Here is a 118872-nt window from a genome sequence, read left to right on the forward strand (position 1 = left end):
ATATTGGCCCAGGACACCGGGGAGAACTCCCCTGCTCTTCTTCGAAATAGTGCCCGTGGGATCTTTTACGTCCACTTGAGAGAGCAGACGGGGCCTCGGTTTAACGTCTCATCTGAAAGACAGCACCTCTGACCGTGCAGCACTCCCTCAGCACTGCACTGGGAGTGTCAGCCTAGATTTTGTGCTCAAGTCCCTGGTGTGGGACTTGAACCCACAACCTTCTGACTCGGAGGTGAGTGTGCTGCCCACTGAGCCAGAGCTGACACTTTTACAATCTGAGTCTATGTAGAAGGGTACAACATAGGAGGTGTTGAATATAATAATTCTGAGTGAAGGAACCCGTGTAACTCATGAGTGACATTGTTGTATTTTGTGAAAGATTTAACGGAAACTTTTATTGATACAGTTTTGTTCCAGCTGGGTCTTGTAGACTTCTCCAAATTTATCAATTTTATTTCAATCAATAAAATCTCTCCTCTATTTCCCGGCCTCCTCCGCAGATGATTGTTGTAGTTTTTAAGCTCCTGATAACCTACATTTGTACAATGGTGGGCTTTGGCACCAGTTGGAGCTGCTACTAATCAGTGCCTCATTGTAGCATCGAATGAGCTCACTCCCAGCACAGATAGTGTAGCTCACGGTGACAGGAGCCAAGCCAGGCTGCTTGAGTGGAGGAGGATGGTGCAAGAGAAGGGTGGTTCTGAAGAGTAATGTAAGCCAAGATGTGTTTGTGGGGTGGGGGGTGAGCGTGGGGCGGTGTGAAAAGAGCAGTTTGTACATGTTGATATGAACTTGCTTTTTCTTGCAGTATTACCATTACTACCTCCTGCTACCCGGTCCCATCGATCTGCTTCAGGGACCCGGTGAATGACTGGTTCGAGAGCCTGGCCGACTGTTTGCACTGGAACGTGAGGAAGAAGCAAAGCCAGCTGACTGATGCGGAGGACTACTAAGAGTGGAATGGCATCTTCAGGCGCTACGTTCTGCCTGTGAAATCCAGCTTTAATATTTTTAAACTGCAACATTGCAAAGAGCATTCCTACACATCACAAGAATGGGTTTTGCCTGTGTGCCTTGGACAGTCAAACAGAAACTCTTCTCCCTCCCTCCCCCAGCCATTTGCTTTTTATTTGGTAAATGTTGAGGTTTTAACAACGGGTACAGAAGACATCAAGTCAAATGTTTGAAAGTACCAAATACAGACAAGCCAGCTCGGGGGGCATATCGATATTGTTGCAGCGTTTGGTGCTCGAACATGATCTTAATTTAGTTTTAAGACGTTCAGTGATCTTTATCAAGCGTGTGTGTCGTATCAAAAGGCTTCAAAGAAATATGTCGGAAGGACAGAGAAGCCTGCTGTTTGCTTCAATTGTTCCAAATTATTCTGTGCTTCGAGTAATGCACTGAAATATGGATCAGTTCCTGAAACGGTTTTCAAGCGCTCAGACAGTAGTTGCCGGCGGGATGTCCCTCCGCCTCTCCCAGACACGCTCACACCCGCTGAGCTCTCGGCCAGATGTTCTGTACAAACTCGAGTTCTCTCCTCCTGCTGCCCTTTTTTCTTCCCGGTGTTTTTTTTCCCCCTATTTAAAGCCCTGTTTTTACACCATCGTAATGAAGAACCTGTGATCCGACACCAACACTGAGCTCCCCTGGTGCGTGTATTCGGGGTTTTTTGTGCAGTTTTGCCTTCATGCTATAGTGATTCCTGACCTGATGTAAGCACACTGTGTTCATTATTGCTTAAAGGACTTGGTTTTGTCTTTGATAGTCAGAAGTAATGAAGTACATCATATATTCTTTGAGGATTAAAGAGTATAATGTGAATATTTCTGTTTTATTATAAAAAAAATTAAACCGTGTAAAGTTTTGAGATAACAGAACAAAAAGAAGTAAGGCCAATCATGAAAGGATAATATGTCCCTCAATTTTGCTTCTGCAGCTTCCAGTATTTATTGACGAAATGCACTTAAGCCGCTGCTTGTAACACAGTCTGGCTGTTTGGTCCCATGTTCTCGGTATATTGAGATCTGAATGTGAAGCAAGTTGGTCTCGTGTCGATTAGAGTCACTGATTGTGAGGTTCCCATGGGTTCAGCTCGAGGGTACTCGATCCGTGAGGGCCAAACAAATTGTTTGCCCCTTTCTCTCAAGACCTAGAGGAACACAATTTAAAATATTATCACCCATGAAGAGTCGCGTTTTGCAGGGTCTGGTTACTTAAAGAAGAAAATGCACAGATAGTGAGCAAGCGCTGCCAGTGCTGAAGAGAGAGATGGTTGTGGAGCCAATGTCCCGTAGCACAATGAGAAAGGTGCCCGGTCCAGAGTATGAAAGGCCAAGCCTTCACAGCGTCTTGTTGCTTTACTGTAACGTTTAGTGTGTTGGTCACACTAGTGCAATAGTTGTGAGACTGCTGGCTGACGGAATTGATTGTATCAAAGTATGGCTTGCATGCCAAGGTTTGTCCATCACAGATACTTGCCTGAAAGTGAAGACTAGCACACTGGGTTTTTGCAGTCTTTATCAGCCTCGTTGCTAACTAGTTAGCCCATACCTCACAGAGCTACCAAACAAAGCTGAACCTTACTGGGGTGGGGTGGGGGGGATCCACATCAGGGGTTCTTGCGGTTTTACCGTTGTTACTGATGCTGCCCGTGGTTGAATTCATTCTGACCTCAGTGAGGTGCGGATGCTCTCAGTCCACCATTAAGGGTTCTTTTTCAGTGTTCAAAATGTAATAGAATTAATTGATAAATGGGAATCTGCACTAATTGTGGGTTTTGACACACTGCTGTTTTTAGAAGGTGGTGCAGTGCTATAAGTTCTGAAATCAATCTGAATGCGCTCAGATCATAAAATCATAGAATTTTACAGCGCAGATCTTGGTAAACACACAACTTCTCAATCGTGGGTGTGTGTGTGTATAACAGTTGGGAGGGGGCGGTGCTTTAATTCTCGGTTGCTGCCTGTGATCCCATCCGCTTATTCACAGCAGCAACTTAATTCTGAATGAAACTGGCTCGTCTTTTGGATTTCAGCAAATACCAACCAACGTTGTGTGAATCCTGCAATAATTAAATGTCACCGTGTAGTGTAGCGGAGGCTAAATTGGAAACCCTGTTTGTTCAGGCAGTTTAATTAACTCCGAAAGCTGCAGGTGTTGTTCATTTATACGTGGGGAGCAGGTTTATTGTCCAACTAGAAACACATGCTGACAGAGTGCGAAGAATTAACTGGCCCACAAAATTCCGAATTGAGTTTACATTCTTTAACGTGCTCAGTAGCCGAACAGTTCAGGATGGTGGTCTGTTGAGAAAGGTAAATCTAATTTATTTTGAATGCTTTAACCTTCCATAAATACATTTTAGTTTATGTTGCTGATGTAGAAAAGTTCAAATTGTTTTATTTTTAAATCAAAGGTGTCCCAGTGAAGGCAGATTTTAAATGGGCTGGTAGAATGTACTGTACTGACATATCGGGCATTACATTTGTTCCTACTCCCGTCTCCTGAACATGGTGATTCGTACTGTGTACAGTCACTCGAGTGCCAGCACCCAGCTGCATCTCCGGTAGATAGCCATAGATGGTGAAACGTATAAAATTCTGACAGGGCTAGACAGACTGGATGCAGGGAGGATGTTTCCCCTGGCTGGGGGGGGGTCTAGAACGAGGGGTCACAGTCTCAGGATACGGGGTAGGACATTTAGGACTGAGATGAGGAGAAATTTCTTCACTCAGAGGGTGGTGAACCTGTGGAATTCTCTACCACAGAAGGCTGTGGAGGCCAAGTCACTGAATATATTTAAGAAGGAGATAGATTTCTAGACACAAAAGGCATCAAGGAGTATGGGGAGAGAGTGGGAATATGGTATTGAGATAGAGGATCAGCCATGATCATATTGAATGGCGGAGCAGGCTCGAAGGGCCGAATCCTCCTATTTTTCTATGTTTCTACATCATTATTCAGCCATATTCCGGGGGGACATCCCAGCCTGATTCTGTCCTTGCCTAATTTCCACATACATGCGCATCCCAGCAGTTACTGGATTAACTATCAGAACCAGGAGTTTCGGCTGTTTCATTAACTTTCAGTCTGTAGCTCACGGGCACTGAGGCTGATCTTTGCACCCTTTGTGGTTGCACTGGGTGAGATTGATGCTCTGAGAATAGCCGGATGATTTGAAGCTGGGATTCTCCTGGTTTGCGCGGTCAGAGCAGGGCGCCGCACGCAGCATTTACCGCTCGGTCGTGCGGTGGTTGGGGCTCTAGTTTTTGCATTAATTTTTTTTTTTAATGCAGTCCCGGAGCTACCTATTGTGGGTCGATGTTTCGTATTACTATTGCCTTTCTTTACAATTTCACATTTTCAACAAGTGTCTGGATATTTGCCCCTCGTATAATCCAAATGCACTTTCGGAAAGTACCTGATGAGATATTCCACTTTTGAGGAAACCTATAATTTTTTTAAAAATTCCCCAGGCACATTTGGATTCTCGTCACTCAGAATAACATCGGGATTCTAATCTGTATCACTGACCAGCAAAAATAGAAAAATACTGGGCATGCGCTGCCTTGTTGACCAGCCTGTGAAAGAGAATGATGGGTTAATGCTTCACTTGTGACCCAAAACAAAACTCCCCAAGTTCGAATGGAGGGTCACAACTGTAGAATCCTATAATAGCACAGCACAGAAGGAGGCCATTCAGCCCATCGAGTCCGTGCCGGCTCTTTCGAAGAGCAATCCAGTCAGTCCCACTCCCCCGCTCTTTCCCCAGATCCCTGCAATTTTTTCTCTCGTATTTATCCAATTCCCTTTTGAAGGCTACTATTGAATCTGTGTCCACCTCCCTATCAGGCAGCGCATTCCAAATCCTAATTTATATGATAAATATAATAAATAATAAAACCAAGTCATTAAACTTTATTTCTCTTTCAGATGTTCATTAACTAGCTGTGCATCTCCTGCATTTTATGTTTTTCAGATTTCCACATTTCACTGTTTTCCTTCCACCATCACTGCACAGTAACTTGGTGTCGCCATTTGCAATCCACAATATGGCCCAGTGACGACCGTGTTTCCTCTCAACCAGTCCCCGATTCCTGCACTGTAGATTGTTTGATACTGACTGCATAATCACAGGGACTGCCTAGTTTCAGAATGCTTGTACAATAACTAATTCAGCTGTTTGTTTTGTGGCATATTTGTGTGAAATTAACTTTACGTGGAAGTATTCAGTGGAAATGAGTGCCAACAGCAAATTGAGCCTCATTTGGAGAGCAGTTTGAATTTGGACGGAGACATTCTTTAAAATGGGGCAGACACAGGTTTACAGAGAGAAGTCTCTGCTCGTGCACAATGTTTTATTGTCGCAATCAACGTGTCGCAATCAACGTTTTTCATCACCGGTGTCTTTATAGCAGCGATCACAGCAAAGAGAAATGAATTTATTTTAATGCGGATCATGTTTTGTCTTTTCACCGCTGCTTGTTGTGGGCCGCAAAGATTGTTTTCTTTTGAGAAAAGGTCTGATTCTTGCCATGGGCGGGACGAGTGGAGAGGATGAATCCAATGCCTGCAGAGTGTAATATAGGGGAGAGACTATGGAGAGGTATGTGTTTAGTCCCTGTCGTCTAGCTGAATATATACTGTGGTGTGTAAGGTTTGCATCCGGTTCATGGCAATATAGTTAAAGCAGTTTCCCTGTTTGCGCACCAGCCTTGTGAATGTTGGATCCAATCCAAAAACTCGAATCTGTCTAAACGCTCATTCCTACTTTGTTGTATGCACTTTCTTTCCTCCCATTCTAAGCCATGAAAACTGAGTTGTGTGTGCTTGGGCCATCCGGCCATGACGAGATTGCAGTGTACCTACACTCTTGCACTTTCATGGTTTGCTCGTGAGGCTGTGGGGTTATATTAGAATGCCACCTGCAGTGTGTCTCGAACTCAAAGATTTTCTTAACTTCCAAAGGTTTGCTGGTTGAATCTTCTTTGATCTTGTACTGTCAAGTATTAATTTATTGAGCAGGTCTGTATGTCATTAGCGGACCTCTTCGCTGCCTTGGGTGGAATGCTGATGTTAATGTTATACGCTTGGACCTCTGGACTTGTAATATTTCCTGGTGAACTGTGAAGGCGAGTTTTTCTCTCGTGAATTAAATTTCTGCCTCGGCTATTAAAATAAACAGTAAAACTGCATTAAAGTTGTAATTTTTACAAAGGGTGAGCATTTCTTTATGCTCGCAGTTGACCATATTTCCAAACTCAATTAAATCTAAACTTTTTTAATGTAAATTCTTGACCAGTGCCACTTATTTTCTTTACAGAATGCAGTGGACTGGACCCTCCTAATAGTGAGCTCTCTCTAAACTTCACACAATATATCAGAATATTTAACAGGAGTTCTTGCACAAGTGGAGTTGTGTTTAAAATGGTGTACAATTTACTACACGTTAAAACCAACTTCCTCTTGTAAATATATCACTTTAACTGTGCAATTTTATGACATCAGAATTTCTACTTAAATGTAAATATGTCATTGATGTTTTTTTTGCCGACTGTAATATAAATGTCTTTTAATCTTCAATTGGTCTTGGACTCTGTTTCATTTGATTGAGTTTTACGAATTGTAACCTATTTATAACGACTAAAGTTCTTTTTGAAAACCAGTTTGAAAAATCCCAGTGTTTCTGAAGTTTCCTTTCTGTGTTTTTACTCTGAGAATGTTTTTTTTTAAACTATGAAACAGAGTTGTTAGTGCTGTACTAAAAAAAAGTTCAGGCACTGAACCGTGAATTACCAGCAAATTGAACGAGTGGTTTCTGGATTGTAACTGGGATCATGACACTTTCTGTTTATAAAATTTGATATATGTTGAACATTAGTAAAGTTGTTATATGTAGGACACTATTTTTCAAATCTTTTACTAAATAAATTAACCTGCTTTTTATATATCGAGGCTTCTGATGGTTTATGTTTTGTTCACTGATTTCACACATAAAAGTACAAGAGTGTTTCCAATGTTCAACAACCACTTGCATTTAGTTACCGCCAACTCTGTGCGTAGACTCGGAGGTTTCATCACGTGACATCCCGCCTTCAGCCACCCCGCCCAGTGAAACAGCCTTTACCCCACCCTCTCCAATATTTTAATAACTTAATTAATAAATGAAAGTGTTCAAAGAAATTGAAACTATTTTTGATGCCCCTGTGGTCTTTCTCCTGGGTTGCTCTCGGCAAAGTCCAGAAGATTAATCTTCAATTCCTGGAGATTCCAGGGCAATACAACAACAACTTGCACTTACACGGCACCTTTAACACAGTAAAAAACGTCCCAAGGCGCTTCACTGGAGCGATGATCAAACAAAATTTGACACCGAGCCACGTAAGGAGAAATTAGGACAGGTGACCAAAAGGTTGGTCAAAGAGGTAGGTTTTAAGGAGCGTCTTAAAGGGGGAGAGGGGGGAGGAGGAGAGGTTTAGGGAGGGAATTCCAGAGCTTAGGGCCCAGGCAGCTGAAGGCACGGCCACCAATGGCGGAGCGATTTATAATCGGGGATGGTCAAGAGGCCAGAATTATTCATTCATGGGATGTGGGCGTCGCTGGCAAGGCCAGCAATTATTGCCCATCCCTAGTTACCTTAGAGAAGGTGGTGGTGAGCCGCCTCTCGGAGGAGATTACAGTGATAGGGAGGGGCAAGGCCATGGAGGGTTTTGAAAACAAGGATGAGAATTTTAAAATCGAGGCGTTGCTTAACCAGGAGCCAATGTAGGTCAGCGAGCACAGGGGTGATGGGTGAACGGGACTTGGGGCGAGTTAGGACACGGGCAGCAGAGTCTTGGATGAGCTGAAGGAGAGTTGGCAACCCTGCTTGCATTTATAAAGTGACTCGAATGCAGTGAAAGCCCCAAGGTGTGTCACAGGGAATTCACAGGTTTTAGTAGCAGTAGAAGGACAGGAGTCGACCAAAGGCACGGTCAGAGAGGTAGATTTTGAGAAGGCTTTTGAAGGTGGCCAGGCCAGAGTGGTTTGGGGAAGAGTTTGAGAGAGTAGGCCCAAGACAGCTTGAAGCCTCTACACTGGCAGTGAAGTGTGTGGCAGGGAGGGTGAAGTGCACCGGAGGCCAGTGTTGGATGGTCAAAGGGAGTCAGGTAGGGTGACGCTGGGGAAGGATTTGTAAATAAGAACAAACATTTTAAATTCAGTACATTGGATAACATAGTCTCAATCCTCTGCCTTTTCCCCATAATCCTTTAATGTTTTTCTGACTATATTCCCGAGAGAAAATGTACTGGGTCCAAGTCGATGTAAATTCCAGTAATGGCCTTGGTTCATCTGACAACGGAGGTCTAGCTCAGCAAACGTGCAAGAAGCTGCTAGCGCCTCCACAATCCCCTCGAACCAATACTGGAAACAGAAGGAGACTCCCTGATGACTCGGCCAGTCGCAGGTTCTGGGCCGAGTGACCTAACCTCCGGTGGAGGTGGAGGTGTTGCTGTTGACCCCAGAGGAAATCCAATCTGGCCAGTGACCGATACCGAAAGAGCACGTATGGAGGATGTGTGCAGGGGCAGGATCTGGACTACACGGCAAAGGTCTTAGTTGCCAAAAAGGCTGCTTGTGATTGTCCATTGAACGGACAGAACATTTTTCCAATGCACACTTGCAGCATGTGAGAACTCAAAATCTACCTTTTACTGGCCAGGCTCGGAGGAAAAATGGTCACTTGATCAAGGTGCCGAAAGGTGGGTGGTGCCCACAGAATCGTGCCCACCAAGGAGGTCTCCCCTTCAGGGGAGAAAGGAGAACATTATTGGGAAAAGAGGAAGGATTGTTGTGTATATATATGGATAGACACAGCTAACGAATTGTACTGATGTGATATTGTCTGTTTTATGAAGTAGGTTACTTACTGCCTTGGTAAAGGAACCGAGAAAATGACCTCCCACAGTTCACCTGAAATCTCGCTAGTTTCACTCCCGTACTTCTCATTCAACAAGCGCACACCTGGTTCATACAAAATAAAGTGGAAATAAAACATACAGTTCTCTTTTCAAAAAAGAGTCAGGCATAAACTGGAAATCTGAACTAGGAGCAGCTTCCAGAGGTATAATATTTCTGGAGTCATGCTCAATCGGAGCATATTGACCACACGCAACACAGCAAGTCTTTCTGATGGTGGGGAAAATGAACAAGAAATTGAGTCTATGCAGGGACTGTATACTCTGAGTAATCTGCATGTATCTCCACTGATAGCCTCGCTGGTTAAAGTAATGGTCAGCTGAGCCTTACTGACCAGAAAGGTTTCTGGTCAATTTGCTCTTTGCTGAGTTACATTGGCCCAGAAATTAGGCTCGGGGGCTTACCGTGCGTGCAAGCCCCCGATGTGCACTTACCCGGCGCGCCGGCCGTTCTGCTCCCGGGACGCGTGGAATTCCTTTTTTCAGTTGATTACTCCCGGGCAGCGTCTGACGTCACGCGCCCAGGAGTGCCGCCAGCGCGAGGCCTCGAGCGCGGCGTGTAAGTGAGACACGCCCCTTGAGGTCTCATTACCATAGGACACGCCCCCAAGCTTTATCACAAGCTGCAAAGCATTTTTACATGCAGAGCAGCATTTTAAATAGGTTTTTTGTATTTTTATTAATCTTTTGCTAACTTTTATAAAGTTTTAAATACTTTTACATTATTTTGAAGAATGTGAAGTAGTTTTAAACAGAATTAAAGCGTAGTTATTTTGATGAGCCGGCTGGGATCACGTGAGCACTGGGCAACCAATGGGAGGTTGCAAAAGTTCATTCATGAGTTTGATAGTAAGAACTGTCAAACTCATGAAAACTCAGGGCGCCCAAAACAGCACTTAAACTATGAATAAAAGTTTTTTAAATCCCACTAAATAAATGAACTATGAATAACTGTAAAAAACTATTTTAACCAATTAATCAAATTTTTGAAAAAAAGAATTTAACAAATCGGGTCTAAAAAAACACCTTATTGTAAATTCTTTAAAAATAATAAACCTGTGAAAAAAAATTCTAAATTGTATTAATAGACCACTTACCTTTTAAAACTAAGTACTTACATCTGCTTTTTTCACGCATAAAAACCGGAGGCCTTTACACACGGGCAACTCTTTACAAAGAAAGGAATTTCAGCGCGCACGCGCTGCCTGAAACGTCGCGCGCGTTCCGCCTGTTAACCCCTTGGTTCAGAGGACAGGAAATGCCGGTTTTCTGCGCATGCGCTGTGCATCCTGAAAACGGGCACTTCCATCGGGCCCACACGTGAGTACCCCGTCCGTACTCACGCATTGGGACCCGAATTACTGGGCCATTATGTCAGGTAGGACAGCAAACTCACGGGAAGACTTGCATTTCTAATACCACCAGACGTCCCAAAGCACTTTATAGCCAATGAAGTACTTTTTGAAGTGGAGTCACTGTAGTAATGTAGCAGCCAATTTATGCACAGCAAGCTCCCACAAACAGCAACGTAATAATGACCAGATAATCTGTTTGTGATGTCAGTTGAGGGATTAGCATTGGCCAGGACGCCAGGGATAACTCCACTGCTCTTCTTCGAAATAGTGCCCGACAGATCTTTGTCATGCACCTGAGAGAGCGGACGGGGCCTCGGGTTAACAGCTCATCCAAAAGACAGCACCTCCGACAGTGCAGCACTCCCTCAGAGTGTCAGCTTAGCTTTCTTTGTGCTCAAGTCCCTGGAGTGGGGCTTGAACCCACAACCTCAAGTCCCTGGAGTGGGGCTTGAACCCACAACCTCAAGTCCCTGGAGTGGGGCTTGAACCCACAACCTCAAGTCCCTGGAGTGGGGCTTGAACCCACAACCTCAAGTCCCTGGAGTGGGGCTTGAACCCACAACCTCAAGTCCCTGGAGTGGGGCTTGAACCCACAACCTCAAGTCCCTGGAGTGGGGCTTAAACCCACAACCTTCTGACTCAGAGACAAGAGTGCTACCCACTTGTTTTTTTATTATACTTTATTGAACATTAAGAACATTTACAACATCGTGATCATTACATTGTATGATACAAATCAATTCCACCGCTCTGCACAGCCATTCCGCCACCACATTTTAACATCAAAACCTGAAGTTTAATTTGTCACCTGCAACATATATTAATCGATTGTACTTTAAAAATTGGTTGTAAAATACTGTCCTTAAATTCCTTTCTGAATAAAACATCCACAGAGCCTTATAATGATCTTTTAGCTTATATTTAAAATACTCTTTTAGATTGATTCTCCTCCCCTTAAAAAACAGAGCATTCCTTCTTTGCACAATCACGAATCTAGCCAAACTGAACATTAAATTAATTGCCGCTCCGCTAGACTCTGGCAGACTCTCCTGCAATCCCCATCTCAAAATTGAGTCCCACGGGATTCCCATTCTCGCTGTTCGGTCCCCACCCAGCAAAAAAGCTTCACACAACTGTCGAACTTTGTACTTATGTCCTGTGGACATAACACCAGTAAATGGGACAGAGTCTCATCCTGTGTCCCACACATTGGGCAAGTTGCCGCCTCCACTCGTCCAATCTTGCACAAGACCGTCATGGTAAAAATCCAGTTATGAGCCAATTTGAAATCCAGTTCAATCCATTCTGGGCATTTAAAATTTGCCCACACTCCCTTCCAAATCCTGTTGAAGTCCAGCTGTGGGTATATACTCTGCCAAAACTCCTGACCAGCAGGTGTCTTGAATCTCCATTCTCTGAATACCTCATAGAAATCTCGAGTATTACAGTTGTCAAATTGGACTAACTCTCCCCCTTTCTCCAGTACAAAGCTTGGAAAAGCAGGATGCATTTTACTTCCTTTGGAGATTTCCGCATTTATTTCTTCCATCCAATCCTGTGGCATTGCCCTCACAATCTTCTCATACATGATTCCTATTGCTTTTCCTTCTACCTCCTGATCCTCCTCCCACACCATGTCCCTCACTATCGCTTCCGGCAACCAACCTGGAATCACCTCGTATAATACATCTTTCACAGATATAATCCCAGCTTTTATAAAAGGTTGATTAAATAAAACCTCTCCTTCGATGTTGACCCGCCTATTCAAAAATAAGGGCTGTTCTAAAAATTCCTCAGCCCCCTTGGGCATAAACTGCACACAAATAGAATATGAGAGTAAGCTTTCAGGGAACATAAAAACTAACTGTAAAAGCTTTTATAGATATGTGAAGAGAAAAAGATTGGCGAAGTCAAGCGTAGGTCCCTTACAGTCAGAATCAGGGGAATTTATAATGGGAAACAAAGAAATGGCAGACCAACTAAATTCATACTTTGGTTCTGTCTTCACAAAGGAGGACACAAATAACCTCCCAGAGATGCCGGGGAACATAGGGCCTGATGAAAGGGTGGAACTGAAAGAAATCAGTATTTGTAGGGAAATGGTGTTAGGAAAATTGATGGGACTAAAGGCCGATAAATCCCCAGGGCCTGATAATCTACATCCCAGGGTACTTAAGGAAGTGGCCCTAGAAATAGTAGATGCATTGCTGGTCATTTTCCAGAACTCGATAGACTCTGGAACAGTACCCATGGATTGGAGGGTAGCTAATGTTACCCCACTATTCAAAAAAGGTGGTCGAGAAAAAGCAGGGAATTATAGACCGGTAAGCCTGACATCGGTAGTGGGGAAAATGCTAGAATCTATTATAAAAGATGTAATAGCAGAGCACTTGGTAAGCAGTGACAGGATCGGACAAAGTCAACATGGATTTACAAAAGGTAAATCATGCTTGACTAATCTACTGGAATTTTTTGAGGATGTAACTGGTAAAATAGATAAGGGAGAACCAGTGGATGTGGTATATTTGGACTTTCAGAAAGCTTTCGATAAGGTCCCACATAAGAGATTAGCGTGCAAAATTAAGGCACATGGGATTGGGGGCAAGGTATTGACTTGGATAGAGAACTGGTTGGCAGACAGAAAGCAAAGAGTTGGAATAAACGGGTCGTTTTCCGAGTGGCAGGCAGTGACTAGTGGGGTACCGCAAGGATCGGTCCTAGGACCCCAGCTGTTCACAATATATATTAATGATCTGGACGAGGGAATTGGATGTAATATCTCCAAATTTGCAGACGACACAAAGCTGGGTGGGAGGGTAAGCTGTGAGGAGGATGTCGTGAAACTCCAGTACGATTTGGACAGATTGGGTGATTGGGCAGAAACATGGCAAATGCACTATAATGTGGATAAATGTGAGGTTATCCACTTTGGTGGCAAAAACAGGAAGGCAGATTATTATTTGAATGGCAATAGATTGGGAGAAGGGGAAGTGCAAAGAGACCTGGGTGTTCTTGTGCACCAGTCGCTGAAGGTAAGCATGCAGGTGCAGCAGGAGGTTAAGAAGGCAAATGGTATGTTGGCCTTCGTAGCAAGAGGGTTCGAGTACAGGAACAAGGATGTCTTGCTACAGTTGTACAGAGCCTTGGTGAGACCGCACCTTGAGTATTGTGTGCAGTTTTGGTCGCCTTACCTGAGGAAGGACGTTCTTGCCATGGAAGGAGTGCAGCGAAGATTCACCAGGCTGATACCTGGGATGGCAGGAATGACATATGAGGAGAGATTGTGTCGATTGGGCTTATACTCACTGGAGTTTAGAAGATTGAGAGGGGATCTCATCGAAACTTATAAAATTCTGTCAGGCCTGGACAGACTAGATGCAGGAAGGATGTTTATGATGGCCGGGGAGTCCAGAACCTGGGGTCATAGTCTAAGGATAAGGGGTAAGCCATTTAGGACTGAAATGAGGAGGAATTTCTTCACCCAGAGAGTGGTGAACCTGTGGAATTCTCTGCCACAGAGGGCGGTGGAGGCCAGTTCATTAAATATATTCAAAAAAGAGTTGGATATATTTCTTAAGGCTAAAGGGATCAAGGGATATGGGGAGAAAGCAGGGACAGGGTACTGAATTTGGATGATCAGCCATGATCTCATTGAATGGTGGAGCAGGCTCGAAGGGCCGAATGGCCTACTCCTGCTCCTATCTTCTATGTTTCTATGTTTTTAAAAATTGAGCCCAAGTCTCTACAACCCCCTTATAAAACCTAGGGAGAAGTTTAATCGATTTCAAAAACATATTATTGTATTCCATGTACAATATCCCCTGCCCTCCTATCCCACTTCGTTTTAAAAAATGCTCAAAACAACTCTTCCATAAACTTGTATTTGACTTCTGAAGAAATCTCTTCACCCATTTGATTCTAAAGGATTTTTTCTTCAAATCAATATCTGGGAAATTGAGTCCTCCCTGATTTCTCCGTCCAATGATGGTATTGTAAGCCACCAAGGCTGGTTTCCCTTCCCATAAAAACCTCACACAAGCCTCTCAGATGGACTTTTCTGCCCACTCAGGAATATCCTCCACCGTCAATAAGTACCATAGCTTAGATAGCAGGAGAGCAGACACCACTGTCGCTCTTCCTTGCACTTTCAACCACCTTCTTTCCCATCTTCCCAAAATCTTTTTAATTTTCATAACCTTCGGTTCCCAATTTAATCAATCCACTTCTTCCCTGTCTTTCTTGCACCCCATATGCACCCCCAGAACTTCCAAAACCTCCACCACCTTAAAGGGACATACCCCCAACCATTCCCCCCCTACCCTCCCTGCAACCAGGCATTGGGACTTACTATAATTCACTCTGGCACCTGAAGCTCTACAATATTCCTCCACTACCTCCATAGCTTTCCTCACTGACTCCCCATTTCTCAATGTTAAGGTTGTGTCATCTGCATATTGGTGTATCACCGACACCAGCCCAGAACTGGGTACCACAATCCCAACTACACCTTGTTTCTTTCGCATCATGTAACCTAATGGTTCTGCTACCAATGTGTACAACAATGGGGGCAGGGGACAACCCTGTCTCACTGGTCTCTGTATCGGAAAATATTTGGATAAAAAAACCATTACATTTAACACAGCTAAATATGTTTGAATAAAAAATCCTTATCCACTGAATGAAATTTTCCTTGAAACCAAATGCTTCCAAAACCTTCAATAAAAACTCATGAGAGACCCTATCAAAGGCTTTCTCTTGATCTATCTTTAATACATATAAGCCTCCCTCCCACTCTCTTCCATGAGCTCTATCGCATCTCGGATTGAGACCACAGAGTCTGCGATGTCCCGACCTATGACTCCATAGGACTGAGAGGGCCAAACTATCTCCGGTAACACCTCCTTCAAACGATTTGCCATAACCCTCGCCAAGATCTTATAATCCACATTTAATAGTGTGATGGGCCTCCAATTCTTCAGATCCCGTCTATCCCCTTTATTTTTATATAAGCTAAGCTTATGATACCTCTCCTCATAGATGGGGTCAGGCTTCCCTCAATTTTAATTTCCTTAAAAACTTCTAAGAGCAATGGACTTAAAATCTTGAAAAATTCCTTATAAAATTCTGCACTTAGTCCATCAGACCCTGGGCTTTTCCCCCCCTTCATTCCACTTATTGCTATTTTTATTTCCGCTAATCCTACTTCTTTGTCACACATGCTTCTCTCATCCTCCTTTAAACCCTTTTCAATAAAAGCAGTAACCTTCTCCATCTCCAAATTGGAAATGTCTTCTTTTGTATATAGCTCTTGATGAAAGCTGCTAGCCGCCTCCAAAATCTCCTCACTTTCATGAATGATCTTCTCCCCAACCTTCAACTCCTCAATTAACAATAATCTCTGTTGCAGCTTCACAGAACTTCACAGAAACCCCACAGTGCAGATAGAGGCCATTTCGGCCCATCGAGCCTGCACCGACACATATCCCACCCTATCCCCGTAACCCCACATATTTAATCCCCCTAACACTAAGTGTCAATTTATCATAGCCAATCAACCTAACCCGCACATCTTTGGACTTCTCTTGCTCTAGAAAATATCTAGTGCATCTTTTGCCCTCCAATGCATCTCTAGCCTTTGCACGGAGAATGGCCCCCTTGCATTTTTCAGCTTGCAATAATTCCCACTCTTCCTTTAGCACCCGGAACTTAGTCTCAGCTCCCTTATCCCCTCCGTCAACTGCTTTACAGACATCCGTAAACCTTTTGTTTATATTCTCTTCTCGATGCCGGTAAGCTGCCGCCCTCTTTTTCCCACCAATCTCTTCTTTCTTTCAAGAACAAAAGTTCCTTCCAAGCATTCTTTATTATATTTATAATCCCTTCTTTATAAGCACTTTCCTTCAGGTATTGATTGTTTAAAATCCACACCCCTGAACCGATCTTAACTCTGCTGTTCCTAATTCTAAGAACGAAAGCCGAGTGATCACTCAAAAATACTTTTTTATAATAAATCTCCATCACCTCCGAACTTAACCCTTCCCGCATTAACACAAAATCTATTCGGCTCTGTTTTAAAACATCACCCACCCAACCTGCTCTGGAGAACTCCCTTTTTATGGGGTTCTGGTCCCTCCATAAGTCTCTCAAATTTAAATTTGCCATCATTTTTACAATCATCCCTCTGGAGTTATCATCTTTAAAGGTCATCTGGGCTGAAATGTCCATCCAAGATAAAAATACATTAAAATCCCCCACTATACAAGGATTTTCCACCTCTACCACTTCAGTGAATAACCCCCGAAAAAACTCGCGACACTTGCAATGGTCGTTCGGTGCATAGATATTAAAGAGATTACAATTAAATCCCTCCAATTTTACCCTTAGCCGTAAAAATCTCCCCTCAGTGTCCTTGTCCACCAAGGCAATGTTCTCTTCTATGGACGGACTCACCAAAACAGCCACCCCTCTACGGTTATTGTTTGCACAACTTGCAAACACCTCTCCCTTCCAAACCTTCTGAACTCTTTCTAGAATATCCTCATCCCAAAAGGTTTCTTGCAGACACAACAAGTCCGTGCCTTTAAAACCCTGCAACAACTGCTGCAATTTCTTCTCACCCCTCAGTCCGTTCACATTGATCGAGACCAATGTAATCATGGCTCCAAAGAAGGGAAGTATGCCCAATAATCTCCCCATCATTTAATCTCTGGCTCTTCCCTCCTCTCATGCTCCTTCTCAACTTTTCGGGCAGCTGTTGCTTTTTCCTGCAGCCTCCGGCTCTTTTTCCCCTCCTGTTTGACCCCTCCCTGCTGTTTCAGCCTCTTCCTTGCCTTAAGTTTGGGCCCAGGAGCTGCCCTTCCTCCCTCCTTCTGCCCCTCACTAACCTTTCCCTTTCCACATGATGCCACCCCACCCCCGACTTCCATGTCTCTGTCCCCCTCTAATTCCTCACACTCAAGCTCTTCTGCAACCCCCTGTGCCTGCTCCCCGTCAGATACATAATCCTGCTCCCCGTCAGATACTTCATCTCCCATAGAGAGTCTTCCTGCTATCGCAGATTCTCCCACTGTGCCGCCCCCTTCGACCACGTCTCTACCTCTGACCCTTGCACCTTGTCCCCTCACTCCATGGGACAATGGCGCACCTAAATTGTTCCCTTCTGACGTCTCTATCTCGCTGATCCCATTCTGCTGTCCCTTTAAGGCTCCTGCCTCTTGCACCCTCTCCCCGCCCTGCCCCCTCCCGCTCACCAAGATATCCGACTCCCCGCCTCTCCCCGGAGCACTCACTTCCACCACACACCCCGCTCCCGCCTCCTCTCCCCCCGCAGACACCAGACTCCCCAGGGGGAGCCGAACTGCACTAAGGCTCGAGTCTGCACTCGACCCTCGCTGCCCGCTGCTGTCTTTGTTCCCCTCCATAGCACTCGCCGTGTTTTCCGCCATCTCCATCTCGATCTCCGCTCCGCCATCCTCTGCCTCTTCCTGTGCTCCTTTTTCCTTCATTTTACCGGCTGTGTCCTCCGACTGCACCGCACCTCCGGCCGTTCCACACTCCTCTCCTGCTCCTTCTCCCATCTCCTCATCACTCATTTCGCTCCCTTCTGCCACACACTCACAGCGGGTGGGGCCTTTACGACACACCCCACAGCTCTCCGCCTTGCAGCTCTGAGCGATATGTCCCGACTCACCGCAATTGTAACAATACAAATCAGGACAGTTTCTTATGAGATGGTCATGTCCCAGACAATAGTAACACACCTTTACTTGGTTATCGTGCAGCACACGAAAGTACTGTACTCCTTCCAGTGTCTCGAACTTCATACTGTAAGGCAAAGACCTCACCCCCTCTGGGAAAGGCACCTTTACATACCGGGTTCCGTCTGCTACCCGTGTTCCCGGATAGTACCTCTTTATTTCGGAACAGATTTTAATGTCCCACGACTCCAACTTTTTGCTCAGCACTTCGTCCTCGATGTACACAGGCAAGTTCAAAAATGAAACCATCACCTCCTCTGAATATAGCAGAGTCACCTCCAAGAATTTCTCCCCAACTTTCAGACTGAGCAGCAGTTTTTCCACCTCCTCACGGCCACTGACCGTCACCTCAAATCCCACACTTGGTTTTGGTCGGCAGGCAAAACAGCTTCCCTCACCACAGTCCTCATGAACCGCCTGGATTATATCCCAGGCTCGAATCTTCTTATCTTCACATTGCACCACCACCGTATTTTCTTTACCAAACCTCCTGAGGTCCTGGCCCAAATCTTTGGGCCTTTTTTTCCCCCTTCCCACCACAGTTTCTTCCCTAATAAAATTCCTCTCGGGAATATTGTCCTCTGAGGGGCCCGTCACTCCGGACCCCTCAGCAGCCATCTGGCTGTTTTTTGTGGGCCAAAAAGGCCCTAAAACCTGAAAACAAAACCCTCCACCAACTTTTTACAAAACTCCCTCCAACACCCAGCTGCAATTAGGCAACCAGTCACACCTGGCTCACTCCTAGCCCCTCCCACCGAGAGAGTGCTGCCCACTGAGCCACAACAAATTGGGTGATGCAATGGGTTTCAACATAACCTTTCAATTCTGTAAGACCTAGCTTCAAATCCAGCCTAATTAGCAGCAAATATTTGGGCTAGTGGTTTGACGATAACCAATTCTCTCATTGCCCCGTGACATTCAATTGTGACATTGTTGGAACGCGGCTGAAGAACGTGGCAATGATCTGCAGGCTGGCGGTGACGCCTTGTCCACATCAATGGCTTGCAAGGCTCATCTTCTGAAGGGGCAGGTCACTGGGCTCCTGCACGCTGATACCTCCCTCAGTTGTGATATTTTGGAACATGGAACACACCATCATTATTTTAATGAGGTGCGGCATAAGTGATCCAGGTAATAGAATTGTTATTTCAAGACACAAAAAATATTGCTCAACAAGATTACATTTGCAGTGAATGGACTGAACAGTTTGACCACACGAAGTATCAGACCACATGAAGCACGCTCTTGTGTGTGTGTGTGTGAGGAATAGAAACAATAAAAAGCCGTAGGAAGTCAAACACTGCTTGTCTGGCTCAGCTGCTTCTGACAGATTGAGTTCAGGAGTCATCAAGCTGGATACAAAGTGCCTGCAGTTCAAGAGGATTGTTTGCCAGTGTTAGGTAACCAGTGATTTAGGGCACTGTTGTACGACACGTGGCAGCCCGCCACCAGTAAACGTTTAGAGTGATGAGGAGCCAGCAAACTCGGATGAAACTGTTAGCTCCCCCTTGCACATAGACCAGGGGAAACAGCGCCCGGGCACAGAGCTCATCTCACCAGCACCTGAGCAGCGGTTAAAGTTCACTGTGAATGGGACAGCCAGACCTTGGCTAACATTAAAGAAAACAACAACTTGTATTTATATAGCGCCTTTAATGTAGTAAAACGTCCCAAGGCGCTTCACAGGAGTGTTATAAGACAAAAAATTTGACACCGAGACATATAAGAAGAAATTAGGGCAGGTGACCAAAAACTTGGTCAAAGAGAAGAAGCGTCTTAAAGGAGGAGAGAGAGGTAGCGAGGCGGAGAGGTTTAGAGAGGGAATTCCAGAGCTTAGGGCCCAGGCAGCAGAAGGCACGGCCACCAATAGTTGAGCGATTATAATCAGGGATGCTCAAGAGGCCAGAATTGGAGGAGTGCAGAGATCTCAGGGGGGTTGAAGGAGGTTACGGAGATAGGGAGGGGCGAGGCCATGGAGGGATTTGAAAACAAGGATGAGAATTTTGAAATCGAGGCGTTGCTTAACCGGGAGCCAATGTAGGTCAGCGAGCACAGGGGTGATGGGCGAATGGGACTTGGTACGAGTTAGGACACGGGCAGCCGAGTTTTGGATGACCTCAAGTTTACGTAGGGTAGAATGTGGGAGGCCAGCCAGGAGTGTGTTGGAATAGTCAAGTCTAGAGGTAACAAAGGCATGGATGAGGGTTTCAGCAGCGGATGAGCTGAGGCAGGGGCGGAGACGGGTGATGTTACGGAGGTGGAAATAGGTGGTCTTTGTTATGCTGCGGATATGTGGTCAGAAGCTCATTTCAGGGTCGAATATGACACCAAGGTTGTGAACAGCGTGGTTCAGCCTCAGACAGATGTTAGGGAGAGGGATGGAGTCGGTGGCTCGGGAACGGAGTTTGTGGCGGGGACCGAAAACAATGGCTTCGGTCTTCCCAATATTTAATTGGAGAAAATTTCTGCTCATGTTAGAGGCCGTGGAGGGGTCGAGAGACATGGTGGTGAGGTTGAGCTGGGTTTCATCAGCATACATGTGGAAACTGACACATATTTTCAGATGATGTCACCAAGGGGCAACATGTAGATGAGAAATAGGAGGGGGCCAAGGATAGCTCCTTGGGGGACACCAGAGGTAACGATGCGGGAGTGGGAAGAGATGCCATTGCAGGTGATTCTCTGGCTACGATTAGATAGATAAGAATGATACCAGGCGAGTGCAGTCCCACCCAGCTGGACAACAGTGGAGAGGTGTTGGAGAAGGATGGAGTGGTCAACCGTGTCAAAGGCTGCAGACTGGTCGAGAAGGACGAGGAGGATAGTTTACCTTTGTCACAGTCACAAAGGATGTCATTTGTGACTTTGATGAGAGCCGTTTCAGTACTGTGGCAAGGGCGGAAACCCGATTGGAGGGATTCAAACAGGGAATTGCGGGAAAGGTGGGCACGGATTTGGGAGGCGACAACACATTCAAGGACTTGAGAGGAAAGGGAGGTTGGAGATGGGGCGGTAGTTTGCAAGGACGGAGGGGTCAAGGGTTGTTTTTTTGAGGGGAGGGGTGATGACGACTAGGGCGGGGGGAACCTTAGAGGAAGTTTGGCCCGGTGGACTAGGGGAAGGAAGTGGCAGAGGCAGCTGAACGGATGGTCTCAATCTTACAGACAAAGAGTCCATGAGCTCCTCACACTCCATCAACATCCCCCCAATGCTGAAATCTTTATCCATGTTTCTGTTACCTCCAGAAACAAGTTCTCCAATAAACTCATCATCAATTTCCTGTCTCTATGACTATTTGGTTTAAGACCTCTGTGTTGTGAGATGGAGAGAGTGTCAACCTTGGTTAGGTTGGCAGCACTCTTGCCTCTGAGTCAGAAGGATGTGGGTTCTAAATCCCACTCCAGAGACTTGAGCATATAATCTATGCTGACACTCCAGTGCAGTACTGAGGGAGTGCTGCACTGTCAGAGGTGCCACCTTTCGGATGAGAAGTTAAACCAAGGCCCCAGTTGCAATCTCAAGTGGACGTAAAAGATCCCACGGCACTACTTTGAAGAAGAACAGGGGAGTTCTCCCCGGTGTCCTGGCCCAATATTTATCCCTGAACCAACATTACTAAAACAGATTATCTGGTGATTATCTTATTGCTGTTTGTGGGAGCTTGCTGTGCGCAAATTGGCTGCTGCGTTTTCTACATCACAACAGTGACTACACTTCAAAAAAAATTCTTTGTTGGTTGTAAAGCGCTTTGGGACGTCCTGGGGTCAAGAAAGGTGCGAGAGAAATACAAGCTTCCATTTTTTGTGTGACATCTTCTCAAGGTAACTCAGGATGCTATTACCCACATCCCGTAAACACATTTTTAAAAAGTTCTCCTTTTATCTTGTTAAAATTAGCTTTTTTTTCCCCCCACTTGAGTACCTTTAACGTTGACTGTTCCTTTTCCTTTACAATTTTCATATCAAAGAATAGTAATTTTGTCCGAGGTACCGGAGCGTGTTGACACCTGTTGAACGACGTATGAGGAGAGATTGGGTCGATTGGGCTTGTACTCGATGGAGTTTAGAAGAATGAGAGGGGATCTCATTGAAACATAAAATTCTGACAGGACTGGACAGACTAGATGCAGGAAGGATGTTCCCGATGGTCGGGGAATCCAGAACCAGGGGTCACAGTCTAAGGATAAGGGGTAAGCCATTTAGGACAGAAATGAGGAGGAATTTCTTCACCCAGAGAGTGGTAAACCTGTGGAATTCTCTACCACAGAAGGCAGTAGAGGCCAATTCATTAAATATATTCAAGAAGGAGTTGGATATATTTCTTAAGGCTAAAGGGATCAAGGGGTATGGGGAGAAGGCAGGGACCGGGTACTGAATTTGGATGATCAGCCATGATCGCATTGAATGGCGGAGCAGGCTTGAGGGGCCGAATGGCCTACTCCTGCTCCTATCTTCTATGTTTCTATGAACTGTATCCTGTTATGAATCAGTAGCTTAAAGATGGGAGAGGAGGTAAATAGCACGACTGCTGATAGGGCAATGCCAACTTTCTTGTGGGCAGGATGCTGGTAAATATAGGTAACTGTATATTATTTAAATAAATGTATCTAAGTATTAAACATCAGCCTGAGGTAATATAAAATACAAGTTCCAATAGATATGGGTCAAAATAACACATTGTACAGACAGGAACCAGAGAAGGAAGATTAATTACAGGATGGGGTTATTTACAGAAGTTGTAAAGGGAACTAATGAGCTGAAGGGAGGCAGGTCAGCAAATCCATTTCAACTTGGTGACGTGCTGAAGTACAAAAGCAAGAAATACAGGAAAACAGGAATTAAATTTCCCATCCCTGTTACATAAAGACTTGGCATGTAACCGGTGTCATTAACCATTGACAAAAGAACAAGGAAGAAATGCTTTGAAGGGCTCATGTTTCAGAATGTGTCCCCATCCTATTTTGCAACTAAAAGGCCGCTTCTTACCTGTTTACGTAACAGGCCAAGGTTCTGTTACACGGGGTGCAGTTACCTGAGGGCAGGTAACAACAGCCGGGGGCTTGTTCTCTCACATATTGTGGTGTGCCGGAGAAATGCAAACCTGATTCAGGAGTTGTCTGCATTACTTCACTTTCATGGTGCCCTCTCTCTGCTGCCCTGATAGCGTTTACAATGGCCTGTCTACTTAAGGCTATGAACTTTAATCTAGGCGCCCACTGACACACACACACACACACCCTTACTGGAAATGCATGATTAAACCCCAGAGGCTGAGGGTGGGTCCCTGGCTGGAGTGAGCAAAGGAAAATATTGTGACCTGTCCTGTCGTCCACCCCAGTAACCACACGGTACCATCGGCATTTGAAGCTACGAGGGCCGATTCTGCGATCAGATACAAAATGTCGCTCTCAGGGAGCACAGACTGGGAAAGTCATAGGTCCGTAATTCTGGAATATCTAATCAGCTCGGGAGGGAATGCATTCAACCAGAATTGGCAATCCTACACTGAGATGACACCAGGAATGAGAGAATTTAGCGATGAGGATAAGCTAGAGGTTTTTTTTCCATTAAAACAGAAAAGGTTAAGAGGAGAACTGATAGAGGTGTTCAAATTTATGCAGGGTTTTGATAAGATAAATAAGGAAAATACTATTTCCACCGGTCGGTGAGTCAGTAACTGGAGGGCATAAATTCAAGATCATCGCTAAAAAATGAAGGGAGAGTTTAGGATTTTTTTTTAAAATGCTACCAAAGACATAAGATTCCCAGCAAAAATGGTGTTGGAAGCAGAATCCATATCAGATTCTAAAAGGAACTTGGATAAATATGTGGAAAAGAAAAATGTGAAAGGGTTTGGCCCAGTGGTAGCACTTGCAGCTTGAAATCTGAGGGAGTGCTGCACTGTCAGAGGTGCCATCTTTCAGATGCGACATTAAACCGTGACTCTATCAATCTGTTCAGATGGATGTACAAGATCCCCTGGCAGTATCTGAAGAGGAGCAGGGAGTTTCCCTGGTGCCCAGGACAATGTTGATCCCTCAGCCAACACCAACAAAAAAAACAGATCAACTCGTCATTTGCCTCAGTGCTGTTTGTGGGATCTTGCTGTGCGCCAGTTGGCTGCCACGTTTGTTTACATTACAACGGCGACTACACCTCAAAAAGTAATTCATTTGTTGCAAAGCCCTTAAGAATGTCCTGCGGATGTGAAAGTTGTAATGATATCAGCAAATAGAGATGGTATTTGCCTATTCGATTATGATGCCTTAATAGCATGTTTGCAGGTATTGATTGCTTGTGCCTGACCAGCAGAGGTCATGTGACCGAGACAAGCAAGGCAGTGCAGTTTAGTTTCGGTTTCGTTCTACATGGATCTGTAAGATGGTGTCTCCTGTGATGCGGTTAATTTACTGAACAAACTTTAGATTAAAAGACATTCTCTTTCATAAATGTCTCGTCATTGAACCCACAAAGAAATCGATACAAAAGTCGCTGTGTAACAGCAAGACCTTACTCGATGGGGAAAGGCCAGTGGAATGGGACTGGGCGGCTGGGTCTGGCAGACAGCGGGCTAACCTTGGACAACAAGTGTCAGCACGTTAACTGCGAGAGGCGTTACAGCCAAGCTATTCCCCCTTCTCGCCAACATTCATGCAAAGTTTTTCCACTCCCCGCCTCAAATCTAAATCAGGCAAAGCTCCAGGACACCCAGCTAACCTCACATCCCCGCATCATACATCCTTGTCCAGTTATCTCACTTGGCATGACAGTTCCATGGCCGCAGTAACTCGGGAACCATCATGTTCCACACGATTGATTGAGTTGTCTCCAGCTGCACTTATCCATTTAACCCTCAACCCCATTCTTAAGCAGGTACAATAAATTACCCCCCCCCAAAAAAAAAATTTTTAAGAAGGAAATGCAAGTGTTCCTGGTCTTAATCCTAAATAGACAAACAGCCAAAGGCTGTCATTGAATCAGGGTCTTGAAACCTGCTCAAGTTTTGTTCTTGTGGTTTCTGATGACATCGGAAAGCCCTGAGCTTTAATGATGGCCATGTGTCATCCTACATTTAATCTCTGAAAATGATATCTTTATACACAGTACATATTTATCGAAAATGTAGTAATATATCCCCTCTGACCTCAGATGTTCGTTGTTCTTTTGCAGCTGGGAGGCCGTGTGCCAGTTACTGGCGTGCTGAAAGGTGACGCCAGACATTCTTCAGAAATGAAATGAGTTGAACAGAAACACCTTCTATTAATCAGTAACTGATGGTCAGAACGTGGGAAAGACGCCGCTGGTGTGCATGTTATTGGTTAGCCTGTATGTGTCCGGAACTAATCCAGGACAACATACATACAAAGGCGTGAGCTGGAACATGGTTGATAATGAAAAGTAAATCACTTAAGGAAGTGACCTGTGTAAATCACACAGATAAAATCAGGAGTGAGCGGTGAGGTCTACATTATGAGTTTAACACTATGCCAAGGATTCTGTGCTTACTTGAATTTTTGCAAATATATTCTGTGTGTTTTTATTATGTATATATTTAGTCGAGTGTCTGCTTGGTTCAATTGATACTGAAGAGCAATTAGGGATGGACAATAAGTGCTGGCCTTGCCAACGACACCCACATCCCAGGAACGAATAAATAATAAAAACAATACTACTCCTGCCTCTGGCCAGAAACCTGTCAATTCAAGATCCTTACCAGAAGGAAGTGGAACTTAGAGGAAGTGGTGCTTTATTGGAAATGCTACTCTATGTTAACTAAACAGATTAAATTAAATTAACTTAAATTAAATTAGGCATTAAACTATCTGCTTGCTCTGGTGTTCCAGTGGATATTAATGATCCCACGGCACTATTTGAATGTGACCAGGGTTTTCCCCCGGTGTCTTGGCCAGCATTGCTCCCTCAACCGCCAATACCACTAACAGTTTAATTGGTCGCTCACCTCTTCTGTTTCTGGGTTCTCGCAGTGTGCAAAATGGAAAAAAAGGACTTGCATTTATACGGCGCCACACCGCGTGTGGGCTTTCTGCCAGAGTTGGCAGGCGATCAGGTGAACTCCTGAGGAACTTCCTGGAGATTGTCTTTATGGTTTTTAGTGGGCAAGAATTATCGTCCCAAAGGTCTTCTGGCTACAAGTGAGTTGTTGGGGAAGTACAGGAGGGAGAAAGAAAGAGGATATATTGATAAGAGTGAGATGAAGAGGGGTGGGAGGAGGCTCGTGTGGAGCATAAACACTGGCATGGACCATTTGGACCGAATGGCCTGTTTCTGTGCTGTAAATTCGATGTAATTCTAGTCAGCACCATGAGTTAAGATTGAAGTTCTATCCTATGACATCATCACGTTTTCTCTTCATATCATATTAGTTAAGTATTCAAAATAACAGTTCTATTGTATAGATAAATAAACGCACCAGGTCCCGTTCACCCATCTCCTGGTACACCAACGGCTCAATTTTAAAATTCTCATCCTCCTATTCAAATCCCTCCACGGCCTCACCCCTCCCTATCTCTGTAATCTCCTTCAGCTACAACCCCCCCCGGGAATGCTGCGCTCCTCCAACTCTGGCCTCTTGTGCATCCCCCACTCCTTTCGCCCCACTCTTGGCGGCCGTGCCTTACCAGTCTAGCCCGAGCTCTGGAATTCCCTCCCTAAACCTCTCCGCCTCTCTCCTCCTTTAAGACGCTCCTTAAAACCGACCTCTTTGACCAAGCTTCTGGTCACCCGTCCTAATATCTCTTGGCTCGGTGTCAAACTTTGTCTGATCGCACTCCCGCGAAGCACCATGGGACATTTTCCGATGTTAAAAGTGCTCTATAAATGCAGGTTGTTGTTGTAAATATTAATGTAGAATGCAAACTACATTGAGTTTTTCATAGTGACATCTGTTCCCAATTGTGACATCTCCAAATAAAAAACTATTTCTGTAGCAATACAGTTATCGCATATAAATTCTTCAGATATTTCATTCAACACGATGTTTCAAAAAAGATTTTATTTAAAAATTAATTCTGATACACAGTTACAAACAGTGGTTTCTTATGCACAGTGCATGCTCTTACAAAGTGCTTGACGATCGGTTAGGCAAAGCCTTTCAACGACTTCAGTTAAATGGACTTCACAGATGCCTAGTTGAATTTTACACTCAAATCCAGGCCCTGGTGTAACCCTCGGATCAACACCTAAAGCTACAGCAGATCTTTGTTTAAGATTAAACTGCACTGATAGACTCTAACCATCGCTTTTTAAAAAACAACACGTCTCCTAACAAGGTAGTGAAGCATGTGTTGAGCCGAGATCGGAAATTCTCCTTGAGGAGGTCAATTTTACAGGCGAGGCTCCAGGTGCAGAGCCTCGCTGAAGGAAACGCGAATCCCAGACTAAGCCCGACAGCGTTACAGTCCGATTGTGTTTGTGGCCTTATCACGGACCCATGCTCCTGTATAGCCAGGGTCCATACCAGGAGCAGAGCCTTATAAAATTTACCCTTCTGTGTCCCAATAGTTGGTGATGCAGCGGGTCAGTGGACTGTTTCACAGGGTAACCCACCATGTTTGTGTTAAATAAGGTTTCCATTTGGTCTCAGCAGAGGGTTAAAGGTCATGCAAACCACCCCCAAAAAACATGGTGGTTTTGATTTGACTTTCCTGACCATCTGTTCCCATCACCCACCCTCCCCGGCTGAGAGAGTGGCTCAGACACTGGTTCCAAATCCACTCTGAAAATTATCCCTGGAAGATGCTCAAAATTATCCCAAGGTGGCTGATCGCCACCTGCACATTGACACAAAACAGTTTCAGGTACAGACTGACACAAAAGTGACAGTAAAGGGTAGAGGCCAGGATCACACTCGTTAGTACATTAACCTGTTTCAAAATGGGTTAACGAAAGTAACACAAAGAGCAACTTGGTACAAGTGCACCTGAACAGTGCGATTGTGAATTCTACCCTTTACCGTCACTTTCTTTGCATCAGTGATTTCACACCGCAATCATTAAAATAATAATCAGTTTTTACTGCCTTTAATACAACTGTTCAACCTTCAAAATCTTTGGTACTTTATATAGATTTTTTATTTATTTAGCAACGTAAAGGTTAATACAGTGCTTATGTAACAGAAGAGGCCAAACAAATCTGTGCAGTCAAAAGGAAACATCTGCCTTGGTTCTTCTCGTATAAACACTCGGGCAGCTCACAAAGAATCACATCTATTTCTAGTTAATAAACCGTGAACAGCTGCAGATATCAGAAAGATCAGATTCTTGATCAAAATCTCCACTAATTATAATTTCAAATATAGTCGGATAATACAGGAGTATAAAGTGCTACTTAAAGACTTTGTTCGGCCATCAAGAATTTCTGACCTGAAAAAAAGGCAAATGAAGTACTTTTTCGAAGTGCAGTCACTGTTGTAATGTAGGAAACGCAGCAGCCAATTTGCGCACAGCAAGCTCCCACAAACAGCAATGTGATAATGACCAGATCATCTGGTTTTTAGTGATGTTGATTGAGGGATGAATATTGGCCCCAGGACACCGGGGATAACTCCCCTGCTCTTCTTCGAAATAGTGCCATGGGACCTTTTACGTCCACCCGAGAGAGCAGACGGGGCCTTGGTTTAAAGTCTCATCCAAAGCACGGCTCCTCCGACAGTGCAGCACTCCCTCAGCACTGCACTGGAGTGTCAGCCTAGATTTTTGTGCTCAAGTCTCTGGAGTGGGACTTGAACCCGCAGCCTTGTGACTCAAGCGAGAGTGCTGCCCACTACCCACTCTGCTGAAAGTCCACTTTTGCCTCCTATTTGGCCTTGGCTTTAAAACTATCATTGTTTTTATTAAAGGGCATCCAGTTTTTATGGGTCTCGGGGACAGCACTTCAGCTGATTCTGTAAATATAAACAGGCGCCAAGCAGCCAACTATATTTTCAGGTTTGCAAGCAGATTATTTCTGTGCACACGGTAGAGGGGAGCTCTCGACTTTCAAAGTGGCCACGAGCATCACTGATTTCTACTGCACTGCCTGTGCTACAACAGGGAACCAGGCCTAAAGTCACACAAGAAAGACACAGGAGAGCTGAAATTCCTGGGGGGGTGGTTGGGGGGGGGGGGGGCGGTGGGAAAGAGGACAGCACTGGGGTGCCAGACATTCGGAGCAAAACTCAGATCCAGCAGGTTTCCCACTGTCAGCAGTGGACTAAATTCCAGTCGGGGGAGGGGAACAGGCGAGTCTTCCCCTGCCCCCACCTCCCCCCGCCCCACCCGCCCCTCACTGCCAGCTCTGGGGCGTTCCTATGCTATCCCAGGCCAGCATCCCCACGCTAGACCTAGGAGAAGACACAAATGCCGAGAGCAGATATTGGTTCCATTGTGGGCTTAGCAAAGTCACCAAAAATGGTAAACGGCGAATGTGATTGAGCCCGGGGGGGGATTGATTATCTTTTGAATGGAGGCACTTTGTTTCCCTGTGAGGAAAATCTGCGGCCCTTTAAGGGCCTCTGGCTCCACCCCCCCACCATTGGAGTGCCATGTTGTCAGGGCTTTATCAGGACGGCACATGTGCAGTGTCTCTTCAGGCGTAGGCTGCCTGGCCCGATCCCTAGGACTTGGGATGGGACCAACATCCGACGCAGCAGGCGGCCGAGAGTCCTGGCCCATCGCACTGCCCTGGAATTTAGGGGCCACCGCATTTAAAGTTGGGTTTGTGAATTTTGCAGGCATTGTCTGCGACCCGGCTTTTACAGTATGGAAGCGGTGAGCAGAACGGAGCGGCCGCCCGTCAAACACTTGTTCGCAGAGTGGCTCCAGTCATTTCAGGCCCCGACCCAAAGTCCTCGGGATCGACCCTGCTGTCGACGTGCAAAGACGGAGCCATCTAATAAGAAATAGTGCGTCGCGTGCTGTCACGCAGTCACAGTGAGGGCCCTCTGTCATCCAGAGACAGGCGCGGCCAATGCCAGGCTCCGATGAAAAGGCTTCACTTTACAAAGCTCACTCTGAGGCGGGGCCGAGAGCAGGTTCACTTGCGCTCAGCCATCCGTTCCTCGCCGCCAGCCGTGGGTTGTGACGCTGAGCTCCGCTGCAGCAGTGTCTGGGATAAAACCCACAACCAGGATAAAACCTGAAACGAGTTGCAGCCAAAGGAAAATTGCAAGAATAAACGTTTTATGCAAGAGAGAAGTTGGCAGAGTGAACGGCGAGCCATGTGACTAAGACGCTCAAACAGACCTATCGGAACCCCAGAAAGGTTGAGTATTTTTTTTTTTGTTGGTCTTCAATTAATCAAAACCAAGGGGTAAAGATAATACTAAAAAAAGAAAGACTTACATTTATATAGCGCCTTTCACAACCTCAGGATGTCCCAAAGCGCTTTTGAAGTGTAGTCACTGTTGTAACATAGGAATACTTATCAAAAACACACATATCCTGTCACTTCTATGGCAAATTGCACAACACGATTCATATATAAAATAGATAAGTAAAATACCCGGGAAGTCAATCTTTCTTTACTTTTTTTGTATGAGAAACATTATGTGCAGTGAGCTTGTTTTGCCGAACATACAAAATTGACGGGCAGGAAAAGAGGAGCTGGTCCATCATGGGAATGTAACATAGTGGTGATGTTACTGGACTAATAATCCAGAGTACATGAGTACAAATCCCACCACAGCAGCTGGGGAATTTAACTTCAGTTAATTAAATAAATCTGGAATAAAAAAAGCTGGTGTCAGTAATGGTGACCAGGAAACTACTGGATTGTCGTAAAAACCCATCTGGTTCACTAATGTCCTTTAGGGAAGGAAATCTGCCGTCATTACCCGGTCTGGCCTAGATGTGTCTCCAGACCCACAGCAATGTGGATGACTCTGAAATGGCCGAGCAAGACACTCAGTTGTCAAGAAGGCGGCTCACCACCACCTTCTCAGAGGCAACTAGGGATGGGCAATAAATGCCAGCCTTGCCGGCGACGCCCATGAGTGAATTAAAAAAGAAATCAAGCCTGTCCTGCACCACGATGGCCAGAGCATCAGGAGCCTACACTTCTCCTCACCCTCCCGCGGCCCGATTACACTTTCGTGCACGTCCTGCTAAAGTTACGGATTCAGGCAGTCAGCAATGACACCAAGTGAAACTACTTGCATTCAAATGTCTTTCGTTTAAATTCATTAGGTAAGCCTGTACTTTGCGATATTATCGTTTAAATATTACTTTGTCCGATATTTTAACAGCATTTGTTAACCTATTGAACGCTGGCGGTTATTTCATACGAATGTGTTAAGTGTTCGAATGACGATATTTTATAGCGTCAGATTCCAGGCTATTATGGCCCGTTAGCTGGTGGGCAACAGCCACCCCACATTAAAAGAATTCTCGCACAGGCATCTTCCACCCTTTAAGTCATCCTCGGTTCCAAGGGACTGCCCAAGAAGATGATGATTATGGCCCCTATTCCATGGGCTGCAACTTTAGCATCGTGAAGCAGCAATTAATAAGAAAAAATAATGAATTCCAGTCTATTGATTAACTCAATAATCTGCAAATTAAGTCATGACCAGTTCTAACTGGAATGCACGGATTAATCTCCGACACCACATGTGATCAGAGTAATTTGGCAGCCCTGGTATGACCATTCAAAGATGTGCAATACAATCAGTATCAAAGCTCTGACTATATCCATAAATAAGGTAGCAAAATGTACATATTCAGTAGTAACTCAGTTATCTCAAGGAACTATATTTTTGCATATTTAAAATTTTCAGTTTCAAAGACTATTGCATTTCTACAAACATTGCGATATAAAAATAGATGTACTGGTTAATGCATGGTAGACATTGCATAAGACTGACTGTTTTTCATGGCCGTTCGTTTACTCCCACTCTTGGAAGGAAAGATTCGATAATTTCTCTCAAAGTATGGAAGGGGGGTGAAGGCAGCTGGATAGATCGTGACTTTGGAGTCATGAACCTGTGAGAAACAAAAGATATTTTTCAGTGTTTAGCCCTTTTAACAGATTCTCAGACTTTCCTCTTATTTTAGGCTTGATATCCTCATCACATTCTCCTCTTCACCTGAAGGACCATACAGCTCACCAGAGTCCAAAAGAGCCTGATCCAGCAAACTCACCTGCTCACGGAATCTGCTCACCACATAAGAAACATAAGAATCAGGAGCAGGAGTAGGCCACATGGCCCCTCGAGCCTGCTCCGCCACACGGCCCCTCGAGCCTGCTCCGCCACACGGCCCCTCGAGCCTGCTCCGCCACACAGCCCCTCGAGCCTGCTCCGCCACACAGCCCCTCGAGCCTGCTCCGCCACACGGCCCCTCGAGCCTGCTCCGCCACACGGCCCCTCGAGCCTGCTCCGCCACACGGCCCCTCCAGCCTGCTCCGCCACACGGCCCCTCCAGCCTGCTCCGCCACACGGCCCCTCGAGCCTGCTCCGCCACACGGCCCCTCCAGCCTGCTCCGCCACACGGCCCCTCCAGCCTGCTCCGCCACACGGCCCCTCGAGCCTGCTCCGCCACACAGCCCCTCGAGCCTGCTCTGCCACACAGCCCCTCGAGCCTGCTCCGCCATTCAATAAGATCATGGCTGATGAATTCCACTTTCCCGCCCGATCTCCATATCCCTTGATACCCCTAGAGTCCAAAAATCTATCGATCTCAGCCTTGAACATTACTCAACGACTGAGCCTCCACAGCCCTCTGGGGTCGAGAATTCCAAAGATTCACCGCCCTCTGAGTGAAGAAATTCCTCCTCATCTCAGTCCTAAATGGCCGACCCCTTATCCTGAGACTATGCCCCTTAGTTCTAGACTCCCCAGCCAGGGGAAACAACCTCTCAGCATCTACCCTGTTAAGCCCTCTCAGAATCTTATATGTTTCAATGAGATCACCTCTCGTTCTTCTAAACTCCAGCGAATATAGGATTCTCTATATCTACTCAACATCTCCTCATAGGACTTCCCTCATATTCCAGGAATCAATTATTGGAATCTTTCGATGAAAGTGGCTGACCCTGACAAGCTAAGGCTGTACCATGACAGCGTGACATTCAACTTGTTACTGCGTTTGTGCAGAGAGGAATGTACGGTGCTGTGACGGGTGACGGTCTCTGTCACCACAAAGAGTTATCATAGTTTTAACACATAATAAGAAATGTTTGGAAGCTGCACTGCAAATATTCAGAGTCTCCCACTGCACAGACGACTGCCTCGCCCAATGTGGCGGTACCATTGCAGCGGGGGATTCAAACCAGGCTATTCCAGGAACCCAACCCGCCTGCAAAATACCCAGCGCACCGGCCAGCAGCACCTTTTTAAAGCAGTAAATCTACATTAACCAATCAGTCCAGGGGGCGGAGAGTCATAGAGTTATACAGCACAGAAAGAGGCCCTTCGGCCCATCGTGTCCGCGCCGGCCATCAAGCCCTGTCTATTCTAATCCCATTTTCCAGCACTTGGTCCGTAGCCTTGTATGCTATGGCGTTTCAAGTGCTCATCTAAATGCTTCTTGAATGTTGTGAGGGTTCCTGCCTCGACCACCCTTTCAGGCAGTGAGTTCCTCTCATTCTTCTAAACTCCAGCGAATATAGGATTCTCTATATCTACTCAACATCTCCTCATAGATGAGTGATCTCAGTTTAATTTTCGGCTCCGGCCATGTGAATGCAAATGACACGACGACTCGCAATGGAAAAGGTTATAGAACAGCCTGTTAGCAGCAGTAACGAATTGCACAGGGAACTATTCAAAACCAGTGAAACTCCAGTCAATATTACTGTACATATAATTAAATTTGTTGTTTTCAAGGACAGCCCGTCAATTTACAAAAAGACAATATATAAATATTAGAAGATCATTTCACTGATCTCGTGCTCCCAGTCAATGAGTGCAGGTCAGTGATAGGACTATAACACTGCTGCACCGATACTCTGACCCGTGCTTCCTTTGGGCGTAGCTCGCTGCTGGGAACGTGGAACCAGTGAATTTTCCCTTGTATCTGTATCTGCCATTTGTGAATATTGAAGAAATTAAAGCAAGAAGTAAAATCGTTTTTAATGAACAATCGCCTTGAAATGATACTGAGCGCTATTCGTTTAGGAGCACTGAATGCATTTGTATGGAGTTCCCATAGAGCCCGTGACCTGGCTACTTAATTCCGCCGTGTTAACTGTTCAGATGCTAGTGTTGCACAAGGTAATTTCTAGACTAATATGTCCACAAAGACTGTAAATCCTTGTCCTGTTGTGAATTCTTACAACAATTATTTACTGAAATGTAAAATGATTTTTCCATAAACTACAAAAAAAAGTTTGCTAAAGGTTTCAGTCGATTTGGAATACCGATTGGTGTTTGCAATTATCGGACTGCGACTGCGCAAAATCTATTTGGAAATCTGGTTTCCACTGGAAAGACCCTTGCTCACGAGGTTCCGCCATTAATGACACGTCACTTAATGTGACCCAGAGCCCTGCAGTAAAAGAACGGCCGTGTGTCACAGTCAGAAGTAGATTGGGCTGATACTCTCTGGAGTTTAGAAGAATGAGAGGTGATCTCATTGAAACATCTAAGATTCTGAGGGGGATTGACAGGGTAGATACTGAGAGGCTGTTTCCCCCTGGCTGGAGAGTCTAGAACTAGGGGTCACAGTCTCAGGATAAGCGGTCGGCCATTTGGGACTGAGCGGAGGAGGAATTTCTTCACTCAGAGGGTGGTGAATCTTTGGAATTCTCTGCCCCAAAGTGTTGTGATGCTGTGATAAATCCAGAAAGTGGAACAAGGACTCAAAGAGGCGATATCGTAGAATTAACACGAGTACTTTATTAACAACTGGGAACACGTTTACAGACAGCCTGCATCAGCATCCTGGCATTCCACCTTGTGCTGACCTATACAGGAAGCAAACCTCTGACCTTAACAGGAAGCAAACCTCTGACCTTAGTAGCAGCATTGGCTACAGCACCACCTGGTGGATAACCTTAATCATAACATCCCAGATTACTATATCCCTCCCCCCTTAAGATTTCAGTATGAATTTCTTAACAAACAACCATTCCTGAGGGTCACATAAGGAGTCTCCATTCATCATGCTCCATACTTGACGAATCTAACAGTTCAGTATCAATCTCTCTGGTGGCTTGCGAGTCCTTTGTGAACGTCTAACAGTAAAGTCCCTGCTTGTTTGTGGTGAAGCCACCAGCTGCTCCTGAGCAGTGCTCAGAGTATCTGACTCTGCAACAATGGTTTCCTCTTGACGGATAGGTTCCTGTGGAATTATCTCTGTCCCTGGTGGTGGCACCACAGATGCACTTGGATAACTGGGGGCAACCCTGTCTTCAGTCATTGCATCTGGAACCTTCATTTCAATTTCCCCTTGTCTGGGAAGTATCTGATCTACATGTCTGCGTACTACCCTACCATCTCCCAACATGACCTTGTATGATACTGGACCTGTCATTGAGTCTATGAAGCCAGGAATCCACTTTGGTCCATAACTGAAATTTCTGGTAAGGACCGCATCTCCTTCTCCAAAACGTCGGCGCTTTGTTCTTTTGTTATGGTTCTCTTTTTGTTTGTTTTGTCTGTTTTCCATTTTCCTTTTTAGGTCTGGGTGGACAAGGTCAAGAGTGGAGCGTAGTCTACGACCTAATAACATCTCAGCAGGAGAGAGTCCTGTGGTGGATTGAGGTGTTATTCTGTAGCTGAACAGAACCCGTGACACTTTGGCTGCTAAACTCCCTTCTGCACTTTTTTTCATCATCTCCTTAAATGTTTGTACGGCTCTCTCCGCAAGTCCATTCGAGGACGGATGATATGGAGCCGAGGTCACCTGCACTATGCCATTTTTTCTCAAGAACTCTTTTGTCTCTGTACTCACAAAACAAGTGGCATTGTCACTCACCACGATCTCCGGTAGCCCTTGATTACTGAAGCTCCGACGCAGGCAGTCTATAGTAGTAGTGGCGGAAGCAGAATTTACAGGATAAACATCCATCCATTTGGAATGTGCACCAATGATTATGAGGAACATCTTCTCCATGAATGGACCCGCATAATCTAAGTGCAATCTTCTCCATGGTTTATCCGGCCACTCCCAGGGGTGGAGAGGAGCCGCTGCTGGTGCCTTCCGGTGTTCCTGACAAGTGCTGCATGTCTTGACTAGATTTTCTATCTCCTCATCTAGCTTTGGCCACCACAAGTAACTCCTAGCCAAGGCTTTCATACGCGAGACCCCAGGATGACACTGATGTAGTTGCTCTAGGATAGACTGTCGTGCTGGCTGTGGAATAATCACTCGTGCTCCCCACAACACGCAACCAACCTGCACACTCAGCTCTGTTTTCCTGACACTGTAGGGTGTGAAGTCAGCCCCTTCTGGATGCTGTGGCCATCCCCTCACCACATATTCTCGAACTCTAGACAGTACTGGATCTTTACCTGTCCATGTTCTTACTTGCTCTGCAGTCACAAGTGCTGTGTCAGTGTCCTCCAACATCAAAACTCTGTCCTCTGGAGCTGCACGGATAGGTTTGCCTGGCAGTGGAAGACGGCTCAAGGCATCTGCGTTCCCATGGTACTTGCCCGCCTTGTAGACAATGACATACTCATATGCCCTCAACGTCACTGCCCACCTCTGGAGCCGGGGTGACACCATCTGTGGAACTGCTTTCATTTCGTTGAAAAGAGAGTGAAGAGGTTTATGATCGGTGCATATGGTGAACTTCCTGCCATATATGTACTTGTGGAACCTCTGTAACCCAAACATTACTGCTAACTCCTCTTTGTCTAACTGGGAATAGTTTTTTTCCGCTGGTGTTAGAGTTCGGGACATAAACCCTATTGGTCTTTCAGTTCCATCTTCCATGCAGTGTGAAAGAACTGCCCCCACCTCGTAAGGTGAAGCGTCACAAGAGAGAATGATGTCTTTCTCTGCATTGTAGTGAACCAGCACATCCGACGACAGCATCAGTTTCTTGGACTGTTCAAATGAAACCCCCTGCTCCTCTCCCCACTGCCACTGTGTCTCCTTGCGCAGTAGTTTGTGAAGAGGTGCTAACACAGTTGACAAGTTTGGTAAAAACCTGTTATAATAGTTCAGCAGTCCCAGGTAAGCTTTTAACTCAGCCACATTTGTAGGAGATGGGGCGTCCTGCAGTGCTTGTACCTTCTCCTTGAGTGGATGGAGCTCGGTGGCGTCCACTCTGTGTCCCAGGAACACTGCCTCATTCCCCAGGAAAGTGCACTTACTCCTCTTGAGCCGGAACCCTGCCCTCTCCAATCTCTGTAGTACCTCTCTCAGAGTGCTCAGATGCTGCTGGTCGGTTCTTCCCGTCACCAGAATGTCATCCAGATAGATGGAAACATGTGGAATCCCTTGCAGTACACCTTCGATTGTCCTCTGGAAGATAGCTGGACTAGATGAGACACCAAACGGTAAGCGGTTATATGTAAACAAGCCCTTGTGTGTATTTATGGTGACATACTTCTTTGATTCGTCATCCAGTGTAATCTGCAAGTAGGCATGACTCATATCCAACTTTGTGAATTTCTTTCCTCCAGCCAGGTTTGCAAAGAGATCCTCTGTTTTGGGAATCAGATACTGCTCTAGTTTGGACACCCGATTGACTGTCAATTTATAGTCTCCACAGAGTCTTACCGAATTGTCCGGTTTTAAAACAGGTACAATGGGAGCTGCCCATTCCGAACATTTCACTGGCTCTAGTATGTTCTCTCTCAATAGACGGTCAAGCTCAGCCTCTACCTTTGGCTTCATGGCATAAGGCACAGGTCATTGTTTAAAAAACCTTGGCGGTGCCTCCTTGTCTACATAAATCTTAGCTGGGGGGCCATTAAATGTGCCAAGTTCCTCCTTGAACACATTCTCATGTTCACTCAACACTTCTTGCAAAGTCAACTGTTTGCCCGCATCTATTTGATGTACTGCTCCCCAGTCTAATTTAAGTTCTTTTATCCAGCCCCGACCTAACAGGTTTGGTCCGGTACCCGATACTATAACTACAGGTAGCTGTTCCACTGTGTCCCTGTGTTGCACAGTTACATTAGCTGTACCTAATGTTGCTACTCGTTCACCTGTATATGTTTTAAGATGCAGGGAGCAAGGCTTTAACTCTGGAACTTTTGCACGGTTCCACAATTTTGAGTACTCTGCCTTGTTCATTATGGTCACGCCGCACCCTGTATCCACTTCAAAGTTCACCTTAGAGTCATTTACTGTCAGTTGCAATGTGATAGGAGCCACTTTTGGAATGTTCTCTAACACGCTATACATTATGAACATGTCCTCTTCTTCCTCAGCTTCCCCGCTGATGTGGTGTGCTCCATGTTTTTTCACTTCTCTCCCTTGGTTTTGCTGTCCTCCCCCTTTTGGTTTGGGTTCCTCCACAGGTGATTTTGCCCTGCAAGCTCGTTTTATGTGTCCTTGTTTCCCACACTTGTAGCACTTTTCCTCCAGAAACCGGCATTCACTCGCCAGGTGATCGCCCTTGCATCTATAACATGCCTTCACATGCTCACGTTGTGGTTTCTAACGCATGTTCAACTTGTGCACAACAACCTGACCTGCAACTTGCGTAGCATTAGCCCTGTCTGAACCCTGTATTTCTTTTACATCTCGGTTCACTGTCTCTATGGCTTGAGCAAGTTCCAATGCTTTTTCATAAGTAAACCCAGTCTCGGATAATAATCTACGCTGCATTCGGTTGTCCATAATTCCGCAAACTAGCCTATCTCGCAGCATTTCCTTCAGGTTGTTCCCATAACTGCAATCTTGTGCTAATTTACGCAACACCGCTACATAGTCCATTACGCTCTCGTCCTCTTTCCTGTTCCTTGAATTAAACTTGAACCGCTGTACAATCTCACTAGGCTTAGGGTTGAAATGTTCTTTTAGCAAAGCCACTAATTCAACAAATGATTTGTGTTAGATCCGGGTATCTTAATGTGGTGTCCTTCAATAATCAGACAAAGACTGCAAGGGACGATCAACAGGTGTTTACTGAATGAGGGTTCAAACTGCAACTAACTGTACAGAGCACCACTCAGGGCTTATATACAGGTGTGGTCACTGCCGGTACTACAGGATACAGGAGCTGTAAAAAGTAGTTCTCCCCCTTAAAGGTACATACACTACAATTCCTCCCCTTTTAGATTAACAGTACCATAACACTCATTTAACAATTAAATATCAAACTAATTACAATTAACACTTTTAACATGCAACATTAACTGGAAATAGTCTATTTATAAATTCAGTCTTTGGGGAGGCTTCCTGATTCTTTCTGGATAACGCCTTTCCCGAGTGTCTCGCTCTTGGTGCGGAGGCGATTCTAACACCCTGTCGTCAGTTGATTCATCAGCTTCCAATGCTATTGTTTCTGAGGTAGATGCGACCTGTACGTCGGGTTCCTCACCAGGTACGTATGGCCGAGACATGGGGTTGACTCGTTTCTGTGACTCTAGGATCTGGTCAGCATGGCGTCTCACAATGTTCTCCCCAACATCCACTGTGTACATTAGTGGCCCCTGCCGTGTGCATATCGTTCCTGGTTGCCATTTCTCTGTTCGGTAGTCGCGGGCCAAGACTGGTTGCCCTACATTGAAGCTCCTTGTCGGCTTCTCATTGATGTGCTGGAATTGCTTATTCTCAACATCTCTTCGTACATTTGGTCTGAGCAAATCCAGACGAGATCTCAACCTTCGGTTAAAGAACATCATGGCCGGGGCCTGGTTGGTGACTGCATGTGTCGCATTTCTGTAGGCTAACAGGAAATTGTCCACCTTATGCTGCAGTGGAATGTCGTCATCGCACATGGCCTTTACTGCTTTTTTAAAGGTTTGTACGAACCTCTCAGCCAATCCATTTGTGGCTGGATGATACGGGGCGGATGTGTAATGCCTTACCCCATTGCTTTTCATAAATCTTCGAAACTTTTCGGACACAAACTGTGGTCCGTTATCAGAGCAAATCTGCTCTGGCAAGCCGTTCTGGCAAAAATGGTCCGTAGGACTGCAATAGTTTTCTCCGTGGTGGCGGAGGACATTTTGATCACCTCAGGCCATTTCGAGTGCGCATCCACGGCTATTAAAAACATTGAATCCATGAATGGACCAGCAAAATCAATATGCACCCGTTGCCATGGAGATGAGGGCCACTCCCATGGGTGTAGAGGGGCATGTGGTGGTGCATTTTGGACCTTCTGGCATCCTGAGCAGCTCTTTGTCAGGTCCTCGATTTGCTGATCGATCCCCGGCCACCACACATAAGCCCTAGCAAGGCTTTTCATTTTCACCCCTCCCAGATGACCTTCGTGAAGCTCATTGAGCACTCTCTCCCTTAACTTGGGTGGAATTACCACTCGGGATCCACACATCAAGGTCCCCTGGCATACTGACAGCTGTTCTCTTCTGGATGAGAATGCTGGCAACAGTGAGTCGCCATGTGTTGGCCATCCCTTCACCATCAAATCATATACCCGAGACAGTGTCGGGTCATTTCGGGTCTCCTTCTCTATACCAGCGTTAGTTACTGGCAAGCATTCAATTATAGTCAAATGAAATATTTTGACAGGATCCACTGCTGGTGCTTCCTCCGCAGTAGGCAGTGGCAGGCGTGATAGCCCATCAGCATTTCCATGCTGTTTCGTGCCCTTATACTCGATATCATATTGGTGCGCCCCTAGAAAAAGGGACCATCTTTGTAGCCGTTGCGCAGTCATCACCGGAATGCCCTTCTTTGGATTAAAGATGGAGACAAGTGGTTGGTGGTCAGTCAGCAAGGTGAACTTCTGCCCGTGCAGATAGTGATTGAACTTTTTCACTCCCCACACTAGGCTGAGGGCCTCCCTGTCAATCTGGGCGTAGTTACGCTCGGCTGAGGTTAGTGACCGAGACGCAAAGGCTACTGGCCTCTCCGAGCCGTCCGGGAATTTGTGCGACAGCACCGCTCCAATGCCATAGGGTGATGCATCACACGCCAACCGAATTGGTAGTGCTGGGTTGAAATGAGCCAACACCTCTTTCGATGTGATCAATGCTTTGCTCTTCTGGAAAGCTCGTTTACACTCGTCACTCCACTTCCATGGTACCCCCGTTTGCAGTAGGGTGTTCAGTGGGTGTAGTACGGTAGACAAATTCGGCAAGAACTTATGGTAGTAGTTCACCAGCCCGAGGAACGACCTCAGTTGTGACACATTTTCCGGTGCTGGAGCCTTGACTACTGCCTCAATCTTTTCAGAGGACTTATGTAACCCCTCTTTATCAATAACGTGGCCACAATACGAGATCTGCTCCTGGAAAACTCGCATTTGTGGCGATTAGCTCGGAGCCCATATTCCTTCAATCTAGTGAGCACCTGCTCCAGGTTGGCGAGGTGATCACTGTCATTTTCGCCCGTGACCAGGATGTCGTCCAAATAACACTGGGTCCCTGGGATCCCTTGCAGGACTTGTTCCATTGCCCTTTGCCAAATAGCCGGAGCTGATGCTACCCCGAACACCAGCCGGTTGTATTGGTAGAGACCTTTATGAGTGTTGATCGTGAGGTACTGTTTCGAGGCTTCTTCTACCTCCATTTGCAGGTACGCCTGGGCCAGATCAATCTTAGTGAAGCGTTTCCCTCCAGATAGCGAGGCGAAAATATCTTCAATCCGCAGAAGCGGATATTGTACAGTGTGAAGGACTGGGTTCACTGTTACCTTAAAGTCCCCACAGATGCGAACCTTCTTTGGTTCCCCAGGCGTATTACTCAACGACCTCTTCATTACAGGAACGATGGATGTAGCCCACTCGCTCCAGTCCACTCTGGACAGTACTCCTGAACGTTCCAAACCTTCCAGCTCTGCTTCGACGGCTGGGCGGATCGCATAAGGTACCGGTCTGGCCTTAAAAAACTTTGGGCTTGCATTTTCCTCTATTTTGATCGTCGCTGTTATGCCTTTTAGTGTTCCGAGTCCCTGCTGGAACACTTCTTGTGCGTCAGTTAGCATTTTTGACAGTCGTCCAGGTGTGACGTCGTCATCCTTTTTGGCATCTACAGTCAGTGCTTGTATGGAATGCCAATCTAGCTGTATCTTCCGGATCCATTCACATCCTAGTAGTGGTGGTCCTCCATCTGGCAATACATATAGGTCCATTTTTGGTGTTTCCTTGCCGTTATATATAACGTTCACCCTTATTTTTCCTTTGGGGTAGACTTTTTGCCCCGTGTACGTCTTCAAGACAATCTTTGTATCTCTCAAGGGTATATGTGAGAATAGCCGCTTGTAGTCCCTTCGGTTTATGACTGTTAGGGCTGATCCTGTGTCCAATTCCATTTTCACTTGGACTCCTGCTATCTTGAGCATGACCCAGATAGTTTGGTGATCCTCCGTTTTGATCACATTATGTAGTTTCAGACAACCCAGCTCCTTGCTTCCGGAGTCTGTATCACTCTTCTGTTCGTCTGAACTACTCTCCGTCACCTTATGTACCTTCTTGTACTTCTCCTGTGGAGATTTCTTGCTGCTGGTTTTCTTTCCCGACCTGCAGCTTAAAATGCCAACGCCGCTCTCGGCGGTCCTCCTGGCAAATGGCGACGCCCTGTGGGTTTCGTGCGCTGCTCCTGCGCTGCTGCCAATGCCGCTCTCTGCGGTCCTTGTGGCAATGGCAGCGCCTCGCGTTTTCCTGCGTGCCTCTCTCCCCCGTTGACGCTGCTCGGCCCTTGAACACTGGCTGCGCTCTGCTCTCTCTCGCCTCTCTCCCCCGTTGACGCCGCTCGGTCCTGTAAACCGGCTGCGCTCTGCTCTCTCTCGTTGATGCTGCTCGGCCTTTGAACACCGGCTGCGCCCCGTGCGCTCTGCCCTCTCTCTCTCCCCCGTCGACGCTGCTCGGCCTTTTCTGTGCCGCTCGGTCGGCCCTAGCCGCCGCTGTCGGGAAAGGGTCTGCGCAGTACCTGTTGCCAGCCCGTTTCGCTGGACCACCGTGGCTGGAAAGCCAAGCCTGGCTCTCAACAGCCTCCCCTGCGATGCCCATGCTTCTGGACTCGACCTCCTTCCACTGTTCTCCAGGAGCAAATCCCTGGGAGGTCAGGTAGGTTCGAATCTTTCTCGTCGCCAATGTTAGAACCGGGTATCTTAATGTGGTGTCCTTCAATAATCAGACAAAGACTGCAGGGAACGATCAACAGGTGTTTACTGAATGAGGGTTCAAACTGCAACTAACTGTACAGAGCACCACTCAGGGCTTATATACAGGTGTGGTCACTGCCGGTACTACAGGATACAGGAGCTGTAGAAAGTAGTTCTCCCCCTTAAAGGTACATACACTACAATTTGTCTCCAGGCTTTTCAGGACTGAGCAGATTTTTCATCAAGCTGTAGGTTTGGCTTCCCACTGAACTAAGCAGAATGGCTTTCCTTTTTCCGGCATCATTTATTTCATTTGCTTCGAAAAAATAACCCAACACTTCACAGTATTCTTCCCAGGTTTGTGCTTGAATATCAAAAGTGGAAACCGTTCCTACCGTGGCAGCCATGCTCTCTTCCAGCTTGTAGCTATCTTTAGCTCGAGATTTTGTTGTTTAAACATCCCGGCAGACTTTTCTTCTTTATGCAGGGTTCTTAAGTTGCCTCGTCGCCAAATGTGATAAATCCAGAAAGTGGAACAAGGACTCAAAGAGGCAATATCGTAGAATTAACACGAGTACTTTATTAACAACTGGGAATACGTTTACAGACAGCCTGCATCAGCATCCTGGCATTCCACCTTGTGCTGACCAATACAGGAAGCAAACCTCTGACCTATACAGGAAGCAAACCTCTGACCTTAACAGGAAGCAAACCTCTGACCTTAGTAGCAGCATTGGCTACAGCACCACCTGGTGGATAACCTTAATCATAACATCCCAGATTACTATAGATGCCGAATTGTTCAGTATATTTAAGGCTGAGATAGATAGATTTTTGGACACTAAAGTATATGGGAATCAGTCAGGAAAGTGGAGTTGAGGTCGAAGATCAGCCATGATCTTATTGAATGGCGGAGCAGGCTCGAGGGGCAGTATGGCCAACTCCTGCTCCTAATTCCTATGTTCATAAGGCTGCCTGACACTTTTTGCCTGTAGCTGTTGGGGGGGGGGGGGGGGGGGTGTCTTGGCTAGGCTGCTAGTTGGAGAGATTTCCTACGGACGCTTGAATGGAAAGAAAAAGTCACCTCATCACCCACAGGCACTTGGTGGAGACAGAAGATTTCTATAGGGGGACACTGGAAAAACAATGAAGAAGAAAATGCATCATCCTTACCCATGGCGATATCCTGAGCCTATGGATATGATTCAGCGGAAGTAAACACTAAGAGGAAAAAATGGAGAAAAAGCCAAAAATTTAATTAGCAATGTTCTGCATGAGCGGTACTTATTAAGACAATGAATTAACCCAGTGACACGAATCTTGTCATTCATGTGGAAATGACTTAAGTAATAATACTGGGCGGCCTGTTGGTGGTGCTGTCCAGGGAGAGTATAAAGACTCGGGCACGGGCCCAGCTTGCTCAGGACATTCTTTAACAGGAACTAGTGAAGGACACAACTAGATCTCCATGTTGAAAAACAGTTGATTAAAGCTTTAACGCTTAGACCAAGTGCCTAGTAGTTTTCTTACGTCACCCAGCCCATAATATGACTGCCCTGTAATAAGCTGCAGGGTTTTCTCTGTCATAAGAAAAAAATCAAGGCTGCCCTGTTGACAGCATGTCTTTCAGCTTCTTATTGCTGTGTTTGTTCAGAGATGAGCTGTTGTGACAGGTGTTGCCGCACCGTGATTGTCTCTGTCACTGCAAATTGTTATCATAGTTTTAACAGAAATTTTGAAATGTTTTGGAAGTGGCAGGCAATGCAACATCTTCCACTGCGCAGGCGATGGCCTCGCCCATGGCAGTGGGGGATTCAGACCAGGCTGCTCCAGGAACCCAACCTACCTGCAAAATACCTTGTGCAGAGGCTGCACCTTTTTAAAGTAGTAAAAAAATAAAGGTAAATTATACTCTTATTATTAAAAGGTAAATAAAGGGCTTATACTCGCTGGGATTTAGAAGAATGAGAGGGGATCCCATTGAAACTTATAAAATTCTAACAGGACTAGACAGACAAGATGCAGGAAGGATGTTCCCAATGGTCGGGGAGTCCAGAACCAGGGGTCACAGTCTAAGGATAAGGGGTAAGCCATTTAGGACTGAGATGAGGAGGAATTTCTTCACCCAGAGAGCGGTGAACCTGTGGAATTCTCTACCACAAAAGGCAGTTGAGGCCAATTCATTAAATATATTCAAGAAGGAGTTGGATATATTTCTTAAGGCTAAAGGGATCAAGGGATATGGGGAGAAAGCAGGGACAGGGTACTGAGTTTGGATGATCAGCCGTGATCTCATTGAATGGCGGAGCAGGCTCGAGGGGCCGAATGGCCTACTCCTGCTCCTATCTTCTATGTTTCTATGTTTAATTCATCTTTGGAGTCAACTAGTTCTGAGGCCCACTCCCAACCGCAAACACCCTGATTTTCGGCAGGGCCTGAGCACTGTATGAAGTGACAGGGAGCAGGAGGAGGCAGAGAGCATCTTCTTGTGGGCCACATCCCCTCCCAACATCACCTTAGTCCTGAAGTGTCATCTCAATAAACAGGGGACATAGATTTAAAGTAATTGGTCGAAGGGTTAGAGGGGAGTTGAGAACTTTTTTCACCCAGAGGGTGGTGGGAGTCTGGAACTCACTGCCTGAAAGGGTGGTCGAGGCAGAAACCCTCGTCACATTTAAAAAGTACTTGGATATGCACCTGAAGTGCCGTAACCTACAGGGCTACGGACCAAGAGCTGGAAAGTGGGATTAGGCTGGAGAGCTCTGTTTCAGCCGACACAGACCCGATGGGCCGAATGGCCTCCTTCTGTGCCGTAAATTTCTATGATTCATGTTTACCTGAGCCTTCAGACAGCATTGAACAAGCATATTTTCTCATTGCTTTGCTGAATATGCTGGCAGACCACACAATTAGCTCAGATCTAACGGCCAGCACACTAAAGGGATAGATTTCTTTCGTGCACTATTTATAATAAATTGGTTAATGTGTTCGGGTGAAAATCCTGTTCACTATTTTAACAAATTTCACCCGAACATGCTAATCAATTTATTAAAAAAAGGAGAGAGGAACTGCTACCTCCTAAAAGTTCAATTACTGCCTCAGTAATTCTCGAGTTGCTATGGCATTGGGCTGGCACAAGTAAAGCTACCGAGAGCGCTACTAGTGTCAGCCGTGGCTCAGTGGGCAGCCCTCTTGCACTCTGAGTCTAGAAGGTTGTGGGTTCAGAGTCCCAGTCCAGAGACTTGAGCGTAAATTCTAGGCTGAGACTCCAATGCAGTACCGAGGGAGTGCCGCACTGTCAGAGTTGCTGTCTTTCAGCTGAGATGTTAAACCAAGGCCTCGTCTGCCCTCTCAGGTGGATGTAGAAGATGCCATGGCACAATTTCAAAGAAGATAAGGAATTGGATAAGTACCTGAAGGAAAAAAAATTGCAGGGCTACAGGGAAAGGGCGGGGGGGTGGGACTAGCTGAAGTGCTCCTGCAGAGAGCCGGCACGGGCTCGACGGGCCGAATGGCCTCCTTTGTGCTGTATCCATTCTATGATTCTAAGAGTAGGGGAGTTCATCCTGGCCAATATTTATCCCACAATCAACATCACTAAACACAGATTATCTGGTCGTTGTCTCATTGCTGTTTGTGGGAGCTTGCTGTGCGCAAATTGGCTGCCGTGTTTCCCACATTACAACAGTGACTACACTTCAAAAAGTACTTCATTGGCTGTAAAGCGCTTTGGGACGTCCGGTGGTCACGAAAGGCGCTATAGAAATGTGAGTCTTTCTTTTCATTTTTAGATACCTAAAGAACATTATTGCAAGGGTGTACATCTACTAAAGGACCCTAAACGAAAATCAGAAAATTCATAGTAACAGTGAGTATCTGTGAGGCAAAGCTTCTTTGATTTAAGTTTTTATTGGCCTATATTATATTGTTCAAGACAAATCTGTCGGTGATTAATTTGAAAAGCCACAGCGCCCCACACAGGCCAAAGTAAAAACGGCACCATTTTCAGCAGTCACTGATTCACTCTTTTACCCAAAAAGCACCAACCATTTTTCAGAGAGCCTCTCCATTAATGGGGCAGAGGGAAGAGATCGGCCTCTCGGCGTTGCTCATTGCTGCTCCTCGGTCCCGAGATGAACCGCCAGCAGGTTGGGAAAGAACTGCCAGGACTATTTCTCCTGCAAATAAATCCTGCCAAAACTTGGCCTCCAGGAGGAACTCCAGCCTCAGCCGCCAGCTGAAAATGGAATTGGAGCGTGGTTCCACCTAGTGAGGAATCGAATGGCCCGGTGCAGAAATGACCAGGACGTAGCAGTGCCCAGGGCCATAGGGTCACAGGACAATGGGGTCTTGCCCCTGATTCCCGAAAGCTAATTCCCCAACCTCAGACACCGAGCTGAGGATCAGTGCTTCCCACTGAGGGCCGGTTGTCTCAAGCCTCTTAATGGCCGACACGAGAGTGGCAGTAAGAGGCCTGGGCGCAAATTGACAATGCAGTCTCTCAGCCACAGAATGACCTATGCGTGGGGAGCTCAAAAGAGCGCATGTTCTGCATATAGTGCCAGGATCATTTGGATTGTGCATTTGACATACTATTAACCGATAGTAAAAGAAAAAAGAAAAAGAAAAACTCACATTTATACAGCGCCTTTCACGACCACCGGACATCCCAAAGCACTTTACAGCCAATGAAGTACTTTTTGTAATGTAGGAAACGTGGCGGCCAATTTGCACACAGCAAGCTCCCACAAACAGCAATGTGATAATGACCAGAACATCTGTTTTTGTTGTGTTGATTGAGAGATAAATATTTGCCAGGACACCGGGGATAACTCCCCTGCTCTTCTCTGAAATAGTGCCATGGGATCTTTTATATCCCCCTGAGATAACAGACGGGGCCTCAGTTTAACGTCTCATCCAAAAGACGGCACCTCCGACAGTGCAGCGCTCCCTCAGCACTGCACTGGAGCATCAGCCTAGCTTTATGTGCTCAAGTCTCTGGAGTGGGACTTGAACCCACAACCTTCTGACTCCGAGAGCGAGTGTGCTGCCCACTGAGCCACGGCCGACACCTCGTGTCAGCTGTGACAGCAGCTGCTGCTCTCGTGAACATTTCATCCATTTTCAGAGCAGTTTTGATACAACTGCCGGATTCCAATAGTCTTACATAAAGTACAGGAAACTTTCGTTTAACCGGAGTTTAAATGTCCGGAAAGCTCTGTCTACCGGCAAAATTCAGGAGCCGTTTCCTATAAGTTTTTTTACTTCTCGTTGCTTTTTTTTTCCCAGTCAGGCTCTGCAAGGTCTAGCTGAAGCTGTTGCTTAGCTACAGAGATGCTTTTAAGCTGCGGCCGACTGTTTTGAAGCTGTTGCTAAGCAACAGGGTTTGTTGATTCATACGGAGCTCAAAAGCTCCGTATGTTTTAACATTAGCGCTGGTTTCTACGGCAGTTTTGATGGTACGGCACCAGCTCGGTCCCGTCAGTGCCGGATACCAGAAAGTTTCCTGTATCTGGAAAATATCTGGTATAAAGACTCCCTTACGACACCTCTTGAACTGTGCCACCACTAGTGTAACTGTGGTCCCTGCCCCGGCAACGGTACAGTTCGAATATTTGCCCCCCCTTCCCCCCCCCCCCACCTCAATCAATATGTGAAGACCTGAAAGACACCTACTTACTTCTTCCATTCAGACCTTGACCGAAACAGCGGGAGACTTTGATCATCGACCAAAGCAGCCCAACTTTGATGCTGACAGAAATCACACAACCAGTCAGTGCACCAGCTTCCAGAACGTAGGTTCCATTAAATCCCCACTTGGTGATAACCTTCAGAGTTATAATGGAATAAGAAGAGACATGTAAACACAGCAGATGCTTTAGTTAGAGCTCGCCAGTAAGATTTTAAAGCGTGCAACAGGAATTGGTCATTCAGCTCATTAAGCCCACTTTTTCCAAAGTAGTGGAAGGCTGACTAGCAGTCTGTCGGGCCGCCCGCGACGAGAACACTCCTTCCATGGCCATCGTTACAGCAGCCAATAGGGTGGTTGGACCTATAGGGTGGGAGGGTTTTATGGGCTCCCACAACCCATACAATGTGGGAGGAGCCACCCACACCCACACCCACCCCTATTGGGGAACGGTAGCACAGTGGTTATGTTACTGGGCTTGTAATCCAGAGGCCTGGGCTAATGATATGGAGACGCGAGTTCAAATCCCACCACGGCAGCTGGGGAATTTAAATTCAGTTAATTAAATAAATCTGGAATAAAAAGCTAGCGTCAGTAATGCTGACCATGAAACTATTGGATTGTTGTAAAAACCCATCTGGTTCATTAATGCCCTTTAGGGAATGAAATCAGCCATCCTTACTGACATGAATCAGTCAATCATGAAAGAAAGACTTATGAAATAATACTGAGCGGCCTACAGGTGGCGCTGTCCAGGGAGAGTATAAATGCGCGGGCCCAGCTTGCGCAGGACATTCTTAACAGGAACTAGTGAAGGACACAACTAGACCTCCATGTTGTAACAAGTGCCTAGTAGTTTTCTTACGCCAGGACTATCTGGAGCAGGAGTTTGAGCCCTGCACCTTCTGACTTTGAGGCATAAATGCTACCACTAAGTCAAAGGCTCACTCCAGCCATAACTGGTGATAGGAGTCTATTCCACAAAACAAATCTAGCTCCTCTCTCCTCAAATCACATAAGATGTGGCAGAAAGTGGACAGGACCAAACAGCCACCAGTGCAGCAAATGGGGCGCAGATAGTTGAAGCACCATCTCACGGCCCAGCACAAGGAAGCACAACACCTCGATCCTAAGAGACTCCGAATAACAGCAAGCTACCTCACCTACTCCTTCCACTGAGGGAGCACCTACAAGGAGCACAAGATTAGGAAGACATGGAAAACATACACTAGCACCGGGGTAAAACACACTGCGCACACATAAACGGAGCACTTATAGGGAAACTAATTGGGTTTACTTTATAACCACTTTGCCCCAAGAGAGTTGGCTTACCCTTAACGTCTGGTCTGAATGGGTGGAAGTAACCCAGGGCAGTAGTTCCACCCAAACATCAGGAGATTGAGAAGACCATAGCACAAATGCAAAAATGAGGCCAATATTCAGAATAAGCGGGATTAAATAACAAGGGTGATCCGAGCCAAATAAAATATATTAAAGGGGGAGATTCCAGGGGTGATTGGGTGCCTAATTTCACGCTCACTGCAACCCCAAACGACACTGCCAGGCAGAAAATCTATACGAGCATTACTAGAAATCAGCTCCTCTATCTTGTCCATGAATAAGAACATAAGAAATAGGAGCAGGAGTCGGCCATTTGGTCTCTCGAGCCTGCCCCGCCATGCAATAAGATCATGGCTCATCTTCTACCTCATCTCCACTTTCCTGCACTATCCCCATATCCCTTGATTCCCTTAATATTCAAAAATCTATCGATCTCTGTCTTGAATATACTCAACGACTGAGCCTCCACAGCCCTCTGGGGTAGAGAATTCCAAAGATTCACCACCCTCTGAGTGAAGAAATTTCTCCTCATCTCAGTCTTAAATGGCCGACCCCTTATTCTGAGACTGTGACCCCTGGTTCTAGACTCCCCAGTCAGGGGAAACATCCTCCCTGCATCTACCCTGTCAAGTCCAGTAAGAATTTTGTATGTTTCAATGAGATCACCTCTCATTCTTCTAAACTCTAGAGAATATAGGCCTAGTCTACTCAATCTCTCCTTGTAGGACAATCCCCCCATCCCAGGAACCAGTCTGGTGAACCTTCGTTGCACTCCCTCTATAGCAAGTATATCCTTCCTTAGGTAAGGAGACCAAAACTGTCCACAATACTCCAGGTGTGGTCTCACCAGGCCCTATATAATTGCACTAAGGTGTCTTTACTCTTATACTCAAATCCTCTTGTAATAAAGGCCAACATACCATTTGCTTTCCTAATTGCTTGCTGTACCTGCATGTTAACTTTCAATGATTCGTGTACAAGGACACCCAGGTCCCTCTGAACACCAACATTTCCCAATCTCTCACCATTTAAAAAATACTCTGCTTTTCTATTTTTCCTACCAAAGTGGATAACTTCACATTTCTCCACATTATATTCCATTTGCCATGTTCTTGCCCACTCACTTAGCCTGTCTATATCCCACAATACGAAGTGCCCTGTTACCAAGTTCTTAATAATATATTCTAGCATTTTCCCTACTACTGATGTCCGGCTAACTGGTCTGTAGTTCCCCGTTTTCTCTCTCCCTCCTTTCTCAAATAGTGGGGTTACATTTGCTACCTTCCAATCTGCGGGAACTGTTCTAGAATCGATGGCATTTTGGAAAATGACAACCAATGCATCCACTATCTCTATAGCCACCTCTTTCAAAATCCTAGGATAGAGGCCATCAGGTCCAGGAGATTTATCGGCTTTCAGTCCCATTAATTTCTCCAGTGCTATTTTTTTACTAATACTAATTTCTTTCAGTTCCTCATTCTCGCTAGAGCCTTGGTTCTCCACTATTTCCGGGAGGGTTTTTGCGTCTTCTTCCGTGAAGACAGACACTAAGGGCTCGATTTTCAGTGTGCCGTGGAGTCGGGATTGGAGGCGTGCGGGGGGTTAAATTCCTGAAATCGGGGGTCCCGACCCCATCCTACCCCCAACCCATGCCACTTTCAAAGGAGGCGGGTACCCACCCCGCACTGGGACCCGCCTACCCACCCCGCACTGGGACCCGCCTACCTGAGGCAGGAAGGGATTAGTGCCAATTAACTGCCTGTTAACAGGTAGTTAACAGGCAGTTTTTAGCCTAATCCCTATTTTTAAGCTTGAAGTGTGGGATTCCTGACGGCTCCAAACCACGCCAAGTTGGAGGAGTCGGGCCGTCGGGTTGAAGGGCTTGGAGGGGTCGAGATGTCGGTGTTCAGGTGAGTGATGTGTGCATGAGTGCAAAGGTAAGTGTGTTTGGTGTGTGTAAAGTGATTAAAGAAGTGTAAATTACCTTTTCTTTCCTTTTCAGCCTTCCTTCCTTTAGGTTCAGGGAGTCCCTCATCTCACCAGCACAGAAAGCAGAATGGCTGTGATCTGTCAAAAGTGACAGCCTTCAGCTTTCTGTGCAGGAGAGATTTCTAACTGAGTCTGTGGAGAAGGACTCATGTTAGAAGTAAGACTGTCAGTGTTTGACAGCTTCAAACAGCTGTGAAACACTGATACTTCATCTGTCAAAACGTCTTGACAGATGAAATTTCAGTCTGTGACGTCACCTGTTGCCGGGTGGCCCTTAATTGGCCTGCTGAGCCCGCCCAGCAGGCTCAACAAGGTCAATCAAGTTAAAATCGCGTGGATTGGCTGCATCTTGATGGAGGCGGGACCACAACCCCGAAAGTTGTAGTCCCGCCTCCAACCCGACTCCTGAATGAAAATCCAGCCCAAAGTATTTGTTTAATTACTCTGCCATTTCCTTATTCCCCATTATAATTTCTCTGGTCTCAGCCTGTAAGAGACCCACATTTACTTTTGCTAATCTTTTCCTTTTTATAAACCTATAAGAAGCTTTTACAGTCTGTTTTTATGTCTCTCGCTAGTTTACTCTCATATTCTATTTTCCCTTTCTTTATCAATTTCTTGGTCCTCCTTTGCTGAATTCTAAAATCCTCCCAATCCTCAGGCTTACTACTCTTTTTGGCAACATTATAAGCTTCTTCCTTTGATCTAATACTATCTTTAACTTCTCTTGTTAGCCACGGTTGGATCACTTTTCCTGTGGGGTTTATTTGCCTTAAAGGAATGTATAATTGTTGCAAATTATTTATTAATTCTTTAAATGGCAGCCATTGCTTCTTTACCATTATACCTTTTAATGTAGTTTTCCAATCTACCTTAGCCACCTCGCCCCCTTATAACTACGTAGTTCGCTTTGTTTAGATTTAAGACCTTAGTTTCGGATTTAACTAAATCACTTTCAAACTCAATATAAAATTCTATTATATTATGGTCACTCTTCCCTAAAGGCCCCTTTACTACAAGGTTATTAATTAACCCTTTCTCGTTGTACAATACTAGAAACAGCACACTTCTGAGTTGCTTTCAACAAATTATCCTGCTTCTTATATCAATCTCTCCATTAAATACAAATTAGATTTTTTTTCCTTTATCAGTTTGTTAGAAACTATGAAACTTCCCCTCTCGGATCCACCATCCTGGAGCTGTGCTGGTGTGCGAAATTCAGGGGCTTCCTCCCACTTGTCTGCAACCTGAATCAAATCCTACGCAGATATAGAAAACCCTCTATTAAACTACTCACCAGATGGAGTAAATATGCCAGATAGGCCACTTCTGGTAGATTCTGTGCCATGAATATCCACACACAAATCTTCTTTTCCTGTAGGATCTGTAAGAATGAAAGAATCCGGCAATATTTCAAACAATCCTGAGAGGGACTGTCATTAAGAGGGTAACTGCTGTCTCTCAGAGAGAGTGAAGGCCTGATTATGGTAGAAGCTCAGAACAACCTGGGTGATTACCGTAGAGGTGGTTCCTGGGATGAGGGAATACAGTTATGCGGAGAGACTGGAGAAGCTGGGGTTGTTCTCCTTGGAGCAGAGAAGGCTAAGAGAAGATTCGATAGAGGTGTTTAAAATCATGAAGGGTTTAGATAGAGTAAATAAAGAGAAACTGTTTCCAATGGCTGAAGGGTCGATAACCAGAGGGCACAGATTTAAGGTGATTGGCAAAAGAACCAGCGGCGACATGAAGAAACACTTTTTTACGCAGTGAGTGGCTGGGATTTGGAATGCACTGCCTGATCGGGAGGTGGATACAGATTCAATAGTAGCCTTCAAAAGTGAATTCGATAAATACTTGAAGGAGAAAAAGTTGCAGGGATATGGGGAAAGAGCGGGGGAAGGGGACTGACTGGATTGCTCTTCGAAAGAGCCGGTGCAGGCTCGATGGGCCGAATGGCCTCCTTCTGTGCTGCACTATTCTATGATAGATGGCAATATTCAACATGATGGTCAGTCATTTCAGCAGCTCTGCTTTTGAACTGTGCAACCAGCCTCTATTGAAGCTGCTCTATGAAGGCTTCAAAAATAGAGCCACTGTCAAAGACTGCAAGAGACTCACCGTCCACTGCCATGTGGACAACGGTGAGTGGGACATTCGTTGCATTCAGGAATTTCAGAAGACCATGCTTCTTTGGCCAGAACAAACATATTTGATTATTTCTGAGGATGGAAATGGAATCCAGCTGCAGTTTGCCCCCAAGTAGGGCCACTTTTACAAAGTGCTGCTCCCAGCAGAGAGCCGCGCTCACTGGCTGCAAATAACAGAAGATCACCAGCACACGGTCCATGATTTTCTGACCGTTAATTTTGATGGACTGCCGATTCCTGAAATGTGTGGCCAGCAGGCAGGTAGCATTGTCCATAAGATGGGCCCTTTGGTATCAACACCATTCAACTGTCTGCATCTCTGCCATTGTATCAAAGATCACAATATTATGTTTGGATTTTTACTCACCGGTAACACCAAGTTAATTTTACTGGGATCACGTGTAAAGTCCTGACTGAAATCACTTTCTTGTAGGGACATCAATTCTGACTCCCATACTGCCAGTTTTGCATTCGAATGATCCACAATGAGCAGCAGGTAATTACTGCTCTTTGGTAATACCCTCTGCCTAGGAGAAGCCATTCCATTGACAGAATGGGACCGATACTCAATGTTTACCTTCGCACAGTCTGCAGCAGCCAGACTTACTTTTCATCCATGGTATTATCAAATTTCTCAATTCTATATTGGTCTGTTTATCAGTTACTGGCATGCTTAGATTTTTACTGTCCCATTACAGTCCAGTCTTGCTATACTTACTGTCAATGTCAGGAGTTACTGTGTTTATTTCTGTTAAGCACAACAACAACTTGTATTTATACAGCGCCTTTAATGTAGAAAAATGTCCCAAGGTGCTTCACAGGAGCGATTATCAAACAAAATTTGACACCGAGCCACATAAGGAGATATTAGCGCAAATGACCAAAATCTTAGTCAAAGAGGTCGGTTCTAAGGATCGTCTTAAAGGAGGAGAGAGAGGCGGAGAGGTTTAGGGAGGGAATTCCAGAGCTTAGGGCCCAGGCAGCTGAAGGCACGGCCGCCAATGGTGGAGCGATTAAAATCGGGGATGCACAACAGGCCAGAATTGGAGGAGCGCAGAGGTTTTGAAGGGCTGTAGGGGATTAGAGAGATAGGGAGGGGGTGAGGGGCCATGGAGGGATTTGAAAAACAAGGAGGAGAATTTTAAAATCGAAGCCTTGCTTAATTGGGAGCCAATGTAGGTCAGCGAGCACAGGGGTGATAGCTGAATGGGACTTGGTGCGAGTTAGGACACGGGCAGCAGAGTTTTGGACAGTAGTTAAATTACCCAAGTCTTGAAAAAAATGTCTGATCTAAGAGGCAAAAGTTCCATAAACAGAGAAAAGAAAAATGACAGTTAATTTTTTCATGGTCTTGACTGAAGGATAAATGTTGGTCAGGACACCAGGAGAAAGCCCCTACTGTTCTCCAAATAGAGCCGTGGGTTGAAATGGAATTGGATGAATTTACACTCTGTCTCATCCTACATAAATCCAGCTCAATTCACCCCAAATAAACCCAGGCTCATTCAACGGGTTCGCAATCTATTCCACTAAAAGTAAATCAAGTCCCAGTCACTCAAATGGGCTTTCAATCTTCTTCACTCCCAGTAAACCCAGCTTCATTAATTTCAATAAAAAACAAGAAACTGCTAATGCTGGAAATCTGAAGCGAAACAGGAAATGCTGGAAACAGACGGTGTATATATGGAGAGAAGAGAGAGGTCAACGTTTCAAGCTGAGCCTTTCTTCAGAAGGTTTACAAGTTTACAACCTGCCATTTTATATAAACCTGGTCAATTAATTTTGAAGGTCTTGCACCAAGTCCCGTTCACCCCTCACGCTCGCTGACCTACATTGGCTCCCGGTTAAGCTGCGCCTCGATTTCAAAATTCTCATCCTCGTTTTCAAATCCCTCCGTGGCCTCGCCCCTCCCTCTCTCTCTAATCTCCTTCAGCCCCACAACCCTCCCCAGATATCTGCGCTCCTCTAATTCTGCTCTCTTGAGTATCCCTGATTATAATCGCTCCACCATTGGCGGCCGTGCCTTCTGTTGCCGAGGCCCTAAGCTCTGGAATTCCCTCCCTAAACCTCTCCGCCTCGCTACCTCTCTTTCCTTCTTTAAGACGCTCCTTAAAACCTACCTCTTTGACCAAGCTTCTGGTCACCTGCCCTAATTTCTTATGTGGCTCAGTGTCAAATTTTTTGTCTTATAATACTCCTGTGCAGCGTCTTGGGGCGTTTTACTACGCTAAAGGCGCTATATAAATACAAGTTGTTGTTGCGGTATGATCTGTTTTCCTCACAGTTTGACAATGATATAATTTTAGCAACTATTCACGTTAAGTGAAAGTGAAACAAACGGCATTCAGTTAAACTAAAAATAGTGGAAAAAGAGGAATTGAACCAGCGGCCTGTTGTCAGCACTGAGAATGAAGTGCAAGGCTATACACTTGAGCACAAACACCAAGCAATTGAAATCAGCACTGGTGAAGGAAGCATTTTTCCAGGGCCATTATCATCATCGAGTATTCCCAGTTCAGATGTAACATGGTCAGTTTCAGAATGAGGATCCTTGCATTCTGCCCCAATAATACGTTTGAAGACCAACCTCGGACGGATATCCCCAATTTCACCGGTGCAACATTTCCATTTGCTACACCGGCCCTAAGTGGGAGCGCTCCCATATCTACAGGAATTCCAGTATTTTATAGGGAAATGCACTGTGTAAAACTGCAGGGAAAACAGTAAAAACAAAATCATCACACAGCAGGAAATGTGAAAGAAAAAGGGGTGTTGTGGTGTCTCGTGAAGGGATTGAGTAGACGAGGCCCAGATACCCTAGAGTTTAGAAGAATGAGAGGTGATCTCATTGAAACATGTAAAATTCTTACAGGGCTTGACAGGGTAGATGCAGGAAGGATGTTTCCCCTGGCTGGGGAGTCTGGAACCAGGGGTCACAGACTCAGAATAAGGGGTCGGCCATTTAGGACCGAGATGAGGAGAAACTTCTTCACTCAGAGGGCGGTGAATCTTTGGAATTCTCTACCCCAGAGGGCTGTGGAGGCTCAGTCATTGAAACATAGAAGATAGGAGCAGGAGTAGGCCATTCGGCCCCTCGAACCTGTTCCGCCATTTAATGAGATCATGGCTGACCATCCAAATTCAGTACCCGGTCCCTGCTTTCTCCCCATATCCCTTGATCCCTTTAGCCTTAAGAAATATATCTAACTGAGTATATTCAAGGCTGAGATCGATAGATTTTTGGACTCTAGGGGAGTCAAGGGGAGACAGAAAAGTGGAGTTGGGGTCAAGATCAGATCAGCCATGATCTTATTGAATGGCAGAGCAGGCTCGAGAGGCCGAATGGCCTATTCCTGCTCCTAATTTTTATGTTCTTATGCTATTAGAAATTCATTAACAGGTTGCATCATTATTTTTAAACTGGCTACATTACAGCTCATGGAGATGTTGCCAGGCAACATTAATCATTTTCAGTACATGGGATCCATTGCAGGTAAAAAAAAATAGACCAACTCTCAACTAGGTGGGTTTCTATGCTCGGGAAGCCTTGTTATTGTTTCCCGGGCTTTCTTGGTGTATTTTCAGTCTTGTGGTCACATGGAGAAAGAACACAAGAGAACCATCTGACACCCAATATAAGGATGCAGTTTAATACCTTGAAACTATGTTATTTGAATTCCTGTAGTGTATAAGATGGATCCAAACAGTTCTCCTTCATTGTTCAGAACTCCTAGACATGCAACATGATGGGTTTCCTCCAGCCCATGGGCAAGGTCCAGGGTCAAGCTGTGAGGTGGGTTTGTGGCAAAAACGGGAAAGTGGTTCCAAGAAGTAAAGGAGCTGCCCTACACTGACCTGTCGCTGGGCACCCTTACAGGTGAGTCAGCCTCAGGGCAGAGCACTTTGTCAAAGCAGCCCCCACACTGACCTGTCGCTGGGCACCCTTACAGGTGAGTCAGCCTCAGGGCAGAGCACTTTGTCAAAGCAGCCCCCACACTGACCTGTCGCTGGGCACCCTTACAGGTGAGTCAGCCTCAGGGCAGAGCACTTTGTCAAAGCAGCCCCCACATTGACCTGTCGCTGGGCACCCTTACAGGTGAGTCAGCCTCAGGGCAGAGCACTTTGTCAAAGCAGCCCCCACATGAGGACCTGGGACTGACTGGATTGCTCTACAGAGAGCCGGCATGGACTCGATGGGCCGAATGGCCTCCTTCTGTGCCATAATGACTCTATGAGTAAGCAGCACTGGCGAACAGCATGACAGAAAAGGCCCTGGGTAGGTCCTTCTACCACACTGAAGGCAATCATCTGTCATATAGCTGATGAAGAGACTCTGAGACTTGCGATGACAGCTGCTTCAAGGCATTACTTGGAGGCTGTGAGAGTATAGTATCATCATAGGTCATGAGAGCGTGTGCTTATATACCCAGGTGCCTACCTGGATTGGATTGTAGAGAAGCAAGCCCCTGCTGCGAGAGCTCTGTACACCCAATTGGTGGATTCACCATTCAATAGGATACGGTGTGTGTGGGGTCAGAGGAATACTGGCAATGTGATGTGTTTTATGCTGAGTTGTTCTGGTCACCATGCCAAACGTGAGAAGCTCTCAGTATCAGCTTTCCATCTAGTGAGATGTCAAACCATGTTTGCCAGCTGTCTAACAACCAACTTAGCGGGAGGTAGGCAGGGTCTCTGGGTTCGAAGTGGCTCCAAAATGGCACAGCTCGCAATGGATATTTGGAACCAACACAACCTTCCATGGCATATTTGGTAATTTTATGCCAGAGCCTGGCATCTCCGCAGTACTCCAGTGCACTGTTACTGATGGACCAGCCAGCCTGGTCCATCCTGGAGTTAAGACCAGTCGCTGGGGCTGGGATTCTTCCCACTTAGCCCCAGAGAGCCCTGCAGCCAAAGCCGCAATGGGTTCGAGCTGGACAAACAAGAGGAAAATTTCCCGCTGCCCGTACCGACGCATGGTTTTAGCTATTAACCTTCAGCAGTTATCCTGCGCACACTTAGATGGTCCCCAAGCCTTGGAGCTTCCAACCTGCACCTACCTTTTCTGGACTTGGGTAAGTGAGATGCGTCCCTAGAGGGAGCAAGCGTGCAATCCGGGGGCCAAGCAGAAATGCTACAATAGCTTGACTAAGAAATTCCTAAATCTGGTGCTGGGTTTCTGCACAAGTGAGACACAAGCTGACAAAAACAAATCTGCAATACTTACAGCGGCGATGCCAATGGCGGCTTTTAAGCATGCCCAGAAGATGCCCACTCCCAGGATGACACTATGCAGCAACGAAATCTGATACATTCCTGAGGTCAAGACAAGTACACACAGGCAGAGCTGTGGAAGAGAAGTGACATTGATTAGCAAGATTACACTGGCTTACCTTTCAGTAAAGGAACCTGCAACTGAGGATTGTTCTGCGGAATTTATTTTCAGTTTGGGTGCGCATCGGGCGGGGGATGGGCGGAACGACGGCACCAGCGAGAGGCCCCAGTCATTTTCATGGGGCGCGCCTCATTAGAATACTCGGGTGAGAAGCCAACCCCAATGGAGAGCTGGCGGGCATCTCGCCGACTGGAGAGGGAGCGGGAAATCCATCGGCTCCTCCGTGGAGTCGAGCCAGTGGCTGGACCTTGGCAGGGTGGGGGGGAGGGAGGAGTATTCATGTTCCTTTTTAACTGGATGTCAGGAGTGGGTCTCCTGTCACAAATTCAACTTCTGTTGTGAATTTGCAAATTTAAAAAGCAAATTTGCAAAATGGCTAAAGTGGGACTTCCGAAGCAGACTATCGCTGGGAATTTGCTCAGGAATTCTCGCACTCCGCTGCCGTAACTGGCGCAGGTCCGGCGGAAACCCTCCATGCGCGTAAATGGGGTTTTCGCCGAGCATCCGCCGGAGATACGGCGGCGGGGCAGGAAAATCGCCCCCATCTTTTTTCAAAAGCTCCAGCTCTCTTGGTCTATTCTGGCAACCATCATTCTTCCTGTTAGAATTTTGAAAGCCCAAAGCTGTGGGAAATGAATCCACCCAGGAGCAGCATCGCGAGAGCTCTTGGCCGGTGAAATCCAAAGAGCCAAATAAAACCAGCCGAGCCAGAATAAAAGCAGCTGGCAGCAGAGGAGAGCAGCAGGCTTGAAGCACTGGTATCGAGAGAGAGCTCAGAGCCAGCATCGCACGGGAGCGCAGGCAGATCTGAAGCATTGAAAGTGTCGAGCCTAGAAAATTCACAGCTGGTATTATTGGAAGGGCTTGGCCAGATTACAGCAGCAACAAAACGCTCAGTTATAGAGTGCCTTCAACGTAGATACATTTCTCAAGGCGTTTCACCAAGGATGAATCAGATGAAGATGGGAGCTGAATCAAAGAAGGAGATAATCATAGAATCATAGAAATTTAAGGCACAGAAGGAGGCCATTCGGCCCATCGGGTCTGTGCCAGCCAAAAAAGAGCTCTCCAGCCTAATCCCACTTTCCAGCTCTTGGTCCGTAGCCCTGTAGGTTATGGCACTTCACGTACATATCCAAGTGCTTTTTAAACGTGATGAGGGTTTCTGCCTCTACCACCCTTTCAGGCAGTGAGTTCCAGACCCCCACCATAACTAGGAGGGGAAACCAGGGAGGTGGGTTTAATGAATGTCTTAAAGGTCTTGACTTATGAGGAAAGGTTGAGTAGGTTGGGCCTCTACTCATTGGAATTCAGAAGAATGAGAGGCGATCTTATCGAAACATATAAGATTGTGAGGGGGCTTGATCGGGTGGATGCGGGGAGGATGTTTCCACTAATGGGTGAGACTAGAACTAGGGGACATAATCTTAGAATAAGGGGCTGCCGTTTCAAAACTGAGATGAGGAGAAACTTCTTCACTCAGAGGGTAGTGAATCTATGGAATTCGCTACCTCAGAGAGCTGTGGAAGCTGCGACATTAAATAAATTTAAAACGGAGATAGACAGTTTCCTAGCTGATAAGGGAATTAGGGGTTACGGGGAGCGGGCAGGGAAGTGGACGTGAGTCTAGGTTCGGATCAGCCATGGTCCTATTGAATGGCGGAGCAGGCCCGAGGGGCCGTATGGCCTACTCCTGCTCCTACTTCTTATGTTCTTATCTTATGTAAAGGAGAGGGAGGATGAGAGGCGGAGGTGCTTAGAGAGGGAATTCCGAGAACGCGGGCTCCCAAACAACTGAAGGCACGGCCGCCAATGGTGTGTTGAAATGGGGGGCGGGGGGAACTGCACAGTAGGCCAAAGTCGTAGGAACAGAGAATTCCTGGAGTGGGTGGAGGGCTGGAGGTGGTTACAGAGACAGGGATGGGTGTGGCCATAAAAGGGATTTAAACACAAGGATGAGTATTTAATATTACAGAAATTGGGGGGCTGGGAACCAATAGAATGAGGACAGGGGTGATGGGTGTGTGGGATTTGTTGCATAAGATGCGGGGCAGCAGAGTTTAGATGAGCTGAAGTTTACGGAGGGTGGAGGAGGGGAGGCCGGCCAGGAGATGATTGGAATAGTCAAACCTGGAGGTGTTAGTTGGAGTCTCCTGCTCCTAGTGGCACATAAGGCAACCCATTTCTCCCACGGCCATCCGTCCAGAGCAAAATATTTTACGCTGATCAGTGTGTCATCTTGTCTTACATCCATGTGGTTTTCCACAGGTGATGTTTGTAACAGACTCGTCTTGCCTCAGGGTTGTTTCTGTAATAAAGGCATTTTAAGGCGGACAAGCCATTAGCCTTGGCTCCTACCTTTCCGCGTCTGCCTTGGGTAGCCCAGCGTAGCTCTCAGGGTCGTAGGAGCACGCAAGCCTTCCCATCATGTCACAGTACAGCCCCTGGGAAAGGGAGTCTGGAGGTGAAAACTGCACGGATGGGGTTTGCTGCAGCCGGGCGTCGTTATAGAGGTGGAGGCACGTAGTCGCTGTACTGGAGAGGATATGGGGTTTGAAGTCAGCTTGGGTTAAATAGGACGCCAAGGTTCTGAACAGTCTGGTCCAATGGGGCCGAGGACGGGGTTGGAATCAGTGGCTGGGGCACGGAGTCTGTGATTGGGGGGTGGCCAGAGATGACGGCTTCAGTCTTCCCAAAATTTAACTGGAGGATATTGCGGCTGATCCAAGGCTGGATGTTGGACAAGCAGTCTGCCAACACGGAGGCAGCGGAGGGGCCAAGAGGGTTGGTGGAAAGGTAGAGACTGGGACAGTGAGTGAGAGAGAATCACAGATACAGACTAGGACGGAGCACACTTTGATCATTTACGGGAATGCTCAAAGTGGGCTTATAAAATACAAAAAAAATCAAATCATCTTGCTCCGGAAAAATTATCTGGGCTAAGTCATATAAACGGTGTTAACTTTTTCAGTTACCTGAGCTTGGAGATCAAAGGTCACCATAGAAAAGCAAAGGTTCAATATGAAGTACTGTGACTGAGAACTTTCGAAGGCTCCACCCACTCTGAAGGCCATCAGGCTGGGACTCTTGGCCAGGTAAATGATACTTATCGTCAAAAGAAAAACCCCAAACGCCGCAATACACCCAAATCGTATCTGAGAGAAAATGTACAAAATGAGCAAAGTGAGTATTACACAGTGATGAGCAACTTCCCGGCCCAGATGAACGGTTGAATTTGCTGCTACATTGCAGTAATCTACTTCCAGCCCACCTCGGCTAACTGCCTGTGGCCCTCGACAGGCCGGCTGCTACACGTGTCTCTGGAGCCTAAGGTCGCTAATCCTTCAGGACTGTCCGGGAGTCTCCAGGAATTGAAGATTAATCTCCTGGACACTTCTGGGAGAAACCCAGGAAAAAATTAATAGAAAGAAAGAAAGCCTTGCATTTATAGAATAGACAAAGAATGGTTACAGCACAGGAGGAGGCCATTCGGCCCATTGAGCCCATGCCAGCTCTCTGCAAGAGCACCTCAGCTAGTCCCACTCCCCCGCCCTTTCCCCGTAGCCCTGCAATTTTTTTTCCTTCAGGCGCTTATCCAACTCCCCTTTGAAAGCTGTGATTCAATCTGCCTCCACCACCCTTTCAGGCAGTGCATTCCAGATCCTAACCACTCGCTGCGTAAAACAGTTTTCCCTCGTGTCGCCTTTGGTTCTTCTGCCAATCACCTTGAATCTGTGTCCTCTGGTTCTCGATCCAATGGGAGCAGTTTCTCTCTGTCTAGACGCCTCATGATTTTGAACACCCCTATCAAATCTTCTCTGCTCCAAGGAGAACAACCCCAGCTTCTCCAGTCTATCCACGTAACTGAAGTCCCTCATCCCTGGAACCATTCTCGTAAATCCTTTCTGCACCCTCTCTAAGGCCTTCACATCCTTCCTAAAGTGCGGTGCCCAGAATTGGACACAATACTCCAGTTGAGGCCAAACCAGTGTTTTATACAGGTTCATCATAACTCCCTTGCTTTTGTACTCTATACCTCTATTTATAAAGCCCAGAATCCCATAAGCTTTTTTATCCGCTTTCTCAACCTGCCCTGCCACCGTCAATGATTTGTGCACACATACCCCTAGGTCTCTCTGTTCATGCACCCCCTTTAGGATTGTACCATTTAGTTTATATTTCCTCTCCTTGTTCATCCTACCAAAATGTATCAATTCGCACTTTTCTGCATTAAATTTCATCTGCCACGTGTCCGCCCATTTCACCAGCCTGTCTATGTCTTCCTGAAGTCTATCACTCTCCTCCTCACTGTTCACTATATTTCCAAGTTTTGTGTCATCTGCAAATTGCCTTTCAGGACATCCCAAAGCGCTTAACAGCCAATGAAGTACTTTTTGAAGTGGAGTCACTGTTGTAATGTAGGAAATGCGGCAACCAATTTGCACACAGCAAGCTCCCACAAACAGCAATGTGATAATGACCAGATAATCTGTTTTTGTTATGTTGGTTGAGGGATAAATATTGGCCAGGACACCGGGAAGAACTCCCCCTGCTCTTCTTCGAAATAGTGCCATGGGATCTTATACGTCCACCTGAGAGAGCAGACGGGGCCTCGGTTTAATGTCTCATCTGAAAGCGTGGGGGGGTCATGTGATGAAACCTCCAGTAATATGTTCAACCAAAGTTGGCCGACTGTACTGAAGCCCAATTCACAATCCACCAGCATCGCTGGATCTGATATTTGGGAGAGTGAAAGGTTCGAGAGATTAACTCTGTTTTAAAAAATATTGGAGACGGGATACCAGTCGTGGCTCAGTTCTCACTTCTCGCCTCTGAGTCAGAAGGTTGTGGGTTCAACTCCCGCTCCAGAGACTTGAGTACAAAAATCTAGGCTGGCACTGCACTGTCAGAGGTGCCGTCTTTCGGATGAGACATTAAACTGAGGCCCGGTCTGCTCTCTCAGGTGGATGTAATATATATAAATGATCTAGACGAGGGAACTAGATGTAATATCTCCAAGTTTGCAGATGACACAAAGCTGGGTGGGCGTGTGTGCTGTGAGGAGGATGCAGAGAAACTCCAGTATGATTTGGACAGGTTGGGTGATTGGGCAGAAGCATGGCAAATGCAGTATAATGTGGATAAATGCGAGGTTATCCACTTTGGTGGCAAAAACAGGAAGACAGATTATTATCTCAACGGCAATAGAGTGGGAAAAGGGGAAGTGCAACGAGACCTGGGTGTCCTTGTGCACCAGTCGCTGAAGGTAAGCATGCAGGTGCAGCAGGCAGTTAAGAAGGCAAATGGTATGTTGGCCTTCATAGCGAGAGGGTTCGAGTACAGGAGCAAGGATGTCGTGCTGCAGTTGTACAGGGCCTTGGTGAGACCACACCTTGAGTATTGTGTGCAGTTTTGGTCACCTTATCTGAGGATGTTCTTGCCATGGAGAGAGTCCAGCAAAGATTCACCAGACTGATACCAGGGATGGCAGGAATGACGTATGAGGAGAGGTTGGATCGATTGGGCTTATTCGCTAAAGTTTAGAAGAATGAGAGGGGATCTCATTGAAACTTATAAAATTCTAACAGGACTAGACAGACTAGATGCAGGATGTTCCCGACCTAGATGCAGGATGTTCCCGACCTAGATGCAGGATGTTCCTGATGGTCGGGGAGTCCAGAACCAGGGGACACAGTCTAAGGATAAGGGGTAAGCCATTTAGGACTGAGATGAGGAGGAATTTCTTTACCCAGAGAGTGGTGAACCTGTGGAATTCTCTACTACAGAAGGCAGTTGAGGTCAATTCATTAAATATATTCAAGAAGGAGTTGGATATATTTCTTAAGGCTAAAGGGATCAAGGGATATGGGGAGAAGGCAGGGACAGGGTACTGAGTTTGGATGATCAGCCATGATCTCATTGAATGGCGGAGCAGGCTCGAGGGGCCGAATGGCCGACTCCTGCTCCTATCTTCTATGTTTCTATGTTTCTAAAGGATCCCATGGCACTATTTCGAAGAAGAGCAGGGGTGTTATCCCCGGTGTTATGGCCAACATTATCCCTCGGCCCAGGTACCAACACTCCAGTTCAGCCTCTAATTCTAAACAGTGGCAATTGTAAGACCCGCTGGTTACCGTGGTGACCAGAAACTTCCTGCTGTTAGATCGGTGATGAGAGAGAGAACATGTGCACTTCAAAACACGCTGATTAAAATTAATGCGCTGGTGAGGGGAAAAAGCTGACTGGGACTGAACCACGCCTGAAAGTAAAGTATCCCAGGCAACTGTTCCACAATTTTTGCCTTTCCATCTGCAACAATCATTCTATATTTGGTAACTTTCGCCACGCTAAATCACAATTATATGTTATATGTGTTGATGCCCATGGGTTGTTGATCCAATCGTATCTTCACGCTCTTCCCTTGAAGCGCAGTGTGAAATAGCGAAGGATTTGCAGGCTGATTAACAGTCCGACAGGGTGGCGTATTTATTGTTTTCGTATCTTCACGTAGTAGACCAGAGCCGCAGGGAAACATTCAAAAAATACTGGGGGGCGGGGGGCGGCATTTCCGCCAGTACTTAGTCCCAGTACACACTGTATACCGGTTTCACGCAGTGTGTTAGGGGCCACTGAGGTAGAACTGGTGGGTGTCTGACATCACCCTGCCAGTCTGTTTCTTCCAATGTCAACATCACAGGAGGGAGGCGAGTGCAAGACGCCCTGCTTTGTTCTGCTCCGATTCCACAAATCTTGCGCTATAAGCGGCTCAGGAATTTCCAGCCCCAAACAAAAATGATAGATGGTGCACACTGCAGCCACGGTGCGCCGGTGGTGGATGGAGTGAATGTTTAAGGTGTCCAAGATTTTGCTGCAACAGAATTAAGTGCGTTCAGCCCTGATCATCCCCTTTCCCATCAATACATACCTAGAAATTAAATAAATTGTTGATGGGTGGTGGGGATAACAACAGGATGGTATTGAAAACGCTGAAGATTGCAATTTGATAATTGCATAAAACGCACAAGCTGTTCAGTACACTTGTGAAATACTCTGCCTATTTAGGGAAGGATGTTGTGCAAGTGGCAGCATTGGGAAGCAGCGCTGTTAACAGCAGTTTGCACTGTTCAAGTTAAAAGTGAAAATGTTCTGTAGTTTTGTGTCTTGACATTAGTAATGTCTTCGACATCACCTCCTAAACCCGCGGCCTCTACCACCTAGAAGAACAAGGCCAGCAGGTGCATGGGACCACCATCACCTGCAAGTTCCCCTCCAAGTCACACACCATCCTGACTTAGAAATATATCGCCGTTCCTTCATCGTCGCTGGGTCAAAATCCTGGATCTCCCTCCCTAGCAGCACTGTGGGGGCACCTTCACCACACGGACTGCAGCGGTTCAAGAAGGCTGCTCACCACCATCTTCTCAAGGGCAATTAGGGATGGGCAATAAATGCTGGCCTTGCCAGCGACGCCCACATCCCATGAATTAATCTTTTTAAACTCTTGAATCTTTGGAGCAAAATTCTATTTTATTGTACGTCTACATTTTTAAGCCACTTCCTCACAGCTTATTCAATATCTACACCGCCCAACCCCCCACCAACCCCTCCAACCCAGCCATCAGCCCTCTGTCTAAGAGGGCCAAACCAATCTTTTTTTTTTAACCCCTTTTTCTCCAGGGATCCAAGCCGCTCCCCTTCCCTGGATCCCACTCCCCCCCCAGTGAGTTCACTTGTACCCATCCCGTATACCTCATTTTACTTGGCATAAAACCCTCCAATTGAGGTGCTGCAAACACTGACAAGCACTGTACAGAGGTGCATGGCTGCACCCAGGCTCTCCAATGGGCGGATGAGACCTCCCCGGAGACCAACACAGCCTTTTTGAACATTGCACAGGAGTACACAAGCAGGGATGTCGTCAGGAGGACCAGGCTGCAGTGGCACAAACCTTTCAATGATCACAGTAGATCAGGAAACGTTGCTGCAAAGCCACACTCAACCTCATCCTGCTGTTCCACTCATCACATCCCCATCACTCTGCCTCCCCTACCCTACTCCTACACATCCTTACTCACACCAACTTACCTTGCACCTCCACCTGTAGGATAGAGTGTACCTGTAGGATTTAGTAAACATTATTAAGATTCTATAATCATTATTAGATAACTATAATACAGGAAACTCTTTTTTTATCTGGGACCGGCGTGGTGCCGGTTTATCAAAAAGTCCGGATTACAGAGAGGTATAGTTAAAAGGTACGAGAGCTCCGTACACAGCAACAAATCCAGGCTTCCCTGTTGCTTAGCAACAGGTGCAGGAACCCCGGCCACAGACCAAGCATCCCTGTTGCTTAGCAACAAATGCAGGAACCCCAATTACACAGCCACAGGTCCAGGAACAGCCACTAATATGGAGTAAAACTTACCTGAAGCTACTCCTGAATTTTGCCGGTTAACAGAGATTTCCGGTTATTTAGGTGCCGGTAAATCGAGAGTGAAATTGTATGTTAAAAACCTAAAAAGCCTGTATATAATGGCAAATGGCTAAGAAGTAAAGCATGATGGTAAAACCGAACATCCCTTATCGGTGAAGTTTCAGACCAGGTTAGATAATGGGCTTTGTGAAAGGCAAAAGACTTTGTCGTCATTCATGGGAAGTCTGGCTATGTAAAGGTTTTCAGAGAAAAGCTGACAGCAGAAAAAGGGAGGAAATCATAGACCGTACTTGTGAAGGTCAGAATGGGGAGATAGCCCAAACAGCTGCAAGTTGCTCTGTATTTTTGAAAGGGAAAAAAAGGTATAAAGCAACAGCTATTGAACACTGAAAGCAGCGCGAAACCAGAGGATGAGAAGCTTCAGTCAACAGAACACAGCAAGAGTTAAAGAGTTACTCGGAAGGAACGGCGGGGCTCAATGAACAGACTGCGACTATCTTCTTGTACTGGATATTTAATGCTCAATAAACCTGTTTTACTGATACACAATATACCTGGACCCAGAGTGGTTTGTGTAGTCACGGACAAATTGTTATAAAGAGCTTTTGAAAGCTACACACCCATCCCTCTCTATCTACATTATCACTTCCCCATCTCACTAGCCACCCCTCACACTCACCCTCATCCTAGTCCAATCATTCCAACTAACAACACACAAGGGTAGGCACTTGGGTGTTTTAGCCAATGTTCATGTAAAGTTTCTGTTAATGTGCTGTCAAACAGTGAAACCTTTATTTTCAACACTTTGCATTCTTGGACAGATTTGTGTGCACCTTTGGAAGTGGCTTAGGTGAGTTGCAGTGAATGTTGAGACATAATGATACCCCCCGCAATGGTGATGAGCATGAAAGGAATGGCTTGGGCATTGTAAGGATGCTTTATGGTGTTGGTGTAGGGTGGTGCCAACCTGGTGCATCATGTGGCAGCCAGGGTGTACAGCGTCAAGTGAAGTAAATCTGGCCATGGTGAAGTCATCCCTGGCCTCCCGGGCAGCAATGTGGTCGGGTGCTGATGCCCTCTGTCCTGTGCAGCATCAGTTGATTGTGGAGAAGGTTGGTGTTGTTGTTGGTCATGCTGGTGTGCCTGGTGCTGCTGGTGTTGGGGCTGATCGTGGTGGGATTCTGAGGACCAAGGTGAGATAGTTTCAAGGGCACCGATGCTGATGGAATAGATGGCAGGTGAACTTGAGATGACAGAAGCGATCTGTCAATGGTGAGAGAGGTTGTTCAAATGAGGTGACACTGGATAGAGAGTTTGCTCCAAACACTTGCAACCTGCATAAAGCTCAATCTGTCTTCCAAATGCAGTAAGCAACAGCTTCTGAGCTTGGAAAATGAACAGCTGTGAGATGGGAGGTTTTATAGCACATTTGCAGCTGTCAAGTAAAGAGATGATTCCATGGCCATACAATTCCCGACCTGCTTACCTGACGAGATCCCCGAGCAGCGTGGACCCCATGGGCAACTTCATAAAATGGTAAGGTGAGCTCAAAATACATTTTAATTACCTCAATTGCCACCCCCGCCGCTGCGTGTTGGATCTGTTCAGCGCTGACAGACCCGACATCTGGGAAAGTCGCATGGCGGCGGGTTACATAAGAATTAGGAGCAGGAGTCGGCCATTCGAGCCTGCTCCACCATTCAATAAGATCATGGCTGATCTTCTACCTCATCTCCACTTTCCTGCACTATCCCCATATCCCTTGAACGACTGAGCCTCCACAGCCCTCTGGGGTAGAGAATTCCAAAGATTCAGCACCAATTCCAAAGGTTCCTGACCCGTGATCAAAAAAATATTTCCCATCCGACCCGCTCACCCCATGAAAAATTCCTCCCAATGATTTAATTACTCAAAAGGAGAGGCACTCAGTAGATGACACAATATAGAGCTTGCATGTGGCACCCACCTTGAGTGATTCTCTTTCGTTTGACGTCGCTGCAACAAAGTTCACCACAGATCGCAGCAGCACAATCGAAATGGAGAAAATAAATGCGATTAGTTCCTGGCGATTCTCCTGGAAAATCCCACGGATCACGTAGTAAAAGCAGAACACTAGGGAGAGAGAAGCAGGGAGGGCAGTGCGTTAGTACTGGAGGAATCAGTACGTTAAGGAACAGGCTTCTATTACTGGTCCACTGGTCTCTAAATACACCGGCGGACAACAGCTGCTTTCCTTACCAACCACAGTAACAGGTCCTCTACACTGGGGAGACCAAACGCAGGTCGCGCGACCGCTTTGCGGAGCTCCTCCATTCAGTCCACAAGCGTGACCTGGAGCTTCCGGTCGCCTGTCACTTTAATTCTCCGCCCCACTCTGACCTCTCTGACCACAGCCTCCTACACTGTTCCAACAAAGCTCAACGTAAGCTCGAGGAACAGTACCTCATTTTTTGATTAGGCACTTTACAGCCTTCTGGACACAACACAAGAGTTCAACAATTTCAAATCATAACCTCGGCCTCCATTTTTTCAAACAGCAGCTGTTGCTGATGATTCTGTTGTTCCCATTTACCTCCTAGACCCATCTTTTGTTTCTTAACTTGTCCCATTAGCATCCCCTTTTGCTTTGTACTATCATCCCTTTTATATTATTTAATCTCTCCTGCCTTCTACCATATCACAGACCTTCCCTTTGTTCTTTCCTCCCCTCCTGCCTTTCCCTGCCCCTGCACTTCCTTAAAAATCTGTTACATCTCTAACTTGTTCCAGTTCTGACGAAGGGTCATCGACCTGAAACGTTAACTCTGTTTCTCTCTCCACAGATGCTGCCTGACCTGCTGAGTATTTCCAGCATTTTCTGTTTTTATTTCAGGTTTCCAGCATCTGCAGTATTTTGCTTTTGTTGTAAGAACATAAGAAATAGGAGCAGGAGTCGGCCATTCGGCCCCTCGAGCCTGCCCCGCCATTCGGCCCCTCGAGCCTGCCCCGCCATTCGGCCCCTCGAGCCTGCCCTGCCATTCGGCCCCTCGAGCCTGCCCCGCCATTCGGCCCCTCGAGCCTGCCCTGCCATTCGGCCCCTCGAGCCTGCCCCGCCATTCGGCCCCTCGAGCCTGCTCCGCCATTTGGCCCCTCGAGCCTGCCCTGCCATTCGGCCCCTCGAGCCTGCCCCGCCATTTGGCCCCTTGAGCCTGCCCTGCCATTCGGCCCCTCGAGCCTGCCCTGCCATTCGGCCCCTCGAGCCTGCCCTGCCATTCGGCCCCTCGAGCCTGCCCCGCCATTCGGCCCCTCGAGCCTGCCCTGCCATTCGGCCCCTCGAGCCTGCCCCGCCATTCGGCCCCTCGAGCCTGCCCCGCCATTCGGCCCCTCGAGCCTGCCCCGCCATTTGGCCCCTCAAGCCTGCCCCGCCATTTGGCCCCTCAAGCCTGCTCGCCACACGGCCCCTCGAGCCTGCCCTGCCATTCAATAAGATCATGGCTGATCATCTACCTCAACTCCACTTTCCTGCACCATCCCCATATCCCTTGATTCCCTTCATATCCAAAAATCTATCGCTCTCTGTCTTGAATATACTCAATGACTGAGCCTCCTCAGCCCTCTGGGGTAGAGAATTCCAAAGATTCACCACCCTCTGAGTGAAGAAATTTCTCGTCATCTCAGTCCTAAATGGCCGACCCCTTATTCTGAGGCTGTGACCCCTGGTTCTCGACTCCCCAGCCAGGGGAAACATCCTCCCTGCATCTACCCTGTCAAGCCCTGTAAGAATTTTGTATGTTTCAATGAGATCACCTCTCATTCTTCTAAACTCTAGAGAATATAGGCCTAGTCTACTCAATCTCTCCTCATAGGACAATCCCCCCATCCCAGGAACCAGTCTGGTGAACCTTCGTTGCACTCCCTCTATGGCAAGTATATCCTTCCTTAGGTAAGGAGACCAAAACTGTACACAATACTCACGTGTGGTCTCACCAGGGCCCTATATAAGACATCTTTACTGTTATACTCAAATCCTCTTGTAGTAAAGGCCAACATACCATTTGCTTTCTTAATTGCTTGCTGTACTTGCATGTTAACTTTCAGTGATTCGTGTACAAGGACACCCAGGTCCCTCTGAACACCAACATTTCCCAATCTCTCACCATTTAACAAATACTCTGCTTTTCTATTTTTCCTACCAAAGTGGATAACTTCACATTTCTCCACATTATATTCCACTTCTCAAGTTCTTGCCCACTCACTTAGCCTGCCTATATCCTCTTGAAGCCTCCTTGAATCCTCCTCACAACTTACATTCCCACCTGGCTTTGTATCATCAGCAAACTTGGATATATTACATTTGGTCCCCTCATCCAAATCATTGACATAGATTGTGAATCGCTGAGGCTCAAGCACTGATCCTTGCGGTACCCCACTAGTTGGCCTGATAAGTGGCAGGTAACATTCGCACCACAGAAGTGCCAGGCAATGACTATCTCCAACAAGCGAGAGTCTAACCACCTCCCCATGACATTCAACAGCATTACCATCGCCAAATCCCCCACCATCAACATCCTGGGGGGTCACCATTGACCAGAAACTTAACTGGACCAGCCACATAAATGCTGTGGCAACAAGAGCAGGTCAGAGGCTGGGTATTCTGCGGTGAGTGTCTCACCTCCTGACTCCCCAAAGCCTTTCCACCATCTACAAGGCACAAGTAAGGAGTGTGATGGAATACTCTCCACTTGCCTGGATGAGTGCAGCTCCAACAACACTCAAGAAGCTCAACACCATTCAGGACAAAGCAGTCCGCTTGATTGGCATCACATCCACCACCTTAAACATTCACTCCCTCCACCACCGGCGTACCGTGGCTGCAGTGTGTTCCCTCTACAAGATGCACTGCAGCAACTCGCCAAGGCTTCTTCGGCAGCACCTCCCAAACCCGCGACCTCTTCCACCTAGGACAAGAGCAGCAGGCGCATGGGAACACCACCACCTCCAAGTCCCCCTCCAAGTCACACACCATCCTGACTTAGAAGTATATAGCCAATCCTTCATTGTCGCTGGGTCAAAAGCCTGGAACTCCCTACCTAACAGCACTGTGGGAGTACCTTCACCACACGGACTGCAGCGGTTCAAGAAGGTGGCTCACCACCACCACTTGCCAGTGACGCCCAGATCCCATGAACGAATAAAAAAAAAGTTACAGCCTGCCAACCCGAAAATTACCCATTTATTCCTACTCTCTGTTTTCTGTCCATTAACCAATCCTCGACCCATGCTGGTATATTACCCCCAATCCCATGAGCCCTAATTTTGTTTAATAACCTCTTGTGTGGCACCTTATCGAATGCCTTCTGAAGATACACCACATTCACTGGTTCCCCCTTATCTTTTCTGCTAGTTACAACCTCAAAAAACTCTAACAGATTCATCAAACACAATTTCCCTTTCATAAATCCGTGTTGACTCTGCCCAATCATATTATTATTTTCGAAGTGCCCTGTTACCACGTCCTTAATAATAGGTTCTCGCATTTCCCCTACTACTGATATCAGGCTAACTGGTCTGTAGTTCCCGGTTTTCTCCCTCCTTCCTTTCTTAAATAGTGCGGTTACATTTGCCACCTTCCAATCCACGGGAACCGTTCTAGAATCTATGGAATTTGGGAAGATGACACCAATGCATCCACTATCTCTATAGCCACCTCTTTCAAAACTCTAGGGTGTAGGACGTCAGGTCCAGGGGATTTATCGGCTTTCAGTCTCATTCATTTCTCCAGTACTATTTTTTTTAGTAATACTAATTTATTTCAGTTCTTCATTCTCGCTTGGTTCTCCACTATTTCTGGGAGGTTTTTTGTGTCTTCTTCCGTGAAGACAGACACAGAGGGCTGGATTTTACCAGTCCTGAGGAGGTGGGTATGGAGGCGGGACTGCCGGGAAAGTGGCAGAATTTACATAGAAACATAGAAGATAGGAGCAGGAGTAGGCCATTCGGCCCTTCGAGCCTGCTCCGCCATTCAACGAGATCATGGCTGATCATCCAAACCCCTGCAACCGGTCCCTACACCGACAGCCACCCCACCCAAGCCCCATCCCCGCAACCCCGTAACCCCACGTATTTAATCCCCCCTAACACTAAGGGCCAATTTTTTATCATGGCCAATCAACCTAACCCGCACATCTTTGGACGATGTGGCGGAATGGGCTGGACGGGCCGTGTGGCGGAGCGGGCTCGAGGGGCCGTGTGGCGGAGCGGGCTGGACGGGCCGTGTGGCGGAGCGGGCTCGAGGGGCCGTGTGGCGGAGCGGGCTGGAGGGGCCGTGTGGCGGGCTCGAGGGGCCGTGTGGCGGAGCGGGCTCGAGGGGCCGTGTGGCGGAGCGGGCTCGAGAGGCCGTGTGGCGGAGCGGGCTCGAGGGGCCGTGTGGCGGAGCGGGCTCGAGGGGCCGTGTGGCGGAGCGGGCTCGAGGGGCCGTGTGGCGGAGCGGGCTCGAGGGGCCGTGTGGCGGAGCGGGCTCGAGGGGCCGTGTGGCGGAGCGGGCTCGAGGGGCCGTGTGGCGGAGCGGGCTCGAGGGGCCGTGTGGCGGAGCGGGCTCGAGGGGCTGTGTGGCGGAGCGGGCTCGAGGGGCCGTGTGGCGGAGCGGGCTCGAGGGGCCGAATGGCAGGTGCCCTCTTGCCAGGAGGCGGGAAGCCGTCCTGCCCCAGATCCCGTCTCCTTGGAGGCGGGAAGGGATTAAAGTCTATTAACTGCCTCTTAACAGGTAGTTAACAGGCAGAAAATAGGATTATCCCCATTTTTTGTCCTGATGTGTGGGCTTCCCGGCCTGGGGGAATCCCGCCAGGGTGTAGGAGGTGAATAGGAGGTCTGCGGGGGTCGGAGGAGTCTGAAAGTGCGATGTAGAGGTGAGTGATGGGTGCAAGTGTGGAGTGGTAAGAATGTGAGGTGAGTGTAAAATGTTAGAAAATGTTAACTTACCTTTGTTTCTACCTACAGCCTTCAGCTGCTGTGGAGCCGGAGTTCCCGACATCTCCATTGTAGAGATCACAGACTGGCTGTTGCATCCTCAGATCCAACAACCAGCTGATTTCTGCAAAGTAGAAAAGTTTGATGAGTCCTGAACACATGTTCCAATGGTGGCTGATCTTATTGAGTAGATTGGGCCTATAGTCTCAGAGTTTAGAAGAATGAGAGGTGATCTCATTGAAACATATAAGATTCTGAAGGGGATTGACAGGGTAAATACTGAGAGGTTGTTTCCCCCTGGCTGGAGAGTCTAGAACTAGGGGGCATAGTCTCAGAATAAGAGGTCGGCCATTTAAGACTGAGCTGAGGTATTTCTTCACTCAGAGGGTTGTGACTCTTTGGAACTCTCTACCTCAAAGGGCTGTGGATGCTGAATCGTTGAGTATATTCAAGACGGAGCTCGATAGATTTTTGGACTCTGGGAGAATCAAGGGATATGGGGATTGGGGGGGGGGAAAATGGAGTTGATGTAGAAGTTCAGCCATGATCTTATTGAATGGCGGAGCGGGCTCGAGGGGCCGTGTGGCGGAGCGGGCTCGAGGGGCCGTGTGGCGGGGCGGGCTGGAGGGGCCGTGTGGCGGGGCGGGCTGGAGGGGCCGTGTGGCGGGGCGGGCTGGAGGGGCCGTGTGGCGGGGCGGGCTGGAGGGGCCGTGTGGCGGGGCGGGCTGGAGGGGCCGTGTGGCGGGGCGGGCTGGAGGGGCCGTGTGGCGGGGCGGGCTGGAGGGGCCGTGTGGCGGGGCGGGCTGGAGGGGCCGTGTGGCGGGGCGGGCTGGAGGGGCCGTGTGGCGGGGCGGGCTGGAGGGGCCGTGTGGCGGGGCGGGCTGGAGGGGCCGTGTGGCGGGGCGGGCTGGAGGGGCCGTGTGGCGGGGCGGGCTGGAGGGGCCGTGTGGCGGGGCGGGCTGGAGGGGCCGTGTGGCGGGGCGGGCTGGAGGGGCCGTGTGGCGGGGCGGGCTGGAGGGGCCGTGTGGCGGGGCGGGCTGGAGGGGCCGTGTGGCGGGGCGGGCTGGAGGGGCCGTGTGGCGGGGCGGGCTGGAGGGGCCGTGTGGCGGGGCGGGCTGGAGGGGCCGTGTGGCGGGGCGGGCTGGAGGGGCCGTGTGGCGGGGCGGGCTGGAGGGGCCGTGTGGCGGGGCGGGCTGGAGGGGCCGTGTGGCGGAGCGGGCTCGAGGGGCCGTGTGGCGGAGCGGGCTCGAGGGGCCGAATGGCTGACTCCTGCTCCTAATTCTGATGGTCTTGTGTTCTTGGAACTGGGCCTCTTCACATACAGTAGGTATCGTTGATTCCCCATCTGTGTGGGTATTGATGAGGGCAGTGTTTATATTGTGCCCCATAGCAAAGTGTGTCCCATTCACTGGCAAGTGTTAACAGTAGGCCATGCAGCACCTGCCCCAGGAGACTACATGGATTTGTAAACATACAGTGAAGAGGCATTCAGGAAAGTAAACTTGTCCCTTGGCCTTTGAATGGATGTTGCTGTTTAGAAACTCTGGCTGAAACAACTGTGGCTGCAGAAAATCTTTCTGTAAAGATGACAATTTTGTAATTCTTAAAACAATTCTCAATGTACAAATCAAACAAATTTGCTGGTTGTTAATATTAGGAAACTCAATGAGACATACCTAAATTTTGGTATCATAAACAAGTAAACAACCAGCAAGTATAAACACGTTAAATCACTTCTAAAGTAAAAACGTAGATGAGACTTAAATAAAGTGCAAATTTATTAAATGAGGAATATACAATCACAATCTCCCACAATCAAATAACCTCCCAGAGATGTCGGGGAACATAGGGTCTGATGAAAGGGAGGAACCGAATGAAATCAGTATTTGTAGGGAAATGGTGTTAGGGAAATTGATGGGATTGAAGGCCAATAAATCCCCAGGGCCAGATAATCTACATCCTAGGGTACTTAAGGAAGTGGCCCTAGAAATAGTGGATGCATTGCTGGTCATCTTCCAAAATTCTATAGACTCTGGAACAATGTTACCCCACTATTTAAAAAAGGTGGTAAAGAGAAAACGGGGAATTATAGACCGGTAAGCCTGACATCGGTAGTGGGGAAAATGCTAGAGTCCATTATAAAAGATGTAATAGCAGAGCACTTGGAAAACAGCGACAGGATCGGACAAAGTCAACATAGATTTATAAAAGGTAAATCATGCTTGACTAATCTACTGGAATTTTTTGAGGATGTAACTGGTAGAATAGATAAGGGAGAACCAGTGGATGTGGTGTATTTGGACTTTCAGAAGGCTTTCGATAAGGTCCCGCATAAGAGATTAGCGTGTAAAGTTAAAGCACATGGGATTGGGCGTAGGGTACTGACTTGGATAGAGAACTGGTTGGCAGACAGGAAGCAAAGAGTTGGAATAAACGGGTCTTTTTCCGAGTGGCAGGCAGTGACCAGTGGGGTACTGCAGGGATCGGTACTAGGACCCCAGCTATTCACAATATATATTAATGATTTAGACAAGGGAACTAGATGTAATATCTCCAAGTTTGCAGACGACACAAAGCTGGATGGGCATGTGTGCTGTGAGGAGGATGCAGAGAAACTACAGTATGATTTGGACAGGTTGGGTGATTGGGCAGATGCATGGCAGATGCAGTATAATGTGGATAAATGCGAGGTTATCCACTTTGGTGGCAAAAACAGGAAGGCAGATTATCTGAACGGCAATAGATTGGGAAAAGGGGAAGTGCAACGAGACCTGGGTGTCCTTGTGTACCAGTCGCTGAAGGTAAGCATGCAGGTGCAGCAGGCGGTTAAGAAGGCAAATGGTATGTTGGCCTTCATAGCGAGAGGATTTGAGTACTGGAGCAAAGATATCTTGCTGCAGTTGTACAGGGCCTTGGTGAGACCACATCTTGAGTATTGTGTGCAGTTTTGGTCGCCTTATCTGAGGAAGGATGTTCTTGCCATGGAGGGAGTGCAGCGAACATTCACCAGACTGATACCTGGGTTGGCAGGAATGATGTATGAAGAGAGATTGGGTCGATTACGCTTATATTTGTTAGAGTTTAGAAGAATGAGAGGGGGTCTCATTCAATCTTGTAAAATTCTAACAGGACTGGACAGACTAGATGCAGGAAGGATGTTCCCGATGGCGGGGGAGTCCAGAACCAGGGGTCATAGGCTAAGGATAAGGGGTAGGCCATTTAGGACAGAGATGAGGAGGAATTTCTTCACCCAGAGAGTGGTGAACCTTTGGAATTCTCTACCACAGAAGGCAGTTGAGGTCAATTCATTAAATATATTCAAGAAGTAGTTAGATATATTTCTTAAGGCTAAAGGGATCAAGGGATATGGGGAGAAAGCAGGGACAGGGTACTGAATTTGGATGATCAACCATGATCTCATTAAATGGCAGAGCAGGCTCGAGGGGCCGAATAGCCTACTCCTGCTCCTATCTTCTATGTTTCTATGTTTCTATTGCCTGAGGAAATGTGAAATGTCTGCAGTTAATTTCTTCACATCCTCTTTTATTATAAACATCAATTTAAAATAAAAGCTGATATCTTACAGTTAACCATAAGTTCCCTTTTTCTGAAAACCCTCACCGTTTTAAGCTTAAAGAACCTGGGCCCAGTATCTCATCCTCTTCCCACTCCGGAGACTTGAGCACAAAATCTAGGCTGACGCTCCCAGTGCCAGCACTGAGGGAGTGCTGCACTGTTGGAGGTGCCGTCTTTTGGATGAGAAGTTAAACCTAGGCCCCGTCTGCTCTCTCAGGTGGGTGTAAAAGATCCCCTGGCACAATATCGAAGAAGAGCAGGGGAGTTATCCCCGGTGTCCTGGGGCCAATATTTATCCCTCAATCAACATAATAAAAACAGATTATCTGGTCATTATCACATTGCTGTTTGTGGGAGCTTGCTGTGCGCAAATTGGCTGCTGCATTTCCTACATCACAACAGTGACCACACTTCAAATGTACATCATTGGCTGTAAAGCGGTTTGGGACGTCCGGTGGTCGTGAAAGGCGCTATAGAAATACAAGTCTTTCTTTCTTTCTTCCCCACTCTGAGGGAACACAAAGGGGAGATGCCGAAAAACTACAGCAGGTCAGATATAAAACTTTTTCTCATTCCTGATAAGGTTTGATATTGGAAAGTTTAAACTACAACCGTACTATTCTGAAAATTAATCCCATGTCTTTAAATAGTTTAGGACAGTCCTATGATGCAAATTTGGCTCTCAGCCTATTAGCTTGTGAGTTCAGATTCCAGCCACTCGGGTTCTGGCTCACTTGGAAACTGACCAATAGTTTCCAAGCAGGCTCCCTGGTAGAACACAGACTAGCATATTGATCGTCTCTGAGGAAGGAGAGGCTCGTCAGACACCCCAGTGTACGTCTCCAACAGAAGCTCTGTCCCCTACATACATGTAGGCTTTCTGTGTTATATTCATTGAGTAATACCTCAGCCTGGTGCATAAATCAAGAGTCAATTGCGACTTGGAACAACTACTTCCATTTTTGGCTACACATTCTGAATCACAATACCCTTCAAAATGTTGGAGAAAGCAAGTCAAAAATCTAAATTTCCCACACGTGCCCCTGACCTCTCCCGGGGAACTGAATTTGACACCATCGGAGCTCACATCCCCCTTCAAAATTTTCAAAATCCACACCAAAATTGCACTTTTGTGCACTTTGGGGTCATCTTCACTCTCTAATACAACTGACGGCTGTAGCTACAGCTCAAAGTGGGAGAAGTTCACGAGTCACTGCACTCCCATTGCAACGACTTTTCATATGTCATACGCGAGACCAGTGGGTTTTAGTTTTCACAGAAAAACAAACTGAATTGCAGAATGTGATCCCGAGTAAAAATCATCCCATGTGATTACACAACGCCCAGATCTAGGAATCACTGCTGGTGATATTAACTAAGATCGATTAAAGCATTCATGCCACATTCCTTTGTCACTATTTTGATCCAGGCATTAGCCCATTTGAAATAACACCTGCATTGAAACAGCAGACAGAGGAATGTTATGTACACATTTCTCCATTAAAATTACTCACAATCAATGTTCCCTGTCATTTTTTGGGGGGTTCACGGCCCTTATAAGGGGCTGCACAGCCCATTAAGAGCCAGTGAGTGCAGAGCACTGCAAGGCCATGCAGCTCAGAGGGGACATTGCTCAGAACAGTCTCTAGTCTGCTGTTTTAAGTTGCTAATGCATCTTCACACATTCGCGATGCAGAAACTGAATGGATCTTACCTACTCCGATGAGCTGGATCACTGAGATGGTGAAATCTTCGTCGGTTGGGCCAGGTACTATTCCTTTACGGTCAGCTATAGCCTGGCGTACAATACTTTCAACTGTAACCGCTAGCAGAGTCAGGAGAGAGAGGGTGGCTACAATGGTGTAGATCTTCTCTAACCAGGAGAGTTCTGAACATTGTTTCATCTGTGAGGGGAGAGAGGAAAAGAAACACTTTTCTCTATTTCATGCAAGCCTGACGTTTATCTTTAAAGGGCAGTTTCTTCATCAAAAACCTTCTGACGAGCCTTTATCTTTTGCTTGAAAACACACAACTTAAGGGAGAGCTTTAAGATTATGAAGGGGTTCGATAGGGTGGATGTAGAGAAGATGTTTCCACTTGTGGGGGAGACCAGAACTAGGGGCCATCAATATAAGATCGTCACTAATAAATCCAATAGGGAATTCAGGAGAAGCTTCTTTACCCAAAGAGTGGTTAGAATGTGGAAATTGCTACCACAGGGAGTAGTTGAGGCGAATAGTTCAGGGGAAGCTAGATAAGCACATGAGGGAGAAAGGAATAGAAGGATATGTTGATGGGGTGAGATGAAGTAGGGTGGGAGGAGGCTGGTGTGGAGCATAAACACCGGCACGGACCAGTTGGGCCGAATGGCCTGTTTCTGTGCTGTAAATTCTATGTATTGCTGTGCAACACAATGAAATGTCAACATATGACTTGTGTGTGATGTTCATTGTGACATAAATGATGTTTATTTTAAGACAAAACGTTTTCCAAACACTGTATCATGAAGTGAAAGCTACTGTGAAACATTGTGGGCTGACTGCAATTTACTTGCGGCCAATTTTGTGAAATTCTACAGCAGGAGTGACCGAAAGTCATTCAATCATATCGCAAAAGTAATAATGCTCCTCTCAGACTTCTGAATCACTGAACTAGCATAAATAGTGAACATTTCATTCATCCAGCTATGAAATGTGCCAGGGTAAACAAAACGTTGTACTAATGGCCCATCATACAACCAGGACATGAGGGTGACAGTAAATGGAAGCTCCAGAAAATAAATGATCTTTTTGATGCCGCAGGGCAATTGTCAAAGATACAATGGAGTCAAAACTATGACAATACGAAACAGGCCAGGTGAACTCAGAAGCCAGTACAATGAGGACCTGAAAGAAGGTCCAGAAGCAGTTCCATAAATTAAAACTGACCACCAAGATAACAATATTACTGTCAAATAGAAACAAAGATTCCTAATCTGGGTCTGATGTACATATATGAGCATTATTATTCGAAAGGGGTTGTTCTTGCTGGCACGGAGACGTGTCTGAAATTCAGCCCACCTTAATCCATACTGGTCTCGTTGTTAAAAGCAAAAGTGGCACATAACCAGAGAACAAGGACTGCAAAAGGTGTTGGAGCCTCACAGGAGAAAGCATGAACTGCCTACGAGAATTTGTCCTATACAGGAACCCGGCCCCATTATGTTAACTGAGCATGCAATCTCACAACAGCAAAGTCGCAAACAGCACAAACATGTCATACTTACAGGACCACATGGCGTGGGTATGAGCTCTCTGTGCCGTGGCGTTAAGTTTGGTAATGAAGACTCACTTTCTTCATTGTACTCAGACTCCATGCTGCTCCTTTAAATTGAAAAATTACATAAAACCAACAGTTAACAAAGGGTAAAGCAAAACACTCAACTGATCTGAAAAGATTTGCTCCAGAACAGATTTGTGATGCATAACAGTGTTATACTATTCATATATTATGTTCCGGGCAGAATGAAATTTCCCTTATGTATCGAAGGATTGTCTTTGACAAAGGTGGTTTGGTACAAATGAAAGTCACTCCTGACAACCAAAAGCTAATGACAATTCATCAGTTCTCATATTGGACAATCCCACACACATGAATGATGAGTTGAGAACTATCTGACATTACATAAAGGGAGAAGAAACTGAACGTGTCTGAAATTCAGCCCACCTTAATCCATACTGGTCTCATTATTAAAAGCAAAAGTGGCACATAACCAGAGAACAAGGACTGCAATAGGTGCTGGAGCCTCACAGGAGAAAGCATTCATAATCAGAATCATAATCAACTTTATTGTCATTGTTAGTGCACAAGTGCAGTACAACGAAATGTAGGCTTGCGGCTCCCGAGAGTGTACATTTAGATTAAGACATTTAAACATTCAACATTCATTTGGCTTGTAGTATATTAACATTAACATAAACATAATAAAGTGCATTGGCAGATGTGCAGGCTTTAGAGTTTATTTGTGGAGTTCAGTAGGATGACAGCCCTGGGAAAGAAGCTGTTCCTAAATCTGGTCGTACGGGTGCGAATGCATCTGTAGCGTCTCCCAGATGGCAGGGGGGCGAACAGACTGTGGCTGGGGTGGGTAGGGTCTTTGATGATGGTCCGTGACCTCCATAAACAGCGTTTCTGCCTACGAGGCTAGACCCTCTCCACAGATGCTGCCTGACCTGCTGAGTACTTCCAGCATTTTATGTTTCTATTTCAGATTTCCGGCATCCATTGTACTTTTGCTTTTGGAGAAGGAACTGAAGATGGGCGCCGCCTTCTTGTTATCCTCACACCCCAGTCTGTCCAGTAAAGCTTGTTCTTCCTGCTGCATTTCAAATACCCCGGATGTTTTCATCCAATGGCATGTTGGCCTTTATTACAAGGGGTTGGAGTATAAGAGTAAGGAAGTCTTGCTTCAATTGTACAGGGCCTTGGTGAGACCACACCTGGAGTACTGGGCACAGTTTTGGTCTCCTTATCTAAGGAAGGATATACTTGATTCCTGGGATGAGAGGGCTGTCCTATGATGAGAGATTGTGTAGAATGGGCCTTTACTCTCTGGAGTTTAGAAGAATGAGAGGTGATCTCATTGAAACTTACAAGATTCTGAAGGGGATTGACAGGGTAGATGTTGAGGTTGTTTCCCCCCTGGCTGGAGTGTCTAGAACTAGGGGGTCACAGTCTCAGGATAAGGGGTCGGCCATTTAGGACTGAGATGAGGAGAAATTTCTTCACTCAGAGGGTGGTGAATCTTTGGAATTCTCTGCCCCAGAGGGCTGTGAATGCTGAGTGTTTGAGTATATTCAAGGCTGAGATCGATAGGTTTTTGGACTCTAGGGGAACCAAGGGATATGGGGATCGAGCGGGAAAGTGGAGTTGAGGTCGAAGATCAGCCATGATCTTATTGAATGGCGGAGCAGGCTCCAGGGCTGTATGGCCGACTCCTGCAATTACTTCTTATGTTCTTACTTCCTTACCAGATGGATTACTCCAAACATTGTCACTTTCGAGTGAAGATTTTTTAATTTAGCAAATGCTTAAATGTTACCTTAATTGTATTTAATTTTATAACCTCTGATCCTACCACCATGACTTACCTTGAAGTATTTTCTAAGATTTGCTTTTAATTTTTTTTTTCCAAAGATGTTTTAGAATTTTCTTTCGCTGCCTTAAATTTATGTCTCTTGTCCTACTGATTTTACTGACCTTAAAAGTAATATTCTGGACTTACTCGATCTATACTATTTAGCATTTTATGAGAAGATCTCCCACGACATGGAGAGTCAGAGGATACGCTAACGTGTGACAGAAAAGGATTCTGGACTTTGGTAGTCCTGACCTTGACACCTTTCATAAAGTAAGGTGCCCTAAACTGGACACAATATTCCAACTGCAGCCTAACCATTGATTTGTATAGGTTTAGCATTACCTCCCACCATTACTCCCTGCCCTACTTATAAAAGCTAGGATCCCATATGCTTTTGTTTTTACAACTTTATGAACTTGTCCTCCTATTTTTGAAGATTTGTGTATTTGAACCCTGCTCCGCGTATTGAACTGTTAAAATGGAGTAAATTAAACTCAAAATACAATAAAAGATGTAAGCGAAAATGTCAGTATTTATGCTGCAGTCACTAATGTTGAGGCTAAACTCCCCACACTCCTGGCATTTTGCACTCCACTGGCCTCTCGCAGTTTGAAATTAATCTCTCACTAGTCAAGTCAATTTTACAGCCAATGAAAGTGTCCTCACTGTTGCAGCCAATTGGCACACAGCAAGCTCCCACAAACAGCAATGTGATAATGACCAGATAATCTGTTTTAGTGATGTTGATTGAGGGACAAATATTGGCCAGGACACCAGGGATAACTCCCCTGTTCTTCTTCGAAATAGTGGCCATGGGATCTTTTACATCCACCTGAGAGAGCAGACGGGGCCTCGGTTTAATGTCTCATCTGAAAGACAGCACCTCTGACAGTGCAGCACTCCACTGGAGTGTCAGCCTAGATTATGTGCTCAAGTCTCTGGAGTGGGACTTGAACCCACAACCTTCGTAACTAAGAGGCAAGGGTGCTGCCCACTGAGCCACAGCCGACACTGTGATGTACACAATAGACCACAGGCAAAAACAGCCAATCAGCTAATCAAATAATTGATGTAACCAATTAATGGCATCTTCCAGCTCAAGACGTCTGCAGCATTTTATGGTTTTTGTTTAATTTCCAGCGTTTGCAGCTTTTTGCTTTTTATTTTTCCCAGACCAGATCCAAGTTTCTTTATCAGCAGTCAAAGCTCTGATCAAAGCTTTCTTTCCCCCCAGAAAACTCACATTTTATCTCTTAATGTAGGCATTTGTGTTTATAACAACAGTGGCTGCAGTTCAAACCTCATTCACTGGATGTGATGTGCTTTGGGACATCCTACAACAACAGCAACAACTTGTATTTATATAGCACCTTTAATGTCGTAAAATGTCCCAAGGCGTTCTTAAGGCACATGAGGCACTCTTTATAAATGTGCATTCTTTCCTCTTTCTTCTCAAGAAAGCAGTGGGGGACAATATGTAACGCTGATGTTAGGAGTCCTTTCTTTGAAATGTGACTTTGAACAGCAGCTCCCATAGTTGCTCGTGGGTGCAATAACGTCCTGTGGAAAGGTTTAATAGCCGCGTTTTGTTTTCCCAAGACAGAAGCTTTAATGGACCTGAATTGCACGTAGGACGGAGCAAAAACATCTCAGAACAAGCATAGAAACAAGGGGCCCTGAACATAAGAAATAGGTAAGAAATCACACAACACCAGGTTATAGTCCAACAGCTTTATTTGAAATCACAAGCTTTCGGAGCGCTGCTCCTTCGTCAGGTGAAGTGGAGAGATGCATAAAAACACAGCTTATATAGTCAGAGAATAATGTCAGATGTTTACAGGTAATCTTTCTAACTGCCATTTATCACACCTCGGCAGAGCATGGTACATCGGCGAGACCATGCAGGCACTGCGACAACGGATGAACGGACACCGCGCAACAATCGCCAGGCAGGAGTGTTCCCTCCCAGTCGGGGAACACTTCAGCAGTCAAGGACATTCAGCCTCCGATCTTCGGGTAAGCATTCTTCAAGGCGGCCTTCGAGACACACGACAACGCAAAATCGTCGAGCAGAAACTGATAGCCAAGTTCCGCACCCATGAGGACGGCCTCAAACGGGATCATGGGTTCATGTCACGCTACATGTAACCCCACCCAACGTAGGGTCATCCAGACTCGAGTCGTCGTTGGCTTGTTCTCTCCACACAGATGCGGTCGAACCTGCTGTGATTTCCAGCAAAAAAAAATGTTTTTTGTCTGTTTTTTTGTTTTTCATACAGACCCCAGCATCTGCAACATTTGACCCCTTGTGACCCCACCTCATTGTTCTTTGATTGCTGTGATTATCTCTCTGCCGAGGTGTGATAAATGGCAGTTAGAAAGATTACCTGTAAACATCTGACATTATTCTCTGACTATATAAGCTGTGTTTTTATGCCTCTCTCCACTTTACCTGATGAAGGAGCAGTGCTCCGAAAGCTTGTGATTTCAAATAAAGCTGTTGGACTATAACCTGGTGTTGTGTGATCTCTTACATTTGTCCACCCCAGTCCAACACCGGCATCTCCACACCATAAGAAATAGGAGCAGGAGTCGGCCACACGGCCCCTCGAGCCTGCTCCGCCACACGGCCCCTCGAGCTTGCTCCGCCACGCGGCCCCTCGAGCCTGCTCCGCCACGCGGCCCCTCGAGCCTGCTCTGCCACGTGGCCCCTCGAGCCTGCTCCGCCACACGGCCCCTCGAACCTGCTCCGCCATTCAATAAGATCATGGCTGATCATCAACCTCAACTCCACTTTCCCGCCCGATCTCCATATCCCTTGATTCCCCTAGAGTCCAAAAATCTATCGATCTCAGCCTTGAATATACTCAAAGTCACAGCATCCACAGCCCTCTGGGGCAGAGACTTCCAAAGATTCACAACCCTCTGAGTGAAGAAATTCCTCCTCATCCATATACTCCAACCCCCTTGCAAAAAAGGCCAACATGCCATTTACCTTCCTTTTGCTGTACCTGCATGAACAATGTTTTGCTTTTTGCTTCCTAGAAAATGCATGTCTGCACTAAACTCTAGTTGTTTCTCAACTACTACTCACGTATGCTTGATGATGGTATCAAAAACCTCCATGTAGACTCAGACCAAACAAACATTTGGAGCTTTTTTTCCCCTCTTTGAGCTCCCACTGGAACTGTGTTAGTTGCTTCCGATATCATGCCAAACTTCGGACAACAGCACGATATTAATCAAATGATACACAATACTGCAATGAGGCACTTTTAAAAAATTCGTTCCTGGGATGTGGACGTCGCTGGCAAGGCCGGCATTTATTGCCCATCCCTAATCGCCCTTGAGAAGGTGCTGGTGGGCCGCCTTCTTGAACCGCAGAGGGCTGTTAAGAGTTAACCACATTGCTCTGGGTCTGGCGTCAGATATAGGCCAGACTGGGTAAGGATGGCAGATTTCCCTCCCTGAAGGACATTAGTGAGCCAGATGGGTTTTTACGACAATGACCTTCCCTCCAACATAAGGTCAGAAATGGGGATGTTCGCTGATGACTGCACAGTGTTCAGTGCCATTCACAACTCCTCAGATAATGAAGCAGTCCATGCCCGCATGCAACAAGACCTGGACGACGTTCAGGCTTGGGCTGATAAGTGGCAGGTAACATTCGCGCCACACAAGTGCCAGGCAATGACTATCTCCAACAAGCGAGAGTCTAACCACCACCCCTTGACAGTCCACAGCATTACCATCGCCGAATCCCCCACCATCAACATCCTGGGGGTCACCATTGACCAGAAACTTAACTGGACCAGCCACATAAATACTGTGGCAACAAGAGCAGGTCAGAGGCTAGGTATTCTGCGTCGAGTGTCTCACCTCCTGACTCCCCAAAGCCTTTCTACCATCTACAAGGCACAAGTAAGGAGTGTGATGGAATACTCTCCACTTGCCCAGATGAGTGCAGCTCCAACAACACTCAAGAAGCTCGACAGCATCCAGGACAAAGCAGCCCGCTTGATCGGCACCCCATCCACCACCTTAAACATTCACTCCCTCCACCACCGATGTACCATGTCTGCAGTGTGTACCATCTACAAGATGCACTGCAGCAACTCGCCAAGGCTTCTTTGGCAGCACCTCCCAAACCCGCGACCTCTACCACCTAGAAGGGCAAGGGCAGCAGGCACATGGGAACACCACCACCTCCAAGTTCCCCTCCAAGTCACACACCATCCTGACTTAGAAATATATCGCCGATCCTTCATCGTCACTGGGTCAAAATCCTGGAACTCCCTCCCTAACAGCACTGCGGGAGCACCTTCACCACACGGACTGCAGCGGTTCAAGAAGGCGGCTCACCACCACCTTCTCAAGAGCAATAGGGATGGGCACTAAATGCTGGGCTTGCCAGCGACGCCCACATCCCATAAAAAAATGAATTTTTAAAAAATCCACTAGTTTCATGGTCACCATTACTGATACTAGCTTTTTTATTCCAGATTTATTTAATTAATGGAATTTAAATTCCTCAGCTACCGTGGTGGGATTTGAACTCATAGAAGATAGGAGCAGGAGTAGGCCATTCGGCCCCTCGAACCTGCTCCACCATTTAATGAGATCATGGCTGATCATCCAAATTCAGTACCCTGTCCCTGCTTTCTCCCCATAGCCTTAAGAAATATATCTAACTCCTTCTTGAATATATTTAATGAATTGGCCTCAACTGCCTTCTGTGGTAGAGAATTCCACAGATTCACCACTCTCTGGGTGAAGAAATTCCTCCTCATCTCAGTCCTAAATGGCTTACCCCTTATCTTTAGATTGTGACCCCTGGTTCTGGACACCCCCGCCATCGGGAACATCCTTCCTGCATCTAGTCTGTCTAGTCCTGTTAGAATTTTATAAGTTTCAATGAGACTCCCTCTCATTCTTCTAAACTCCAGCGAATATAAGCCCAATCGACCCAATCTCTCCTCATACGTCATTCCTGCCATCCCAGGTATCAATCTGGTGAATCTTCGCTGCAGTCCCTCCATGGCAAGAACATCCTTCCTCAGGTAAGGCAACCAAAACTGCACACAGTATTCAAGGTGTGGTCTCACCAAGGCCCTGTACAACTGCAGCAAGACATCCTTGCTCCTGTACTCGAATCCTCTCGCTATGAAGGCCAATATACCATTTGTCTTCTTAACCGCCTGCTGCACCTGCACGCTTACCTTCAGCGACTGGTGCACAAGGACACCCAGGTCTTGTTGCATTTCCCCTTCTCCCAATCTATTGCCGTTCAGATAATAATCTGCCTTCCTGTTTTTGCCACAATAGTGGATAACCTCGCATTTATCCACATTGTACTGCATCTGCCATGCATCTGCCCAATCACCCAACCTGTCCAAATCATACTGGAGTTTCTCGGCATCCTCCTCACAGCACACACGCCCACCCAGCTTTGTGTCATCTGCAAACTTGGAGATGTTACATCTAGTTCCCTTGTCTAAATCATTAATATATATTGTGAATAGCTGGGGTCCTAGGACCAATCCCTGCAGTACCCCACTGGTCACTGCCTGCCACTCGGAAAAAGACCCGTTTATTCCAACTCTTTGCTTCCTGTCTGCCAACCAGTTCTCTATCCAAGTCAGTACCTTGCCCCCAATCCCATGTGCTTTAACTTTACATGCTAATCTCTTATGCGGGACCTTATCGAAAGCCTTCTGAAAGTCCAAATACACCACATCCACTGGTTCTCCTTTATCTATTCTACCAGTTACATCCTCAAAAAATTCCAGTAGATTAGTCAAGCGTGATTTACCTTTTGTAAATCCATGTTGACTTTGTCCGATCCTGTCACTGTTTTCCAAGTGCTCTGCTATTACATCTTTTATAATGGACTCTAGCATTTTCCCCACGACCGATGTCAGGCTTACCGGTCTATAATTCCCCGTTTTCTCTCTACCATGTCTCTGGATCATTGGTCCAGGCCTCTGGATTATTAGTCCAGTAACATAACCACTATACTACTGTATCCGCTATACATCATACCAATGGGCGCCAATGATCACACGTATCTTAAACCTGGTCTGAACAGATGATTTGTTTTGAACAGTAACATTTTTCATTTCTCATAACATGATGTTATCAAATGGATCGGAATTCAGTTTTCTTTTTCAAGCAGTTTTTTTAAAAATTCATCTGCGGTCATTTATTGCCCTTGAGAGGGTGGGGTGGAGCCACCTTCCTGTACGACTGCAGTCCGTGTGGTGATTTTTGGTAGAGGTTTGATACACCTGAATGGCAATTTCAACAACAACTTGTATTTATATGGGGCCTTTGCGTAGTAAAACGGCCCAAGGCGCTTCACAAGAGGTTTAGCATCAAGAGTCAACCACACTACTGTGGGTCTGGAGTAACACGTTACAGCAGAATGGCAGGTGTCCTTCCCTCAAGGACATTGGTGAACCAGTTGGGTTTTTAACAACAACCCGACAGCTTCATGGTCACCATTACTGATACCAGCTTTTTAACACAGGATTTCATAGGATTACACAGGATATACGGCACAGAAACAGGCCATTCGCCCAACCAGTCCACACGAGCCTCGTCCCATCTTTCCACATCTCACTTTATCAGCATAACCCTCTATTCCCGTCTCCCTCATATGTTTGTCTAGCCTCCCCTTAAATGCATCGATACTATTCGCCTCAACCACTCCCTGTGGTAGCGAGTTCCACATTCTCACCACTCTCTGGGTAAAGAAGTTTAATCTGAATTTCCTATTGGATTTCTTGGTGACTATCTTACATTGATGGCCTCTAGTTATGCTCTTCCCCACAAGTGTAAACATTCTCTCTGTATCCACTCTATCAAAACCTTTCAGAATTTTAAAGACCTCTATTCGGTCACCCCTCAGCCTTCTCTCTTCAAGAGAAAAGAGACCCAGCCTGTTCATCCTTTCCTGATAGGTATAACCTCGCAGTTCTGGTATCATCCAGATTTTATTTTGAGTTAACTGAATTCAAATTCACAAACTCGCGTCTCTGGATTACTCCTGTAGTAACATAACCACTGTGCTAGTGTACTCGGTGTAAGTACTGTGCCAGTGTACTCGGTGTAAGTACTGTGCCAGTGTACTCGGTGTAAGTACTGTGCCAGTGTACTCGGTGTAAGTACTGTGCCAGTGTACTCGGTGTAAGTACTGTGCCAGTGAAAAATTATTGGACTGCACCTTTACAGAACAACCTAACCAGAATACAGCGGATTCCACAAATATAAATCCTGCACTTACTGGGGGTAATTTTAACATTATACACCACTGGGCGGCCAGCTGGATAGCGCCCGTCTGAAGCTATGGCCCGAAGTTAAAATAACCATCACTGTTGGCCACTTCCACTGAGCCTGTCGTTCATTTTCGGAGTGTGTTCGTTTGCTTTCCGGTTCAAAATTATTATTATTATTATTATTAAATCCCACCTTCTGTTTGCAGCGGGTCTAATGGAAATAAAACATTCCAGATTGCTATTCCCGGAGCTGTTCGCACTGCCAGCTGATTGATGTCTCCGCTCTGTCCCTGTCCCTGCAAACAGCGCTTTGTGCTCTGTGCAGAGCGGCGCTGCCTCCCCGGAACCAGCCCTTGCACCCAGAGCTGTGACTGGAGCATCAATGATCCGCCCCTACCTGGCCGGGCTCCGGGCTCCCATTCGGGCAATGTCCAAAAAGGCAGAAGAATTTCGGTTTCAGCATCTCCCGGACATGAAGCTGCCGGGCGGGCTGCGTCACTTCCAGCAAATCAAAAACAATTCATTGCAGTTTTACCCACACCCAACTTCCTCTTTCTTCATGTGGTTTTTGTATTTTGCTGATCATTTCGTTAACTATTCGGTCACTTGGTTACATTGCTGTTAATAGCTCAGGCGCCCCCTTGGGCAAATAAGGCCTAGAAATTCAGTATAGCCACGTTTGGGACGCTACAGCATGGTGTTCGCTAACTTTTGCGCCCGGCGCAACTTAGCGCCACCTTCGCCGATATTCAGTTGCATCGCCCCAAGAGGTTGCTGCTGCGCTAAAGCAGGCGATGCACGACCATCATTAGGTGCTAAGCTGGCGATCTGGGGCGCAAACACCGAAGGCGGGCGCAGCGCAGGTGCGGCGAGTTGCTCATTGAGGCCAGACAGTCAGGCCTTAAAGGGGGAGGGTGGAATTGCTTGGCTGCCATGCCCTGCACACTGCAGCCCTAAGGCAAGGCCTGAACACTGCTTCTGGAACAGCTCCACGCCCAGGAGAATGGAGAAGGCCAGGGAGAGAGCGCAGCGCTTCGGCGAGGGTGACCTGAGGCTGCTGGTTGGCGCAGTGGACCACAGGCGCCATGTCCTCTTCCCTGAGGGTGGCAGGAGGCCGCTGCCCACCGAATATCGGAAAGCATGGAGGGATCTGGCAAACAGGGTCACGTCCAACAGCGTGGTTGGCAGGACACCAACCCAGTGCCGGAAAAAATTCAACGACCTCACTCGGGTTGTCAGGGTGAGTACCCTTTCCAGTATCCTCCTCATCCCTGCATGTGCACCTCACTTTATGGCCAAACAGGTCTGAAAGCCCTAATGGCCAGCCCTCATCCAGCAGCTATGGGACTGTCATGAAAAGCACTTGCGCAATCAGGACTTTAGACACTGTCAGGGCTATTCGACCATGGGAGGCAGTGCGGGCAAGATCAGGGCTTGACACTGTCAGGGCTAATCGAACATGGGAGGCAGTGCGGGCAAGATCAGGGCTTGACACTGTACTTAGAGGCGGTCCTTTCTCTTGCAGGCCAAGCTGGCGCATAACAGAAGACAGCAGCGACAGACCGGGGGAGGCCGTCCTGACCGGAAACAGCTGAGCGACCTCGAGCAGCGAGTGGAGCGGATCATGGCAGGCCGGCTGAGTGGCCCCGTCGCCACTGGAGATGCTGACCCTGTTCTGGGCACCAATGGTAAGGTCATCACCTTTTTGACCTCTCCCTTTCCACTTGCGCCTCACGCCAGCATCCTTTGCCACTATCGAACCAATGCAGTGCACAGCAGCACTCATGCCTCCCTCGCTGCCGCCCTGTCCTCACTCTAAAGCAACTCTTGTGCCTCCCTGCTTTCAGCTGGTGACTTGCCAGGTGAGGAGGTGGCCCCTCAAGCTGGCACTGTGTCCGAGTCAGACATAGAGGAAGAGGCAGCCAGCCCATCAGGGACACCCTCAGCCGAGGCAGCCCATGGCCATGATGGTGACACGTCTTCCCTGGAGGGGAGCAGGGGGGAAGGGTCGGAGGATAGTGAAGCTCCGGGGACCAGCGGGCTGCAGCAACGCGGGAGGGGTGGGGAAGCTCGGCGACCTTCTCCCCGGAGGGTGAGTGTGGCCTCCAGTCCTGCTATGGTGAGCGCAGAGGAGGTGCGGCTCCTAGCGGAAATGGGCACCCAGGCTGAGCACAGGCACACTGAGCTCATGGCTGCAGTGGCAAGGATGCCTGACTCCATAGAGTCACTGGCAAGGAGTGTGCAGGAATTCGGGGCAGCACAGGCCAGGAGTCTGCAACAATTCAGTGCAGCACAGGCCAGGAGTCTGCAACAATTCAGTGCAGCACAGGCCAGGAGTCTGCAGGACATCGCGGCAGCACAGGCTAGGAGTCAGCAGGACTTCGCTGCTTCACAGGCGGCTTCTAGCCAAATGCTCAGTCGTGCCGTGCATTCACTGGCTGCTGTCATGCAGACACAGACCAGGGCCACACGGGCACTAACTGCTGCCACACTCGCTGGATCGGCCAGGCATCGCCGGGGCACTCGCTGTGCCGCAGCAGCCCAGCAGTCTGTGCCTCAGCAGATTGCTGCGCATGCTGCAGTGCTGGCCCGTGCGCGTGCCAATGTCTCAGCTGACCAGGGAGTGCCTGTGATCTGTCAGGTTGGCAGCATTCCTGCAGCCAACACTGTCACTCCTCCATTGCAGCTGCCACCAACTGTTGGACAGACTGCTGCCGCCCAAGCAGAGTTGGAGCAGTCAGCAGCCGGCCCCTCCAGGCCCAGAGCTGGTCCAGGCCGACCCCCAAGGGCATCTGCCATCTCACCATCTGACCCTCAGCAGCCTTCCCCCAGCCTTGCCGCAGCCACTGGGGTCCCATTGAGGAGGAGCTGCAGGGCGGGTAGGGGCCAGTCACGGAAGCAAAACGGATCACCCTCGCAGGGGAAAAAGTAGAAGGTGTGGCCAAATGTTTTGTTTTACTTATAAAAGCCGAGACTGGTGTATTTGTTTCATATATAAAAGCCGAGACTGGTGTATTTGTTTCATATATAAAAGCCGAGACTGGTGTATTTGTTTCATATTTAAAGGCCGAGACTGGTGTATTTGTTTCATATTTAAAGGCCGAGACTGGTATATTTGTTTTACTTGTAAAGGCCGAGACTGGTGTATATGTGTTTTTGGGGGGGTTTCTCTCCATTAGTTTGTCATGTGGGAAGGGCACAGAGGTATCATAGTAAAAAAATTTCTTAAATCGCACTGTCCATGCTTTCTTTTGGAAGTCCTGGTTGCCCTGCTCGGCTGAGGGCTTGTGGAGCGGCTACATTCATCTTCTGCCATTGGCACAAGCCATTCCCTGAGAGGGGGCCTGGAACCGACGTGCAATAAGCCGCCGACGGGCGGCCCTTGCACTTTCTGCCTCCCTCCCGTGCTGGTCCTCCTCCTCCTCCTCCTCTGGTGGTCCTCCAATGTCTGCTGGCAGTGGCTGAGTCCTGCGGATAGCCAGGTTGTGCAGCATGCAGCACACGACAACGAAATGGGAGACTCGCTCAGGCGAGTACTGTAGGGCTCCCCCGGAACGATCCAGACAGCGGAACCGTTGCTTCAGCACGCCGATTGTTTGCTCAATGATGTTCCTGGTTGCTTGATGGCTCTCATTGTATCCCTCTTCAGCAGGGGTGCTGGGCGCATGGAGCGGGGTCATCAGCCAGGTGCACAAAGGATAGCCTTTGTCCCCGAGAAGCCATCCTCGTGGGTGAGGCTGGGCCTCGAACATGTCTGCCACAGAAGTCTGGCGCAGGATGAAGGCATCGTGGCTGCTGCCTGGAAAGCGGGCATTGACAGCTAGGATTAGCTGCCTGTGGTCACACACCAACTGCACGTTGAGCGAATGGTAGCCCTTCCAGTTGCGGTAATCCTCGGCATTCTCTAGAGGTGCCCGCAAAGCCACATGCGTGCAGTCAATGGCGCCCTGCACCATGGGGAAGCCCGCTAATGCTGCAAAGCCCATTGCACGCTGTTGCTGCTTGTCAACGGTCATGGGGAAGGAGATGAACTGACGTCTCCTTCTGAAAAGAGCATTGGTCACCTGGCGGATGCAGCAATGTACCGCAAACTGGGAGATGTTGGAAATGTCCCCAGTAGCGGATTGGAAGGAGCCGGTGGCATAGAAGTTGAGAGCCACCGTCACCTTCACTGCCACCGACAGAGATGTCCTGCTCCTCAGCTGTGGCTGCAGATCTCCGCGAAGCAGGTGGCAGATCTCAGTGACCACCACCCTTCTGAATCGCAGCCTCCGAACACACTGCTCCTCAGACATGTTCAGATATGAGAACTGCTGGCGGTATACCCTGGGTGGGTAAGGCCTCCTTTGCCGACGCCTGTTGCCCCTTCTCCGTCTGGCCATGACTGGCACTCTCTCACGGCGTCTCTGAGCCCTTTGAATGCAATGGAGAAACCCAACGTTTCCACCCATTGCAGCCCCCATTATATGTTTCCAATCAGTGCTATGACTCTGAAGTTAAAGACAAGTGCAAAGCTGTGGCCTGAAGACACAAGTACCTGTGCGAGTGTTGAGCCAAACCAGAAAGCTCTCTACCTTTGTCTCTCTCCAAAGATCCGTCTCTCACAAAGAAGGAGTGGTGCAAAATGGCTGCCATTTATACTGCAGGAGGAGTCCCCTTTAATTAGCGCCCCCGTGCCCCGCAGCGACTGGGAGCCGTTCCCCTCTACCAGTCGCTAGGGGAGCCAGGCGCACAATAGGCCGGCGCCACTGAATTTCTGGTTTGGGGCGCACAAAGGGTGTTGCACCATGAAATGACGTCAGGATCTGCACGCGCAGCTGAGCGCGCGCGCAAAGGTTTTGCGCCGCTGCTAAATCTTAACTGAAGTTCGCGAGAGGCGCAGATCGCGCTGCGCCCAGGCGCTAGCCGCTTAGCACCCCACTTCTCCTCCTCCTAAGGCGCTAGCGGCTGGCGCAAACAACTGAATTTCTAGGCCTAAGGGTTTTGCATATTGTGCATGTCCATTTTATCCACTTCACCTGATGAAGGAGCAGCGCTCCGAAAGCTTGTGATTTCAAATAAAGCTGTTGGACTATAACCTGGTGTTGTGTGACTTCTTACATTTCAAGAATAGAAAGAGATGGAAACCCACAGCAGGGCAATCGCCAGATTTTCAGGGAATGTTGCCATTTGTACAGACACACAGGGCCCTGAATTTGCAGTCGGCATGACAGCGAACTGTCAGAGAGCGCCGTCATACCGCCTTTGAAGCTGACCGCAAGTCCGGGCGCATGCGCTGAATCCCGAACTTCGCTGCGTCTTTCGCCTCCTGATAGGAATCAACGTGTTGGCGAAAAGTTGGGCTAATTGCCCAGCTACTCTGAATTAACTACGCTTTAAATTTTTAAACTACCGACCATAGAGCACATATACCAGAAACGCTGTTTACGGAGGTCACGGACCATCATCAAAGACCCTACCCACCCCAGCCACAGTCTGTTCGCCCTCCTGCCATCTGGGAGACGCTACAGATGCATTCGCACCCGTACGACCAGATTTAGGAACAGCTTCTTTCCCAGGGCTGTCATCCTACTGAACTCCACAAATAAACTCTAAAGCCTGCACATCTGCCAATGCACTTTATTATGTTTATGTTAATGTATTACAAGCCAAATGAATGTTGAATGTTTAAATGTCTTAATCTAAATGTACACTCTCGGGAGCCGCAAGCCTACATTTCGTTGTACTGCACTTGTGCACTAACAATGACAATAAAGTTGATTATTATTATTAACAGACGCAGGAAGCCTGTTGCACAGTGTAAGGGGACCGGATGAGGAAACTGTAATAACAAAAGTACTTGTCAACGATTTCTAACAACAGAGTACCCAGTGCTGAGGCTTATAATAACAAAGGGAGCAATTTGTTCTATACAGCAAAATCATAAATGCATTTCTAAGTGCATTTAGGATTTTGCTGCATGTAGTGAGCAGAACAAATCTTCCCACAAAGTTAGTTAACAGTTTTAGTTTTCAGTAACAGAATTATGTCTTCATTTTTTCTGCAGAATGTAAGAAATCGTGGATTGAAAGAAATAATAGTCTGTTACGGGTTCTCTAGATCAGCAGTTTGCCATAGTCTCAGAATAAGGGGCTGCTCTTTCAAAACTGAGATGAGGAGGAACTACTTCACTCAGAGGGTGGTAGGTCCATGGAATATGCTGCCCCAAAAAACTGTAGAAGCTACATCATTACATAAATTTAAAACAGAAATAGACAGTTTCCTAGAAGTAAAGGGAATTAAGGGTTACGGGGAGCGGGCAGGAATTTGGACATGAGTCTAGGTTCGGATCGGACATGGCCCTGTGGGTAGCGGAGCGGGCCCAGGGGCCGTGTAGCCTGATCCTGCTCCTATTTCGTGTGTCTAATTCTGTTAGATGCAGGAGATGGTTCTGTGATAGTGGATTGGCAGGATCAGATCAGCCATGATCTTATTGAATGGCGGAGCAGGCTCGGGGGGCCGATTGGCCTACTCCTGCTCCTATTTCTTATGTTCTTATGTTCTTATGTAAGTTGATGACACGGAAAGATTCCAGTCAGGTCAGAAAAATAGCTGTACAGGGAGCTGAATTACGAGGTCAGAACACAAAAACAGGCCTTCGAGTGGGCATAGCTAGGCCTGATAAGGGATGCAGCAAGGATAAACGAGAGGGCAACAAGACCTTTAGAACAGAGATAAGGAGGGAAATGACCTCATGAGGCTGGGAGGGGGCTGTCATAGGTAGCCTCTCTCTTGTAATTGGACGATGGGATGGGTAAAAATGATTGACACCAGGTATCCACTAGCCCATCGAAATAAGGTAATAAAACAGACGACCGAGAGAGGAAATCAGGCAGTTAGGTGCGAAGGCTTCCCCGAGGTGGCACTTTACAGCCTTCTGAACTCAACATCGAGTTCAACAATTTCAGACTATAACCTCGGCCCCTATCATTTTTTTTCTCTTACTTGCAGCTGTTGATGATTCTGCCATTGCCATTTACACTTCATCTAGAATCATCTTTTGTTTCTTAACTTGTCCCATTACCATCTCCTTTTGCCTTGCACCATCATCCCTTTTGTCTTTTACTCTCTCCTGTCTTCCAGCCTATCACAGACCTTCCCTTTTGTTCTTTCCTCCCCTCCCCCCTTTCCCTGCCCCTACACTTGTTTTCTGTTACATCTCTAATCTTTTCCAGTTCTGGCGAAGGGTCATCGACCTGAAACATTAACTCTGTTTCTCTCTCCACAGACGCTGCCTGACCCGCTGAGTGTTTCCAACATTTTCTGTTGTTATCTCTGATTTCCAGAATCCGCAGTATTCTGCTAGTGTATCACTGGATACTTCTCTTTTCAGACCATTGGAAAAGCAATGATTGATGTTTGATAAACTGGCAGTTTCTACCTACCAACCAAGGGGCAGAGTCAAGTGTTGATGTTACAAGATATGTAAATTCAGGGGCAAGCAGTAGGTGGGATAAAGGAAGAGTTATTGGAGAGAAGAATCTTAGGAAGTGTGAGTGATAAGAGTGAGTCTATCCATCTTATCCCAAAGACAAAAGATGTTAAGCCAAGTACCAGTTATGATGATTTTCAAAGGAACACCTGTGGCCTCCATCCCCTTACACTGTTGATTTGAATTCAGTTGTGCATTTTGGCTAATTAAAAGTATTGTTCAGTTCCATTCACAACTCCTCAGATAATGAAGCAGTCCATGCCCGCATGCAGCAAGATCTGGACGACATTCAGACTTGGGCTGATAAGTGGCAGGTAACATTCGCACCACACAAGTGCCAGGCAATGACTATCTCCAACAAGCGAGAATCTAACCACTGCCCCTTGACATTCAGTGGAATTACCACCATCAACATCCTGGGGGTCACCATTGACCAGAAACTTAACTGGACCAGCCACATAAATACTGTGGCTACAAGAGCAGATCAGAGGTTAGGTATTCTGCGGCGAGTGTCTCACCTCCTGACCCCCCCCCCCAAAGCCTTTCCACCATCTACAAGGCACAAGTCAGGAGTGTGATGGAATACTCTCCACTTGCCTGGATGAGTGCAGCTCCAACACTCAAGAAGTTTGACATCATCCAGGACAAAGCAGCCCGCTTGATTGGCACCCCATCCACCACCTTAAACATTCACTCCCTCCACCACCGGCGCACCGTGGCTGCAGTGTGTACCATCTACAAGATGCACTGCAGCAACTCGCCAAGGCTTCTTTGGCAGCACCTCCCAAACCCGCAACCTCTTCCACCTAGAAGGACAAGGGCAGCAGGCGCATGGGAACACCACCACCTCCAAGTTACACACCATCCTGACTTGGAAATATATCGGCCGATCCTTCATCGTCACTGGGTCAAAATCCTGGAACTCCCTCCCTAACAGCACTGTGGGAGCACCTTCACCACACGGACTGCAGCGGTTCAAGAAGGCAGCTCACCACCACCTTCTCAAGGGTAATTAAGGGATGGGCACTAAATGCTGGCCTTGCCAGCGATGCCCGCAACCCAGGAATTATTTTTTTTTAAACTGTAATGAGTGGCCTCTATTCTAAATAATCTCTGGAAGTGAAATATGCCTACTTTGTATAGACACTTCTAACTATTGAAGGCTGTGACTAAAAGTAACTTATTACACTAACATAAAAAACATGATGAATATAATCCTCTACTGTATTCATGGAGGTTGCTCAGAAAGTATCTGAACCTTTAGAGTAAGTTCATTTTGTTTATAGCTAACCATTCTTAATTCTGTATTTCGCCATCAGCTCTTGCCTCAGTCTAGTGTATTTTGGAGTTTATCCCTCAGGGGAAGGACTTTTTTCCTTATACAGCACTTCTTCATTTGAATTTCCATTTGTGATAGTCCCCAGTAGGAAAGCTACTTTGCGGTGCGTGGACCATCCCTTCTACAAATAGGGCTTCAGCTCCTTTTTCATGTATCAGGTTTTATGGGATGCCTTCTGCTGTTGCCAGGCACTACAACATGATGTCACCTCAAGCTGTTGTCTCCTCTTGACGTCATAATATGGTCAAAATCAGGAACTCTTATCTTGCTGGAGAAGATCAAAAGATTCTGGAGATACGAAGAAGAAAAGAAAGTCTGGCATTTCTATAGCGCCTTTCACAACCTCAGGACGTCCCAAAGCGCTTTGCAGCCAATGAAGTAATTTTTGAAGTGTAGGCACTGTTGTCATTTAGGAAATGCAAGTTGCGCACAGCAAGCTCCCACAAACAGCAGTGATAATGACCAGATCATCTGTTTTAGTGATGTTGGTTGAGGGATAAATATTGGCCCCAGGAATAAAGACATATGGTGAAAGCAGGTGGGGGGACGGGGCTGAGATATATTAGGCCAATTTTTTCCCGTTCCTTAAATTCTTATGTTATTAACCTGCCTTGTGGAACATCATCCTAACATTTTACAACACTGCATATTGAAAAAGTGTAACATCCCCATCGACACCTGGGAATCCCTGGCCCAAGACCGCACAGAGTGGAGGAGAAGCATCCGGGAAGGCACCGAATACCTCGAGTCTCTTCGCCGGGAGCAAGCAGAAGCCAAGCGCAGGCAGCGCACGTCAACCCAAGCACCCCACCCACCCACCCCTTCAACCACCGTCTGCCCCACCTGTGACGGAGACTGTAGGTCCTGCATTGGACTCATCAGTCACCTGCAAACTCATTTTTAATGTGGAAGCAAGTCATCCTCGGTTCCGAGGGACTGCCTAAGAAGAAGAAGAAGATATTGTAGCACTAGCATACAGCACAAACACGCATGGTCTTACCGAGAGAATTTAAATTTTTATTTACTAGTAAATTGCCCATGGACAATTGATAAATACATTTTTTTTATATATAAGATGGTGACAGAGTTGGGAGGCTTCAGAAACCCGCTCCACAGAGCCACCTAGTGACCAGAGCCTGCAACTACATCATGACCGTTGACATTGGAAAATTGAATAGGAAATGTTGACATAGCAATTTCAATTGTAAGTGTTGACAGGAAAGCATAAGCAGAGATTGTGAAAACAGTAAGTAAAGTTTGTGGACAGGAAGTGTGTATCCTATGCAATAATACAATAAACAGATTTTTTTTGTCCCTTTGTTCTTACCTTTCCTCTTCTTTAGCTCCCTTTGTTCCAACATGAATTTTCATAAAAATAAGGCAACTATTGGAAGTTCTTTTGAATCCAATATCGAATTTATTCCAACATCTCCAGAATCTGGAAAAATTAACAAAATATATAAAAACTATATGTAATAATGTAGGTTTTGTGACACACCATCGTATCTGTGTGTAGCATGTAGGGAGACAGGACAAGTATTTTTAATGTGAAGCTGACCCCGGGTCTAATTTAAGGTATGGCTCAATATTATAAACACAGATTATGGCATCTATATAAATTAACAACTACGAGATGGTCATTTTTTCAGAGCTCCACCTTTGTTGATAGATTTTCAAAATAGTTGTGGTTATTAAAATGCAAGCGAACTACGCGTTTCCAGCGAGTTTGGAAAATGTGACGAAGTATTTGCATTGGTGAAGCAGCTCTGAGGAAGTTCCCAGCCAGGATTTGAGCTGACAGATATAAACATTGCACTGCAGTACTACCTGGTGGTCACAGCCTGCATCTGTACAAGACACAGCTTTTCTTTTCGATATATTTTGCTGTGACAGGCCTTTGTGCGACACCTGTGGGGATGTTCGCTGATGACTGCACAGTGTTCAGCGCCATTCGCAACTCCTCAGATAATGAAGCAGTCCATGCCCGCATGCAGCAAGACCTGGACAACGTTCAGGCTTGGGCTGATAAGTGGCAGGTAATATTCGCGCCACACTATGACTATCTCCAACAAATGTAAGAAGTCACACAACACCAGGTTATAGTCCAACAGCTTTATTTGAAATCACAAGCTTTCGGAGCGCTGCTCCTTCATCAGGTGAAGTGAAGAAATACATATAGGCACAGCATATTTAGTCAGAGAATACTGCCAGATGATTACAGGTAATCTTTCTAACTGCCCTTTATCACACAGCAGCAGAGAGATAATCACAGCAATCAAAGGTGTGAATGGTGTCCAAACAGGTCAGTCAGGAAAACATTACATCAAAGAACAATGAGGTGGGGTCACAGGGGGTCAAATGTTGCAGATGCTGGGGTCTGTATGAAAAACAAAAAACAAACAAAAAAACTTTTTTTGCTGGAAATCACAGCAGGTCCGGCCGCCTCTGTGTAGAGAGAACAAGCCAACGACGACTCGAGTCTGGATGACTCTACGTCAGGTGGGGTTACATGTAGCGTGACATGAACCCAAGATCCCGGTTGAGGCCGTCCTCATGAGTGCGGAACTTGGCTATCAGTTTCTGCTCGACGATTTTGCGTTGTGTGTCTCGAAAGCCGCCTTGGAGAATGATCCGAAGATCGGAGGCTGAATGTCCTTGACTGCTGAAGTGTTCCCCGACTGGGAGGGAACACTCCTGCCTGGTGATTGTTGTGCGGTGTCCGTTCATCCGTTGTCGCAGTGTCTGCATGGTTTCGCCGATGTACCATGCTCTAGGGCATCCTTTCCTGCAACGTATGAGGTAGACAACGTTGGCCGAGTCACATGAGTATGTACCATGTACCTGGTGGGTGGTGTCCTCACATGTGATTATGGTATCTGTGTTGATGATCTGGCATGTCTTGCAGAGGTTGCCGTGGCAGGGTTGTGTGGTGTCGTGGTCGCTGTTCTCCTGAAAGCTGGGTAATTTGCTGCGAACGATGGTCTGTTTGAGGTTAGGCGGCTGTTTGAAGGCGAGTAGTGGAGGCATGGGGATGGCCTTAGCGGTGTTCGTCGTCATCGATGACATGTTGAAGGCTGCGAAGAACATGGCGTAGTTTCTCCGCTCCTGGGAAGTACTGGACGACGAAGGGTACTCTGTTGGTTGTGTCCCGTGTTTGTCTTCTGAGGAGGTCTATGCGATTTTTCGCTGTGGCCCGTCGGAACTGTCGATCGACGAGTCGAGCGTCATATCCCGTTCTTACGAGGGCGTCTTTCAGCGTCTGTAGGTGTCCATCGCGTTCCTCCTCGTCTGAGCAGATCCTGTGTATTCGCAGGGCTTGTCCATTGGGGATGGCTTCTTTAACGTGGTTAGGGTGGAAGCTGGAGAAGTGGAGCATCGTGAGGCTGTCCGTGGGCTTGCGGTAGAGTGAAGTGCTGAGGTGTCCGTCTTTGATGGAGATTCGTATGTCCAAGAATGAAACCGATGCTGAGGAGTAGTCCATGGTGAGTTTGATGGTGGGATGGAACTTGTTGATGTTATCGTGTAGTCTTTTCAGTGATTCTTCGCCATGGGTCCATAGGAAGAAAATGTCGTCGATGTATCTGGTGTATAGCGTTGGTTGGAGGTCCTGTGCAGCGAAGAAGTCTTGCTCGAACTTGTGCATGAAGATGTTGGCGTATTGGGGTGCGAATGTGGTCCCCATGGCTGTTCCGTGTGTTTGGGTAAAGAACTGGTTGTCGAAGGTGAAGACATTGTGGTCAAGGATGAAGCGGATGAGTTGTAGGATGGCGTCTGGAGATCGGCTGTTGTTGGTGTCGAGTACTGAGGCTGTCGCAGCGATGCCGTCATCGTGGGGGATACTGGTGTAGAGTGCCGAGACGTCCATTGTGGCGAGGAGTGTTCCTGGTTCAACTGGTCCGTGGATGCTGAGTTTCTGTAAGAAATCTGTAGTGTCGCGACAGAAGCTAGGGGTTCCCTGTACGATGGGTTTCAGGATGCCCTCGACGTATCCAGAGAGGTTCTCACACAGGGTTCCGTTGCCTGATACGATAGGACGTCCAGGTGTGTTGGCTTTGTGTATCTTTGGGAGGCAGTAGAAGTCTCCCACGCGGGGAGTACGTGGGATGAGAGCGTGTAGGATGCTTTGAAGGTCTGGATCGAAGGCCTTGATCAGTCTGTTGAGTTGGCGGGTGTGTTCTTTGTTCGGATCTGCGGGTAACTGTCTGTAGTGTTCCTGGTTGTCCAGTTGTCGGTATGCTTCTTTGCAATAGTCCGTTCTGTTCTGTATGACGATGGCTCCTCCTGGTTTGATGACGATGTTGCGGTTGGTCTTGAGAGCGTGGATGGCATTGCATTGTGCTCGGGTGACATTCTGGACTGTCTTGTGAGTGCGGCTGATGAATCTGGCGTTGATGCATCTCCTGACAGCTTGAGCACCCTAACCACGTTAAAGAAGCCATCCCCTATGGACAAGCCCTGCGAATACACAGGATCTGCTCAGACGAGGAGGAACGTGATGGGCACCTACAGACGGTGAAAGACTTCCTCGTAAGAACGGGATATGACGCTCGACTCGTCGATCGACAGTTCCGACGGGCCACAGCAAAAAATCGCACAGACCTCCTCAGAAGACAAACACGGGACACAACCAACAGAGTACCCTTCGTCGTCCAGTACTTCCCCGGAGCGGAGAAACTACGCCATGTTCTTCGCAGCCTTCAACATGTCATTGATGACGACGAACACCTCGCTAAGGCCATCCCCACGCCTCCACTACTCGCCTTCAAACAACCGCCTAACCTCAAACAGACCATCGTTCGCAGCAAATTACCCAGCTTTCAGGAGAACAGCGACCACGACACCACACAACCCTGCCACGGCAACCTCTGCAAGACATGCCAGATCATCAACACAGATACCATCATCACACGTGAGGACATCACCCACCAGGTACATGGTACATACTCATGTGACTCGGCCAACGTTGTCTACCTCATACGTTGCAGGAAAGGATGCCCTGGAGCATGATACATCGGCAAAACCATGCAGACACTGCGACAACGGATGAACAGACACCGACAACAATCGCCAGGCAGGAGTGTTCCCTCCCAGTCGGGGAACACTTCAGCAGTCAAGGACATTCAGCCTCCGATCTTCGGGTAAGCATTCTCCAAGGCGGCCTTCAAGACACACGACAACGCAAAATCGTCGAGCAGAAACTGATAGCCAAGTTCCGCACTCATGAGGACGGCTTCAACCGGGATCTTGGGTTCATGTCACGCTACATGTAACCCCACCTGACGTAGAGTCATCCAGACTCGAGTCGTCGTTGGCTTGTTCTCTCTACACAGAGGCGGCCGGACCTGCTGTGATTTCCAGCAAAAAAATAGTTTTTTGTTTGTTTTTTGTTTTTCATACAGACCCCAGCATCTGCAACATTTGACCCCCTGTGACCCCACCTCATTGTTCTTTGATGTAATGTTTTCCTGACTGACCTGTTTGGACACCATTCACACTTTTGATTGCTGTGATTATCTCTCTGCCGAGGTGTGATAAAGGGCAGTTAGAAAGATTACCTGTAATCATCTGGCAGCATTCTCTGACTATATATGCTGTGCCTATATGTATTTCTTCACTTCACCTGACGAAGGAGCAGCGCTCCGAAAGCTTGTGATTTCAAATAAAGCTGTTGGACTATAACCTGGTGTTGTGTGACTTCTTACATTTGTCCACCCCAGTCTAACACCGGCATCTCCACATCATATCTCCAACAAGCGAGAGGCTAAACCATCGCCCCTTGACAGTCAATGGCATTACCATCACCGAATTCCCCCACCATCAATATCCTGGGGGTCACCATTGACCAGAAACTTAACTGGACCAGCCACATAAATACTGTGGCAACAAGAGCAGGTCAGACGCTGGGTATTCTGCGGCGAGTGTCTCACCTCCTGACTCCCCAAAGCCTTTCCACCATCTACAAGGCACAAGTCAGGAGTGTGATGGAATACTCTCCACTTGCCTGGATGAGTGCAGCTCCAGCAACACTCAAGAAGCTCGACACTATCCAAGACAAAGCAGCCCACTTGATTGGCACCCCATCCACCACCTTAAACACTCACTCTCCACCACCGGCGTACCGTGGCTGCAGTGTGTACCATCTACAAGATGCACTGCAGCAACTCGCCAAGGCTTCTTTGGCAGCACCTCCCAAACCTGTGACCTCTGCCACCTAAAAGGACAAGGGCAGCAGGCGCATGGGAACACCACCACTTCCAAGTTCCCCTCCAAGTCACACACCATCCTGACTTGGAAATGTATCGCCGTTCCTTCATCGTCACTGGGTCAAAATCCTGGAACTCCCTCCCTAACAGCACTGTGGGAGTATCTTCACCACATGGACTGCAGCGGTTCAAGGCGGCGGCTCACCACCACCTTCTCAAGGGGCAACTAGGGATGGGCAATAAATGCTGGCCTTGCCAGCGATGCCCACATCCCAGGAACGAATAAAAAAACCTCAAGGCACACATTACAGCGCCACCTACAGATGTCATGGGGGTGTTGTGCGAATTAAAGCACAGGTCCAAAATGTGAAAGTATTCGACGGAGTCTGCAGTTTGTAATAACGGCGAACTAACAGCGCTCGCCGTTATTACCCCTTTTAAACTGACCACAACTTCAGGATGTAACGCATGTGCATCTAACGCGGAAATCCTGAAGTTGCGATCAGTCATTCACTGCTCCGACACTGGCTGCACTGTGCCTCCCCCACCCCGCTCCACCCCACAGAGCCGGAAATCAGTGAAATCTCTCAAATCAGGGAAACTGACAAAAACTTAGGCTCTTCTGCAGTATAACTGCTGTTAAATTCCCCACTAAAAGTTAGAACCAAAGGGATTAGGTGTAACTGGGGTTTTAACAGCGTATTGACTGCTAAACAAAGGTTATGGCCCTGAAAAACTAATTTTACTTTTGTGCAGTGTTAAGTTTATCCATTTTAATAAAAATTAGAATTTTTAAGGAACTTTAAAAACAAAATAATTCTTTTTTAAGTTTGTTCATCTTTATTTCAGGTTTGCCTTTTCCCCGTGTGAGAGCCCCAGTCTATGTTTTGCTCTCTCTAACATTTTTAAAAAGTTAGAATTTTAGGAGCTTACCCACTGCCTGGTTCGCTGTCAGTGAGAATTCTGCGTTTTGATTGGCTGCTTAGACAGCTTGTTGACGTCATAGCAGCTCGCGCTAGGGGATCCCCATTAACTTCCGTTGATTTCAATTACGTGTCGGAAAACCCGAAGTTCTCGACACAGAGATTGCGAGATCTTGGTGCGAAGCTTACTTCAGGGCCAGCGGGGAACGTCTTCGCTTCGCCACTGACCGCAAATTCCGGGCCATTCTAGCTTGGGGGTGAGGGCCAGACCTAAATTAGAACAACATTTGGACATTCAGAAGTATTTAAACCAATTCAGCTCAGTTCAGATTCTGGTTCAGAAACGGTTGTTTTTTTTAAAGTTTTGATGCTGAAGAATGGACACACTTTGTAGCTACCCTGAGAGAATCTACGAAAAGATAAGTGACTGAACACAAACTAAATCAAAACATTCTATAAGAAAGAAAGACTTGTTTTCTCTCTCTCTCTCTCTGTCCTATCTCTCCCTCTCTTTCTTTCTCTCTTCCCCTCTCTCTCTTCCTATCTGGATCCCCATCTCTGTCCCTCTTTCTCTCTATCTCGGATATAATCTTGATTGAAATGTGCTCTGTTTCTGTCTTGCCATTTAAAATAACAACATCTCGTTGCTGTCTGTCATTTTTTACACACAGTTAAGGTTGAAAGAGACAGACAGAGGGAGAGAAAGAGAGAGACAGACAGAGGGAGAGAAAGAGAGAGAGACAGACAGAGGGAAAGAGAGAGAGACAGACAGAGGGAGAGAAAGAGAGAGACAGACAGAGGGAGAGAAAGAGAGAGACAGACAGAGGGAGAGAAAGAGAGAGAGACAGACAGAGGGAGAGAAAGAGAGAGACAGACAGAAGTTTTTAAAGTGTATAGTGTAGACTATACACTTTAAAAGCCAATGTGGCACATAATATTGTTTATTTAATGTTTTGTTTTAAGATATTTTTATTTCCTTCCTCTCCTTTATTTTAGCTGAATGTTCCCAAGCCACGCACCATCCAGGTGAGAGGGTGGAGGAGTGATCTGGGCCCAGACCTCTGTGAAGATCTTGAGTCCCGCTTTCGGGACGTAGGTGAGAGCAGCCTGATGCCACCTTTCCAGATGTCTGTCTCTCGCTGCACGGAAGCATCTGGTCTCTGCCAGCACCTCTGTACAGCTGCGAAGAGAATTCGAGAGTGTGGAGGGGCTGGGCCTATACTCTCTGGAGTTTAGAAGAGTGGGACATGAGAGGTGATCGATCTCATTGAAACATGTAAGATTCTGAGGGGGACTGACCGGGTAGAAGCTGAGAGAAACTAAAGCAAAATTCTGCGGATGCTGGAAATCTGAAATAAAAACAGAAAATGCTGGAAATACTCAGCAGGTCAGGCAGCATCTGTGGAGAGAGAAACAGAGTTAACGTTTCAGGTCGATGACCCTTCATCAGATGCTGAGAGGTCGTTTTCCCCTGGCTGGGGAGTCTAGAACCAGGGGTCATAGTCTCAGGATAAGGGGTCAGTCATTTGGACTGAGATGAGAAAGAATTTCTTCACTCAGAAGGTTGTGAATCTTTGGAATTCTCTGCCCCAGAGGGCGGTGGAGGCTCAGTCGTTGAGTATATTCAAGACTGAGATCGATAGATTTTTGGACTCTGGGGGAATCAAGGGATATGGGGATCGGGCGGGAAAGTGGAGTTGAGGTCGATGATCAGCCACGATCTTATTGGATGGTGGAGCAGGCTCGAGGGGCCGAATGGCCAACTCCTGCTCCTAGTTCTTATGTGTCCTGGGGCTAATATTTATCCTTCAATTAACACCTTAAAACAGATGATCTGGTCATTATCACATTGCTATTTCTGAGACCTGAGAGTGCACAAATTGGCTGCCGCGTTTCCCACATTACAACACTTCAAAAAGTAGTTAATTGGCTGTGAAACGCTTTGGGACGTCCTGAGGTCGTGAACAGCGCTGTAGAAATGCAAGTCTTTTATTTTCTTTATGATGATTTTTCATTCAAATGGTTCCACAGGCCGGGTCAGACCTGTTAAAATACCGGCAGTTTAAATGTTCTTCGTTTTGGTAAAAAAAAATTGCCAGTTAGCTTCAGTTCCAGAATGCTCCAGTCAATTATTATTTGTGTTCTAAATTTTTCCAGGTAAACAATTACGACCTTCTTGAATGTGTTTGTTTGTGGATAGCGGATTTGTCTTGGGGCCTGTTAAGCGAATCCATGTGACTAGGATAGTGCGGTGCTCATATTTTGTGCGTGTAACTAACTAACGAAAGCCCCTGAGGTCCTAAGCTGGCTGTTACCAAAAGAAAAAAAACAGCCCGTCTCTTTAAGCCCCTGTAGACGTACTCCTCATTTTGTGAATCTTGTAAATCGAACTTACCTACTGATGTCATGTACTGATGAGTTTAGAAGAATGAGAGGGGATCTCATTGAAAGTTATAAAATTCTGTCAGGCCTGGACAGACTAGATGCAGGAAGGATGTTCCCGATGGCGGGGAGTCCAGAACCAGGGGTCACAGTCTAAGGATAAGGGGTAGGCCATTTAGGACAGAGATTAGGAGGAATTTCTTCACCCAGAGTGGTGAACCTGTGGAATTCTCTACCACAGAAGGCAGTTGAGGCCAATTCATTAAATATATTCAAGAAGGAGTTAGATATATTTCTTAAGGCTAAAGGGATCAAGGGATATGGGGAGAAGGCAGGGACAGGGTACTGAGTTTGGATGATCAGCCATGATCGCATTGAATGGTGGAGCAGGCTCGAGGGGCCGAATGGCCTACTCCTGCTCCTATCTTCTATGTTTCTATGTAATAAGTAGCTTTCCAAACCAAAGAGGTGAAAATTGAATCTGAGGACAAGATGAGTCACTCCGAGTGGTTTCCTTCAGCTGTCAGTGATGCAGGCAGAGAAGCAGCAAACCCCACACCTTACTGACTCCCATTCGTATCCTTGCTACTGGATCACTAGATCACATGATGCTCATGAATGAGGAAGGCTATTCTCTTTTCGACTTTCAGCTTAGCTATTTTAAGATAATTCGTGGAGTAATGTGTTGCACAATGTTCCTTGCTTTATGCGGTACTTTATATTTGCCTGCATTCAATTTAATCTGCCACGCCAATAAATGTGGAGTACATAAGAACATAAGAAATAGGAGCAGGAGCAGGCCATACGGCCCCTCGGGCCTGCTCCGCCATTCAATAGGATCATGGCTGATCTGAATCTAGACTCACGTCCACTTCCCTGCCCTCTCCCCGTAACCCCTAATTCCCTTATCTGCTAGGAAACTGTCTATCTCCATTTTAAATTTATTTAATGTCGCAGCTTCCACAGCTCTCTGGGGTAGCAAATTCCATAGATTTACTACCCTCTGAGTGAAGAAGTTTCTCCTCATCTCAGTTTTGAAAGGGCAGCCCCTTATTCTAAGATTATGCCCCCTAGTTCTAATCTCACCCATCAGTGGAAACATCCTCACCGCATCCACCCGATCAAGCCCCCTCACAATCTTATATGTTTCGATAAGATCGCCTCTCATTCTTCTGAACTCCAAGTATACTGTGCCTACCGGAGCAACTCCATTGCAGCTGCAGGGGTATAGCTTCAGACCAGCCTGGGAGCTGCGCTGGGCTCACCTGACGTGGTATACCTACATTCCCAGGCTGTTGCACATTTCCCTGGTGTTGGGAGGCTCCAGATCCTCTTTCAGGCCAGCCTCCTCATTCTGGTGGGGGTGATTGAACAAATCGACTGTAAATTAATAAAACATTAAATAAAACTTAACAAATTAAATTAGAATTTGAGTGGCCGGGGTGATGGTGCACTCCAGTCCCCGCGGCGCCCACCGGTCGCGGGAGGCCTCGAGTATGCTCAGGCCAGTCTAAAGTCGCACTTACCCTCTGCTGATTGCAAAAAGAGCCATTTCAGGATATTCCCTGTGGCTGATGTCACTGAAGCTGCTTCGGAAGGAGGGAGACGCTACTCACAAGTTTAATCTTGGATAATTTTAATGGATTTACAGAAATTAACTAGCACACCTGCCAAGTGCCACTCATTAAAAATAGCAATCACCCATTATGGTTTAAAAATGTCTTTGCACAGATCACACCTCGAGTCCAACGACAGGTTCTGGTTACAGAGGCACAAGAGATAAATTAAAGCTCTAGAAGCATTTAATAGAACAGTAATGAAGCTTATCTAGGATTAAAAGACTGAAGGGCAACTAGGGATGGGCAATAAATACTGGCCTTGCCAGCGACGCCCACATCCCATAAACAATTTTTTTTAAAGTATGAGGAAAAATTGGAGAAAATTAGGCTATTTAGCTTTAAAAAGAGAAGACCTTATAAAGGAAAATCAGACAGTAAATAGCTGCCTCTGCTGCTTCCTCTTACCCGCCGAGCTCAACCTCCCCCTGGGATCTTCCTCTCCCTAGCCCTGGGTAAGACAATGAGGTTGGAGCAGCGATGTGTTCATTGTTGAAAAAAATAAAATGAGATCTACACTTAGAATTGCAATAGACTCCAAAATGCTCGCGAATGCTCCATAACAGGTTTCAAAACTGAAAAATTGTTTCCAAATCCTGCCCTACAAATTAGTTCTCATGCCTTCTCCACCTTCAGTAATCTCGAAATCCACCAGTGCTGAAAATTCTCATTTTGTGCACTACAATTAAAGACATTTGGATGTAGCTGCTGAAGTTATGATAAACCCTGTCCCGCCATTGTTTAAGTCCAACACCTTGCAGGTCTAAATCCAGGGCTGTTTCGAGCAGCCAGTTTTGAGGGCGGGCTGGCGAGGCTTTTAGGCTCCAATTCTGGCCTCTTGCGCATCCCCAATTTCCTTCGCTCCATCATTGGTGGCCGTGCCTTCAGCTCTGGAATTCCCTCCCTAAACCTCTCTGCCTCTCTATCTCTCTTTCCTCTTTTAAGACGCTCCTTAAAACCTCTTTGACCAAGCTTTTGGTCACCTGTCCTAATATCTCCTTATGTGGCTCAGTGTCAAATTTTATTTGATACTCGCTCCTGTGAAGCGCCTTGGGACGTTTTACTACATTAAAGGCGCTATATAAATACAAGTTGTTGCTGTTGCTTTGTAGGTTGGGATGTCACTGCCTCAGGCATACATTTCACTCTGAAACTCTCTCTCTTCCGCGGTCTTGTCTGGGCCTGGGTGGCCCTGGAGATGGAGCATGCAGTGTCCGCTGGTACATTTGAGGTCTTCCACAACTGGTGGGCACTGTTGTGTATGTACCTTTAAGGGAATAACTGGTCTCAGACTGCAGTACCAGCAGTGACCACCCCTGTATAAAAGGCGCTAGCAAGCCTCTGTAGTTTCAGTTTCCCGATTGACTCCATTCAGTAAAGACTTGTTTAAATCAACTCCTGCTGTCCGTGTCTCAATTATACACGGACATAATATTGGCGACGAGCAGATACGAACTTACCTACAGTCTGCACCACCTCCTGGGATCCATTCCTGAAGCGAAGTGAGCAGAGGTCGAGGCCAGAAGGAAGAAAGAAGCAGTAGAAACGGGCGTCGACCATGGGCATCCGCCCCTGAGTCAGCGGAGTTGAAGATTGCTGGAGAAGCTGTCGAGAGCGGGGCCTGGTTCCTGTCGACGGTGCTTCAGCTAATCGGGCTGGTGGCAGGTAGTACACTGATCCTTCCTGGGCTGCGGCGGTCGCGAACTCGAGTGGGTGGCTTGCAACGGGGCCGAGCAGCGTTGTCGGGAAGAGGAGAGAGAGAGAGGGTGGAGCACACAGGGCGCGGCCGGTGCTACGAAGCCGGGCAGCGTACGGACCCGAGAAGAGGGAGGCAAGAGTCCCACAGGGCTGTTCCACGACGGGAAAATAATAAAAAAAGAAATATTAAACGCGCAGGAAACCGCGAGGAGCTGCAGGTTGCAACGGAAACTGCGGAAAGCAGCGCTAGCAACAGCGGGGAAGAAGGCAAAGCGCGGGAGGTGCCATCTTAATCAGCGGGGAAGAAGGCAAAGTGCGGGAGGCGCCATTTTGTTAAATCGGGTAAGAAGGCAAAGTGCGGGAGGCGCCATTTTAGATTTTCAAGATGCCGAAGACTGGCTGTATCACTGCCTTTGATAATACAATAGAGGACTGGACCACGTATGTGGAAAGAGTCGAGGTATATTGCGAGGCAAACGAAATAGCCGATGAGAAAAAGGCATCGGTATTGCTAAACTTAATGGGCGCTAGAACGTACGGCCTATTGCGGGACCTGATTACTCTAGCCAAACCGAAGGCGAAGAGTTTTAACGAAATTGTTGCTGTCCTACAGGAATACCTAAACCCTGCACCACTGCTGATAGCAGAAAGATTTAAATTCCACAGGAGAACTCAGCATAAAGATGAGAGCAATGCTGAGTACCTTACGGAACTACGCAAGCTATCAAAGCACTGCCAGTTCGGAGCAGGACTGGCAGATACCCTACGGGACAAATTTGTCTGTGGACTCCTGAGTGAAGGAACACAGAAGAAGTTACTCTCAGAGAAGAGCTGACGCTAGATAAGGCTTTCAGCGTGGCAGTATCGTACGAAGCAGCAGCCAGGGGAGCTGCGGAAATACAACAAAAGCCACAGGAATACGGCACCCACGAAATGACACGGGGATTTGCAAAATGTTATCGCTGCGGCAGAACTAACCATGACCAGAAGGACTGCTGGTCCAAGGACAAAATATGCAGGCAATGCGGAAAGATGGGACACATTGCACGAGTTTGCAGGTCTGGGAAGAAGACCAGCGACAACAAAAAGGCTACTAAGGAACCGTACAAGAAAGTACAAAAGATGACGGACAGTAGTTCCGAAGACCAGATGAGCGATAGTGAATCCGGGAACAAGAGACTAAGCTGTCTCAAACTTCACAATGTAATCGCAAAAGAGGATCACCGAACCATTTGGGTCACCCTCACGATAGCAGGGTCCCAAGTTAAAATGGAATTGGATACAGGATCAGCGCTAACCGTCATGAATCGACGAGACTACGAGCAGCTATTCTCACACATACCCTTAAGAGAGACATCCATCGTCTTGACGACGTATACGGGGCAAAAAGTATACCCCAGAGGAAAAATAAGGGTGCCTGTCGAATACAACGGCAAGAAAATACGGAAATTGTATCTCTAAATACTGCAAAATGGTGGACCACCGTTATTGGGACGTGAATGGATCAGGAAGATAAGCTTAGATTGGCACTCCATTCATGCAATGACGGTGGATGGTAAAAAAAGATGAAGACGTCACTCCTGGACGATTGTCAACAATCTTAGCTAACGCCAAAGAGATATTTCAACAAGAACTGGGCACTCTTAAAGGCGTAACCGCCTCGATAAAAATAGAAGAGAATGCAATTCCCAAGTTTTTCAAAGCAAGACCGGTACCATATGCAATTCGCCCAGCCATCGAGGCAGAGCTGGAGAATCTGGAGAAGGCAGGCGTGTTGTCTAAGGTCGACTGGAGCGAGTGGGCGACACCCATCGTTCCTGTCATGAAGAAAACGTTAAGCAATAAGTCTGAGGAGCCAAGGAAGGTTCGCATCTGTGGGCACTTCAAGGTGACGGTGAACCCAGTCCTTCACACAGTACAATATCCTCTTCCAAGGATAGAAGACATCTTCGCCTCACTATCTGGAGGGAAGCGTTTTACAAAAATTGACCTAGCACAAGCATATTTGCAGATGGAGGTTGAAGAATCCTCTAGGAAGTATCTCACGATAAACACTCACAAAGGTCTTTACCAGTGTCATCGATTGGTATTCGGAGTAGCATCGGCTCCGGCGATATGGCAAAGAGCGATGGAACAAGTCCTGCAAGGGATTCCGGGGACTCAGTGTTACTTGGACGACATCCTTGTGACAGGTGAAGATGACAGTGAACACCTTAACAACCTAGAACAGGTGCTCACTAGACTACGGGAACATGGGCTACGAGCCAACCGCCCCAAGTGCGAGTTTTTAAAGAAACAGATATCGTATTGTGGCCACGTGATTGATGAAGAGGGGTTACATAAGTCCCCTGACAAAATTGAAGCGGTTGTTAAGGCCCCAGCGCCTGAAAATGTGTCGCAACTGAGGTCATTCCTCGGATTGGTGAATTACTACCATAAGTTTTTACCGAATTTGTCCACAATTCTGCACCCACTGAACGCCCTACTACGAACGGGAGTAGCATGGAAATGGAGCAATGACTGTAAGCGGGCCTTTCAGAAGAGTAAGGACTTAATCACTTCAAGAGAAGTATTGGCTCACTACAACCCAGCACTGCCGCTCAGACTGGCGTGTGATGCGTCTCCCTACGGCATTGGGGCGGTACTGTCACATAAATCCCTTGATGGTTTAGAGAGGCCGATAGCTTTTGCGTCACGCTCGTTAACTTCTGCCGAGCGTAACTACGCCCAGATTGACAGAGAGGCCCTCAGCCTAGTGTGGGGGGTGAAGAAGTTCAATCACTACCTGCACGGTCAAAAATTTACTCTACTAGCTGATCATCAACCTCTTGTCTCCATTTTCAACCCTCAGAAGGGCGTACCGATAATGACAGCACAACGGCTACAGAGATGGTCCCTTTTCCTAGGGGCACACCAATATGACATCGAGTACAAAGGAACTAAGCAGCATGGGAATGCTGATGGATTGTCGCGCCTACCGTTGCCGATGGTGGAAGAAGAACTTACAGTGGATCCAATGGAGATATTCCACTCGACCATAGTCGAATGTCTCCCCGTGACGAATGCAAGCATAGGAAAGGAAACACGGAATGACCCGACACTATCCCGGGTCTATGATTTAATGGTGAAGGGATGGCCAGCACATGGCGAACCACTGCTGCCAGCATTCTCGCCGAGAAGAGAACAGCTGTCAGTGTGCAGAGGAACCTTGATGTGTGGGTCCAGAGTAGTAATTCCACCTAAGTTGACGGATAGAGTGCTCAATGAGCTTCATGAGGGTCATCTGGGTGGGGTAAAAATGAAGAACTTAGCCAAAGCGTTTGTGTGGTGGCCAGGAATCGATAGAGAAATCGAAGAGATGACCAAGAGCTGTACAGGATGCCAGAAGGTCCAAAACGCCCCACCACAAGCTCCTCTACATCCATGGGAGTGGCCCTCATCTCCATGGCAAAGGGTGCACATTGATTTTGCTGGTCCCTTCATGGACTCGATGTTTTTAATTGCGGTGGATGCACATTCAAAGTGGCCAGAGGTAATAAAAATGTCCTCAACCACCACAGAAAAAACTATCACAGTTTTACGAACCATATTAGCCAGGAATGGGCTGCCTGAACAGATTTGCTCTGACAATGGACCACAGTTTGTGTCTGAAGAGTTCCGGAGGTTCTTAAGGAACAATGGAGTTAAGCATTACACATCTGCCCCATATCATCCAGCCACTAATGGATTGGCCGAGAGGTTTGTTCAAACATTCAAGAAGGCTATCAAGGCAATGTGTAATGAAGATATACCCCTACAACACAAGGTGGACAACTTCTTGTTTGCCTACCGGAATGCGACACATGCGGTTACCAACCAAACTCCAGCCATGATGTTCTTCAATCGAAGACTACGATGCCGCTTGGATTTGGTTAAGCCAAACGTCCGAAGAGATGTGGAGAACAGGCAGTTTCAGAATATGAATGAAAGGCCGACCAGGAGTTTTAAGATAGGTCAACCAGTTTTGGCCTGGGACTACCGCACTGAGAAATGGCAGCCAGGAATGATTTGTACACGGCATGGACCTCTCATGTATACCGTGGACGTTGGAGGGAGCATTGTAAGACGCCATGCTGACCAGATTCTAGAGTCACTGGAAAACGTCAACTCCACACCACGATCTGATACACCTGGCAATGAAATCGACGTACCAATTGCAGCTACCGCAGAATCGGTGATATTGGAAGCAGATGAACCAAACAACGACATGGATCCAGACTCAACCTTGCCAGAAGAACCTGATACTCCAAAGAGGCGTTATCCAGACAGAATCAGGAAGCCTCCTCAAAGACTGAACTTATAATTGCTTAATCTCAACCAATGTATCTAGCAACCGTAATTGTGATTGTAATTAGTTATCATTTAGTTGTTAAATGAATGTTATGTACTGTTTATCTAAAAGGGGAGGAATTGTTGTGTATGTACCTTTAAGGGAATAACTGGTCTCAGACTGCAGTACCGGCAGTGACCACCCCTGTATAAAAGGCGCTAGCAAGCCTCTGTAGTTTCAGTTTCCCGATTGACTCCATTCAGTAAAGACTTGTTTAAATCAACTCCTGCTGTCCGTGTCTCAATTATACACGGACATAATAGGCACCATAGCGACTGGAGGGCATAATGGATATCAATAATAATATTGGTTTATTTAGTAAAGGCTACACCGAAAATCTCGCATCTAGAGTTTGCCAGCGTTGGCATAAGTCACTCTTGAAAATAAACACAGTTTAAGTATTCAAACCCTGTTTCAGACTGTTATTCCTAAACACTCTGGCAGTAAGTTAAATGGTACCTAGAGTTTATTAGAAATAAATAAAACAGAAATGCTCGGCAGGTCAGGCAGCATCTCTGGAGAGTGGAACGAGAGTTAACGTTCCGGGGCGATGACCTTTTGTCAGAATTGGGAGATGTTAGAGATGTAACAGGTTTTAAGCAAGTACAGAGGCAGGGAAAGAGGGGAGGGGGAGGAAAGAACAAAAGGGACGGTCTGTGATAGGGTGGATGTCAGGAGTGATTGAATGATAAAAGGGATGTTGGTGCAAGGCAAAAGGAGATGGTAATGGCACAAGTAAAGGAACTACTCACAAAAAGGGAGAATGTTCAAAGTAAACTACTCGCAACAGCAGTGAACCCGAAGCAAGTGTTTTGCCACTGCCACACATCACTGAAATGAAACGGCGCCGATTAACCCTGTTGAGTACTGAATCTCTTTTGGAACTTGCACCTTTTGTTAACTGCCAAAAATGATTTTTCAAGAGAATTGGATAAATACTTGAAAGGAAAAAAATTACAGGGCTATGGGGAAAGAGCAGAGATTAAAGAGACGGCACAGGCACGATGGGCCGAAGGGCCTCATGGAATAGTACAGCATAAAAGGCCATTCAGCCTATCGAGCCTGCCCCGGCTCTTTCGAAGAGCAATCCAGTTAATCCCACTCCCCCGCTCTTTCCCCATATCCCTGCAATTGTTACTCCTTCAAGTATTTATCCAATTTTTAAAAAATTCATTCATGGGATGTGGTTGTCGCTTGCAAGACCAGCATTTATTGCCCATCTCCAGTAGCCCTTGAGAAGGTGGTGGTGAGCCGCCTTCTTGGACCGCTGCAGTCCGTGTGGTGAAGGTACACAGTGCTGTTAGGGAGAGAGTTCCAGGATTTTGACCCAGCGACGATGAAGGAACAACGATATATTTCTAAGTCAGGATGGTGTGAGACTTGGAGGGGAACTTGGAGGTGGTGGTGTTCCCATGCGCCTGCTGTCCTTGTCCTTCTAGGTGGTAGAGGTTGCGGGTTTGGGAGGTGCTGCCGAAGAAGCCTTGGCGAGTTGCTACAGTGCATCTTGTAGATGGTACACACTGCAGCCACAGTACGCCGGTGGTGGAGGGAGTGAATGTTTCAGGTGGTGGATGGGGTATAGAAACATAGAAGATAGGAGCAGGAGTAGGCTATTCGGCCCCTCGAGCCTGCTCCGCCATTCAATGAGATCATGGCTGATCATCCAAATTCAGTACCCTGTCCCTGCTTTTTCCCCATATCCCCTGATCCCTTTAGCCTTAAGAAATATATCCAACTCCTTCTTGAATA

The 118872-nt window shown here is 47.0% G+C and overlaps 2 protein-coding genes and 1 long non-coding RNA gene across 5 annotated transcripts in view; 1 reads left to right on the plus strand and 2 right to left on the minus strand.

The window, feature by feature from the left end:
* nadka (NAD kinase a) overlaps positions 1 to 6957 on the plus strand; it is a 170113-nt gene extending 163156 nt beyond the window's left edge. Inside the window, 1 exon segment of the mRNA XM_085967491.1 lies at positions 809 to 6957. Coding sequence (XP_085823617.1) covers positions 809 to 953 — 145 coding nt within the window. The 3' untranslated portion in view covers positions 954 to 6957.
* On the minus strand, positions 2065 to 10219 carry LOC147100902 (uncharacterized). The gene is made up of 3 exons (XR_015073584.1): positions 10061 to 10219; positions 8916 to 9009; positions 2065 to 2155 (listed from the first exon to the last, which is right to left on the minus strand). It is a non-coding gene; the product is annotated as an uncharacterized LOC147100902 (long non-coding RNA).
* Positions 10220 to 27072: 16853 nt separating this feature from the next.
* LOC147100903 (uncharacterized) lies at positions 27073 to 91615 on the minus strand. Of its 3 annotated transcripts, none has more exons than XM_085967492.1 (10): positions 91520 to 91615; positions 81992 to 82088; positions 80441 to 80630; positions 70172 to 70317; positions 62747 to 62926; positions 59604 to 59723; positions 53527 to 53613; positions 48891 to 49038; positions 44384 to 44431; positions 27073 to 32053 (listed from the first exon to the last, which is right to left on the minus strand). In XM_085967492.1, the coding sequence occupies exons 1-9, from the start codon at positions 91540 to 91542 to the stop codon at positions 44403 to 44405; spliced, it is 1020 nt and encodes a 339-aa protein (XP_085823618.1). In that variant the 5' UTR covers positions 91543 to 91615; the 3' UTR covers positions 27073 to 32053; positions 44384 to 44402. The 3 variants fall into 3 exon arrangements, with proteins under 3 accessions (XP_085823618.1, XP_085823620.1, XP_085823621.1); XM_085967494.1 differs by having other exon boundaries at positions 91316 to 91599; XM_085967495.1 differs by lacking the exon at positions 91520 to 91615 and adding an exon at positions 91131 to 91304.
* Between the last annotated feature and the right edge of the window lie 27257 nt (positions 91616 to 118872).

This window comes from Somniosus microcephalus, chromosome 25 (assembly GCF_052327205.1).
Source record: "Somniosus microcephalus isolate GS21.2 chromosome 25, FLI_Smic_1.0, whole genome shotgun sequence".
NCBI classification, from domain to species: Eukaryota; Metazoa; Chordata; class Chondrichthyes; order Squaliformes; family Somniosidae; genus Somniosus; species Somniosus microcephalus.

Excerpts from the sequence above, each read along its gene's own strand:
- LOC147100903 (XM_085967492.1), bottom strand. The coding sequence starts at position 91,542 with ATGGGAGCCCGGAGCCCGGCCAG. Across the intron at positions 62,927-70,171 it reads ACGAAAGAGAATCACTCAAG|ATACGATTTGGGTGTATTGC; the intron begins GTGGGTGCCACA and ends ATTTTCTCTCAG. Across the intron at positions 53,614-59,603 it reads CCGCCATTGGCATCGCCGCT|ATCCTACAGGAAAAGAAGAT; the intron begins GTAAGTATTGCA and ends TCATTCTTACAG.